Here is a 121,896-nt window from a genome sequence, read left to right on the forward strand (position 1 = left end):
CCTCCCCAGTGGTCCTGATCGGGGAATCCGGGGTGGGCAAAACCAACCTCCTGTCCCGCTTCACCCGCAACGAGTTCAACCACGACAGCCGCACCACCATCGGCGTGGAGTTCTCCACCCGCACCATCGCGGTGGGCGACGCCACGGTCAAGGCGCAGATTTGGGACACGGCCGGGCTGGAGCGGTACCGAGCCATCACCTCCGCGTAAGGACGGGGCTCCCCGCGCCCCCCCTAACCCTATAAACGAGGCTGTTTTGGGGTGTCACACCTCGGGGTGACGGTGGGGCTCTTCCCCAGGTATTACCGGGGCGCCGTGGGGGCCCTGGTGGTCTTCGACATCACCAAGCACCAGACCTACGACGTGGTGGACCGCTGGCTGAAGGAGCTGTACGACCACGCCGAGCCCAGCATCGTGGTGATGCTGGTGGGGAACAAAACCGACCTGGCGCAGGCTCGGGAGGTGCCCACGGAGGAGGCGAAAATGTTCGCAGGTACGGCCGCTCGCTGCTCCTGCCGCCCCAAAACCGAGCGGGGAGCCTCCAAGCCTCCAAGCTAGCGGGCGCTCGCGGCAAAAAGGGGAGTCCCGAAAATCCCGGGAGGGGCCCCAAAAGGAGCCGTGCCCTCGCTGGGGTCCCCATCGTCACGGGGTGGGGGGGGGGCCGCTGTCCTTGCAGAGAACAACGGGCTGCTCTTCTTGGAGACCTCGGCGCTGGACTCCACCAACGTCGAGCAGGCTTTCGAGACCATCCTGAAGGGTGAGCGCTCCGGCACCGCGGGGTGGCACGGGGTCCCTCATGGGGTCCCTCGTGGGGTCCTGTCCCTCGTGGGGTCCCTCGTGGGGACCCGGGGCTGGGCGGAGGATTCCCAGCGCGTCTCTCCTCCGCCCTGCTCCGCCCCAGCAGTTTTGGGGCCGGTTTCGGTGCCGTCTTTCTGGCTGGTTTGGTTTCCGGCCCTTTTGCGCTGGGTGTTTCGCTCCCTGCCACCCGCTGGCTTTGTTCTCAAGGCCCTGGGGGCTCCTTCTCCCCTTGTAATCCACGGTCCCCTGGGGGGCAAAAATCCCTCGGGGGGGGGGGGGATGCTCCTGACTCAACGTCTCCGGCATCCTGCTGAACCACCCGCAGGGGCCTGGGGGGACGGAGAGGGGCGGTGAGGGACCTGGAGCACCTCTCCAGGAAGGAGAGCGAGGTGCGCCGTGCCGTGCCATGGGTGCCGTGGTGCCATGGGTGCCATTTGTGCCATTTGTGCCGTGCCAACCCCGACATTCAAAGCCCTGACCCAAATCGGGCAAGAGGAAACCACAAAGTGTTCCCCACCACCCACGGGGACGCAACCGCAGCGCGCTGCTCCCCTAACCCCTCAAAGCATCCTCCCGAACACGACGGGGAGCCTTCAGAGGTGTCTGCCCCCCCCCCCAGGACACCAATCTGCCCCCCTTTTTTCTCTCTCCCCCCGGACCCTTTTGTGTTTTGCAGAGATCTTCCAGAAGGTGCAGAAGCAGAAGCAGAGGAGCAGCCAAAGCAGCACGGTGTCGCTCGGCAGCGAGAGCCCGGAGAGCTCGGCCCCGGCGCAGGGGGAGAAGCGCCCGTGCTGCGTGGCCATCTGAGCCCCCCCCGGGCAGCTCGGGGGGGGTCCTGGGACCAAGGGCACGGAGCTGGGGTTGGGACTGGTCCCTTTGGGCCACCAACACGGGCTGGGGGCAAGCAGCCTGCGGTGCCACCCCCTGCTGCGGCGTGGTGGGGAGCCTGGAAAGCGGGCAAATTCTGCCAGAAACGGTGAAAAGCCTCAGTGCCGGCAGCTCTGCGCCATCCGCCTCGTTTTTATCGGGTCCTGAGCAATTAACACCAGCACCCGAGCTGCCCCGGATCCCGATCCCGATCCCGGTCCCTCCAGCCCCGCCGTGCAGAGGACTGAGACACCCAAGGGTGCTGCTGGTGCTTCTCGCCGGGGCCGTGCCACCCACGGGAGCTGCCGCGATCCTGCTGTGGGGTCTGCGCCGCGCGCTGGGGACCTGCCTGTCCCCACAGCTCCGCGTCCCCAGTGGGGACAGCTTCGGGGTCACCACATCCCAAAATGTGGTGCTGCCACCATTAAAGGACTTGCGAAAGGCGGCTCCGCTCTGCTGGAATCCCTCAACCCTCCTGGCCTCAGCCCTGCGCCCCCCACCCCATACCCATGGGGTGCCCCTTCCCCTGTCCCAATGGCCCCCAGGGGGATGCCCAGTAGCTGATCGGCCCCAAAAAGGGGCCTCTGCCGAACCCCCTGGGAAATGGGGGGATGTTTCTGGGTTCCCAGGGTCTTCCCCCGGGTGTGGGACCAGGGCTGGAGGCTCCGCATGGGCAGTGGGGTTGTGCTGTCATGGGGGAAGGGGGAAAAGGGGAATAGGGGAACAGGGAAATAGGGGAAGGGGGAAATAGGGAAAAAGGGGAAGGGGGAAGGGGGGAAGGGGTGGGAATAAGGGAAAAGGGGAATAGGGGAAATGGGGGGAATAGGGGAAAATGAAAATAGGGGGAATAGGGGAAGGGGGAATAGGGGAAGGGAGGGAGAAGGGGAATAGAGGAAGGTGGGGGGAAGGGGGAAAGGGAAAATAGCGGAAAAGGGGGAATAGGGGGAAAGGGGGAGAGAGGGAAAGGGGTAATAGAGGGAAAGGAGGAGTGGGGGAAAAGTGGAAATAGGGGAAGGGGAGAAGAAGGGGGAGGAGGGAATAGGGGAAGGGGGTAAAGGGGAATAGGGGAATAGGAGAAGGAAGGGAGAAGGGGAATGGGGGAAGGGGGGATAGGGGAAATGGGAAATAGGGAAAAAAGGGGAATGGGGAAAAGGGGGGGAGGGGGAAAAAGGAGAATAGGGGAATAGGGGAAGAAGGGGAAGAGAGGGGAAGGGGAAGGGGAAGGTGGGAAGAAGGGGGCTGGGGACGGGGGGCTGGGGGTCCCGGGGCCCCGCCGCCCCCATGCACCTGGCCCAGGTGAGCCGCCGGGCGGTGACGGACAGCCCAGCCCGCCAATGGCAGCGGGGGAGGGCGGGGGGGGACCAATGGGATCGCGGGGGGTGGCCCCGTCCCGCCTCCCCCCCCCCCCCTCCACGCCCCGGTCCGGAACTCGGGGCAGGGGCAGGGGCAGGGGCAGGGGCAGGGGCAGGATGCGGGGCCGGGACGAGGAGTACGACTGCCTCTTCAAGGGTACGGGACCGGGACCGGGACCGGGAACGGGAACGGGATCGGGAACGAGAACTGGGACCTGAACCCGGGATCGGGATCGGGATTGGATCGGGATCGGGATCGGGACCGGGATTGGATCGGGACCGGGATCGGGAACCGGGAACCGGGACCTGAACCCGGATCAGGACCGGGACCGGGACTGGGATCGGGGACCGGGAACCAGGACCTGAACCCGGATCGGGATTGGAATCGGGGACCGGGAACTGGGGACCGGGAATTGGGGACCGGGACCTGAACCCGGGATCGGGATCGGGACCAGGAACCGGGAACCGGGGACTGAGATCTGAACCCAGAATCGGGATTGGGATTGGAACCGGGAACCGGGGACCAGGGCCGGGAACCGGGACCTGAACCCGGGATTGAGATCGGAATCAGGGACTGGGAACCGGGGACTGAGATCCGAACCTGGGATCGGGATCGGGGCCGTCATCGGGGTCCTGAACCGGGGACCTGAACCCAGGACCGGGGACCGGGACCGGGGACGGGAACCAGGGATCGGGATCGGGACCTGAACTGGGGACCTGAACCCAGGCCCGGGACTGGGGACCGGGACTGGGACTGGGGACCGGGACCTGAGTCTGAAGCAGGACAGGGGAAAGAGACTGGGAACCAGGACCTGGGACCTGAACTGGGAACCAGGGACCGGGACTGGGGACCAGGGATGGAGACTGGGACCTGAACCAGGAACCGGGACCGGGGACAGAGACCGGGATCGGGACCTGGGACGTGGGACCTGAACCCAGGACTGGGGCCCAGGACCTGAAGCGGGGACTGGGCCCAGCTCCCGGTGCTGGGCAGGTGCTGGGTGCCCCCGCACCCAAGGGTGCGAGCAGCTCTACCTGGCCCTGGCTCCTCATTAGTGCTGGGGGAGGGCAGCACCCATGGGTGGGGGGTGCTCGGCCCCTGGGCAGCCCCAGGAGGCTGGGGGGGAGTCGTGGGCAGAGAGAGGAGCGGGGAAAAGCCCCCCTGGGAAGGGAGCCGGGGTCCCGGTGCTGTTGGCTGGAGCAAAGTGGCGACAGGACGTCGCCAAGTCGCGACAGGACATCCAAAAGTCGCGATAGGAGCCAGGGATGGCCTTGCTGTGAGTCAGCCGCCAGCACCTCCCCCGGCCCCCGCCCAGGAAATCAATCTCGGAGTTGCTTTGGGTCGGAAGGGACCTAAAAAAATCACCTCGCTCCGACCCCCTGCCGTGGGCAGGGACCCCTCCTGCCGAGCGGGTGGCTCCAAAATCCTCCCCAGAGCTCTCCCAGGACCCAGCGAGGGGCGTCCCCTGCGTCTCGTCCGCTGCTACGCCGGAGGCACGGCTCTGGGGGGGGCCCAGCAGCTTCCCCCCTATGGTGCCGGGTTCCTAAAGGAGCTGGGGCTGAGGGCGGCTGGAGGTCGGGCTCTGCTTTTCCTTCCCAGTTTTTCTCTTCTTAAAAATAAGAGAACCTGGCTTTGAGTCCAGAACCCGTCGGTTCCACCCAAACCAGGGGCAAAGTCCAAGGGAGACGCGGTGTTTCGGGGCATGGAGCTGGGACAGCGCTCGCTGGGTCCCCGGAGCTTTGCTGGGGCTTTTTTTTTCCCCAAACGGGTGCTGGTTTCGGTTTGAAGCAGCATTCTCCTGACTTTCTTTATGAGGGAGCATCCTGCTCCTAAGGCTTCCAGGGGCATGGCACACACGTGCCTCAGTTTCCCCAGCTGGATTCGGCGCTGCCGGGGGCGTGCACGGGGCCAGTGGAAGCCAAATTGCAGCAGCACTGCCGGCGTCGGAGACCTTGTGCTTGAGCCAAGGGAAGTGGCAACCTGCCGTTAATTAAACACCGAGCCTGGATCAAAGCGCTGAGGCTCGTTAACGAACCTGGCACATTGCTGGCCGCTGCGTCTCCTCTGTTCATCGAGGGCAGCCCAGCCCATCGTGGTCTCTCCAGGCATCCACAAAGCGCCCCGCGGCGTTGGGAGCCTCCCTCCCTCTGCTGCTGGTCCCTCGCAGGGTTTTGTCCCAGCTGGGGAGGGCAAGGTGAAGCCCCCCCCAGAGTCCTCGTTGCCCCGGGGAACGGACTGAGCCAGCAGCCATGAAAAAGAAAAGAAATCCAAAGCTGTTGAGTCACAAACCCAACAAACTCGACAGGGGAGCCGTGACGGAGCCTCCCCGCAGCCTGTTGTTGCGCCAGGTTTTACAGGAAATAGGTAGAAAATGCATCACCTGGCCCACACCCAGGGACTTTCCTCCTCCTCCTCTTCCTCTTCTTCCTCCTCACCTCCTCCTCCTCCTCGGCTGGTGCTCGCTTTGGGACCAGCTCTTTAAATCCCTGGTTATGCCCCAATTCCCTCGGGATGAAAAGGAGATGGGGGCCGATGGGGACGTCCAAGTCCGTGCAGGGCTGGGGATAATTTGGGGATAATTGGTGCTGCCTGGTGCTGGGGGGCCGGGGGCTGACGCTGTGCTTGTTCTCCCCCCCCCAATCCAGTTGTGCTCATCGGGGACTCCGGTGTGGGGAAGAGCAACCTCCTGTCCCGCTTCACCCGCAATGAGTTCAACCTGGAGAGCAAGAGCACCATCGGGGTGGAGTTCGCCACGAGGAGCATCCAGGTGGACAACAAGACCGTGAAAGCTCAGATTTGGGACACAGCCGGGCAGGAGCGGTACCGGGCCATCACCTCGGCGTGAGTGTCCCCCCCTTGACCCCCCAAAATCCCACGTCTCTTCCCTGGGAATCCGCCGTGAGCCCGTCCCCTCGCTGTCCCCCCAGGTATTACCGGGGGGCCGTGGGAGCTCTGCTGGTCTACGACATCGCCAAGTACCTGACGTATGAGAACGCCGAGCGCTGGCTGAAGGAGCTGCAGGACCACGCCGACGCCAACATCGTCATCATGCTGGTGGGCAACAAGAGCGACCTGCGGCACCTGCGGGCCGTGCCCACCGACGAGGCCAGGAGCTTTGCAGGTATCCCCTGAACCCCATCCCACCCCATCCCACCCCATCCCACCCCATCCCCTATGACTCCTGGCTGAGCTCAGGCTGTCCTCGCAGAGAAGAACGGGCTCTCCTTCCTCGAGACGTCGGCTCTGGACTCCACCAACGTGGAGACGGCTTTCCACAGCATCCTCACGGGTAAGGGGTGGCCAGGTTGCGTCCTCCTGGGACCTATTTAAGCTCTGGGGGTGGGATCCTTCTCCCCATGACAGGTGGGTGCTCCCAGCCTCTTGAGCTTTTGGGGAAATCTGAAAACCACTGAAATCCACATTTTTTTAAAAAAAAAGCTTTCCCTCCTTCTCCCCTTTTCTCGGCAGAGATCTACCGCCTCGTGTCGCAGCGGCAGATCGCCGGGCAGCCCGAGTCTGAATTTGGCCCCAGCACCACCATCGAGCCCGTCCGGGTGCTGCCCACGCAGCAGGAGGGCCGCCAGGCTCCCTGCTGCCAAAACATCTGAGCCCCCCCCTCATGCCCTGCACACGGAGCCGTCGCCTTCCTCACCCTCTACCTCTGCTCGCTGCAGCCCCCCCGGAATGGGATGGGGCTGGGGGTCTCTTCTCCCTCACGGCCGCTCCGTGCCGCCTTGTGCTGCTCTCCCCGTGTTTATGTAGGACCTACAGGAATGGAGAGGAAAAGCTCTCCCTGAGCCGCGTGTCCCCACCAGTGCCTCTCTTCCCCAGGGCTCGGGACGTGCCACCTTCACCTCCTTGCTTTCTCCGGCCCCAAAGTCACCTTAGGGTGACACCCTAAGGCAGCCCACCCCTTGCCTGGTACCCAGGTTTTTGTGGCACCCGTGGGTGCAGCCCTTTGGGGAAGGTTTTTTGGGATGGTGAGGGGCCAGGGTGCACCCTTCTTTCTGCCAGGCGAGAGACTGGGTGCACCCAGCCCCGGGCACGGCTCTGGGTGAGGATGGGGTGCCCTGCTGGGGGGTGCAGGGGGTGATTCCCACCTTGGACCCCGTTTTTGTGCCCTGAGCCCCTTTGAGGCACCCCTGCAGCGCAGCCAGCTCAGAGGACAAAGCTGCCCTGTCCTTCAGCTGGGTGCTGGGACGCACAAGGAGGGGAAAGGGGGCTCCCAGGCTGGGGGGATTTGGGAAGATTTTGCCACTTTTGGGGCTGTGGGATGAGGACGAGTGGTTTGGCGACAGCAGGGCGCAGCCTGGGGACGAGGCTGCCGCTAGATGGAGCGTGTGCTGCGCTCATGGGGGGCTGCCAGCCCCGATCCCACTGCCCAGGGGACAGAGCCGGGCCCCCCAGGGCTGGGACAGAGCCGGTGCCACTGGCGTGATGGGCAGGGGGCAATGCAGGGGTCATCCCATCCCATCCCATCCCATCCCATCCCATCCCATCCCATCCCATCCCATCCCATCCCATCCCATCCCATCCCATCCCATCCCATCCCATCCCATCCCATCCCATCCCTTCGTCCCAGGAGCGCATCCCCCGGTGTGTGGGGGGTTCTCTCTTTCCACATCTGCCCACGGTCACCCCGTTCCACTTGGCAGGATTTTGCCTTGGGGCACGGTTTACTGACAAAACGGGAATTTGGACAGGATCCTAAAATAAAGTTGCTGCTGGAGGCTTTTTCTGCCTGTTGGGGTCGTTGCTTGAGCCCAGGACCCGCGCCAGCTCCGGCCCCGTTTTTCCCCCCCGTTTTTGGCACACGGCAGCTCGGTGGCATCCCCAGGCAAGGAAGGGCACAAAGAGGAGCAGGGTACAAAGGAAATGTGGGGCCAGCCCCATTTTGGCTTGATTTTACCCCTTTTTGAGCAGCCACCGTGGCAGCACCTGACCCTTGGCTGGAGCCCCCCTGGCGCAGCGTGCCCCCGGGCACCGCCACATCCCCAGGGTGTCGTGGCTTTTAGCTCCATTTTTCTCCAATTCCCCCATTTTTACACAATTCCCGCTAGAATGTGGCAGAGAGGGTGACCCCAAAGCTCACAGCGACGGGAACTCGTCGCCAGGGCTGAGGGTGGCAGCGGGTTCAGGGCATGGGATCGCCATGGAAGTGAAATCCCCTTGCTCTGAGCAGGGCCCCGCTCCCACCCGCCGCTGCTGGAGCCCTTCCCAGAGCGTGAACAGACAGAAAACAAGAGCAGATACCAAGTTTCTTAAGTAATAATACTTTAATAAAATTAAGTTCTTAATGTAATTTAGCACATTTAATACATTAACCCTTTCCCTTCTTTGTTTTTTTCTACAAGTTGTGCAACATCATTATTTTAATTTTTTATTTTAATTTTTTTTTCCTTCTCCCCTTATACTATATGCCTCAAAACTCAGACAACGAGCCTAACTCTACTTCTATGTTCGGTTATATCTCTCTCTCAGGCCTTTATTTTTGCGTAATGCCGGAGAGATGAAAATACCTGGATGGAACATGTGATCGGTTTCCAATAGTAACAATCCCGACTACAGGTTTCCTATGACGTTAAAAGAAAAGGAAAAAAAAAAAAAAAAAAAAAAAAAAAGGGAAAACACAACGTAACAGGGAATGGACTTTAAGCGGAGGGGCCACGGTCGGGATGCCGAGGCCGACACCGGCAGCTCCGTGGATAAAAGCGGATGCACGTGGGCTCGTTGGGCATTTCGGAGCGAGGGCGAGAGAAAGTTCAGTGGCACTTGGCGAGCGAGGGCTGCGCGGGGCTGAGCTCCCCTGGAAGCTCCCTGGGGCTGAGGCTTTGCTCGAGAAATGGGGAAATGGCCCCAGAAACGCTTTGCCGGAGCCCCAGCGGCAGAAAGCTGGAGCTGGGACCTCCAATACTGGGAAGAGCTGGAGGAAATCGCAGCCGATGCCGGGATCAGCCAGCACCACACGCCCGGCCGTCAAATCCCACTGCCTTTCACGCCTGCTTAACCCAGGAGCAAACCCTCAATTGCAAGACAGGATCTGGCCCCGGCTTTTTTATTTTATTTTTTCCCTTTTCTTTACAATTCTCTTGAAGGGAATTCAAAAAGAAAAAGGAAAAAAAATAAATAAATCCAAAAGGGCCGATGGTCTCACAGCTGAGCAAAGCAGCTGGGAGTTGAGGGAAGACCCCGCGGCCACGCGGCGCTGCTCTGCCCCGTCCCTGGTCCTCAGCGAGCTGTCCCCAAGCATCGCCACGAGACCAGGACGTGTTCTGCCATCAGCCACCCAGTGAACTGGCACCGCCACCGCCAGGCAGGGTGGGGACACGATTTCCTTTTTATTTTTATTTTTTTATCCCTGCGTAGCTGCGCAGACAGCGGTGGAACAACTCCAGATTTCACATTAGTGTCACTTTACCGGGGGTGACTTTCAATTTGCTCCATTAGCAGCCCTGGAGCGATGCTGGCTCGGGTCCAGCAGGGACACCGCAGCCTGCCAGGGCCAAAGGGACTTTGGTTTCCCGGGGAGGAACCCCACCGAAGCGGGCGAGCGGCACAGGGACCAAGGCTGAGGCTGCCCAACCTCGGCCAGGCTGACTGACAGCAGAACACGGCTCCGAGTTTCAACCCGCAACACACCACAGACTGCTCATGAACATCCTAGAAAGGTTTTGTTTTGTTTTGTTTTTTTTGGAAGAACCTGCCCATCCTGGCTCTGCGGTGCTGACACCGAGGGAAACCTTTGCGGGGACGCGGCAGAGGCAGGATGGGACCCCACGAGCCGTGGACAAGCGACTATAAAGTGCATCCGCTCTCTGGTCCAGGGCGCCGCTGCACAATGTCAAGCACTGACTCTTCTTCAAGTATCAAAACCCAAAAAAAATAAAAATAAAAAATAAATGAGGTAAACCGAAAATGAAAGAGCAAACAGGCCGCTCGCTGCCCCGCGGGGAAGGACCGGGTGGAGGGGTCGTGCCTCCGCGTTCCCGAACCGGCGCTGGGCTGACGGGGCGGGCGCAGCGAGCGATCTCGGATTCACAGTGCTATACGCAGAAACCGAATGAGAACTGTCTTCGCTTCCTGTCCTAACCTATTGCATGGCTTTGCTGAATGCTGGTAAGCGGCTGCCTCGTCCCGCCCCGGGTGCGGGCGCCGGGGTGGCCGCTGTGGTTGTCGAAGGCTTTGGGATCCTGGCGGATGCTCCTGAACCGCGGGACAGCCAGGGCTCGCTCCGGCTGAGCCACGACACCGAGGAGAGGAGCAAGAGCTAAACCCGGAGGTAACCAGCCACCTTGCGAGGGTGTTTTCTTGGCAATGCTCCACTCCCTCCGCGACCAACGGAGCTTGCACTAGGTCGTTTATTTTAGCATCATCGCGTGTAAACAGGGGGTCAGTGCAGCGAAAAGCAGCCTCCGAGGGGCCCGAGCGCTTGGCTGGGCGCGCACGGAGCAGGGTCCGACCAGCCAGGGCTCGTCTTTCCTGGCACAAGCTAAGGAGAGGGTGAATATCTCGCCGCAGTCCCAGCTCTCAAGGGCTGAGCCTTGGCTCCCTCACCACAGCCTCCAGCACCGAAAAAAAAGCCACCGAGCCGGAGCTGGCATCCTGCAAGCTGCCAGCTGCTCACGAAGCACCCTCGACCCAAGCCGTACGCCGCCCGCTCCCGGCACAACCCTTCCCCTTGCTGGGTCGAGATATAACCAAGAAAGCAAGCAAAAAAAGCCCGAAAACCAAAGGGAACGAACCAAACCCTAACGGCCCGTGCTCCGAGCACGGAGCAGGGCGCGCTCGGCACGGCTCCGCGCTCGGCACCGGCACCTCGCTGCCGCCAGCTCCGGCCGTCACCTTACAGAGGGGACTTCACCCGCGCCCAATTTTCCTTTCCACCCACCCAGGGACGGTCCCGCCGCCGTCACAGGGACCCGCCGACACCTCGAGTGCCTGGAGGAGCTCCAAAAGCACAACCGGCGCGAGAAACGTTAACAGCAACGAGATTCTGACTTTTAGTGTTTTTTTTTTTTTCTGGAATTTCCATTTCCGTGCTCCAGGCCCGAGGCTGGAGGTCAGAATAAGGCAAAAATAATGGCCTAAAACTTTCTTATTTTGCTCAGTGACTAGCCAAATCCTTATACTTTTTATTAAAAAAGCAACATAAAAACCCAAACGCATCTTTTTAAAAAAATACATATTATTAGATCCCTTTTTTTTTTTCCCCTCTATAAAAATAACTTCAGGACTTTGACAGAAGGTACCAGTCGGTGGTCTGTTATTTTGTTAGGCTTTTCGTTCGTCGATGTGTTTGCTTCAGAAAAATAGTACCAAAAAAAGATGGAATTTCTGGGGAAGTTAAAAATGATAACTGATCTTGTTTACAAGTTTACTTTACATTCTGCTCTGTCTGGGATCACTTGGATCTACTATAGATTAAACAATATGGATAGCATCTACTATTTGAACTAGTTAATTTTATTTTAATCTTTACTCTAGGATTATATGAAATAAATTTGAGCGTTTATTATTATTATTTTAACTTTTTTTTTTTTAATACCCATCAACGCAAACTTTTTTTTTTTCTTCTTCTTCTCCTTTTTGGTTAAAAACAAACAAACAGAAAAAAAAAAATCTTATTTTAACATGCTTCTTTGAAAGGCAACAGAGCAGAAGCATCCCTCCCCGCCGCCTCGCGACTGTGGGATGCGGGACGAGACCCCCGGTGGGCTCCCGTCCGTGGGGTGGCCACGGGGCCTGGGCCCTGCCAGCCCGGTGGGGACGGGCACAGCTCGCTACGTGTCCCGGTGCCCTCCTGGTTTGGGGACGGGTTCGAGTTTGGTGCACCCAGGGCCGTGCCGGCTGCGGAGACGGAGCCAAATTCGGCCCAGGGGAGGCAGGGGCCGGAGCTGCCCCAGCACCGAGCGGCCCCGCGCACCCAAGGGCCCCGCGGAGCCTCCCGGTGCTGGGGGAGAAGCGGTTTTTACGCCGGGATCGCCCCAAATCCTGCTTCCAAACGCCTCAATGGCAACATTGCCCCGTTGGCAATCTGGGGCAGGCTGGGGTCTGCAGGAAAACGAGCGAGAAAGGAGGGCGGAAGGGGCGAGAAAGGTGAGTTTGGCTTTCTGAGCGTGCCCAGCCTGCTCCAAAAAAAGCCCTTTTTCTCCCCGAAGCTGCCACCGTCAGAGCAAAGCGAGGTCACCCGGCGGCGGGCGCGGGGACGGACGGCACCGAGCGACCTCAGGACAGGGCCTGGGAACCGACCACGCGGCTCCGAGTCGTAGTGGTTTTGTCTATTTCACTTCTCCGGTTTGTAATTTCTTTTCATTTTTTTTTCCATTTTTTTTTCATTTTTTTTTCTTTTCATTTTTAAATACATCCAACTGTGTTAATTTCTTATTCCTGGAAAGGGCTATCTGCACCATAACTATCACCTTTTACATACACACACGCACACACGAAAAAGGAAACATATATTAAAAACACTTTTTAAGCAATACTCTGGATACAAATGTATTTTTTAACCTACATATATTCTAAACCTTCTAAACTTTTAAGGATCACTTTATCATAAAATAAAATATCCTTTTTTCTTATAATAAATTACCTAATAAAAAGTATTTTTATTAGCCCAGTTCCTTGCTACATTTACATGTAATAAATGCATTTATTAAAATAGAATATTAAATTATAAAGAAATGTTCTAATTTTAAAATCTTAATCTTTTTTTCCCTCCTCTCTCTCTCTTTAAAAAACACCAGTAAATGCATCAAAATAAACCCTTCAAATACCAAATAAACAGGTTGGAGCATTTTGATTTAAGAGGTTCACAATAGTAACAGTCTGAGCCTTTGTATGTATGGAGATTTTTTTTTTTTTTTAAGAAAGAAAGAAAAGAGAAAAAAATAATAGATATCCCTCCAGCTGAAAAATACTTTTGCAAATGGGAGCTAGGACAAGATATTTTTATAGTATCTCCTCATTAAATATAAATCCAATTTTGGTTCTCTCTCTCTCTCTTTTTTTTTTTTTTATTTTTTGTTTCGTTTTCTGTTATGCATTATAATACACACTATTCTCTACATAATTTACGTCGATGAGGATGACATCACGGCACGGTATTATCTCATCCCTCCGCTTCCCTTTCTCACCTTCCACCCCCCCGCTCCGCCTCATCGCCTCTCCTCGGGGCGTCCCCTCGCAGAGCCCGGCTGGGACGCCTCCGTCCCCTCCCTGGCTGCGTCCCCAACCCCGGGAAGCCCAAAAATTTAGCCGGACGAACCCTGTATTCAGCACAGCCCCCATTTCAGCAAGCGCCCACCAGCCTCCCCCGGGCCTGATCCTGCCTGCGCCCGGCAGCAGCGCCCCGAGCCCCCCGGGTGCTCGGCGCCCTGCTCTCCGTCCCGCTGCCCTGCGCCCCCAAAACACACCCGGGGGTGGCTGGGCCCCCCTGGCGGGATGGGACACGGCGGGGACGAGGGAGCCCCCCAAAGCCAGGACCGTGACCCCCCCCATCTGGAGGGCTCTGCTTTTAGCGGATGTTATTGCTGGTGAATTGGACCAACAAGCCTTTTTTTAATTATTATTATTATTATTATTTTTAGTCACCTATCAAGGAAGATACAAGTCAGAGCAAATAGTTAAGGTCATGGGCATTTTTCTTGTTTTTTGTTTTTATTTTTTTTTTTTAAAGATTTTTTTTATATATATACATATATTTAAAAAGAGAGAAAAAAAAAAAAAAAAAAGTTACGCAAATTTGTTGTTTTAAGCCCCGCAACCGGGCTTCCCCCTAGGACAGGGCCCGGGTCTGAGCCTCTCCGGGTGCCCCCGAGGGGCTGGGGGGGCGGCGGGGCCGCGGTTCCCCCCCCACCCGAGCCCCCTGCAGCCCCTCGTGGGCCAGAGGTAGCTCTCGGTGCGTTTACAGCGCCTGGTTTTTTTCTTCCAAAGTTGCTACATCAAAATACGGAGTTGGTTGGGGTGGGGGGGGGGGGTAGGGGGGCGTAGGGTGGAAAAGCAGGGGAAAAGGAGAAATCAAAATAAAAGGGGGGCCGAAATACTTCTATTCATTTTAAACTAGAACTGCTACATCAAGCTTTCTTTTAATATATATGTATATGTATATATATATGTATATATATATATATATATAAAGGTTATTGGAACTGAAGATTTTATTAAAGGCCAACTTGGAGACTTGAGTAGGAACCTCGTCTGCAGAGAGGGACAGACCACCGCTGCCTGGACAGACGGACAGCCGGCCCCTGGTTCCGATCAGCAAGCATGGATGTTTGTTTGGGTCATTAATTCCTTTTTTTTTTTTTTTTAAACTTTTTTTTTTCATTTTTTCGTTTTTTTGTTTTCTAAAAAGAAAGGTTTTTTTTTTTTTTTTTTTTTTTTTTTCTCTAACATTTTTCAGCATGCAGGAGGCTTTTACATCGCTTTTCGCTTGCCGGGGGAAGGGGAAGGGATAAAAGGAGCGGACGAGGGCCCCCCTTATCCCTTACCCCCTTACCCCTCCAAATCCCTTAGGGTCAGTGCTAGCACAGGTCCCCCCCGCCCCAGGCCCCCACACGGGTGTCTCCTTCCCCCCTCCCCGCTCCCCCCCAACCTCTTCACAACCTGGCATCAAAGAAAGACATTGACCAAAAACTTGCTCACATTACCACGAACAGACTTCACTCAGCCAAGAACGACTAGTCACTCAACTAACAGATCGGCCCCGGGGGACTCGGCCGGGGAAGCACTTTGCCATTGCGTTTCCAGCTCAAGCCCCTCCGGTACCGACACGAACATCTCCGAACGCCCCCCCACCTCCCAGAATGGTGGTTGGAGCACCCCCCTTTTCCCCCAGCTCTTGCCCCAACCACTCTCTTGCCACCATCGGGAGGATTTTTTGGGGGGAGAACGGCTCCGACGCAACCCCGGGGCGCAGACGAGCGGAGGCGGTGGCGCGCGGGGTGCGGAGAGGTTACTGCCCGGCGCGCAGAAATGCTCCCCCCCCCTCTCCCTTACCCTTCTTCTACTGGGACCAGACCAAAGCCAGACTTTGAACAAGAACCAGGCTAGTTTAGGAAGGACGTGGCTGGCCACAGGGCCGAGGCAGCGCCTCCCCCGGGCACACGCTCGCATCCCGACCCGCTCCGGGTGCCAGCGGCTACGCGCGCCGCAGGGCACGGAGAACCAGGCAGCCGAAGGTTTCTTAAAGCTTTGGGGAGGAGGCGAGTACACATTCGACCTGACAGTGTCCCTTTAGCACAGCATTAGTATTTTTTTCTTTTTTTTTTCTTTTTTTTATCTCTTTTTCCGAAACATCAGCATCCATTACAGAACCTAGGAACAGCGTCCACCCCTCCATCTCGCCCCCTACGTCATATTTTACCGTCGATGCACGAACGGTGGAGGTACATCATTTCACGCCCCCTCCACCCAGCATCTGGAGATTGAAAGCAGACCTTTATCGATGCAGAGCACCGGAGCAGCCTGCCCCGGCACCGGCAGCAAGCGGCAGCAAACCGAGCAGAAGAGGGGATGTTCCCAGGAACATTATTACGATGAAAATAAAGTCTCCTGTAACTGAAGGGAAAAAAAATCTCAGGCGATTTTTATTGGTATTATCATTATTATTATTTTTTTTGCTGTAGAACTGTCTCTGCCAAGTTGTGAAACTTGCTGGTTCAGTTCTAAATCAGGGTCCAGGATCTGTGAGCAGAAGTCGAGGGGCAGGAAATGGGGAAGCGGTGGTGGTGGGAGAAAAACTCTATATATAATTTATATATACATATATATATATAGGTGCTCGATGAGTTAAGTGCCTATATATATATATATATACACACATATATTTATAGATAGGTATACTGGTACTTGATAGGTTAATCCAACACACATCTTTACCATCACGGCATTTTGGCATCCACAGACTGGTTGAACAAACCTGATGATGTTAAGATGCTGGCTTGCATCTTGTGTGCATTGGCACAGAAGCCAGATTCGAAGCCCGTCCTCTCCCAGTTCCCAATGGTTTAGAAAGTATCTGATTTAACAAAACCAGGAGTCTTGAAATGATTAAAGGATGTTCAACAAGGCAATTCTTTTTTTTTTTTTTTTGTTTCGTTCTGAAAAAAATATAATATATAAAAGCGGCCAACCTCAGGAAGATCCAGGTAAAGGACAGCTGAAGAGGTTTTGGTCCATAAAGAAATACTTTTTCTTCTTTTTTTTTTTTTCCCCCCACTCGGTTTTGGGTAACAAAAGTTTTGGTCCAGTTTAAAAACGACGACAACAAAATTATATATATAAACTCGGGGTTCTTTTTTGCTTTCTGTTGGGATGCATGTTGGTTTCATATGGGCTCATTGCCTGTATTGCATGATCGTCTTTCTTAGGTTTTGGTGTGATATATATACTTTTTAAGAAAAGAAAAGCACAATGTTACAAGTGTGTGTGTGTGTGTGTGTGTGTGTGCACGTGCGCTTGCGTGTTGCATGTAGCTGCAGCTGGCATCACTTGGAAAAAAGGATGAAGAGTGAACTACAGAAACGCGGAAGTCGATACACTCCCCCCACGGATGGGAACTCAGGACTGCTTTTGAAATACCCTGTTAGTGACTCCTGATTCGTCTGATGAACAAATCCCTGCTCGGATAAGGAAAAAAGAACAAAGTTCCAAACTCCATGGTGGCTCAGAATAATAAAATAAATGCTAATCGCCCAGTGTGATTCCAATAGGTTCTTCCAAACCTTCTTCAGCTTCACCGGCGTCAGTTTTATTTCTTCTTCGTCTTTTTTTTTTTTATTTTCTTTTTTTTTTTGTGGCTTTTTTGTTTTTGTTTTTTTTTAGAAAAAAAGGAAAACAATAAAAGTTCTTTAGCTGCTGTGGTTTTTTTGTTTAAATCTTTGAGGTAATACAGTTGTGCCCTCGTTCTAACAGGTTCCCAGAGGTTGATGGTTTCTTTTTTTATTTTTTTTTTAAATCCCCGACATCCGTTTTCCTTTCTTTCTATTTGTTTCTTTCTGAGCTCCCAGTTGGGCTGACATCCCTGGGGGGGAGGAGAGTAGGGGCTTCAGACCAAGATGAAGATTGAACATGGCTGGAGAAGAAAGGCTGGCAGGGCCCTCCCCGCATCCCTGCTCCCTTCCCCGTCCGATCGAGATGGCCTGGCTTGGTCAATGCAGAGAAGTCCCAATCTCACCACCAAAAAAAACTGAACTAAACCGCTTTGCTTGCGAGATCCGAGTGTGCGTTCAGAGTACTTGTTTTAAAAAAGACATCGCAGGCTGGAGCATCGTTCGCCCTTCAAAATTTCTGGCTTTGCTATTCATTTTAATTTTATTATTCACTTTTTTTTTTAAAAAATAACATACATTGCTTGTAAAATAATTTCTTTTTTTTTTCTTCTTCTTCTTCTTTAAATTAATTTATTCTTTCATTCGTTTGTTCTTCAGATGTCATTATTATTATTATTATTATTATTATCATCACTTTTCTTTCCTGGACCCCCCCATGCTCCCTTCCTACCCCCCACCCCAACCCCAATGCCCTGCTCTGTCTCTTTAGGAAAATATTCTAATGGCCTGAGTGGCTGCAGCGTGGCAAACCGGGCACTCCGGATCAGTCCTCTCGCAGATCCTCACGGCACACTCCATGCAGAAGAGGTTGTGGCCGCACGGCACCAGCGCTGCCGTAACTTCGCTTTCGAAACACACCATGCACTCGCGGCTGCTGGAGACAGACGTCCGGGCAGCGGCAGTCGTCCCCAGCTTGGAAAACCCTTGGAGCGGCTCTCCTTGGGACCGCCTGGGGAGACCAGAGAGATTGGGCTCTTGGATGGAGGAGGATGGGGAGCGATGTGAATTTGGGTGGATGGCACCAGTGCTGCTGGAACGCTGCTGTTTCGAGAAGAGCACCGAGACAGGGTTGGTGTTCTCCTGCCCAGCCCACATCGGGGCGCCCGACTCCGGCACCCCGTAATACAGATCTTGCTTGTTCACGCCGTAGTTGGGGAAGAGGTAACCATAATTGAAGTCGTTTTGGTCATTCAGCCGGGGTGTCTCGTAGACGGGGTCAACGGAGCAGTCGCCAATGCAACCCAGGCTGTTCTGCCGAAAGGTGGAGAGGGGTTTGCAGCCCGGCGCCGGCGTATGGACCCGCCAGGCCTCCGAGTAGCGGTTCTCCATGCCGGAATCGGGGCTGCTGGAGAGGAAGTCATTCTCATTGTTGTACTCCAGGATCTTGCCCGTCCTCACCGCGATGTGGGTCTCGATCTCCTCCCGAGCACGCTCCACGTTGCCCGGCGCACCTGTGATTTCGAAGACGGGGTCCCGGTCCCGACTGGGCGTGATGATGTAGGTGTTGGTCTGCTGCTGGATCCGCTTAATGGTGGCGCCCTTGGGGCCCACCACCAAGCCCACCACGCGGTAGGGCACGCGCACCCGGATGGTGACTTGCCCCGGCAAGGTGGGAGCGCTGCCGAAGGTGGTGCCGGCTTTGTTGCGGGAGGCCCTGATCATGGAGAAGTGCTCGGCTGCGGAGATGATCTCCCGCCGAGCCATGGCCACATCCTCCCGCCGCCCTGTCACCATGAAGACCGGCTCCTCGCCTCTCACCGGCGTCTTGATGTAGGTGTTGGTCTTTGCCCGCAGGGCTTTGATCTTGCAGCCTTGGGGAAGAGAAGGAAAACAAGGCAGGGAGGTTAGAAAGGACGCCTCTCTCACCACCCTCCCTTCTTCTCAGGAAACCAGGACAAGCCACCTCGTTTCCAGCAGGCTGTGTGCACCGTGCCACTGCCCAGGGGCAAAACACGAGGGAAAGACCTTTACTATCTTAACGGGGACAGACAAAATGCCAAAGGTTCCCCCTCACTCATAGCATAGCAGGAGTGTCTCCCCCTCCAGGAGCCCCCTCTTCTGCCATGCCCAGGAGGGCGCTGCCATTTTGTGCGCTGCCCCTCACCATGCAATCCCCCTCGGATGCTTCCCCTCAGAAAGCAGCCATCCTTCAGAAACCACCCCTCAGAAATTTCCCATCCCCAGGAACCAGGGAGAGCTTGAGCCCTCCCCATGGGCCAGCGGGCTCTGTGGGGAAGCCCATCCTGGCCAAGACCTGGGCCCTGCCATGTTGCCCCTCAGCGAAGATGGCCGCCCCAGTTGCCCCTTGCCACTAGTCAGCATGCCTCTCGGTACAGCGGCAGGATTCCTCTCTGCATGGAGACTTTTGTCCTAGTGTGGGGCTTTTGGTGTGAATCTGTGGTGCGAGCCAGACTCCGTTCTTTTCGGACAAGCCTGGGGGAAGCGGCAGAGATGCAACACTTCAGGCTCCCACCTCAGACATTGTGGGACCCCCGCTGTCTGCACTGCTGGGGGCTGGCGGGATGCTACCGTTTGCTTTGGGGCACAGAACAGGGCAGGGCTGCCCTCCTGCACCGAGGCAGAGCCCTGCCACGGTGCGTGCAGCCCTGCTCCCCACCAAGGGCTGCCTTCTGCTCTTGACCCCTGCTTTGGGGCATCGAACACCGGTGCCACACGGCTCCCCACCACAGTGGCCCAGGCACTCGGACCATTTCCCAAGATCACTTCCCATGCCATCCACTTGTGATGCCAACACCCACCCCCTGGAGCCCACCAAGCCTATTCCCTCTGCTCCCGACAGCTCAGAAAATGTCTTTCTGCTTTTCCAAAAAAGGCAAGAGACTTTTCACTGTGCTTTGGCTTCCAAGTCTTTTTTTTTCAGAAGGGTTTAGAGGCAGCAATGCGACTCCAGGTTCCTCGATGACACTAGGATGCCATCGAGCCACTAAATATTTTTACAGATGTGGCACAGTTTTCTAAACTACTTCTGGAAGCCCTCCCCGCGGCTGCCCCTCTGACCCTGCTCTCCAAAAGCCTCGCTCAGTGCCTGAAGGCATTTTCAAAGCCTTGGCACCGAGTTCCCATTCAGACTGGGGCTTCCTCTGTGGGAGGAGGTTTGCTCCAAGCTTGGGTCTCTAAGAAAAACTAAAAAATGTGCTTCTCCAGGGTACTGCATTCCTCCTAGTGAAAATGGAGTTAGGGGAGCATTCTGCCCTGGCTTCCCAAGCATGCAGGTGTCTGGACACATCAGGCTCAGTGCTCATGGAGCAAAAAGATCAGGATACTGCGTAAAATCACCTGTCCCTGCAACCTCCTCTCCCCAAAATGAGCCCACCTCTTCTCTCCTGCGACTGTTTGACACCACCCTAGCTTTCCACAGCACACTATGCCGACATCACACTTCTAACACAAAATGACCCGCCAACGATGCTTCTGTGACCAGGAAATTAAGATTCCGCAGCTGGTAGGCTGGAACATTATTATTTATACACACCCTAATAAATAACAACATCTCTCCCAGCTGGGAGCTGGGGGCTGCCACTCGCTTAGCGCTGCCACTTATCTGCAGCTCGTCTCACGAGACGCGGACTTGTGACATTGGGGTACTTGCAGGAACGTAACGATCCCACCACCCCTTATCATTAGGGAGAATTGAACCCTGCACCTTCAGCGATAAAAGCAGAACCTGGTGCCGCTGCAGATGGCAGGAATGTTTCTCCAAGCTCGCAGCGGTGGCACGCGCCACGCGCGGCTCATCCGATAGCTCCAGCTGCACGAAGCAGAGGCAGCCAGCCTGACGGGTCGCACTCCCCCTCACAACACCACACGGGCACTGGAGTGCAGCCTCATCCACCAACGAAACCTCCCGGCACAGCTTTGAACCCCCCTTCCCCTCATTTGTCAGAGGGTTTTGCCATGGGTGTAGAAACGCAGGGCGTGTGCAGGCAAATCCTGACTTTGCTGCAGACTCCCACTGCAACTTTTAACTCCTCAGAGTTACTTTGGCTCGCCGAGCCTCGGTTCCCGGTTTGTAAAATGGTGAGAATTGCTGTCTCTTGCTCTGCGTTACCACAAAACTTCCTGTAACAATTAGTGTGGTGATGCTGCTGCATTAAACGCATCTCTAAGCCACTGATTTCATGCTCCCGGGGAATGGAAACGCAAGATCTGACACAGAAAGAGCCAGGCAAATCCTGAAAGTCCAAAGCAAATCCAGCCCCTACCAGTCCTGTGCAGCCAACACGTTGCTCCCCACGGAGCTTGCACCCTGAAGTATATCTGCAATGCTTTGCTTAGCAAAGTTTTTAAACAGTTGATGTGGACCAATGGCTGCCTACAGCGGTGTATTATTAGTACTTGGGAAACTCGGTCAAAGAACAGGACAACTGTAGAATAAAACCAGAATAAAAACATGCACACAAAGTAAGAGAATAAAGGCTCCCCCAGGGAGCCTACGGAGGGCAGGATAAAATTGTATGGGGTTACCTGCATCCTCCACAACCCCGAGGCAGGCTGGGCTGCTCCTGGCCTGTCCTGGGCAGACGTACGCCTGCTCCACATCTGTGACTCTGGCTCCGAAGATGGAGATTCCATCTTAGGAAGATTAACCGAGATGCCACCATTTCCCCAGGGATATCACCGAAGCATCACACGGCAAGAAACGGGGGTGTTTGCAACAAGCATCCATGCTGGAGATGAGTCCCGTGCACTGCTGGGGACTGAGGCAGGGTTTGCTGAATTCCCCCACACCCCACGTCCTGCCTCCTAGCACCGCGAGGCTGGCTCTCGCTTGAACAGGGTCCGTAGGTAGGGATTCATCAGGGCTGGGCGCGGGGTCGGCGTTTTTTAAGGCACGGGACAATGCCCGTGTGTGAGGGGAGAGGGATCCGAGCCCTGCATCACAGGGAACAATCGAGGAGGTGACACGGAGGGTCAGGCAAGCAGAGCAGTGACAAAGGACAGGGGCTCCACGCTGGGGCCAGATGGAAGGGAACAGTGGCAAGGAATACACATGAATGAGGGCAAGCGTCAGCGAGTTACATGAGCTGGAGAGGGTGGGAGGGAGCCAGGGATGGAGGAAAGGTGATGGAAATGGAGGGGAGAGGCAAGCTGTGATCCCGCAGGGTGAGGAGGAGAATGAGGGGTGTGGAGGCCAAGGGAAGACACCCCAAAGAGGCAAACGGGAGACGGGCGAGGAGAGAGAACGGCAAGGGAAGGGGAGGGAAGATGGAGAAACGGACAAAAGGACGCATGGTGCAGTCGATGGTGTGAGAAGCAGGGGGAGGAGGGAGGGAGGGTCTCTGTGCAGGCCTGCAGACAGGAAAGCCAGCTTTGCGGAGGCAGACAGATGGGGGATCCTGCGCTTAAAAACTGGAGAAAATAACCCCACAGGAAATGAGACCAACTCCATCAAGACCAGCAGGTTCAGTGGCCCAGATCTCCTGCAGCTCTAAATCGGTGCAGACAACGGGCCAAGCCATAAGCAGCGCAAATCCAGATAACTCCACCAACTTCCAGGAGGGCTGCACTGATTTACATCGGCTAAAACCAGGCTGCGCTGCAACCTGATGTAGCCGCAGCTCCTTGCCTACCCCAGCCCCAACCTCGACCTTGCCGCACACCGCAAAATAGGGGCCGAGCTCTCCGACACCGCTCTGCTTCTGCCGGAGCGTGCCAAGATCAGAATATGGCCCTTCATGTCCTGGCCAGATTAGTAGCACAGTCTAGAGTGCTTTTTCTTTTTTTTTTTCTTTTTTTAAATGAAATTTGCCCTGTGTGTTTTTTTTAATGAGAGGCTTTCTTTGTGCGTAACCGAAATTTGGAAACAACATGCAACAAACTGCTTTGCTTGGTAGATTGTTAAAAAAGGGGAGAGAACTGCTTAGTAGTAGGTGGTGTTAAAAATGTAAAACTAAGAGGAGAAAAGGACCTGTAGGAACTATAATAATGTGTAACTTTGCTGTAGCATTCTACTCTTTAAGGCAGTGTGCAGACATCAGCTAATTGATCCCTGGCAGACTCCTGCCAGTTAGATTTTTATATTAGAGAATTAAGCTCTTTCTTGTTGTGTTTCCACTACCTAGCTTCTATTATTCTGATTTCTTTTTTTTGCCAGTAACACAGATCCCGAAGCATTTTGCGAAGGAGGCTCGTACGATCATTTCCTCCCCCCCACCCCTTTTTTTATTTCCTCCCCCCACCCCTTTTTCCTTTTTAACTTCGGTTAACTGATTGCCAATTGACTCCAAGTAAATGTGTTTGCAAATTACCCTAGTAAGCCACAAACCTTAAATTGCAGGAGCAAACCCTTGAGGGCTGCCGAGCCTCCGGCACCCAGACCAGTCACCTAACTGGAAGGAGCCCACAGAGCAGGAGCTCTGGCTACAAATAAATAAATAAATCTGGCCTAGACGTTGCCAAACTGGAGACGGGGGCAAGTCAGGGGGTGATTCAGATGCAGAGCCAAATTCTCCCCTGCATTAGGGGTAAGCAAACCCATCAAAACTAACAGGGAAGGCGTAAGGAGCTCGAGCCACCTTGCCAAGGCGACGAGGGTGTAGGATACGTCCAACCTGACTGCCGTCTACTTTGCTTTTGCTCATCCCAAACCTTTCCTCACTCGGAGCGGCCCAAAACCAACACGGTTCTGTGGGACCTCGTGGTTTACACCGAGGCTCCCGTGCGCTGCTCTGGCGGTGGCAAAAGGCCTTAAAACAGCTCCAAACCTTGCACGTGCCCCCTGCACGGGGCAAATGCCAGCAGGAGGATGGCGAGACAAAAAACCCAGGCGTGGCCACCATCGGGAATTTTACCCCAGTGTAAATTCAGGGTTAAACCCACAGACACCCTTCCCATTGCCGCTGCTGGAAGGCCGGATCCTGAACGGGTGCACGGTGCCACTGATGTAGCCTGGAAGGATCTGACCTGGCATCAGCTGGCACACCTCCTGCAGCCCCTGCACGGGCTTCACCTACAGCAGACAGCCCCGAGGTCATCCTCGCAGCTCTTAAACACACCACAGAAATCACTCCGGGTCCCTGAATTTCGTGGTTTTGTCAGACACGAGACCAGCTCTCCAGACAAAAGATTTTTAGTCCTCTTCTCATTTACACCGAGGCTCCTTCACGCTGCTCGGGCGTAAGTTACACCTGTAAATACCCCACTTCGGACATTTTGACATTGCCGGTGTGGTATTAAAGAGCCTAAGGGCAAATTAGGACTTTGTCTTTTTTTCCTGTTATCATCATCATCAAATTAAAGGACCATAAAATCAGCAACCATCCAATATCTCTGGTAAGGTGGGGCATTCTTTTCCCATTTAAGATGAAAGCCACGTTAAAAGACAAGCACACAAAGAACATCACAAATACACCCTCCTGAATATCTGTGGGGTAAGATTTTGCTGCATTGGAAATCTGATGAAAGTGGTGTCAAAAAACACCGGCGCGCACAAAAGGACCACAAACAAACAACTAAATCCCTTCGCATCGAGGTTTTATTGCACTGATGATGCAAGTTGTGTTTACAAGGTGGGGAGGGGGGGGGGGAAAAGAGAAAGAGAGAAACCAATACGGCAGAAAAATAAGCAACCGCCTCATTTTGGTGCGGCGATTTTACATCGCGATGAAAGTTGTGTTAAAAAGAAAAAAAAAAAAAAAAAAAGCAAAACGTGAAACACACCATGGAAAAAACAACGCGACCCCGCAGCGGCAGACCCCAGCAGCCCACCCGCCGCAGACAATCACCGCCTTGTTGTGTGGTGGTGGTGAGGGGGGGGGAAAACGGTGCCGAAGCCCCCCCAGGTCTCGGCATCGCCGCGCCGCACCGGGGTGGGTGTGTCCGCGGCCCCCGCACGCCACGATCCCGATCCCGATCCCGATCCCACCGCGGCACGCGTGGCGCCGGACGGCTCCTGGGGGGGCACGGCGGGTCGGGGGCTGCCAGACAAAGGCAGGGCAAGGGGGGGCAGCATGGTGGGGGCAGTATGGGGGGGGGGGCAGCGTGCTCCCACTGCCCTAGATTCGGGGCCGGCTGCGCCGCGGCCGGGCTCGCACGGGCATCCAGCAGCCGGATCTCGGGCGCGGAGCGCGCACGTCTCCCTGGAAAATTCCCTTTGTCTCTCTCCCAGACCCATTTTCTCCTCCCACCTCCAGTTCAAACCGCGCCAAGTCGATCCCGCTCTGCACTTTTTTCCGCCCCCCCCCCCCCATGGTGTAAATTCGGACGGATTCTCGTTAACACTCGGCAAAACGGGGCTGCCACCGCCTGCAGTCCCCCGCTCTCCCGGCGAGGCCCGGCTCCGGTTGCTGGAGCGGGGTTAACGGGAGGGCTGCCGGGGGCCCCCCCCGGGCCGGGTGGATGGCGTTGGCTCCCAGCTTTACGCAGCCACCAGTCGCCAGGATCTGACCCCCTCGCTGCCTCTCGGATGCTGTACATCCACCTCCACATGGTGGGTGGGGGAGCTGCAGTCATCAGACTTCCTCAATGGGAAAGGCTTCCTTGGACTATTTTTAAATGCTGGAAGCGTTGGAGCATGTTTGGAGCTACACAAAGAGCCCAATCACCTGGGGTTAGTGGGGCCTCTTGTTATTTGACTTCACCTTGCCAAGAAAGAGCAATTTATGCTAAGCTCCTCTCTCGCGTAATCTCATTCCTGTTGACAGCGGGGCCAGTTAGAGCAGGCTGGGAGATGCTTCACCGAAGGGTGGCTCTGGGGGCAGGTGACAATGGGTGCTGCCACCAACGCCAGGAGCACTGCTCCCCGAGGGAACGTATCCGCCAGGAGCGGGCGGCTTTGCCCCGCCGTGCTCCGACCAGCGGAAAGCCAAACCGACCCAGCACCTCCTCCCCACGCCTGCACACCCCAAGTGCACAAAGAAATGGGACAAAACCTCAAACGCGCTTCCCTCGGAGTCCTGCAGCCTCCTCCTCCCTGGCTCTGTTGACAGCCGTCCAGTTTGCCAGAGGGAGCAGATTTAACCCTGGCAGCAAAGCGAGAGCTGTGCCTTCGCTCGTCCACACCTCCGCTGATTTCTAGGAAGAACCTGGATGTCTTGGGGGCTGGGGATTTCTGCCTCTTTTGAAGTTCTCCGTCTAAACGGCCAAAGCATGACACCTTCGCACATCCTCCGCCCTTCCCAGCATCGCTCCCCTCTCCGCTACAACCACACCCTCGGGTTGCAAAGGACGAGGTTCTTGCAACCCCCCTGCCCCATCACCTCCGAGGCACGGTGGTGCTTTGTCCTTACACCCTGGCAAATCGACCCGCACAGCTCCGATGACAGGCGGGGTCCCGGGGAGGGGGCTGTAGGGAAGGTGCCCACAGCAGGAGGTGGCAAGTGGAACGTGGGTGCCACCAAGCACCCCGGAGCACCCTGCAGACCCCAACGGCTCCAGAACCTACATCACACCTGAGCGATGTGTCCCCGCTCCTCGCCCTAGTGGATAAAATGGGGGCACACCTGGAGGCCACGGCTCCGCCACCAGCCAGGGAAGGGGACCTACTGCCAACCCCGGGCAGGGCAGCGTGGTCCCATACTAGTCAAGGGACCTTTTTTTATCCCTGTCCCCTCACCTTTCCCTTTCTGGTGTCCTCCCCTTTGCTCCTGCCCCCTGGCACCGGCCTCCCCGGGAGGAGCGGCTCCCGGTGGGCCAATTTGCCCAAAGTGCCAATTTTGGGGCTCCACGCTGTCCCGATGAGAGCCCCCACGCTTCCCGGCAGGCTCTCGTGCCACCGAGGAAGTGCTGCTTGAATTTGGTGCCAAACCCAGCGCTGCCACGGACCCAGACGAGGTCTCCAGCTGGTGATCGGCTCCGCTCCTGGGGCAAGCCGGAGCTGGCAAGCTCGGGCCAAACTCCTGCAGCATCCCCCAGCCCAAGCAGGGTCCCCCCCAACCAAAACCTCTTCGCCAGTCACACTTGCGTCCATCCCAACTAAAACACCCAGGGCTGAGCCCCGTTTACACCCAGGTGCCTGCACACAGCTCCAGCAACGCACAGGGCGGTCTTGGAGCAGGTGGAAATCCCAAGGCCAGAGGCACGCCAAGGGCCCCCGTGCCCAGGTCCAGGCCGCTCGCGTGCGCTCGTGCCAGCAAGTTAGACTTTCAGAGGTGGAAAACATTTTACGGTAACACGAATGGCGCGGCTCGTCAGATCAAAAAAGACCAAGTTAAAGAAAACGCTCACCCCTGTTACCCATCAAAGCCCCGATACGATTTTTATTTTAATAACACTTTTTTTTTTTTTTACCCTCCTCTTTTCCGAGACGTTCCTCGCCCCATTCACCAGTACCCTCACACCACTCGCTTCCCTCGAGAGCCAGCTCCCCTCTCCCCCATCTGCAGCATCCCCGGGGGGTGCTGAGCCCCAGCGTGGCCCAGGATTTGGCCCCCAGGGATGGCGCCAGGTCCCTGCAGCGTCCGCACCCAGCTACGTCGGCGAGGCGGCCGGCACAGCCCAGCCTCCCGACAAAACCAGACCCGGGAGACACGGCTGAAGGCCTCCGAAAATAACCGGCGGGGTCCAGGATGGCTGCTGGGGCGCAGAGCTGCGGCTGCCCGGGCTCTGCCGAAGCACCCTTGGGTCCCAGCACGCACAGGATCCGGCCCCGTCGAGCCCTGTCGGGGGGCGCAGCCTGACCCAGCCAGGGCTCCGGCCGCTAACGCTTCCCAGATGTGGGAAAACCCTCACGCACACGAAAAATGGTGGAAGAAACCCAGGTTTTCCATGTCCGCGCACACCGCTGCCCGCCGAGCAAACCCCCCCAAAAAAATAAAATACCCTAACACCTGAAGTCAGGGCAACGGTGAGGCCGGGGGGGGGCACAGCAGGGGCACCTCCTGCATCACCCAGCGTCCCCCCCCATCCCACGCCGCCCGTCTGTCTCCCAACTTTAGGGAACAAAGGGGGCCTGATTCTCCACGGCCGTGCCCCCGCCGCGCAGGGCTGCTGCCAAACCCCTTGCCCGGGGGGTGGCGGCCGTGCCCTCGCCCCTACCCCAGCCTTTGGCACGAGGTGGGGGGGGACAGAAACCAAAGCAGGACACCTCGCCACCAACTCACGGGGCTCGGGGAGAGGACGGTGGCCCCCACACCCCCGGCTTCGTCCCCGGGCGAGCCGAGCCACCGGAGGCCCCATTGTTCCCGGCTCGCGTTCCAGCCCAGCGACGCGCGGCCATCAGCCCGTTCGCGCCCCTCGGGTCCCCGGCTGGCGGCATCGGCCTCACCCATACGGGTCCCCCCCCAGCTCCCCTCTCTCTGCCACCCCAACAGCAGCAGGGCTCCAAAAAACAAAACAAAAAAAAAACCCTCCCAGCTCAAGCAATTTCAATTCCCAACCCAAGAGGAAGCATCTGGATGTGGAGCCGCAGTCTCTGCCCGTCACACTTCCAGAGCGTCAAGTTACTTGCTTAGAGAGAGAGAGAGAAAAAAAAAAAAATCCCACTTAGCCACACTATTATTATTTTTTCCCCCCCCCCCCTTCCTTCTGCAAGCGACACAAACTTCTCTCGCCAGCCCCGCAGTGGCTCCGCGCCGACCCCCCTGCGCCCCCCACTCGCGGAGCCGGAGCGGTGGGCGAGGGGTGACTTAAGAGTGGGTGTGGTGTGGTGTGTGTGTATATATATATATATATAAATATATATATATATATTTAATTTTTAAAGCCCTCCTCCATTCCACCTCGCTCCGAACAGAGCCGCGAGGAGAACAAAAGCATCACTGTCACCGAGCGGGGCCGGGCGCTCGGCGGCTGATGCCAAGGGGGGACCGGGGACACCCCACTCGGGACGGGGTGCCGCGTCCCATTGCGGGGTCCCCGCTTGTCCCCCGGGGCCAGGACGAGTTCAACTTTCCTAAATCCTCTCCTGGGGGCCTCGTTAGGCCCGGGGGCTGCCGCCCGGCCCGGCAAAACCCTCCCCAACCACACCCCCTCGCTTCCACGCCGAGCCCAACAAAGGGGATTTTTTTCTCCCCGCTCCAGCCACGACCCCCTGCCTCCCCCCCGGCTGCTTTTAGCCCCGCTTTTTCCTTTTGGGGTTCGGGGGCGCAGCGACACGGACACGCGTGGGCATCCCCATCACCCCTCCACTGACTTGGGGGGGGGGGGGGGGCTCAGCCCCGGCTCTCCGCCGTGCCCGGGTGCTCCCGGGTCGCCCCTTCCCCTTTGTGTCCCCCCCTTTGGGGCTGGCCCGGCTCGGCTCGGACAATGGCAGGGGGAAAAGCTTTGTGGGGGGGGGGGGGAAGTTCGCGGTCCCCCCCCCTCTCTTTTTAAGCGGGGCGGTCCCGGTGCTAAAAAGGGGGTGGGGGGGGTGTTGCACGGTGCCTCCCGACAAAAGGGGAGTCCTGGCTAAAAAGGGGGGTCCTGACCGAAAAGGGGGGTGCTGGCTAAAAAAGGGGGGTGCTGGTTAAAAAAGGGGGGGTCCTGGCCAGAAACGGGGGTGCTGGTCCTAAAGGGGGGTCCTGGCCATAAAGTGGGGTGTTGGTTATAAAGGGGGGTCCTGGCTAGAAAAGGGGGGCTTGGCCAAAAAGTGGGGGGGTCCTGGCCGAAAAGTCGGGGAGTCCCGGCCGTAAAGGGGGTGGGCCTTGGCTAAAAGGGGGGTCCTGGTTATAAAGGGGTGGGGGTCCTGGTTATAAAGGGGGGGAGTAATGGCCATAAAGGGGGGATCCTAGCCATAAAGGGGGGGATCCTAGCCATAAAGGGGTGGGGGTCCTGGTGATAAAGGGGGGAGTCCTGGCCATAAAGGGGGGATCCTAGCCATAAAGGGGGGATCCTAGCCATCAAGGGGGGGATCCTAGCCATCAAGGGGGGTTGTCCTGGCCATAAAGGGGGGATCCTGGCCATCCGGGGGGGGGGTCCTGTCCCGGCTCCCCCCCCGGCTCCTCTCACCTTGCCTCCCCACGATCTCAGCCACGTGTTCGGAGCTGGGCACCGGCACGCACTCGGTGGTGTTGGAGCTGCTTTTGAGCCTCAGCTCGGCCTCCTTGTAGAGGGCGCACAACTTGGGCTCCGCCGCCCCGGCGCTGGGAACCGGGGGACCCTTCGGGGCCGGGGGCGGCGGCGGAGGCGGCGGCGGCGGCGGCTGCTGCGGCGGCGGCGGCGGTGGCGGCGGCGGGGGCTGCTGCTGCTGCTGCTGCTGCTGCTGCTGCGGGTTATTGTTGTTGTTGTTGCTGTCCTCCACCAGCACCACGGCGGCCGAGGAGGAGGAGGAGGAAGGCTCGCCTAGCCCCAGCAGGCAGAGCTGGTCCAAAGCGAGCTGCAGCGCCCGGTCATCCTCCAGCAGCGCTCTGTCTTTGCCGCTCCCACCGAAACAGCCTAAATCGCCGAAACCCCCGTTCCTTTCCATTATCCCTGGTACTACCAGGCTAGGCATGGCTAACAAAGACTTGAGAGGGGGGTTGGGTGGTGGTGGTTGGTTGGGGAGGGTGGGGGGGGGGTGTGAGAGAGAGAGAGAGAGAGGGAGAGGGAGAGGGAGAGAGAGAGAGAGAGGAGGGGAGTGGGGGGGGGGGGACACACAAAGAGCTCGGGAGGGGAAAAAAAAAAAAAAAAAAGAAAAAAAAAAAAAAGGCAGAGAGAGAGAAAAGGACCCTCCGCCCACCTCCCCTCCGCCTGGCCAAGCCCCTTTTCTCTCTGTAACCCGAGCCCAGGCACTTCCAAGCCCGCCGGGGTCCCCCCGCCGCCGCCTCCGCCCCCGGCTCGCAGCCGCCGCCGGTGCTCGGAGGGGCCGGGGGGCGCCGAGCCCCGCCGGAGGGGGGGGTTGGGGGGGGGATGGAGGGATGGGGGGGGGGAAAAACTCTTTTGTTTGAAGGCGGCTGGGCGCAGCGGGAGCCTGCCCCGGCCCACGGCCTGCTGGGGGATGTAGTCCCCGAGCACTGCTCGCACGCCCCCCCCCCCCCCGAGGAGCTCCGTGGACAGGGAGCGGGTGGGAAAAAGGAGGGGGGGGGGTGCGTGGGAATAGCCGGGGTGGGGAAGAGATAAGGTGGGGGGGTTAAAGGAGGGGGGTGTTTCTCGCTGGCCCCCGTGGGGGACGCGCACACGGCGTGGGGAGTCCCCCGGGCACGCGTGGAAGGGGCGGGGGGGGGCCCGAGGGGAAGGGGGGGGCGTGGGAATTCATGGGGGGGGGCGTGGGGAGCCGCATCCTTAGGGGGGGGAATTGAGGGGGGGGATTTGGCGACCCAGCGGCACCCACGGGGGTGCTGGGGGGCACGGCGTGGGGCTGGGAGCTTGGAGGGATTTTTTAATTTTTTTTTTTAATTTTTTTTTTTTGGGGGGAGGTGGATGGGACACGGAAAAAGGGGGCGGGGGGGGCGCGGGGTTCCGGTCCCCCGAGGCTTGGGTGCCGCACGAGCACATCGGGGAGCGCTGAGGCTCAGCCTCCGGAGCCTCCACTCTTAGCCTCCAACCCCCAGACCCCAATAAAGCCCCCCCGACCCCAGCAACCCCCCTCCCCATAGACCCCAGCAAAGCCCCCCAGCCCCCAACAAACCCCCCTAGACCCCAACAAACCCCCCTAGCCCCCAACAAAGCCCCCCAGCCCCCAGCAAATCCCCCTCCCCAGCCCCAGCAAAGCCCCCCCCAGGCAAGTGGGGCTGCTGGGGGCGAGCCAGGGGCCAGCCCTTCTTCCTCCTCTCCCTTTTCTCATTGAAATGAGGAGCGGTTCAGCGCCGGGAAGCATTGAAAATAGCTTTTCAGCTCCCCGCCAGCCAGGCTGGGGCTGGGCCCTGTGTGTCTCTGTGTGTGTGTGTGTGTGCGCCTTTCTCCCCTCTTCCCCTTTCTTCTTGAATCAAACCAGATGTCTCGCCCATGAAATGGGCTTGCCACGAGCTTACGCTGGGGAGAGACAATGCGGAGCGGTGCGAGGCACCCCCCACCCCCGCCCCACGCCACACCGCGCTCTGCAGCCCTGGCAGAGGCGACGACGGCTGCGGCGCTGCTTGGGGACGGAGCGGGGCGATGGATGGATGGATGGATGGATGGATGGATGGATGGATGGATGGATGGATGGATGGATGGATGGATGGATGGATGGATGGTGGCACCGGTGCCTTGTCACCGAGGCAGGAATCTTCTTCCCCCCCCTCTCCCCGTATCCCCTCTGCTTTCCTCTCCCTGGCTCTCCGATCCTCGCCGCGAGGTTTCTCTCTTTCCCCCCCCCCCGTCTCTCTTTCTGGGTCTACAGCAGAAGAGCTCAGCTTGCAGATGAACTAAGCAGATGGGGCACACAGCACAAGGAAATGTCTCATCCAGTGACTCAGACGGTAAGGTGTTGCTATAGCTCTCCCGGCAACTTTGCCCAGGCACTTTGGGAATGGGTGCTTTGCTTTTGTTCCCTTTTTGCCCCCCCCCCCAGAGCCGCAGCGCGAAGTCGGGCAGATGCTGGGACAGCGCAGGAGGGGCCGGGGCAGGTTCCCCTCATTGCAGGACATGCAACAAAGCAGCCTTGGGGCTGGAGGTGTTGGCATCCGTGCTGCGAGCTTCTGAAAAAAAAAGAAAAAAAGAGCAAAAAAGTAGAGCTAAGAGAAAAACCCCACCTCGTGCTGCTGCGTTTCGCGCGTCTCCTTTCAGTCACGAGTGTGGAGCAGCGTCTCGAGTTGCTCGTGTTTTATTTTAACCTTTGCACGGTGCTGGGACTTGCTGAGGTCTGGCAGCTCGGGGAGGGGTTCCTTCGTCCGAGAGGCAGCGTCTGCTTGCAGGCAATGTCCCACATGGGTGCCGGATGGGGGGCTCATCCTGCGCACGCACGGCAGCGTTTGGCTCAGCCCCGTGCACGTCGCGTGGCCTGGAGAGGGTCAAGGTGGGCGTTTGGTGGCCGTGGGTGTCCCTGTACCCACTGCCAGGTATGGCTCACTCACACCTAACAACCCACGGTGAGGTTGGGCGTGAGACTGCCTAAGCACACGCATGTGCAAGGTGCAGATGTGGGAAGCGAGCGTGCGAGGGGTGAGCATTTACCCCAAATACATCCGTAAAGTGGGAATGGGTTTTGATACGAAGTGCTTTGTGCGCACACAGGTGTGGGTTCACGCGTGCGTCCACATGCACAAACACCCGTACGTTGCATTGCCTGGTTGGGAATGTATATTTTGTCCTGTAATTCACATTACGGCTGGATTTTCCTCAAAGTTTGGTCCCGTTCGTGAAGGCGGTGGCGGTGCCTGGCCTGTGGGCACCGCATCGTTTGAGGGACACCGGTGTGCTTCCAACCTCCATTTTAGGTTCTGTCCTGTAGCTTTCAGGAGGAGAAAGCCCCTTGAAGTCATAAAGTGAAAGGAGAAAAAAACAAAAAACAAAACAAAACAAACAAACAAAAAAAAAAAACAAAGATAGAACTGCAGAGCTCCAGCTCCGAGCTCGCCGACAGGCCCAGAAATAATAAAACTAGGTAAAAAGTTGTGTGACTCCGTAAAAATGGAGAATATGGGCCGCTTTTCGCTCACCTTCTCCCAGGGCTTCCAGATTTCACTTGAATTACATCACCTCGCTTCTCTGCACAGCCACAGGGTCTAGAAACTTGCTTCAAAAAACGAAAATTCAGACTCGCACATATCCACATGACTCACGGAGCTGGGAATTTCAGACAAACATGAATGCTCACAGCAAAATTGCGAGAATTGGCACCCTGGGCCATGACTAATTCTGATGGGTCCCTGATAGCCGCACTGCTCGGTTCATACAATATTTTGGGGGCGTAGCTGGGCTCCGACCAAGGCTTTGATCCTCCTCCCGGTGATATCAGCTGCTTAGGAATGATCTTGCCTCCCGTCTGGCGCTGCTGCCCTCTGGGGTGGCTGGGTTTTGATAGCGATTCGGGTTAAAGTTAGCGCTCTAGAACTGCCTCGATGAGCTGGAAGAGCTCCTATCACAGGACGGGCAGAGGCTGGGATGGTGGCGTCGTTGAAAGAAGTCATTTTCCTGCTCCAGGTTGCACACTTGGGGCGTTTTGCTGCGGGCGTGGACCGTGCACGGTTACAGCACTCTGCAAACTTCCCTTTGGCAGCCGCACGGTGTTTCTAGTTCAAAAGTTGGTACGTCCGAGTGGTTTAAACTCCTCATCCCTCAGTGACTGGCAGGGAAGAGGGGATGAACCACAACCAGGAAGGCTCAGGGGTGGGGATCGGCGGCGGTGTCGTGCTCCTCGCGCCTTTCCTAAGCGATGGGTTGCAAAACAATCCCCCCAAAAAAGTCAGAAACTGCAAAGTGCAACTGCTGCTGATGCCAGAGCTGCCAGGGGGGAGTGTGGGCATTACAGCGTGTCGCAGAAAGCCTCGTTGCAGGCAGGAATAAAGCTGCCGTTGGCTGCAAACAGGCAAAACAGCGGCTGACGTTCATCGCCAAGAGCGAGCGTGGCGAAGAAACCAAGTTTTTCCCCTTCCCAGCCCTGCATCCCTTTTCTCCTCAAATATACCCGCGGCTGGGGGAAAAAGGTGTTTGTGGGATGGCAGCTGCTGGAAAAGATTTGGCGCTGGTAACCTTCACCACGAGACCTCCCCGTGTGCCGGAGCTGCGGTGGTTGCGGGGCGCCGCGTACCCATCGTAAACCCTTTTGCTTTCTAGACCGGCCCGATAGCAAAAGCTCTCTTCTCCCTCCGTGCAGGGATCCTAAAGTGCTTTGCAAACATTTGTTAATTAAGCTCTTCTGTGAGATAAGTAAATTACTGTAAAGCTCTGCTCCAAAGCTCCTTGAAGTCCATTGGTTTTGTTGAGTCCACGTCCATGGGATCAGGCTCGGGAGACCGGATTGAAAAAAAACCTCAATTTTGTTAAGAGCTCAGCATATTGGCTGCAGATGGAGCGCTAAGCTAGGGGCACAATCTGGTGGTGGGACTGCTGGTGCTGAGCAATTTGCAGGACTGGTCGTGCTTGTAAGAGTTGTGGTTTTGGACTTTTGGGCACGAGGTTTTTGGAAAAAATGCCCTAAGTTTGTTGAAACGCTTTCAAGTGGAGATCTCGGTGATCTTAAATCTGGGACCTAGAGGATCTTTCAGTGTCAGGGTCACGTTCTATCATACTCCTGCTGCTTAGAAATGTGGTTTGTGTTTGTCAAGGAGTATTTTTTCTTCCTGTTGGACCCCCACCTTCTGCAAGCAGGGGTAGCGGGGCAGGTCCAACGTGGGTGCTCCTACCAGGCACCCGGTGCCGCCGTGGTCGGATGCGTCCTGGCCGTGTTGGCCCCAAAAACACCGCTTGCCGGACAGATGGTCTGCGTGTGCCCAGCAAATCTGGCATGTCCAGACCATGTTGGATGCACGGCACGCCCCTCGTCAAGCTGCGTGGTGCATGCAGAGGGATTTCTGGCCAGGAAATCTGGTGCAGAAGGACATCAGCCCTGGCCGAGGGGGTTTACCCGTCTCCCGTCACCGTGGCAAATGTCTGCGGCGAGTGTGCCCACGGGGGGGGGCAACGTGCCGTGGTTCCAGCCTCAAGGCAGGGATTTGTGGGGTTTTCAGTGGAAATGGGGAAGGTTTTTGCTAAAGGGTAAGGTCCAGTGAAGTCCCTTTGCCTTTCAGGGGCATGCATGAGGGTGGTGGAGCTGGCTGCAGTCACCTTTTTGGCCTAAACAAGGCCAGCAGAGAGCTCAGAGGATTGGATTTGGATATCCTGGCACGCAGCAGGAGATCGGTGTCTCATCCCCACTGACTGTGCTCGAAAGCAACGACGCTAATTATTCACAAAGCACTCTCAAACACACAAAGTTAAAGAGATGTAAAAGAAAAAAAGAAAAATCCCTTTAATCTTGTTACTTACCTGTAACCGAAGCAGTTTATGAACCTCGGGCAGCAGCAGCGTGCCTGATCCTGGAGTTCTTTGAGCAATCGGGCCAGCATGGCACAGCCCACGCTCCCAGGTTTTCCGGACTCCCCTAGACAAGCGGTGTCACTCCGGTTTCATCTAGGGGCACCGTTCTCTTTCTCCCCTCCAGTCTTTACCCAAACTGTTCTCCACATCGTGTCAGAGACGAGGCGGATGTTGCACTGCATGTGATGCCTCCTTGCTTAATTTTAGTCTCGTGGTGAGATTCGCCGCACGCCATTGTGGGGATGAGCCGGGCAGGTCCACTGCCCTCGGGGCTGCAGCTTTGGTTTGGTGTTCCTGGCGCTAACCAAGAGGCGACCCCATCAGTTCTTTGCTTTTATTTGCTCTCAGCAGCCCCAGGTCCTTCCAGCAGCACCTCACAGCGGGTTTTGGGGTGGTCTCCTCGGGAGGCCACCATATCCCTGCTTTGTCCGTCTGTCCTCCCCCTCTGAACCTCTGGACTGGCCTTAACCAAGTTTGGCAGAGGGCTGGAGGGTGTGGAGATATCACATCCGTTGAGTTTCATGCAAATCCGTGCCTGTGGGTTTGCTCCACGGAGAGTGAGGGGATGCCTAAGACAGAAAAATGAGAGTGCAGAAAAGCAATTTAGAGCACGGCCAAGGTGTCAGAGTCTTTGTCCTGCCTCTGCCTGCCAGGGTTAAGGCTCCTGGCAATGCCCCTGCCTCCTGGGCTTAAAAAAGGGGAGGAAAAAGGGCTGAGTCCAGCCCAGGTGCCAAGGAACAGCACAGGGCACGCAGGACCCATCCACGTTTCGCCCCCCAGGTGACTCCGAGGCACACCGCAGGCTGCACGGTGAGGCAGAATCAGGCCCTGAGCCAATTTAACCCTTCTTCTTATCAGTCTAGACATCCTCATTATCCAGATAAGTGTCTGATCCTCGCCGAATCCCGCTAAGCTCCTGCCGCTGCAGGCTGACCGCGGAGGGCACTCGCCCCAGCCGGGGCTCCCCTTGGGGTGGGCGATCCTGCGCCGGCTCGCGGAGCCAGCCTCTGTCATTAAGGGTGCTTTCCCAATTAGAAGTCATTAACCAACGCCTTTATTACTATTATTTAATAGATCGTGTTAATTATTATTATTCATTTGCTTTAAAAGAAGGGTTCCCATAGCAACGGGGAGATGTATGCTGCTTTTCAGGCACATCAAGTGGACGTGTTCCCGGCCACCCCCAAAGCGGGCTGGCGGCACCCCGAGGAGAACTGGGGCTCCCCAGCGATGGTGACAGCACCGCCGCTGTCACCGAGCGGTCCCTCACACCATGAAAAAGTTCCTGCGGGGTGCAGACATCGCTCCAAAATGCTGGGGATCCTCCTGAGAGCAGCGTTGGTGCGGTAGCATCGGTCCGTGCGTGCGTGACCCACGAGCGAACAAACCTGCTGCTAATTAGTGCATTAATTCCAGGTTTCAGGTGGGATTCCACCGAGCGCAGCAGGGCAGGGGGGATGCCCGAACCCCCCCGTCTCATTAAGCAGCAGCCCATGGCCGAGCTCTTGCACTAATTGGCATTTTGCTGGCAGCCCGGTGCTGGGGGGATCCCGGTGCCCGTGGAGGGGTCCCTATGGGGTCCGGGGAGAGACGTGCTGTCACCTCATCCCTGCCTGGTGGTTTTGGCCACCGCTGGCCCCAGGATGGCAGCAGGAAGGCACGAGGCTCTCCATACCAAGTCTCCCAGCCTCTGCGTCGTGCTGGCAGCGGCTGCACTTCCCCGGCACTTATTTAGGTTGGGAGAGCAGCGCAAATCGGCCGCCTCGGTGGAGGTTACGGCCAGAGGCGGCTGCTCGGCCCAGCCGCTCCTGAGCAGCAGTCAGAAAGCTGCAGCCTCAAGGAAAACCAGCAGGAAAGGGCCCAGGCGAGCAGCCACGCTTAAAAACACTTGTCCAGCAGCAGCACGTCCTGCACCGCTCCGGCTCGCCCCGGTGCCAGCCTCCTGGGATGGCTCATTCCCTACGGCAGGGTGGGAGATGATCCCACTGAGCCCCTCTGCAGAGAGCTGCCCTGACCCTGCTGGGGTTCAGGCTGCATGGATTTAGCAGTGGGGACAGCAGGTGGCAGGGACAAAGCCCTAGGTCAGCCTTTTTGGGGTGTCCCTGGGGCCAGGGGCTGCCCCCCACACGGGTAGGTCGGGTGCAGGCAATTACGTCCCGACCGGACCCGCCGGGAGCTCGGTGGCAATAATGGTCCCGCGGGGACCCCGGCGCTGCACAAAAGCTGCCTTAAGAGCCTGCGCCTCCCCCTGCTCCTCCAAGAAGTGGAGAAACACAAAAGAGTAAAAGCAGGAGGGGCCGGAGCGGGTGGGAGAGGGAGGGAGAATCCCCCCATGCCCGGCAGCTAATCCCAGCTCCGCTCGAGAGGGATCTCGAATAACAAGCGTCGCGGTCGAGGCCAGATGGATTTGATTTAATAACAAAGCAGGGGGGCTTGGGATCATTTCAGAGCCTGCCAAGGGGCTGGATTCTCTGCGAGCAGCAAAGGGCCACCTGGTGCAAACCCCAGCTCGGCTACGCCCCGAAACTCCAGCACCGCCCCAGCCATGGGTGCCGTGGGGCTGTGCAAAGGGGCCAGGAGGCAGCCCCCGGGGTCTTGTGCTCAGAGCCCTTTTTGGGGTGGCCAAGGAGCAGCTCTCGGCTCTGGATTTGCAAACCCCGAGACCTTCACTGCATCCTACCACGGCCTGAACCTCTTGGCTCCAGCGTCTCAGGGCGAGGAGGTGGCTGGTGCTGTGCCATCCCCACAACGAGGCGCTTTGGGAGGGGGCAGCGGGTCGGACAGCAGAATGATGTGTGGGGCAGCGACTCCGGGACCTGGTTTTCACCCTGCTCTTCCCTCCTTGGCTGGAGCCTGCCTTGTGGGCGATCACAGGGAGGTGGAAATCCTCACACGCGGCACAATTCAGCGCTTTGGAAAAGAGCTCAGCTGGCCGAGCCCCTCGCAGGACACGTGGGGGCCCATCCCATATCCCGGCACCTGGAGACTGCAGCGGGGTCCCTGGACCGTGCTGGAGCCACCGTCTTGCTCCAGGACCTGCAGGATGCATGCTGCAGGGTCTCCTCGAAAGCAAACCCTGGGCCACCACCCCATCCCCACCGCGGCGCTCGCCAGTTGGTGCCCGGGCCAGGGCAGCCTCCCTGGAGATCTCCTTTCTGGAAACCAGAGAAGCTTCGGCGCTGCCCCCGCCGCCTCCCCGGGCAGCAGGGAGGTGCTGCTGTCAGCCCAACACCTGCAGCTCGGCCCGGCTGTCAGCCCGCTCACTATTCCCGTCCGCTTCGCTTGGCTCTCTGCCTCGGGAGCAACGAGATCCCGGCGCCAGCGATGTGCTGGTGAGAGCAGGGCGGGGGGGATTCGAGCTAGGGGAGGGCAGCAGGGGGCAGCCAGGGCTCAGGGACCCCCCAGCTCCGTGCCCAGCACGCTCCTTGCAGAGGGATCGGGGTGCAGGAGCTGTTGCTTGCACCCCTGAGGCCCCGGTGGTCTGCGGTGTGGGTTTGGTGCTGGGTTCGCTCTGCCCGGGGGTTACGGCTGGTTTCCCAGTCCTGCTTCGAGCCAGCAGCTCCGTTGGCAGCGTGTCCCGCTCCTGGCCGGCTCACCGGGACTGTCTGCTGTCTGGGGGAACTTCTTCCCTTCCCTTCTCTCCTCCTTTTGCTTGGCAAGCGGCCCCGAGCAATAAACGGCCCCGTCAGCCGGGTGCAGGAGTGGCCAGGCAGCCAGGCAGGGGTCTTCCTCCCCACGGAGGAGCCCCCACAGTGGGGTCAGGTGGAAAAAAGGGGATGCTCCCCTCCCTAGGGCCACCGCACAGGGTCTTTGGGGACAAACGCTGCGTCCAGGACGTGTCCCACGAGGGATGTCCCCTCTCCCTGTCCCCTTTGTACCCCCCTGTAGGATGCCAGCCCGTTCTCTTCCAGGTTGTCCCAAAGAGCAGCCCCGGCACCGTGCCTCCAAAAACCGCAGCGGTGCTTTCAGTGCCCTGGGGGGGGCACAGCAGCTTGGGACCGTGAGCGGCAGGACCCCCGCGGGTCCCCCCACGCCACCCTGAGCTCCTGGTGGGGGACTTTTTAGGGACAAGCGGTGGCTGCGTCACACGTGGCAGCTCCGCCACGAGCCCCAGCCTCGTCCAGAGTCCCCTGGGTGAGGCTGTGGTGCTGGCAGCCCCCCCCACCAACCCCAACAACACCCCCCAACCCCGTGGGTTTTGGTCCCCGGGGGGGGTGGGCAGCGGTTTTGGCACGGGTTGGGGCTCCCCCACGCGCACCTCGCCCGGCGGACACGAGGTGGTGCTGCCGCTCGCTCGGCTGCGCAGGGATGGGGATGGGAGACGTGGATGGGGATTGGGATTTGGGGGGGAGAGACGGGTCCCGAGGCTGAACCCCCGTCCTTGCCCCCAAAATCCCCCGGCTCACCTCTCCTGCTGCCTCTGGGAAGGGGTCGTGGAGCTGCCCAGGTGCTCGCTCTCCGTGCCGGAGGGTGCGAGTGGTGCTGATTTGGTCCAAATTTGTGGGGTTTTCGCCATATATGAGCTTCTGGCATCCTCGGGTGGGAGCAGGGCTTGGCTGTGGGTGCACGAAGAGAGCGCTGGCATCCAGGGAACGGCCCCCAGCTGGTGGCTGAGATGGGAAAAGGGCTGGGAGGAGGCCATTCCCCCAGCCCAGCAAGTGGAGAAACTGAGGCACGGACCCGTTGGGGTGCGCCGTGGGTGCAGATGAGCTCCAGGGACTGCAGGGTGGAGGGGCTGCTTAATGGGGCTGTTTAATGGGGCTGCTTAATGGGGCTGCTTAATTAGTGCCGCAGAGCGGAGCACGGCAGATCCGTGGGGCCATGGAAGTGCAAAAGCAGAAGTGGAGGCAACTGGAAGGGGAACCTCATTGCAGGGTTCCCACCCCAAAAAAAAAAAAAAAGACATCCGTGGGGCTGAGACCACAAGGTTTCAAGGTTGGCACCGAGCTGGGCCACCCCACAACCTGTCATTAATTAACAGGCTGAAAAGGGATGGGCCCGAGCCGAGGCACTTTTGCATCCTGTTTTTCCTTCGAAGTCAATCCTTTCGTTTTCAGCCTCTGCTGCCTTTTATGGCCGAAAACCCTTCAGAAAACCATGTAAGAAAACGGGATGGTTCCTGGTGCCCCGTGTACGGTCACCCGGTTGCTCCCAAATTCAACCTCCTCCGGTCCCATCCTCAGCACAGCAGGGGACACCGGGCAAATTTGTTCACTCTGCTCCAGGAACAGACCTTTTTTTGCCCGAAGCACAGAGGCTGTGGGGCTGGGCTGGAGCAAGGAGGTGCCAAACCCCACCGGGATGCACCGTGCCGTGCCCTGACCGCTGCCTCCCACTGCTTCGTGCCACCGCCTGCCTTCCTTTCTGCCTCCAAGCCTGTTTCTTTTTCTCTTTTAATCTGCGGGACACCCCCAGCACTTCCTCTCCGCGCTATTTTTAGGCTGGTTTTGCAGCAGCAAGGTGAATCCCGGCAGCCCACAAACCAGCAGTGCTGGCACGGAGAGGAGGCAGAACCACGCCGGAGAGCCTCACAGCCAGCACGGGCTTGGGGCGCTGCTCTCGGAGCTTTCCAGCTCTGCTTGGTCCCATTTCCAGCTTTCCTCTGCAGCTGCAGGGATTGCAGCTGTACGAGGACGGAAAGGAAGAGCGGAGATTTCCGTCTCGCTGGGGTTCAGAGCTGAAAGAGGTGAACGCCGTAGTTTGATGAGCTCAAAGCCTGGCGCTTCCCGAAGACCGAGGGGTTGGTGGCTGTAGGAGAGCAGGGCGGCCAAAAGGACAAATCGGCTAAAGAAAGGGACGCGGGGTGGTTTTGGAGGGCTTGGAGAGTTTGTGAAACATCTCTGCCTTGGGAAGACCTGGAGCTGCTGATAGCTGGGGGCGCGGGGGCTTCCTTCTGCCAGGCTGTGAGAAGGGGAACCCGCTGCGGGTAGGGGCTGCAGGGGGGACGCTGCTGGGAACCCCAGGGCGCATCCACCCCGTCCCATCTGGGTGCTGCTGCTGCTGCCATCCGGGCTGAAAATGCTGGGTCCAGGTCCTGTCCCTGTCACCAGCCCCTCTCCAGGGCTGCAGAAGGGAGTTGGGCGATGCCCGGAGGCTGCTCAGCTTTGCAGGGCATCCTGGCCTCGCACAGCCTCCGGGGGTTTTATCCCAGGTGTATATCCCATGGCAAAAATGGAAAATAGGAGAAACGGGGCAGGCTGAGCCCTGCAGATGTCCTTGATCCTCTCCAGCTCCATCCTGCGCAGAAATCCCCTCTGGCACCTCTTGCAGTCGATGCCTCTCGCCTGGGGGGAAACCTCCACAGTTCACGGCCCAGCCCTGGCCGTGCAGGATGTGGCTGCTTGAGGCTTTTTTATGGCACCTTTTTATAATAGGGAACATGCCCAGGAACCCCCAGGAGCTATTCCCTTTTTTTTTTTTTTCCCAAAGCCTCTGGTCCCCCCCGCTGCACCAGATTAATCCAGAGCATCACCCAGGTTCCCCCAGTTCCCCCAGGTGCCTGAGTGAAGCGCACGGGGATTTGAACTCCTTTCAGCCCTCCGGGTCCCTGGGTGCCGTTCCAGAGCTGGCATTTAACGGGGCAAATCCTGGGCTGGGACGCGTGTGCGTGCCTCCGTCCACTGCCCCACACCGGCCTGGGCTGCCGCCAGCGCATTGTGCTCGCCTTTCCTGTGCGCGCCAAGCTCGCTGCTTGGGGCAGGCAGAGAGGAAAAAAAAAATGGCCATTAAAATATTTGTGACCCCCAGCCCGGTGGCGCTGGGGGAAGGAGGAGGCTCGCGGGGAGGAGAAAAAGTGGCTTGCTCAGGGTTTTTTTTTCCCCTCCGAAACTTGCTGCTTGCAGTGAAATGGGATATTTAGGGTGGATGCATGTGTGGTCTGCGGACTTTATGGGACGTGGTCTGATCCTGCTCTGCAGGAACGACCCTTGGTGAGGCTGGGAGGGGACAGAGGAGCTCAGGGCACAGCCTTCACCCCCCCTGATCCCTGGCACACTCGGTGGGCGCTGGTCGGATCAGGGGGCAGTGGAGTGATGTGCCACCGGAGCAGCTTTTCCTTTCAAGCCCTGCCCTCGCGGGAAGCCGTGAGATGCATTTTCCATCGGGCTGCTGCATCCTCGCGGCTTGGCAGCCCCGCCACAGCCCCAGCATTCGGGGTTTGGCAAGCACCAGGGAGCACGGAGCCCCCACCCTGCTGCTTCGGGGACCTCTGCTGCTGCACCCTTGGGTCCCGGCGCCTTTGGGTCCCCATTGCCTTGCGGGGTGGGGTTCAAAGCCTGGGTTTTGGGATGCTTTTCGCCCGTTTTGCTTCTGAGAGCAAAGCGCAGGGCTCGCAGGAGCCACGGGCATCCTCTTGGCTGTCGCTGCAGAGCGCAGCCGCCAGCGCTGCCCCGGCCACTGCTCGCCGCAAGTTTCGGCTCTCTCAACAAACAGAGCTGGTAAATCTATTAATTTTACAGCTCTAATTGATGTATTGCTGTAATTACCTTTTATAACAAGGCAATTAAACCCTATTAAAGATTATTAGCTAATTAAAACTCCTCTGTACACACACGCAAAACCCCCTTATGGGGGTGGATTGTTGGGGGGGAGCCCGCCGCAGCGGGGCCCTGGCAGGTCAGCGCTGAGCAGGGTGCGAGGGGACGGGGTGGGACATGGGGCAGGGAGAGCCAGGTCCCCTCCTGTCCCCGGCACCGCATCGCTCGTTAGCCTCTGGATGTAAGGGGGGGACCCTAAACACTCCCAGCCCCGTGCCGGGAACAAATCTGGGGGCTGGGAGCTGGTGACGGGGTGGTTGGGATGAGGGTGACAATGTCCTGTTGGCTTGGAAAGGGAAAATCCCCGCTTGGAGATGTTGTGTGCCTGCCGGGAAAGGGAAGAGCTGGAGCCAGGAGTGTGGGGAGCTGAGGGGTTCGTTTGGCTCCGTCCTGGCTTGCAGGGTGGCAAAAAACCTGCAGGGTGTGGGAAATGGGTCCCAGCATCCTCAAACAGCACCAAAACTGGAGAGCAGCAGGGAAAACTTTGGGAAAAGGCAGCTGAGAGGCAGCCCGCAGGGCTGGCCCCGTGGCACGCAGGGTGCCCCGTGCAGCCCGTGGAGCAGCGACGCTTTTTGCAGGCCAAAGAGCTTTTGGGGGCGGCAACGGGGCTGCGATTGCAGGGCTGTGAGTGCCTCCTGCCTTCCGAGCCACCGGGGGGGCTGCAGCCCTGCCTGTGCCCCCCCCTTGTTAGGGGATGTCTCGTTTTGGCGGTGTCGAGGCCGTGTGGCTCCGTGCTTGGGGACACCTGCACCCAGAGTGGATTTTTGGGGTGCCCCGTCCTGGCCCCAAAGGGGAGCAAACGTGGAGCAAGCGTGCGAGGCAGCCGGAGCCCCCCGAGGAGGGCTGCGTCCCAAACAGCCCCCGTGCCCACCCTGCTGCCCCAACCCCAAAAAGGGGACGCTGAGCGCGTCCCCAGGGGGGGCAGCGAGGCACGGGGGCAGCCTGGGATCCCCGTGGGACACCAGGAGCAAGGGGACGGCGGCGCCGGTGACCCTTGGCTGTGATTTTCGCTCTTGCCCAAGCCGGCCCCTCGGTGCCGTCCCCGCGGCTGCGCTTTCCCACGTGAGGCCGAGCAGCCTTTCACCCTGCCGCCCCGATCCCAGGGGATGCTCCGGACCTTGGAGCCCCCTCCCCGATATGGAGGCATCCTGAGAGGGGGGGGGGAAAAACTCTACCCTCCCGCCCCCGGGGTGGCTTTTTTGAAGACGGCACCGAGCCGGGGAGCGGACGGTGGCGGCTCCCATCCCACACTGCCCCGCGGCTTGGCCGCCGCCGCACCCAGACCCCGCCTTCGGCAGCGAGGCCGCGGGCGTCCCGGGGGCCCCCCGGCCCCCTCCTGGCCCCCCACATCCGTGCCCACATCCCCCAAGAGCGGTGCCGGGTCCCGCGGGGCGCTGGGCTGGGTCCCACGTGGCCCTCGCTGCCCTCCGTGCGCGTGGAGAAGGGGGTGAATGTGTGGGGAACCCCCCCCCCTTCCCCGCTGCACCGTGCACCCAAGGGTGCCGCTGGGTGCACGGAGAGCCCCCGGGGGCTTCGGCTGCCCTGACACCCTCCCAGGGACGGGGAAGGGGCTGCGGGGCTCCCACCCCGAGCAGTGCTGGACCCAGCACCCCCCCCCCTTCCTCTTAACCCTCCCCAAGTGCCGAGGCGGCATCCTTGTGCGTGGCTGTTGATTTTTGAAATTTTGACCCTGGATTTTCGTTGCGCTCGTGTGTCCTCCCCCCCCACCCCCCCGCCCCATATCCCGTTCTCTCCCCCCTCCCCCCCCCCCCCCCCCTCCTTCCCCGTCGGTGACTCATCAGCGCCGGATTAATCATTCATAACGAGCACGCGCAGGCGTGCGGCTGCGTGCGCCTGTTTGCCTCTGTTGCTCCCGTTGCTGCGTGAGTCATTCCCGGCCTGCCCGCGGCTTCGCCGCTCGTCGGCGATTTTGGAAAGGGACCGGGGCTGGATGGCAAACCGGGCAGGATGGGCTGGGCCGGCCGCAGCTCTTTTTGGGGGAGCGCAGACGTTGCCCCCCAGCCCGATCCCGCTGCCGCGCAAAGGGCACCCGTCCCCTGCAGGAGGGACAAAGTCTGCAGAAGGAGCGGCCCCAACGAGGGGGGGGGGGACACACAGCCTGGGCTCCACTGGGGGTGGCAACTGGGGCATCCGGGAACTGGGGGTACTGGGAGAATGGTGGTGATGGGAGAATGGGGTTGGAGCTGGGCGCAGCTGGTGCGCAAAATTTGGGGGAAGTTAAAATCTTAGCGCAGGGAAATCAGGAGAAAGGATAAAGCTGAGGGGTGGCTGCGGCTAGGGGAGGGGGGGCTAGGAAAGGGATGCAGCTAGTGCTGGGGGAACTGGGCAAAATGGTGCTGGGGAAACTGGGGGAGCACCGAGCACTGCACCCCCTTCTCCAGGGGGGACCCCCTGATGCCGAGGGGCTCGGGGGTTCCCCCGGGCAGCGGGGTTCTGCGGGACCGGCTGCCTTGTGTTAGAGTTGCCCAGCAGTGCCCTAGGGCCCCCATGATTTTGGGTCTCCAGAGCCCAGTTTTGGGGTGCTGGAAGGTCTGGTGCAGCCTGGGGGGTCCCACAGACCCTGCAGCACCCCAGGACCCCCATCAGCAGCCGGGGTGCAACAAGAGTCTGGCACTGCCCAGCCGGGCTCTTGGGGAGCTGCTGCCGTGAGCTGGGGACATGTGGGGCTCACGATGGGGTTGCTGCGGGTTGCCCACCCCAGGGCTGCTCTCCCAGGGCTGCTTTTCCTAGGGATGCTTTTCCAGCCATTCCCAAGCCAAGCCGTGGCCTGACGCAAGCCGGCTGTCTCCACCCCGTGCCCGAAAAACTCCACCCTCCTCCTCTTCCTCCTCCTCCTCCTCCTCCTCCTCGCAGCCCCTCCTGCGGTGCACAGCCCAGCTGGGATATAAGTCACTCGGAGGACCAGGGGCAGCCGAGACAGCCGGCTGGGTGCGCGTGGGCCCCGTGCCGTGTCCCGTGCCGTGTCCTGTGCCGTGTCCTTCGCCTCGACGCCGGGCACCATGGCGACGCCTTCGCAGAAGAGGAGCACCCGCAGCGGGGCTTCGGGGACCCCCCTGTCCCCCACCCGCATCACCCGCCTGCAGGAGAAGGAGGACCTGCAGGAGCTCAACGACCGCCTGGCCGTCTACATCGACAAGGTGCGCTCGCTGGAGCTGGAGAACGCCGGCTTGCGGCTCCGCATCACCGAGTCGGAGGAGGTGGTGAGCCGCGAGGTGTCGGGCATCAAAGCCGCCTACGAGTCGGAGCTGGCGGACGCCCGCAAGACCTTGGATTCGGTGGCCAAGGAGAGAGCGAGGCTGCAGCTGGAGCTCAGCAAAGTCCAGGAGGAGCACAAGGAGCTGAAAGCCCGGTGAGCACCCGGGAGGGTTGAGCCGAACGGGGAGCGGGGAGGGAGAGGCAGGGGAGATCCAGGACGGGCACGGAGAGGGGGGAAACGCGTGACCCGGCTGGAGCGGGGGCCGGGTGAGGAGGGGAATTTCTCCCGGCATTCCCGCTCCGTTTCACAGCGCCATCTTCGCCCCGGGGTGGTCGGGATGCCCTTGGAGGGTGGTGGGGACCTGGGGCCGGTTCGACGCTGGTCGGGTGCTGAGCTCGCGGCCCCCAGGGCGTTCGTCATCTTGGAGCTGTTCCGAAGCGCGATCCTGCGCAAGCGGGGAAGCGGTGCCAGCCAGCTGGCTCCGTCCTGCCCACAGACCTCGCCTGCTCGTCCTATTTTCCTCTGCTGTCTTTGGCACGGGTTGAAGGACCTGCTCCAGTTTTGTTTTGCCTTTAACCCTCCCCGTGCCGAGCTGTCAGGGTCCCCTGCTTGGGGAGGGGAGGGGAGGGGGGACAGCGCCCACATCCCGCGTGCCTGGTGCCACGCTCCAGGTCTGCTTCAAGGCTCAAATCCCCCCCGGCCACTTCCCTGCCGTGGAAAATGCCCCCTGCCTTCTGCTGCCGGCAGTTTCTGTTGCTCCCCCCTCCTTGGGGCTGTGGCAGGCACCCAGCGTGGGTCCCCCCCACAGATGGGGACCAGCCCCTGGCTTCCCCCTGTCCCCGCCAGCCCCCGCACCCAAACCCGGAGGCACCGTGGCCGTGGTTCCCCGCGGGTCCTTTCCCTCTCCAAGGCAGGGTTTTGGGTTGGGCGATGGCCAGGCGAGATCCCTCTTCCCCCGATTGCTCCTTTGCCTCTTTTACCGGACGCCTCATTTTGAGCCCGATAGGCTAACGAGGCTAAAATTAACTTCTTCAGAATATGCCATAAATAATCTACCTACTGGGAAGGGAGTGACTGCGCAGCCTTCCACAGCTGCCTCTCGAAAACCGTGCAGCGTTTTTATATTTAGCTTTCGGTTTCCCGTGCGCTGCGGCGGCTCCGTCCCCAGATAAGGCGGCTGCACCCATCCTGCTCCCTGCCTGCGGGGTCCCTGGGATTTGGGATGGTGTGGGGCGGGCAGGGCCGTGGGCTGGGAGCCGCCGAGATGCGGAGCTGAGCTGTCGGAAAAGCTTCTGCTGCCTTATGCAAGCCCCGAACTATCTTGGCTGCGATCTCTCGAGGGCTGTGCCTGGAAAAAATGCCCGGCGTGCGGCCGTCCCCACGCTGCCTGGCTGGGAGTGGCGTGCTCAGCCTGCCTGGCCGCTCGGCGAAAATATGTTTGGTTTTGTCCTGAGTGGGGCCGTGCTCCCCAGGCGCCTGGAAAGCACTCCCTCAAGGCCCGGGGGGGGGGTTCCTGGTGAGCAGCTCTGTTTTTTTTTTTTCGGAGGACAGGTTGCAGTTGCGGTTCCCGGGGAGAAAGGCGCTGTTCCGTGTCGTCTCCGAGTCCCGGCGGATGAGACGGGAACAGCTCCGTGTAGCGAAGCCGGTGCTGTCCCTCGCATGCTGGCTGCATCGGGGCCTCTCCCCATAACCCTAAAAAAAATGCCCCGGGGCTTTTTTTGTCAGCCCTGGGGTGCCCGCCTCGCCGGTGGCACCCGGCACATCTATAACGGGGACAGTGCCGCGTATCTCCGGCGGGGCAGGCGCCCCGGTCCTTATTATCAGCGCCCACAGCCCCACCACAGCCCTCGCTTGGGGTTGTCTGGGCTGTGCAGGGCCGGGGGGGCGGCGAGCCGAGCCCTGGGCAGGGTGCCCGGCGTGTCTGAGTCAGCGGGGGCTCTGTACCGGGGGGGGGGGACACGAGGCGAGGGCGTGCGAGCAGCCCCCTCGCCCTTGGGTGTGCACACACAAAGGGATGCTTGCGCTGCGGAGAGGCACCCAAGGGTCCTGCGGGTGACGTTGGGGTGCCAGTGGCTGCCCCGTGGGGTCCGGTGGCACCGGTGTCCCCAGCATCTGGGCTTCCCTCTCGGCTCCCAGCCCGATATGGGGCCGGTTGTGCTGTGTGTAAGGCGTGGGGTGCGGCGAGGACAGCCCGTGCGTGACTCACGGGTGCTGGCAATGCCTGGAGACTCCCTTTTTTTTTTTTTTTTTTTTTTTTTTTTTTCCAGAGCCATGTGGCGAGCCAGGATTGGGCCAAAAGCACGGTGTTTAGGGTGTCGCCCGTGTCCCCAACCTGTGCTTTTGGGGGTCTCGTGGGGCACGGGGTCCCTCTGGAGCAGGGTCTGCGCATCAGCCCCGGGTTTATGGGGTGCAAACCGTTTGTAAGCCCCCATCAGGGAGCACAGGGGGGTACAGATACGGCCCTTGGGTGCCCCGGGAGAGGAGCCCCCAGGTTTCCAGAGCCCCACGGGTGAGGGCCGGCTGTGCCGCAGACAGCTCCCTCCGAAACAGGAACCAGGCCCTTGTTAGGAGCGCGGCTGATGAGCGATGGTTTCCTGAATTGCAGCCCCTAACCCGATTAAGTCGGTGCCTTGGCAGCGTCTCTTCCTCCACGGGCCCAGATCTCATCCCGGGCCTTAATGAGGAGAAAAATAATAATAATACTACTAATAATAATAACAATCTCCCGTCTTCCAAAGCTGGCGAGGGGGGAAGCTTGCTAAGGGCAGAGCAACCAAGCCCCACGGTGGCAGAGCTGGAAGGGGCTGGGGTCACCCCTGCAGCCCCCCCCCGGTTCCAGCCCCGCAGGTGGCAGGGGTGGAATTTGCCCTGTTCGATGCTGGGCCGGATTTTGCCCGCGGTGAGTTCTTCCTGGTGACCCCAGAGGCCGGTGGAGACGGAAAGCAGCCACGTCCCCGTGAGCTGGTGCTGCCCGTGCCGCGCAGCCGCCTTCTTTCTCCCGGCACATTTGGCGTGGGGAGAAACCTCCAGCTCGGGGGCTGCTTCCCCTGACCCCACAGATGCCAGCAGCGGGACCTGCCCTTTTGGAGCACACAAAAACCGCTTTGTGCGGCCCCGATGCTTGCAGGGAGCCGGCGGCGCCGCCGCTCTGGGGCTGCCCCAAGCCCCCAGCCCCTCCCGGGTTCCTCTGCCCACGCTTTGCCACCGACCCCTCGGCTCCAGCTCCCCAGCACTCATTTTTTCCCCCCCCCTACACCTTTCCTCAGCCTGGCCAAGGGGCTCTGTGGCAAAACCCACACTGCTCTGAGGCTGCTGCTTGCTTTTAGCCACGCTGCCGTGTTCCCAGCGGCACTGGGGTTATTTTTTCACCCCCACAAGCACCCGTCCCCCCCCTTCGCTCCAGGCTCCCTGCGCGGTCAGCAGGCGGAGGAAATCGCCGCGGCGCTTTCGTTTTGCAGCCCCACTCCCTGCCTGTTCCTCGTAACAGGGATCAGCAGGACGGGAGGAAATCCTGTCGCTTTCGGCGTTTCTCAGCCCCAAAACCGGGGGCTGAAGAGGGGGCGATCGCAGAGGAACGGGGCTGGTTTTGGCACGGGGCCGCAGCTCCTGGCTCGGGGAAGCGCCCACCCCGCGCAGCGGGTCCCAGCCCACCCTGGCCGTGTTTTTCGGCCTCGCTCACGTCACTCCAGCTCTCTGGATCCCATTAACGCCGAAATTTCAGAGCCTGGCGGCAGCGCGAGCCTTTTCCTGGAGCTGCGCTCGGCAGAGGCACGCGAGGGGAGTTGGGGTGGGGCCGCTGGGCTCCTGCCAGCTCCTTTATTTTTATTTTTATTTATTATTTTTTTTTTTGCTTAAATTTGTTCCCGCTGGGAGCTGCAGTTTCCTTCCCTGCTGCTGCCAACCAGGACAGGAGGAAGCCGCAGGAGCTCTCCCTTGGGTCCCATCCAAAGCCAGGGCTGGCATGGGAAGGGTCCCCAGGGAGCCTGGGGAGGGGGTGGGAGCTGGAAATCACCCCCAGCCCTGGCTGCAGCCCCCTCCCCTGCCCTCCATTTGTGCCCTTCCTTAAGCCCATCGGTTCGGCACGCTTCCTAAGGCCAGCGTGATGTGGGTTGGCTTCCCACCTGCCCTGCTCCTCTCCCATCCAACCGAGAGCTGAATGGCCCCAGTGTGAGGCTGAACAACTGCTGGGGGTGCCCTGCGCTCCCCCCCCCCGTGCCACGGTGGCAGCTGCAGCCCCTGCGCTGTCCCCAAGGGCTACGGGGACTTGGGAGAGGCTGCTTGGGGTGGAAAGTTGGTTGAGGTACATTGAACCCACCCCACAGACACCACAAAACCCGGCTGGGGTCAGGGTTCCTCCGTTGCGGGTGCTGCTGAGTCAGCGCCCGACTGCGCCTTGGTTTGCTGCGATCCCGGTTCCTTTCCCCGTCGACAAGGACAAGGGGGTGCTGCGAGCAGGGCCTTTCGGCTCGTCCAGTTCTTCTGCCACGTTCTTTGCACCGTTCGGGGCTGAAAAGTGCACTGTCGGCAGGACAAAGTACCCCAACGGTCTGGGCACGTGTCCGAAACCTCACTTCACAGGGCTCGATTACAGGGGTGCGGCGCCGCAGGTGATGGGGCCATACCCGTGCCAAGATATGCCAGGGTTGGGTCGAGGGCTTTCCTGGAGCTTTCGAATTCTTTTATCAAGGCCACGAGCAGCTCCCCAGCAGGTCTCCAGGGGGGTGCACCCGACAGCGGGGCCACCCCGGCCGCTTGCTCCTGCTTCCAACCTCCACGTCCTCGTCCTGTGCCCACCCCGGGGCTCCCCGCCGAGGCTCGGATGGGGGCTGAGCACATCAGCCCCGCTTCGGGGGGTTTATTTAACATCATTTTGGCCACGCTCTTAAAAAGCCCCAGCTCTGAGCCACCCAGATAACAGCCCAGGCTCTCTCTGGGGGTGTTTAAACCCCGGCCTCCGCAGGGCTGGGAGGCAGGAGGAGGCACGGAGCGGGGCCGTGAGTCACGCTGAGCCCCGGGGCTGAGGCTGGGTGCAGCTGGGCCGGGCTCCTCTGCCTTTTTCGGGAGGCCCCGGCCACTCCATCAACCACACTCGCCTGCCCCTTCCTTCCTGGTGCCACGGCAGCTCACGTGCCAGGGGGGTCTGTGGGGTGCAGGGACGTGGCCCCGCAGGGTGTCGCACCGGGCTCGCTCCCCCAGCTCTCTCCCTGTAGCCCTAGGAGAAATCAGGGTTTTTTGGTGTTTTTTTTTGTTTTTCTTTTTGCAAACCCAAGACTTTTTGCAGCGGTTTTGCTGCTGGGGAGCTGGCTCCTTGCTTTTGCAGGCTGGCTTGTGCCCTGCACCCCCAACTGCGGGGCCGAGACCCAAACCCGCAGCGTGCGTCCCGGCGAGCGGGCGGCATCGCTGCGTGCGAGCCAGCCTCGGTTCCTCTGCCCCCCCCCCCGCAAAAAGCTGCTGGGCTGGGGCTCTGGCTCTGCGATTTGCAGCTCTTGAGCTGGCCACAGCCAGGTTTCAGCCCGGCACAGCCGCAGAGGTGCTGGGAGCATCTCCTGCGCTCTGCCAGCCGGGTGAGTTTTCCCGGCGCCACCAGATTCGGACCCTTCCCAGCAGTGGCAGCGTGGCCAGGGGCAGGGTCTCAGTTGCCGGAGGGGGCAAACGAGGCAGTTCCAGGCCCTGCTGCCTCCGAGTAAACCCGCGGTCGGCCTTGGGGCAGAGTAAACACCTCGCCTGCCTTTATCTGTGCCCGGGGAGCCCGCATAGCAAAGCCTTTTGTTCCCAGGTCGATGGGTGGCAGCTGAATCCAACAATCCCCTGCATTGTTTTTCAAGCAAATTTTGCTCTCCGGCAGTTTTGCGTACCCAGATTTATGGAAAATGGGGCGAGCTGCTGGAGAGGAGAGCTCGAGCTCGCTCCCTGCTTGCCCTCTCCGGGGTCCTGCTCCCTTTGCTGCTCCGTGGGGCTCAGCCACCCGATTTGCCTGGTGGCGGCCGAAGTTCCCGGTTCGTGGGGCCAGGATTTGCATTCCCGCTCCTCTCCTGCCCCACATTGCCAGCTGCCACCCCCCCAGCGCTCCCAACCCCACAGATGTGTTCAACGGGAGTGACTCAGCTCCCTTTTTTTTAACCTCAATTATAAGCCCTACCCTCATAATCAAGCCCCCAGAGGAAAATCCGGGAACATACGCTTCGTCTCCATGCTTTTGGTGGTGTTTGGGGCAGCGCCATGTGCGTGACATGGCTGGCAAGTTGGGATCAGCGTTTGGCTGCAGTTTGCAGAGGAGTGGAGACGTTCAGGGTTTTGAAGGTTTTGCCGTTTTTTTACGATGGGAACCACAAGTTTTTTTTTGCCGGCGTAGGAAACGGCCCTGCCTTTGGAAGCCCCAGCCTACCCAGCTGGGTGTCGGAGCCGCAGATAACCCAGGGCTTGGTGGCAAAGCCAGGAATGGAGAGGGAAATCCTGTCCTCGCTTTGCTTGCACGTCTCCGGATGGCACGAGGCGCGGCCGCTGGCAGCACCGGCGGCTCTGGGGGGGCCGTGTGTGCTCCCCAGCTCCGCCGCCTTCCAGCAGCTGATGCTCGCTTGCTCTTTCCCAGCTCTTTGCATCCCCTTGCATCCTCCTTCTGCAGCTCGCTGCACCCTGCAGTGGTTAAAGCAGCAGTGGAAGGAGCTTCGCAGGCGGCGAGCCAGCAGCAGACCCATTTGGAAGCTGTTTTCCCAGGGTTGAGTGGCCGCGGAGGATAAATCCTGCCCGTCCTCTGTGCAGGCAGTTTATAGGATTTACACCTCCCGCAAACCTCCTCCGTGGCCCTCGATCGTGCGGGGTGGGCAGCGAGGAGCCTGGCCCCATCCCGATCCAGGGGCACCAGCAAAACCTCCCCCTTTTCTATCCAGCACTGCCACCAAAACCACGAGCCCTTCTGTTACTAGGGGGGGGCTCAGCCCAAACAGCAACGTCGGCGCTCGGTGACTTGGGATTTCCATTTCGTGCCGCCGGCAAGGGCTGGGGTGAGTCATCGGCACTGGCGCAGGCAGACGGGAAAGGGAACGAGTGACACCGGGGCTCCCAAGTGGCACGGGCTGCGCCGGGCTTTTCAGTGAGCTCGATGCTTTGCCAGCTTGTTTCCCCCCTTTTTAAATAGCAAGGGAGGGGGAAGAAACCCTCCAGCCCCCGCTGTGGTCAGCTGTATCGAGGTTTCAGAGCGCCAACGGACACAAATTGCTTTTTCCCCTGTTGTGAGAGGCGAGGCTGCATGGAGAGGGGTGTGGGCGCGTGGGGTTTGTGGCTGATGGCCACAGATCCTGGCCGGGCTCGGGTCCCGTTGTGCAGGGTTTTGTGTGCCCAGTGCTCCAAGCAAAGCTCCTGGGGATGGGATTTGAGGTGGGACGGGGATGACCAAGATTTTGGGAGCCCGAAATGGCCACGACATCCCCCCTGTGCCAGTGGCGAGCTGCCTTGGCATCCCTGTGAACCCCAGAGGAGCAGTGCTTTGGGGTCAGTTGGGGGATGCAGGGAAGGACCAGATCCCAAACTGGGGTCGGGGAACCCCAGCTCTCACAAGCTGTTTGCTCTGGCCGCGTGCAGCCGAGCCCTTTGGCCACAGGGGACGAGCGTGCTGGGGCCGTGCAGCGTGGCTGGCACCAGCCCTGGCCCCAGGAAGGGATTTTGGCACCGCGGGTGCCGGCGGGCGGGGGCCGTTTCCACACAACCTCGAACGCCGCCGGCACCGGGATCCCCTGGCTGCCGTTTGGCACCGGGGTCTGGTGCCTAACAGGATGCTGGCTGTGTGCAGATGTTGGTCCTCCCTATACGTCGCGCTGGCTATTTACAGTTCCCTGCTAGGAGACCAGCCCCTGTTTATCCTGGTGATTTGGCGACGGCCCCGCCGAGCGCCGATGAGTCAGGAGCTGGGAGAAGCGGCTCGGCCGCATTCCCAGTGCCCCACCGCCGAGGTTCTCCCAGCCCACATCTCCTCCCGCTGTGCCTGCCAGCCCCCCGGGATGTGGGGCAGATCCCTGGGGTGGGGACGGATCCCTGGGGTGGGGGCAGATCCTTGGGATGGGTGCGGATCCCTGGGGTGGGGACAGATCCCTGGGATGGGGGCAGATCCGTGGGGTGGAGGCAGATCCCTGGAGTGGGGACAGATCCCTGGGGTAGGGAACAGATCCTTGGGGCGGGGGCAGATCCTTGGGATGGGGACAAGTCCCTGGGATGGGGGCAGATCCCTGGGATGGGTGTGGATCCCTGAGATGGGGACAGATCCATGGGATGGGGACAGATCCCTGGGGTGGGTGTGGATCCCTGGGGTGGGGAACAGATCCCTAGGGTGGGAACAGATCCCTGGAGTGGGGGCAGATCCCTGGGATGAGGAACAAATCCTCGATGCCAGAGGCAGCACCGTGCACAGCAGCAAACCCAAGACAGGGGCAGAGCACTTTTTCCGGGTCCTCCCGTTAACCAGATCCTTCACCAAGCTCCCTGGGCACCCCGCGCTGCTCCGTGCCTCAGTTTCCCAACCCATCAGTACAACGTGAGCCTTTCCTGGCACAGCGTGCCCCCCAGCCTCGTGGCGAGGCGAGAAACCGAATTCCCCAGGGGCTTTGCAGACGTGCAGGGGATGGAGAGACGGGTGGCAAAAGCCAGCACGAGCCCGCGAGGTCCCCAGGGTGGGGCGGCTGCGATTCGGAGGCGGGGGAACGCCCGCTTCTCCCACTGTGCTGGGTCCCTTCCAGCAGCCCAGCAGGAGCTGCTGGGTCCGTGGGAGCTTCCGAAACGTCTCGGTGTGATTTGTCTGGGCCGGGGGAAACCGAAGGGTGTTTCCCGACGTGGGCTTAGCGGGGTTTTTGGCTCGCCGGCCAGCCCGGCGCACGTGCCCAAAGCCGTTTGGTTGCCTCCTCCCGTGAGCCCCGACGGCTCCAAACTCTCTCAAACTTCCTAGAGGGGAGCCCGGAGCCGCTGGGCTGAGCCTTGGGCTGGGATTTGGGGGGAAAAGCGGCGGATCTGTGCCTGGGCACAGGGACCACGCACCCTGGGGCCCCTTCAGCCGCAGCCCGCTCCGAGGCCGGGCTCTTCCCCGTGTCTGCGTTAAGCACAGGCAGAGCAGATCCAACTTTCCATTAATGTTTGCATTTTCTGGCAGCTCGGCTGCAATTTTCTTTTTTTTTTTTTTTTTTTTTTTTTTTTTTTTCCTCCTTCCTGCTTTTAAAGGCTAAAAATAAAACCGCCTTGAGGCCCCCTTCTCCCTCCATCTTTTTCTCCCGAGACATTTGTTGCTCGAGGATTTGCTGCCTCCGTTGCATCTTTCCGCCCTGGGCTTTGATAAATGCTTCTTTTTCACTGGCTTGGTTCTCCGGGCATGGGGGGGGCCCTTTGGGGTGCCACCCGCGCTTCCCTTCTGCCCGGTGGAGAATTTGGGATCCTTCAGGCTGCCGTGGGCAGGATGGGGAGACCGACAGCCCCCTCCATCCCCTCTTGTCTCCCTGCTTAGGGAGGTGGGAGCGGTGCAGCTGCCGTAAGCGTTCTTATTTTTAGCCCGCCGTCAGCTGGAGCCGAGAGGCTGCAGGGGAAATAACAGGACCCGTCGGGAGGCAGCGGCCATGGGGGGTCAAGGGAAACCCCAAACCCTGGCTGGGCTGGAGCAGGGGTGAGCTGGGTCCAGGGGGGAGCTCACCCAGAGGTGCCGGAGTTTTGGGGAGATGCTCAGGTCCCCCAGAGCCTCATGTGGCCCAGGCTGGGCTCCGAGCTCCCCTCTCCGCTCTTCTCCAGCCTCACCCGGGATGATGGGGGGAGGTTTTCAGGACAAGTGTTTTGTTCTCGGGTCTTCTGGGATTTACTTCGGGGCTTTCCAGGCACCAACAGGTCCTCCCCTGAGCCCTGCAGCCCTCCTGGTCCCTGGAGAGTGCAAACCTGTTAATCATTGTGCAGACAGGAGTGTGACCATCCACTTGGCATCCTCCCCTCCCTCTTTTAATTACTGATGGTGCCGGTGGTGTCCCCTGAAGAGCTGTAGGCTGCAGGACATGCCTGGCCCTGCACCCAAACAGCCCAAGCAGTGCCTGAATCGGTGCCTCAAAGGAAGAGCAAAGAGCTCCAGATGCAAAAAAGCGAAGGCAGAGCTCTCCCTGGAGTTAAGCAGCGATTAACTCGATCAGGGGAAGCAGGATTAAACCGTGCCAGCGGTGGCCAGCGAGCCAGCCACGCTGGCTGCGAGGGCGAGCTGCTGCCAGCTGGGAAAGCTCAGCCTCCAGGGGTGTTTGTGCTCAGCCGAGGAGGCTCGGGCTCGGCTCCCAGATGGCATTTTTCTCCTATGAGTCACTGGCATGGAAGGAGCGTGGTGGTGCGCAGGCAGAACCCCCCCCCGGCACAGCGCTTGGGCGGCCGGCCCTGGCAAACCGAGCCACAAAATGGGGAGCTGGGCTGGCTTGTGGGGCTGCTCGAGTGTGGCCGGGCTTGGAGAGGTGTAAAAGTCTCCAAACGATGTCCTGGTGAAGCAGAAGGAAACGCAGGAAAATCCACATAGGCTGAGAGGTGTCGGGGTCACCAGTCCCTGCTCGCCCCGCCGCGGAGGGAGGCGAACGGCTCCCCAGTGCCTGGTTTTTGGTGATCCCCGTCCTACCCAGGCCAGATCCTGCAGCTGGGGCAGGCTCAGCGCCGTGTCTAACTTTACCCATGATCTAACGGCGTGGGTTCACGCTCGCTGCCCCAGGAATGTCCGGAGGCGCTCGCCGGCACGTGGCCGTTGCTCGCCCACCGTGGGGCCACCGCGGCCGGCTCCGTCCCTCGTCCACCCCACTTGGTGGGCAGCGGGGGCTCCACGTTCAGGAGCCGAGGGTGCAAACTTGGTGGTGTCGACGCCCTCCCTGTGCCTCTTTTTCTTTTTCTTTTTATAGACCCGACCAAAATAGCGCCGGGCTGCCTTGCGCTTCGCTCGGCTCAGGTTCCCCGGCTCCGCAGCGATGCGCCTGCTGCCTGCGAGCGCCGGCCTTGACCTTGCTGTCAGAGGGCTTGGAATTAAGAGGAAAAAAGGGGGGGACACGGCTGGTGACCCCCCCACGGCACCTCCGGCTCAGCCGGGCTCGCAGTGACCCCTAGCGGGTGCGCGCAGGGCGCGCTCCAGCCTCAACCCTGCGGTGATGCTGGGGGGCGAGCGGAGGGGCGCAGCTGCAGGGTGGTGACCCCCCCCTAATCACCAACGCTTTTCTCGGTGCCTCACAGCAATGCCAAGAAGGAAGGGGACCTGCTGTCCGCCCAGGCGCGCCTCAAGGACCTGGAGGCGCTGCTCAACTCCAAGGAGGCTGCGCTCTCCACCGCCCTGAGCGAGAAGAGGAACCTGGAGGCCGAAGTGAGGGACCTGAGGGCACAAGTGGCCAAGGTGAGCAGTGGTGGACCCGTCCCCGTCCCCCTCGGGGACCCCTGAAGCCGTCCCCCATGTGCTGGGGCTGTGGGGTGGAGGAGCTGGAGGCCAAGCTGGGCTGGCCCCGGGTGCAGGCAGTGATGGTCCCTCTCTTTCCACAGCTGGAAAGCGCCTGGAACGAGGCTAAGAAGCAGCTGCAGGATGAGATGCTGCGCCGGGTGGATGCCGAGAACCGGCTGCAGACACTGAAGGAAGAGCTCGAGTTCCAGAAGAACATCTACAGCGAGGTGAGAAGCAGGCAGAGCAGCCCTGGGGTGTGTGCAGGGCGAATTCCCTGCCCGTGCCTCCCTGCAGAAGGCTGATGCAGGCAGCGTGCTCGGGGCAAGCCCCGCACGCCGCATTTCCAGCCCCTCTCCCCGAGCTGGTGCCACCCCCGGCTGACCCCGTGTCTCCTGCCCCGTCCCCAGGAGCTGCGGGAGACCAAACGCCGCCACGAGACCCGGCTGGTGGAGATCGACAACGGGCGGCAGCAGGAGTTTGAGAGCAAGCTGTCCGAGGCCCTGCAGGACCTGCGGAGACAGCACGAGAACCAGATCAAGCAGTACAAGGAAGAGCTGGAGAAGACCTACAGCGCGAAGGTGAGCAGCGGCCGTGCCCCTTTCCAACCCTTCCTCACGCTCAGGTTTTGCTCCGTGGCTTTTCCTCCGCCTCCCGGGGCGCCGGTGGATGGAGGGCAGCGGGGGCTTTAACCTCCTTGTGCCCCCGTCCAGCTGGAGAACGCCAAGCAGTCTGCCGAGAGGAACAGCAACATCGCAGGAGCTGCCCACGAAGAGCTGCAGCAAGTCCGCATCCGCATCGACAGCCTCTCCTCCGAAGTCAGCCACCTGCAGAAGCAGGTGAGTGGGGACCGAGGGGCTCCCCCAGCTTGTCCCCCACCCCGGGCTGGTCCCCTCGCGTGGACGACCCCAGGCGTGGTGGCCACCCTGACCTTCTCTCCCTGCTCAGTTGGCTGCCAAGGAGGCGAAGCTGCACGATTTGGAGGATGCCCTGTCCCGGGAGCGCGAGACCAACCGGCGCCTGCTCGCCGACAAGGACCGGGAGATGGCCGAGATGCGGGCACGCATGCAGCAGCAGCTGGACGAGTACCAGGAGCTGCTGGACATCAAGCTGGCTCTGGACATGGAGATCAATGCCTACCGCAAGCTGCTGGAGGGCGAGGAGGAGAGGTGGGTGGGAATCGCTGCCCCGGGTACCCCAGGTAGGGCACAGGTCCCAGCCCTCGCATCCTCACGGGCTCCTTCTCGCTTTTTCCTGCCCAGGTTGAGGCTGTCCCCCAGCCCGTCCTCCCACAAAGGACACGGGATCCACTTCTCCGGCTCGAGCTCGTCCAAGAAGAGGAAGCTGGAGGACAGCGAGAGCCGGACCAGCTTCTCCCACCATGCCCGGACAAGCGGCCGCATCGGTGTGGAGGAGGTGGACCTGGAGGGCCGCTTCGTCCGCCTGAAGAACAAATCCAACGAGGTGGGTACACCTCCAGGAGGGTCCCGGGGCTTCACCAGCGTTTTATCTCAGCCCCCAGGGTGGGGAGGAGGCGGCGGGGTCTGAAGGGTGTTGTTTTTGCTGTCGCAGGACCAGGCGATAGGGAACTGGCAGATCAAGCGGCAGAACGGGGACGACCCCGTCATCACCTACCGCTTCCCCCCGAGGTTCACCTTGAAGGCTGGCCAGACGGTCACGGTGAGTCTCTCCTGAGGGCTCCTCGGTGGGGCGGGGGGGCAACCCACGGCCCCAGGGTCCTGAGCCCTTCGTTTTCTCCGTGCTTTTCTCCCCAGATCTGGGCCTCGGGGGCCGGGGCGACCCACAGCCCCCCCACCGACATGGTGTGGAAGAACCAGAGCAGCTGGGGCTGCGGGGACAGCCTGCGCACTGCCCTCATCAACTCCAACGGGGAGGTGAGAGCCTGGGGGGGGGGGGGTGGGACACAAACAAATCGTTTTTGGGGTCCCTTCCAACCCGAGCTGCTCTACGATGGTCCCTGAAATGTGGTGGGACCGCTGCCACGGCTGGGGTGCTGCAGTGGATGGCTACAAGCTCTTCAGAAGGGGAGACCTCATTGCTCTCTCCAACTATCCAAAAGGAAGGGGTGGGGAGCTGGGGGCGGCCTCTTCTCACAGATAACCAGAGGGAATGGCCTCAAGTTGTGCTGGGGGGGGTTCAGGTTGGAAATGAGGAGATATTTCTGCTCAGGAAGAGCAGCCAGGCGTTGGGACGGGTTGTCCGGAGAGGTGGTGGGGTCACCATCACTGGGGGTGCTCAAGGAGAGGTTGGACGTGATGCTTGGGGACGTGGTTCAGTGGTGACATTGGTGGTAGGGGGATGTTGGGCCAGGTGAGTTTGGAGGGTTTCTCCAACCCTAATAATTCTGGGATTCTCTCCGCTCCAGGAGGTGGCCATGCGGAAGCTGGTCCGCACCGTGATCATCAACAACGAAGACGACGACGAGGATGACGAAACCGGCCACCGCCACCACCACGTGAGTGCCGCGCTCGTCTCTCGTGGGGGGGTGTTGGGGAAGCCCAACTCGGACCTGGTCGAGGCAGGAGGCAGCTCAAAACCAGGCAGAATCTGGCCCGGCAGCAGCAGGCAGGTGGGAGGGTGCTTTGGAAACCACCAAAAGAAGAACAGAGGCACCTGGAGGAGATGAAAGAGGCTCTGAAGATCTTTTTGGAAGACATCTCCGAGCCAGAGGGACCTCGGCTCGCTGTGGAGAAGCAGGGAGGAGCTGGCAGAGAGGCTGAGCTGGGCCCTGCCTGGCTGGGGATGAAGGGTGAGGTGGTGGGAGGCCGATGGATGCCACCTCTTGGTGGCACTCGCACCATCCTCTGCACTTCGTGAGGGCTCTGGGCCGGATCCAGAGGTGCCTCTGTCCTTCCTCAATAAAAAAAAAAAAAACAACTGCTGGAGGCTTCTTGATCCACTGCCTGGGAATTGCTCTGGGTGGGAAGAGCCCTGCCAAGCCCAGCATCGATTATCCCTGGATGCAGAACCCAGGTGCCCTCGAGGACCCAGCTCTGCTGGGCCCTGAGTCCTTTCCAAGAACAAATTTCCTTTTGGAAAGCCATCAGCGGGGGCTGTGCCAGGCACTGAGGGAGAGGACGCTCTGAGCACAGGGCAAGCGTGGTGGAAACACCTCCTGCAGCACGTGGAGAGCCTGGGGCTGCGAGCAGCAGCGTGGTGGGGGTCAGCACCCACCCTGTGCCGTGCGCCAGACCCAAACCCAATGATTTGGGATTTTGGGGGGATTATTTCAGAGCCCGGCACCAAACACTGGTGCCTCTGCCGTGCTCAGGGCGGGATGCTTGAGGCAGCAGGCACTCAGACGGGCGCTCAGGGCTGTTTTTTTTTCTGTTCGTCCCCATCCAGGGCAGCTGCGGTGACTCCGGGGACCCCGGCGAGTACAACCTGCGCTCGCGCACGGTGGTGTGCAGCAGCTGCGGTCAGCCAGCCGACAAGTCGGGCTCGCAGAACGCCGGCCTCAGCTCCATGTCCTCGGGCTCCTCCTCCAGCGTGACTGTCACCCGCAGCTACCGCAGCGTCGGCGGCTCCGGAGGTGGCAGCGGCCTCGGGGAAAACCTGGTGACCAGGTCCTACATCCTGGGCAGCTCCAGCCCTCGCCGGCAGGTCAGTGGGTTAAAGGGTGCCGGGGGATCCTCGGGCATCGTGGCACCTGCGCGGTCCCGCTTGGATGCTGCCGCCTGGCGTCGCCTGGGCGGCCGCAGCGAGCGGAGGGTAACGCCGTGGTTTCGTTTCTTTTCTTCTCTCCACTTCCTCCCAGGCTCAGGCCCCGCAAAACTGCAGCATCATGTAACTCTGTGGCACCATTCCTGTGTTTCCTGGCCATCTCGAGCTAGTTTATTCCCAAAGCAAAAGATTTTTTTTTGTTTTGTTTTCCTTTAAAAAAAAAAAAAGAAGAAGAAGATATCAAAACCAAGGTTGAAATTTTTGTTTTCTATAGCAGGAATTTTATATATATATATATTAAAAATGCTAAAAGATGCTTTTTTTTTTGTAAAGAAAAAAAATCTATTTCTATAAAAAAGAAAAAGCTTTTCAGCTTCACAACTTTTTTTAAAACTTCAGCCAAAGACACCGACGAATCGTGTTTACCGAGCAGCAATGCAGGAAGAGATCGTAGTTTAATAGCTCTCTAGCTGATGCCTTTTTTGCCAAAGCTTTTTATATAGGACTAAGACAAGCGAAGCCAGCCCGGGTATGTGCCGGGCGCTGCGCGCGGTGGCTGGACCGGAGCTCAGAGGTGCTGGGGCAGAGGCTGGGCCACCCACACCAGCGCTGCCGCAGTGACCCCACTACACTCCTGGGCACGTGCCTTGGAGGGCTGCTGGCTCCAGCAGAGCCCAGAGCCTTTGTAATCCCCCCCCTTTATTTTTTTTTTTTTTAATCCAGATCCAAATTTCCCCAGGCTTTCCCTTTTTTTTTTTTTTTTTTTTTTTTTTGGTTATTTTTCCGCTGCAACATCTCAGGGGGCTCCCGGCAGCTTGTGGGCAGCGTCCTGGCTCGCATTGGGCATTGCCACCTTGCCGACCTCCCCTCCCCGGGCACCGTTTTCCCCCCCCCAAGGGTTTCTCAGCAGCCGAGTTGTGCCTTAGCCAGGAGCCTTGCCACCAACGCAGCCCCGAGGTGGGTCCCCTGACGGCCAAGCTGCGCCCTGCTCCTGGCAGATTCGGCTGAGGGGGCAGCGGCCCCCACTCCTGGGGGGCTCCTGGGGGCTGGATCCGGCCCCGTGCCCCATGGGCTTCAGTCCTGCCGTGTCCAGCCTGGCTCTCCTCCGGTGCAGGAGTTCGGGCGCCCGTTCCAGGGCAGGATGAGGCCAAGGATGCTCGGGCTGGGCTGTTTTGCCGGGACGGCTGTTTGAGGGAGGGGGATTTCGGGGTCTGGCACAGGCAGCTCCCCTCCCCGCCAGGCTCCAGCCAGCTACCAGCAGAGATTTCCACGTGTTGCCCCGCTGGGGGGGGCAGCCCCCGGCCCCTCTGCCTCCAGCGTGGCCCTGGGGCAGGTTCAGGCCCCCAGCAGGAGCCACCCCGCGTTCGGACCTGTGCTTGCCAAGCTTCTGTACCCGTGCCTGTATCGCCTTCTGAAATCAATACAGCAGAATCCTTCCCACCCTGTGTGCTGTTGTCATTGCCGTCAGGAACTGGGGGGGTCCAGGGTGTGATGCTGTGGGCTGGGGGGGCAGCCGGGAGCCCTCCTCCCACTTGCAGAGCATTGAGGGGACCCGGTTCAAGAGGCTGTGGGATCAGGGGTTGCCTCCCCCAGGGACTCTGGGGACAGATGTTCCCCTGATGTGGGGACGGAGGGGGCTGCAATTTGCTCCCCCCAACCCGGGGGGGGCCGTGCCAGGCACCGTGGCCGGGTAGGAGGGGCGCTGGGGAAAGGGGAGAGCCGCAAAGCCGGCGCGTAATCGGCTTTGCTGGACACGGGCGCCGGGGAGCCGCGATGTGAGCGAGCACCGGCGGGGCGGCCGGGGCGCAGGCACAGCCAGGTAGGTGCCCGGCGTGCCCACCCTGCAGGACAAACACCCCCCCCACACCACCAGTGCGCAACCAGGGGGTTGGGCATGGGGCCTCTTGGCCGTGTCGGGGTCCCATCGCCCCCCAAAAATCGGGTGCGAGCGGGGTTGAGGACAAGGGGAGGTGATGTGGCTTTGGTGCGTGCAATTTTGTGCCAATTTGTGGGGACGCACAAGGCATCTCTGCACCCCCCCCCACACACACACAGCACCCCAGGAGGAGGGATTGCGGTGGGGGGCTCGGGATCAGGTGCTCTCCCTGTTTTTGGGGTGGCTGGGCACATTTTGGCTCCGGTGCCAGCACCACCACGTGCCTGACCCCGTGTCAGCAGGGCACCCGGCGTGCTGGCGGCTCGGGGACACCCACACTGCACCCCTGGGGCGGGTGAACCCCAAAATTGGAGGTGCCTAGGAGTTGTGACAGGGCCCCTCTGCACCCATGGGTGCTGTGTCCCACAAGGTGGGAACCCACCCCAGCCCAGCACCCCAAAAGTCACAAGGCTGCGCACCATTGGATATGGGGCTGTCGTGCTCCAGCCTGGCCGTGATCCCATCTGGGAGCAGTGGGAGATGTCCCGGTGCCCCCCAAAACCCCATACGGGACCCCAGAGTCCTGGCACAGCGTGTCTGAGCCACACTGGGACAGGCTGAGCTGGCGGCGTTGCTCAGTGCCCTTTGTCACCATCGGTGCCCTGGGGACCTCAGGTGGCCCGTGGAAACCATGCCTGACCCCTTGGGACCGTGCACAACCCCATGGGCACCACACACAAGGGTGCTGGGGGGGGAACCCTCAGGTATTGGGGTCCCCGGACCAAGCACCCAGCTGGGGACAGAGCCAGGACTGACCCCGATACCTGGGAGCCACCAGGGTTTGCCCACCCGGGGCCCATCTCAGCGGGTTCCTGGGGCCCCACAAGTCCCCCAACAGCCCCATCCAGCCCCCTGCGTGCCCAGGGGGATTAAGGTCAGGCCTCCCCGCTAATCCCATTGGGGGGGGGGTTAAGGTGGGAGCTTGCTCACGCTGCCACCCCCCAAGGTCGCACCCCGAGGCGCTGCTGCCCAGCGCGGGGCGCATCGGGGACAGCGTGGGGAGAGCCAGGCTGGGTTGGGGGGTACCCCACCCTGACCCCAAAGGTTTGGGGCAGCTCTGGCTCCCCGCAGCGGGCTTTGGCTAAGCCCCCGGTGCCGGCGGGCGGGCAGGCACGAGAGACAAGCTCCTTAGGGCACCCAGGAGAAAGCTCCAAGCTCCCAAGCCCCGTGGGAAGCAGGGCAGTGGAAAAGGAGGGCGGTGGAGGGGGGAGAACAAGGGACAGGACCCCCAGATCGGCTCCCCAGCCCTGGAAGGGGGAAGAAATCCCCGTTTTGGGGTGGGCAGAGGCCAGAATCGCCGTGTGGGTTCATCCTGGCTCAATGCCCGTGGAGGGGGGAGACCGGCACGGGGTTTGTGGCACGCATCCGGGGTGCCCCGTTGTGCAATTTCCCCCTTCCTCCACCTCCCTGTTTGGCAGGGCTGAGCTGAGAACCCCGTTACGGGCCATAAAAAAAATAATTTAAGGAAAAAAAATTGTAGGGTCACAGCCCCACAGCGGGCTGGGGAAGAAATCCCCAAGGGCGGGCAGCAGCAGGGGGATCCCATGGGGGGCTCCGGGCACCCCAATGCCAGGGGAAGGTGGCCGGGGGGGACGTGGGGGCTGCATCCTTGGGGATATTTGATGGGGGGGGAGCGGGATGTGCCGCCATCCAGGGGCCTGCGGGGGTCTCCAGCACCCACAGACACCCCCCAAAAAAATTTGGGGCTGGGATCAAGGTGGAACCGGGGGCAGAAATGGGGGCGTCGGGGTGCGGTGAGGACTCGGTGGGCTGCAGGGGAGATGTGGGGGGGCACGAGAGAGGGCTGGATGTGGACGGGGGTGCTCGGGGGGGGGGATGGATGGGTGACGGGGCACCCACGGGTGCTAGGCCGTGCCGTGCGGCACCGTGTCCGTCCGTCCGTCCATCCGGCCCCATCGTCCGTGTGTCCGTGCGCGGCGGCGGGCGCGGGTGAGGCCGGCCGAGGGAAAAGCCGTAGCCATGGAGACGTGAAGGGGGGGGGGGGGGGGGATCCGTCAGCAGCCCCCCCACCGGGGGATGCTGCACCCGCCAGGCCCCCCCCGGCCGCCCGCTCGCCCGCGGGCGCTGCCACAGGTCGGTACCGAGGTGCTTGGGCCCCAGGGTGTGGGGGGGGGGGGGACGGGGAACGGGGGCTCCTTTTTGGGGGTGGTTTGGGGGATTTTGGGGGTGGGTTGGGTGAGGAGGGGGGGGGGGCGCGTGAGGGATTGCTGGGGCTGGGGGCTGTCGCCATGGCGGGGCTGGGCTCTGGGGACTCCCCAGACGGCTCCGTACAAAGGGGCTGAGGTCCTGGGGCCAAGCAGGGCATTCCCGCAGCCCTCCCCTGCCACATCCCATATTTCTTCCTCCCCTCTCCCCTCTGCATCCCCCCCAGCATCCCCCCTCGTGTCCACCCCCCCAAAATCCCTCCTATATCCCACCACGGCCGCCTCCCTTTGCGTTCCCCCCCCCCTTCACATCCCTCCCCAGCACCCCTCGGGTTTCCCCCGTGTCCTCCCCTAACCCTCCCCGCTTCCCACCACCCAATTTGCCTCGGAACGGGTTAAAGTCAAACTTAATTTTGCCAGCGGGACGCGTGGGTGTTGTGTGTGTGTGTGCCCCCCCCCCCCCCCCCCCCGTTAGGGCACGCAATGAATGCGGAGAGCGGCTGGGAGGGGACACCGAGTCCCCGCGGTGCCACCGGGGTGAAACTTGAAGGCAGCAGGGAAAAATTGAACCCCCCCGGTGCTATGAGGGCCTGGGGGGGGTCCCGCTTCCCTGTGCCAATTCCCACGTGTGTGTGTGTGGGGAGGGGGCTGTAACAGAGCCCCCCGTGTGCACCGAAACTTTGGTTTGGGAGATCCGGAGGGGAGACGGTGCTGGGCCAGGGTTTGGCTCCCAGTGAGGCTCCAGTAGCCTAACTGGGGAGGCTCCGTGGGGGCTCCCCAGCCCCGTCGGGACCCCCCCCCAGCCTCCAGCCTTGCCCTGGAGCTGCTGCTCCCGTTCCCACCCATCCTCCTCCTCCTCCTCCTCCTCCAAGCCCATGGTGGCTCCGGCCCAGGGCAGAACAATGTGGCCGGGCCGAGGCTCTGTGCAGCCCCCGTTTCTCAGCCAAACGTCCGCCAAGTGGGAAATCCGGGGCAGAATAACCTAATTTCTGTGCTCACAAGGAGCTTTCTGTCCCGGCCAAGCAAGGTGGCGGGGACGGCGCTGCCCGCCCCGGGGCTCGGTGGCACAGCGGGCAGATGGAGGCGCCAGGGGAGGCAGGTAGGGAGGCCCCGGTGGGGACGGGGTGAGGACAGGAGGTTGGGGTTGTCCCCTCACCTCATCCTTAATGGGGTGTGGGTGAAGGTGTGGTGTGAGGGTGTCTGGATCTGGTGGGTTTCTGACCCACAGCCGTCCTAGAGAAATCAGGGTTGGAGAATGGAGCCAGCGGGGCGGCCGGACTGCTTGTGGGGTGATGCTTGGCCCCATAGGATTGACTGTGGGGTGATGCTCAGCCCCATAGGACTGCCTGTGGGGTGATGCTCGGCCCCATAGGACTGCCTGTGGGATGATGCTCGGCCCCACAGTCTGTTTGCAGCTCCACAGGACGATGCTGAGGCCCAGCGCTGACCCACACCCGCAGGCAGGCGATGTGCCATCACTTGGCTCTAACCCTAAAGGCCTCCCCGGAGCCAGAAAGGGATCCCGTGTGTCCGGGCACCCCAAATCCCCCCAGTTCATCCCCAATTCATAGCGGGAAGCACCCCGGCTCCCATCCCAACTCCCTCCACTAGGCTTCGCTGCCTTCCTTGGGGGGGGGAAGATGCGAAGGCGAGGCGAGGCGCCTGCGTCCCCAACCTGCTGAGGCTCGTCCTCTTCCAGCAGGACTTTCTGGTTCCCAGAGGCCCTGACGGGGCCACGCTGGGCTGGGCTGGGCTACCACGAGCCCCGCCACGAGCCGGGCTCGGAGCCTGGCAGCTCGGCCGGACCGCGGCCGGGTGCTGGGCATGGACCCGCGGGGGTCTCCCAGCCGCAGCCCCCCGGGGCCAGGCACCCGCTGGGCACCGATGCTGCAGGGGCAGAGGTGAGCTGGCTCTGTCCTCGCCGTCGGAGAGGTAAATGCCACTCGTTGGGGACACCCGTGACGGGTCCCGGGGACTGAACGGCTCTTGAGGCATCGCTCTACCCCCGGTGTTTCCAGCAAGAGCTGCAAAAAGAGCTGCGAGGGATGGGGAGGAGGGGAAGGGGGGGCGGCTGAGCGCTTTCTCCTCTATTTTCGTGGCCAGCACGGAGGGGGTCCCTCACGGGGACGGGACAGGACGGGCTCCCCGGGGCTCGAGGCAGGTGCATCCGGACACCCCCGTGCTGAGGATTTGCCGTGCGAGGGGCCCGGCGCCGCCGTCGTTGGGGCTGCGGTGGCAGGGGGGAAGCTCTCGCCCACATCTGAGGCCGTGCACAGCTCGATGCGCTGGGGCCCCCCCCTCAACCCCTCCCCGCGCTGAGCCCTGGCTCGTTTCCGCTCGCCTCGTCGGGGTAGAGGGGGGGGACACACACACACGCAGCCCTCCTGCGGCTCCCTAACCCTCGCCCTTCCCTCAGGGACGGTGCCGGGGCCCCCGAGGGGCGCGAGCCTGCCGCCCCCCGCCATGCCCACAGCCGCCCTCCGCCTGCTCTGTGGCGTGGTGGTGCCAGCCGCCATGCTCTGCGCCGAGCCCCTGCCCCGCGTCGCCTTCCCCAGCGGTGAGTGGGGGCACGGAGAGGGGAGAAACCGGTGGAGGGGACGGGGACGGGGACGAGGTGGCTCGGGAGCGGGGAGCACGGGCTTGGGAGCGCCTCCGTGCCCTAGGGAGGAGGCCGCTGGTGTTGGGCACCCATGGGTGGCGGCCGGTCCCCGGCTCGTCAGACCTCTCCCTCGCCTTCTGTGGGGCCAGGGAAGTGGGGCCGTGGCCGTGGGGCTGGGAGGGGAGGCAGCCCGGTGATGCAGACGGCTGCAGGGCTGAAGCGTGGGGCACGTGGGGTGAGGCTGGCGGCCACCCAAGCTCTGGCTGAGGGCTTTTGGCACCCACCTGGCAGCCGGGGATCCGCTCAGAGCCACCCCGTCCAGGGCATCTTCTGCCTCTGAGGTGTTAATGGAGCCAACGAGGGGTCCGAAAGGATCCTCGTGCCCTGCCCGTGTCTGTAGGGATGGTTTGGCACAAGCAGGTGCTGGAGGTGTCCGGGGCACTTGCAGGTCGGCGGCGTGGCGGAGGTCTGCACCCCGCAGCCATCTCCTGCTTGAGCTGCCACTTCCACTTCCCCACGCAGCCATTTGGAGAACTGTAAAATCTCCCTTTTCTTTTTCCCCGTTTCGGTGGCAAACTGCAGCCGGCGGAGCCCGGCTGCCCGTGGGGACACCGCGGGGATTTTGGGAAGCCCCCCGGCCACCCCACTCACCCCACCGCCGGCCCCGCAGGCGCTGCCCCGCAGCAGCAGGGGCAGAACCCTGCACCCTGCAGGGAAAAAAAATAAAAAAAGCACCCCAAATCTTTCAGGGCAGCAAAGCAGCTTCTGAGGGCACGGGCTTTAGGGCCCTCGCGGTGCGGTGACGCCGGCTTCTGCTGCAGGGCCTGGCTGGGGACGAGGAGGGGAAGCGGGGACCCACAGAGGGAAGTGGGCAGAGCACGGCGTGGGCCGGGGGAAGAAGCTGCTGTCACCGCATCCATCCGGGCCGACGGCGGCGCCGGGGTGTTTGTTCAGCTCCTCGGCGTCCCCTCAGCTCGTTTTACCCCTGCCAGGAGATCCCCGGAGGATCCTGACCCGCTTCAGCCAGGAGAACGTCTCCCACTACGACATCTTCCTCCTGGGCGAGGGCGAGGAGGAGCTGTACGTGGGGGCTCGTGACAGGGTGCTGGCGCTGGCCGTGGGCGCCCCGGGCACCATCCATGCCAAAGCTTCGGTGAGCGGAGGGGTGGAGGGGTGCACCCCCACAGCCCTGCTGTGCCTCAGTTTCCCCGCTCGGGCTGGGAAACCGTGGCCGGGCTCCCTGCTTGCATGGCAGCTCCAGACCCTCTCAAATCCCTCCCCAGATAACGTGGGGCCCCACGGCTGAGAAAACCTCGGAGTGTGCTTTCAAGAAAAAGAGCCAGGAGGTGAGGAACACCGCGGGGTGGCCCGGGGAGCCGAAGGGGGGAGGAATTGGGGCTGGCCCTGCAGGGACTCTCGGCATCGTCACCCCTTTCTGCTCTTTTCCCCCGTGCAGACCGAGTGCTTCAATTTCATCCGGGTGCTGGTGGCCCTGAACCAGACCCACCTCTACGTCTGCGGCACCTACGCCTTCAGCCCGGCCTGCACCTACATCGTGAGTGCCCTCGGGGCTGGGGAGGGGGACGCCGGGTGCCCCCCACCACCGTGACACAGCACCATGGGTCCTGCGCTGTTGGTGCCAAAACCGTGGGCAGGATTTGCCCCCTGCCGGGTCTGATTTGGGCGACAGAACCCCAATTCCTGGTCCTGCCACCCCTCCTGCCTCTGTTTCCCTGCTCTTGGAGCACTGCAGCCCCTCCGCAGTCCGTAGAGCTCCTGCAGTTGGATTTTTGCAGGTTTCGGCTTCGTTTTCGCTCTGAAAAAGGGGTTTTCCTCCCTTTTCCGCAGCACCTGGAGAACTTCACGCTGGTGTCCAGCGGCAAAAGCCAACCTTTCCTGGACGGGAAGGGCCAGTGCCCCTTCGACCCCCAGCACACCTACACGGCCCTGCTGGTGGGTGAGTACGGGCTCTGGCAGCCCCCAGCACGGTCCCCTGGGAGGGCTGAGGGGGGATCCGTGGGGGGGGGGGGTCGCCACGGTGCCCGCTCACCCCCGTGCCCGTCCCCGAGCAGATGGCGAGCTCTACGCCGGCACCATGAACAACTTCCAGGGCAACGAGCCCATCATCTCCCGCTCGCTGGGCAGCCGCACGCTGCTCAAGACGGACGCCTTCCTCCGCTGGCTCTCGGGTGAGCGAGGACCTGGATCCTGCAGGGTCCCCGCAGCGTCCCCCTCTTTCCCCAAAGCGCTGGGGAGGGCCTGAGGGACCCCATCCCGTCAAACACCTCACCCCTGGCCGTGCCCCGCAGCCGACGCCGCCTTCGTGGCTTCCTTCAGCATCCCCAACGACGACAAGGTCTACTTCTTCTTCGAGGAGACGGCCGACGAGTTCGACTTCTTCGAGCGGCTCCTGGTGCCGCGGGTGGCCCGGGTCTGCAAGGTGGGACGAGGACGGGGGGCGAGCGGGGACGTCTGCCCCTCGTCCCCCCAAAATCTGAGCGCCCACCCCGCTCCCGCAGAGCGACGTCGGGGGGGACAAGGTGCTGCAGAAGAAGTGGACGACGTTCCTGAAGGCGCAGCTGGTGTGCTCGCAGCCCGGCCGCTTCCCCTTCAACGTCATCCACCACGCCTTCGCCCTGCCCCGCCGCGACGGCAGCGGCGGCGCCGACTTTTACGCCGTCTTCACCTCGCAGTGGTGAGCCCCCAGCACCCATGGGTGCCGTGGGTGCCGGGGACCCGTGTCCTCAGCACCGCGGGCATCCTGCTGTCCCCACAGGCAAGCGGGCAGGGCGGGCAGCGCAGCCGTCTGCGTCTACAGCCAGGAGGCTCTGGAGGAGGTCTTCGAGGGCAAGTACAAGGAGCTGAACAAGGAGAGCTCCCGCTGGACCGTCTACAGCGGCCCCAACATCAGCCCCCGGCCCGGGAGCGTAAGTGCCTCCTGCCCAGGGACGACACCTCCCCGGTTTCCCAGTTCATCGCAGTGCGCCCGTACTGGTGTGGCCGTGCCTCGGTTTCCCCAACCAACTCTTCTCTCCCTCCCTGCAGTGTTCCATGGGCCCCTCCTCGGATAAAGCCCTGACCTTCATGAAGGACCATTTCCTGATGGACGGGAAGGTGGCCCCCACCCAGGGGCGGCCGCTGCTGGTGAAGACGGACGTCAAATACACGCGCATCGCGGTGGACGAGACCCGCGGCGTCTTGGGGGCCGTGTACCGGGTCATGTTCCTGGCTACCGGTGGGTTTGTACACAGGGAGCCCGCTCGCCCGCCCTGTGCTGCCCCAGTCACCACTTTTGGGGTCGGAGACGGCCCCCACAGTGACCCCCCTGTACCCCGACAGAGGAGGGTTTCCTGCATAAGGCGGTGGAGCTGCCTGCGGGCCCGCACATCGTGGAGAGCATCCAGCTCTTCGGCACGCCGGAGCCGGTGAAGAACCTGCTGCTGGCCCCGGGGAAGGTAGGGGACGGGGACGGGGATGGGGACGGGGAGAGAGATGGGAATGGGGACAGGGATGGGGATAGGGAGAGGGATGAGGATGGGATGGGATGGGATGGGGATAGGGAAAGGGATAGGGAAAGGGATTGGGATGGGGATAGGGAGAGGAATGAGGATGGGGATGGGATGGAATGGAATGGGATGGGGATGGGATGGGGATGGGGAAAGGGATTGGGGATGGGATGGGATGGGATGGGATGGGATGGGATGGGATGGGATGGGATGGGATGGGATGGGATGGAGAATGGGACAGGGCTGAAAATGGAAACAGTGAGAAAGACAGGGGTTAGGAACAGGGACAGGGATGGCGATGGGGATAGGAACAGGGACAGGGATGGGATCAAGACAGTGACCCAGCCAAGCCACATCTCAGGCCCACTCTGCTCCCTCCCCAGGGCATCCTCTACATCGGCTACTCCGGCGGCATCCTCCAAGTGCCCCTGGCCAACTGCAGCCAGCACCGGAGCTGCGCCGAGTGCGTGCTGGCACGAGACCCCTACTGCGCCTGGAACATCGCCCGCAGCTCCTGCCAACCCACCCGGGCTGCCAGCGGGGACAAGTGAGCCGGGGGACGGCCACAGCGGGGGGATGGACGAGGGTTTTTGGGGGGGACCTCGGTGCTGACACTGCTGTCCCATCCCCAGTAGCGGGTGGCTTCAGGACATCGAGGAGGGGAGCCCAACCGCCGTGTGCCACCGCGGGAGGAGCCTGGCCATGCCACACACCCACGGCGTGCACGAGGGGCCGCCGGTAGAGAGTTGAGTAACGGGGACGCGTTGGGGACAGCGGGGAGGGCAGGGGGGGACACAGCGGGGCCGATGCCAGCCTGGTTCCTCTCCCCTAGGGCTCAGCCCCTCGCTCAACGCCGTGGTGCGCCTGGCGTGCCCCCGCCACTCGGCTTTGGCCACCTACAGCTGGCAGCAGCCGGGGGGCTGGGGGGGCTCGGCGCTGCTCCCCAACCACACGCTGGTGGTCATCGTGCGGCGCGGCACCGCCGGCACCTACACCTGCCTGGCCACCGAGAACGGCTACACCTGGCCCGTGGCTCGTTACCACCTACAGGACCCCCTCGGGGCGACCCCCCAAGACGGACCGGCCCAGGAGGGGCTGTCTTGGGACACCCCGGTCGCCCCCGGCGGCCCCCGTTCCTACTGGCCCCAATTTGTCACCGTCACCGTGCTGCTGGCCGTGACCCTGGCGGCCGCCGGCGCCTTGGCCCTCGCCGCCTACTGCGAGCAGCTGAAGGCCAAGAGCAAGGTGCAGGGGTGCAGCGTGCCCCACAGCCCCCCCGGCCGTCATCGGGAGAAGGCGCCGCTCAACGGGGGGGCCCCGGCCGGCGAGGAGGAGCGAGGGGGCTCCCCCGCTTGCTGCCTGCAGCTGGACGGGGACAACGGCCCAGGGGACAGCACCGGCACTGCTCGGCTCCCGGTCACAGCGTGACGCCCGGACCCCCGCCACCAGCACCGCTTCGGCCCCGTTGGGGTGCAAGGGGGGAGGCCGCGGGAGCTGAGCCCCCGCTGGGCCGTGGAAGGAGGGGGAGTATGAATGTGAATTTTATTTTTGTTTTTTTTTTTTGGTTTTTGGTTGTTTGTTTTTGGTTTTTGGTTTTGGTTTGGTTTTAATTTAATACAATTGTTTTAACACGTGGTAGCGTTTGGCCATCGCGGCGGCGTGGCGGGGAGGGGGGTGGGGGGGGGGAGCGCCAGGACGGGCAGGGAGGTGGGGAAGGGGCAAGGGAGGGACGCGGGGATGGGGAAGGGGTGAGGACGGGGGTGGGGATGGGGACGGGGAGGCCAGGGACGGGGCTGGGGGGGATGGCGGCGTTGTCCTGCCCCCCCCCCAGCCACGACGCCCCCAGCCTCGCCCTGGGGCCCCCCAATTTTCCTTCTGCTGCCCCCCCTCCAGCTGCTCGCTCGGCCGCGTTTCGCCTTATTTCTGCGGAAGGAAGGGCTGCAAATCCCCCTGCGCTTTGTACAGCTTCATTTTTGTATTAAAAACCCCAAAAGGCACCAACTTTGTTCCGCTGGCTCCAGGGCAGCTCGGGACCGGGGGGGGTGGGTGCGGGTGCGTGCGAGGGGGGTGGGCGAGGTTGGGGGGGCGACGCCTGCACGCCTCGTTGCCAGGCGGGGTGGGGCGCTGGCCCTTTAAGAGGAATTATTTGGCTCTGTCCCTTTAAGAGGAGATATTTGGCGCTGCCCCTTTAAGAGGAGCTGCCCCTTTAAGAGGAATTATTTGGCGCTGTCCCTTTAAGAAGAGTTATTTGGCGCTGCCCCTTTAAGAGGAATTATTTGGCTCTGTCCCTTTAAGAGGAATTATTTGGCGCTGCTCCTTTAAGAGGACTTATTTGGCGTTGCCCCTTTAAGAGCCGTTGCCCCTTTAAGAGGAACAATTTGGCTCTGTCCTTTGAAGGCGCCGTCCTTCTGCGCATGCGCGCTCCCCTTCCGCCCTCTCCTCTTCCCCCGGGGACAGCCGCCATGTCGGTTACGGCCGGAAGCGCGCTGGGGAGGGGGGAGGCCCACTTCCGGCGTGGCTTCAGCCCTTCTCCAAGATGGCGGCGGCGGGCGGGCGCTGATTGCTCGAGCGGCTCTCGGGGCCCGACGCGCTGCCGCCGCCGCCGCCGCTCACTTCCGGCGGGCGGGAGCCGAGGGGAAGCGGCCATGGGGCGGCGGGGGCGGCCGGCGGCGGGGCCGGGCCGGGCGGGGGCGTCCCGGCCACCGGCCTGAGGTGAGGGAGGCTCCGGGGGGGGCTCTGAGGGGGGTTCTGAGGGGATGGGGGGGGGATGGAGGCTCGGGGGGGGGGAGGCTGGAGGCTGAGGGGGGTTGGGAGGAGGTTGGAGGCCGAGGGGGAAGGTTGGGGGGGGTGAAGGTTGAGGGGGGGGTGAGGGGGAGGCTGGGGGGAGGTGGGGAGGGGTGGGGGGGTGGGGGGGTGCTGAGGGGGATGAAGGCTGGGGGGAGGCTGGAAGCTTTGGGGGTCGGGGGGAGGCTGGAGGCTGAGGAAGAGGCTGGGGGGGGTTGGGGAGGAGGCCAGAGGCTGGGGGGAGTTAGGAAGGGGTTGGAGGGTGAGGGGGGGGCTGGGAGGAGGTGGGGAGGGGTTGGGGGCTTGGGGGGAGGCTGGGGGGATTGGAGGGGGGCTGGAGGCTCAGGGTGCCGGAGGCTGGGGGGGAGCTGGGGTTGTTAGGGGGAGGTTGGAGGCTGGGGGAAGGCTGGGGAGAGGTCGGAGGCTGGGATTTGGGGGGGGGGGGCTGGGGTCTCGGAGTCACTGGACCCGCCTTGGGGGGGGGGGTGCTGTAAGGGGGTCTGGAGGGGGGGTCTGGGTGCAGGGATGCTCAGAGGGGAGCTGAGGATGAGGAGGAGGCTGCAGAGAGAGGCCGGGGCGGAGCCACCGGGGGGGAGGCTGCGAGGGGATGGAGGCCACAGAACCGGGGAGGGACACGGGGGGGACACTGGGGGGGACACAGCCACTCCCGACCCCACCGTGACCTTGAGCAGGCCCCGCGCCGTTCACCGCCTCTCAGAGCAGCTCCAGATTTCGGCTGCCCCCCTTCTCCTCCTCTTCCTCCCGACGACACCACCGAGGAGGCGGCGTGGCCTCGGGGGGGCTCCTGCACGGGAGCCCCTCAGCCTCATCCGCACCCCTCCGGGGGCTTGTGAGGCTCCCCGGGGGGGGGTAGAATTTAAGTAGGGAGATTTCCCAGCTTTATAAAACGAGCTGCTTGCGTCGGCCAGGTTCATCCCGGAGGGATAAATTTCACATTTCAGGATTTATTCGCTCCGGAGCTGTCGGGGTGAAGAAAATCCCCCCCCCACCAGGATTTCGCGGGAGGCGGCGGCGGCTCGCCCGCCCCTGGCCGGCTCCCAGCCCTCCTGGCAGAGGCGTTGGTATGCGGAGCAGGAGGCGGCCGTGGAGGCACACAAAGGGCCCGTCTCTCCCTGCCAAAGACTCCAATTCAGCCCCGGATGGAGCAGGAAGGGTTTGGGGGGGGAGGATTTGACGGGGCAGCACCAAAAAGGGGACAAACGGGGCGCGAGAGAGGATCCCGGTAAGGGTCGGGCTGGGTTTGAGGTGCAGACGGGACCTTGGGTTTTGTTTCCAGCACCAAGGCTCAGCCCCTCGGAGATGTAGAGGTTCCTTTTCTCTCCGCCTGCCCGAATTCAGCCCCAAAACTGGAACTTTTTGGCTGCTGCAGGAGCGTTGCCACGAGCAAAGCTCCTCTCAGCAGAGCAAGGATCTGCCCGTGGCCATCGAACGGAGACGTCGCTGGTGGTTTCAGGCATTCCTTCCCTCCTCAGCTCCTGGTGGGAGCAATTCGGTGCTTTTTTTGGGTGACATCACCCCTCTAATTTAGATCCTGCATGGAAATAGGGTTTTAATAAGTTCCCCGGGGAAGTTCTGGCTCGGGTGCCAAACGCCGAGCGCTGCCGTACGTGGAGAGAATGCCAAAAAAAAAAAAAAAACAGCGAGGTTGGTTTTAGTTAATTCCCTCCTGAGGATTTCTCCTCGTGGGTGCAGCTTCCACGTGGGGAGCTCTGCGAGGTCGGGTTTGGGGTGGAGAAGGAATTCAGAGCGTGGCCACAACCCCGCGTGAGGTTTCGCCGGGCAGCTGCGTTGGCCAAGCTTTAAATTGTTTTTAAATAAAGCCTGAAGCTGGCGGGGCTCCTAGTGGGAACAGAACCACGTTTTTCCAGGTTCTGTGCAGACAGCTCCTGCGCAGGAAGCTCTCTGCTGGCTAATTACACCTTAACGAAGCGGTGAGGGTTTAATTAGAGTGAAAGCCGTGCACCTCTGGCTTAGACAAGCCGTGGTGTTTGTTACGTGTTATTTATCAAGCCAGTTGATTAAGGATGACCTGTAGCTCTCAGTCGGGTAGGTACAAGAGCATTTTCCCCGCTCTCCTGGGGTATTTTTAACTCCCTGCCCATCAGCAGGCCGCGTGGCCGCGCGGTTTCTTGGCATGAGGTAAATATTTTGTTGGCAGCCAGGCGTAATTTCGTCATCTTCGCTTCCTCTCCGTGCCAGAGGTAAATGACGGCTGGTTTGGTCCTCGCCTTTCTGACCAGATCTTGAGTGCTGGAGCTCTCCTCACGAAGCCTGCGCGATTCCTAAAAATTAAAACACACAAAAAAAAATAAATTAGGGGAGGCTTTCTATAAAGGAAAGCCCTTTTGTGGTCAGTGACCATCGGCTGTGTGTGGGTTCTGTCCTCTCAGGGAGTTTTTTGGGTTTTTTTTTGGCATCAAATGAGAGCAAATTGCAGGCAAAATGGGGAGGGGAGGAACTACCCCAAGCCTCAGCCTGGGGAAGGGGTGTGGGGGCTGCTGGAGGAGGCTGAACCCGGTGCTCCCCTCCTGATCCCTCAGCTCCTGGGGTGCTGAGAAGTGAAAAGAGATCCCTGGGCTGCGATTTTCAGCCCTTTCTTTTCAGGATCTTGTCGTCGACGTGGATGCTCTGCGTAACTCGGGGTCTAAGCCTTTTCCTCCCGTTGTTTCTCCTTCTTTCATGACCCCCCCTTCGCTGCCTCGTGTCTCCCTCCAGCTTTAGGACATGCAAGAAACCCGTGTCTGATTTTCTGCTTCGTGCAGGGAACCTGGGAACACAAGCAGGGACTTCACAGCCTCTCACTTCTTGTTTTTATTTTATTTTATTTTATTTTGTTTGTTTTCTTACAGAGCCCGGAACCCACAAGTGGCATCCTGCCATCCTGAGCACCACAAACCCGGAATGAGCGGGCAGAAGCTGCTTTGCTTGCCGAGCCGTATCCCCGAGTGCTCGTTCAAAGGTAGTGCTCGCTGCTGGAGCAGCGCCCTCCCTCTCCAAGCTGCTTTCCAAAGCTTTGGGGCAGAGCAATCCGCAGCAGAGTGAGACCTGCTGCGTGCACAGAGCGCCGTTAGGGCGACAAATCGCTCTGCTGCCATCAGCCACGCTTCAAAGTCCTCCTTCCTGGGGTTTCCCCAGCAGAATGGTTCATCCACGGGCTCTTTGGGAACTCCAAAATCAGTGAAGTTGGGTGGTGGAGGCTGTTTAAGCTCACTCTGGTTCTTAGCAGTCCTCTGAAAACGTCTCTGTGGGTTTTTTTTTTCAGGTGCCAGCACATCCAAGCCTGAGAGGTGCCTGAGATAAAGGAGCTGGACCCGGATCCGTCCTGAACTTCCGAGGTCGATCTGGGGCTGCCCCTCTCCAGGGAGCCATGGAGGACAAACGCAACATCCCCATCATCGAGTGGGAGCACCTGGACAAGAGGAAATTCTACGTCTTCGGGATTTGCATGACCATGATGATCCGGGTGAGCGTTTACCCTTTCACGCTCATCCGGACGCGGCTGCAGGTCCAGAAGGGCAAAAGCCTCTACAACGGGACCTTCGATGCCTTCGTGAAAATCCTGCGGACAGAAGGGACGGCCGGGCTCTACCGGGGTTTTTTGGTCAACACTTTCACCCTGATCTCCGGGCAGTGCTACGTGACGACCTACGAGCTGACTCGCAAGTACGTGGCCCGCTACAACAACAACAACGCCGTCAAGTCGCTGGTGGCCGGGGGCTCGGCCTCCCTGGTGGCCCAGAGCATCACAGTGCCCATTGATGTCATCTCCCAGCACCTCATGATGCAGAGGAAAGGGGAAAGCATGGGCAGGTTCAAGGTGCAGAACCCGGATGGCAAGCGAATGCTGGTTTTTGGCCAAACCAAGGACATCATCGTGCAGATCTTCAAGGCTGACGGTTTTCGGGGGTTCTACAGGGGCTATGTGGCCTCTCTGCTCACCTATATTCCCAACAGCGCGGTCTGGTGGCCCTTCTACCACTTCTATGCTGGTAAGTGAGGGCTGGCTTCGAGCAGGTCTTATCCCAGCAGGCCCCGAAGGCCTTTAGGTCGCCTCTGAAGCTGTAGGACCAGCCTGATTTGCTTTCTCTGATGGATTTGGGGTGGGAGCAGAAGCTGGCGAGAACAAAGAGCTGGGTCTGATTGAAATGAATCCTACAGGTGGAAGCCTGGCAGAGCAGCCTTTGTTTTAATGCAGGTAAAGAACGGGTCTGAGTGCTAAAGGACTTTAAAACGAGAAGGCTGTGGGCGAGAGGGGCTCGATGTGGCTGATTTCGCCTCCTGCTAACCCCAAATAATTCTGGCTGTTGGTATGGAGGTGAGGAAGGCCGTTGGCTGGCAGCAGGCAGAGTTCTGAAGTCACCGTGCCATTTGTGTGGCAGTTCACGTGGACTCAGGAGCCTTGTGTGTGGCAAAAACACTTCCAGGGCTTGAAATTCCAGAACGAAACCAAGGGATAGGCAGAAACAAAGGCCGGTCAGCTGTGGTTAGGGTGTACATCGTGCTCTGGTTTCCTTGGCTTTCAAACTGGCACCAAGTGTGGTGATAGAAATCTTGGGGTATCCTTAACGCTGTTCCCTCTCTAGCTCAGCTCTGGTAACGCTTGGGCTGTTCCCAAGTGCTGAAGGAACCCGGCCAGGTAACGTTCCCCGTGCTCAGTAATCCTTGGGGTTTGTCGTGCAGCGAGCTGCCTAAAAGTGATAGCAGAGGCAGGCTCAGATCCTGCTGTGTGAGGCTTTTGCTGTCCGTGGCAGCAGTTTTTAACAGCAAAACCCTGCTCCAGCTGCTTTTCCCGTGCTCGGTCCCTGGGCAGAGTGCAGGTTTTGGCTGCCAGCAGCAGCGGGCACTGAACCTTCCTCAGGGCTCAAAGTACGCGGCTGGCTGCCATTCAGATCAGGTGTTTGGGGTCATAAATGGAGCAGCTTCCTCCTCTCCTCCTCTCTTCCAGCTAGGCACAGCCACCAAACCATCAAAAAAAAAACACCCAAACAACCAACAGCTGGGATTTCTGACCTCTGTCCTATGCAAATCTAGCTAATAAAAGCGTGAGAGGGAGGAGAGTCACATCCTGTGTGCCAGGTAGTTCGGGGCAGGCTGAGGAAATTCCCGGGACGAGCAGCTTGTGGCAATTTCCTTCGGGGAGATCCTGCAGCAGGATGTCAGCTCGATATTTCTCGGGTGATCTGAGGGTAGCAGCGACTGATCTTCCCCACAGATCTGCTTGCCTTGTCTAAAGGCTTCCCCCCTGCCTTTGAAAGGTGTGGGGGGGCTGTTTCCCTGCTGTGTTTTGGGGACCCCCAAGCTTTGCCCAGCAGGCCTGAGAGCTGATCAAAGGCTGCTGGAAGGCTGAGCCGCTGGGGTGCTCGCAGGCTGGCTCCCTGCACTCTGCCAACTTCCTTGGTGGTTTGGAAAGCACCGGGTGGGTGTGCTGAGGGAGGAGAGGTGGCAGGCGGTGAATCAGGAGCTCTGCCCACTGTAAATCGGGCTAAATTAGCACGTGTCATAAAGGAACCGGTAAGCAGCCGCTTCTCTCTGAATCCTTATTCTCTCTCCTGTCCTCAGAGCAGCTTTCCAGCCTGACTCCTAAAGACTGCCCCCACCTCCTCCTGCAAGCCATCTCGGGGCCGCTTGCGGCTGCCACCGCTTCCACGCTCACCAACCCCATGGATGTGATCAGAGCTCGGGTGCAGGTAAGCTGGCTGCCCGCTCGCCGCGTCTCCCTGCAGCAGCAGCAGCAGCAGCGTGACGCCGGGGTGGGGTTTGCTCCCTTTGATCCCTGCGGCTTCGGGTGAGCTGTGGGCTGTTCTGTGCTGCCGTCTCCCTGCTTCATTTGCACTTGGCGTTAGGAGGAGGCAGCTCGGGTGGCGAGGCTGGCTTTGCTTGTTGAAATAAACCTCCCCTTCAAACTTGTGTCAGGAGAGGTGCTTCCAGCAGGCTTGGTTTGAGCAAAACTCGAGCTGTGGTGTTGGCCCAGCCCCTTTGAGGAAGGAGCAGACAGAAGGAAGGAGGGGACGGGTCTAAGAAACTTCCCGATGCCTCTTTAGGGCTTGCTGCTCTTTTTTTTTTGGTCCCCCTGTGGGTTCTGGATGCTGGGTAAAGGTTATTGGAGCAGCTGAACCTTAGAATTCAGTCGGAGCAGAGCCCCAGGGCAGCTCAGGATGAAATCGAGCACCTCGGTGAATCTCTCTCTTGATTTTCAGGTGGAAGGCAAGAGCTCCATCGTCCTCACCTTCAAGCAGCTGATGGCAGAGGAAGGGCCCTGGGGCCTGACCAAAGGCCTTTCTGCCCGCATCATCTCCGCCACGCCCTCCACCATCGTCATCGTGGTGGGCTACGAAACCCTGAAGAAGCTGAGCCTCCGCCCGGAGCTGGTGGATTCAAGACACTGGTAGAGGCAGAGGGTGGGCGAGAAACCTTCCTTTCGACCCTCTGGATCTGGACTGTCACGGTGGAAAGCTTTGTCTCTAGCTAAGGTGGAGTGAGTTCTCACAGTACGAGGCAGAAGCAGGAGCAACTGCAATTCACCTCTTCAGATTGGATGGCAATTCGGTGCTCTGCTGCTCTTTCTGCTCCAAACCACCCAAAACGTGACCCTCGGCCACGCCTGTGACGGTTCCTTCAAGAGCAGCCAGATGCGTGAATGCATCCTGGCAAATTCTCGGTTCCCTTTTTTTTTTTTTTTTTTTTTTTTTTTTGAAGCAAAAAGCTGGTTTATTCCTTAAATTATTTTAAATTCTGTCGAACTTCCGAGCAGGGGAATCCAACAGACTGCAGCAGAGCCCTCTGGTGGGTCGTGTGCTGATTGCAGTTGTCCCGTGGGACGCTGGAGGACTAAACTTAGCCAAGAAACTTTCCCCACTCACGCACTTTTCTTGCTAGAAGGTGTGAGAAGAGAGTAACCTGGAACCACTTAACGACCTGATTTCCCACGTTTTAAATAGATCTGTACATACCTTTTTTTTTTTTTTTTGTATATTCTTGGAACTGTTTCCTGTCTCTCATCCTTCAAACTGCAAGCCTCGCCGACGGGCGAGTTGAGGGTCGAGTTGGCTGTTTGTGGTTAGTCGATGGCGATTTTTGACACCCGTGTTTTTAATGTTATTTAATTTAATTTTTTTTTTTTTTTTAATTATTTTATTTCAGGGAAGCTTACTCTGATTTCTGGGGGACTGAGTGGTTGTTCCGTGGCCTTGTTCAATGTGTCGCTGCTGCATGTTCAGGGTGGCTGAGGCCACTTTCCTCCTGTAGTTAGTTTAAGCGAAAAGAAGCGCAGAGCTCGGCAGCGTCGGATTTGCTCTGCTGCCAGCAGCCGAGGTGAGAGCCCAGCTTGACGTGAGCTACAGCGGGATGGGAGGTAGGGAAGGAGAAATCTTGCACTGGCTTTTGATCCAGTTCAAACCTGACTGGCATGTTCATATTGAATGAGAAGCGATGGTTTGCTAATACAGCCTGAGCCGAAATCCTGCTGGTCCTGTTCGGGGAGGACGGGGATGGTTCTTTGCACACTCTTGCCGGATCAAAACCTGAAGCTGTGGCGTGTTTCTGACACGGCAAAAACCCACAGCCGAACGGTGAAGCGAGAGGCTGCTGCTTGGGGAGGAGGAGGAGGGAAAGGGGTGTTGGATTTCACCCTGCTGGTCTCAATATTTGGGATTCACCTTGGGCAGTGAGGGATTTGTGCCCGATGCCAGCGTCTGCAGTTCAGCTGCCACAGGTGGAACCCGCACAGACGGGGACTGCTGGAGTCAGAGGGCAGAACCCGGCTCTGAGACGCAGCACTCCTTAATTGGCTTGCGGATGAGTCATCAAAGACCTCTTAATCCCCCTTCTAATTGTATGCAGCACTCGGTAGGGTGACAGATGCCTCTGTGTGTTCTGCAGCCTGCTCTCCTGTTGCGTTTTTTCTTTGATTCCCTTGCAGTCAGCTCTGTGGCTGCTGGTTCTGCTGGAAGAAGTGGCACGGTGGACTCACAGGCTTGCAGGGAAGCGTTGTGAGTTCGTGGTAGCCCCATTTTCATCCCAAGGCAGCGGTGATGCCAATTCCAAACCATAACCAGCCTCTGCCCAGTGCCAGCGGGGTGAATTTTGGTGTGTCAGGGGTGGCAGCAGCCCCCACGAACGCAGGCAGATGCTCTCGAGCTCGATATTTTCTCTCGTAACCGGAGTAGTTCTCGGTGACTAATAAAATTGAGACCTTCAACTCGATGCCTGGGCTTGAAGCGAGTCGGTCTCGGGGTTCTTGCCAAGGCAGTCTGCCAGTTCCCGTCACCCCACAGCATCGAGTCCTTGTTTTGCACGCTTTGCCTTCTGAAGGAGCACCAGGAGGAACCTCCCCGGCAGAGCCCGAGCGAGCAGCCGCTGGCAGTGACCCTGCACAAAGCCAAAAAAAGCCAGAAAAAATGGGTTGAAGCACCCCGGCTGCTCTGGTGGGATTGGGGTGGGTGCTCGGTGGCTGAGCCTCAGCCAGCCCCGGGCCCTACTGGTGGCTGCCTGCGGGACTGGGGGGCCCAGGGCTCAGGGTGTCCCCCCCCAGTCGTCCCCAAATCACACTCCATATCCCCCGTGTCCCCCAGTCGTTCCCCATGTCCCTCCAGTCACCCTCTGTGCCCTTTCCAGAGTCCCTCAGTCCCTTCCCATGTCCTCCCAGTCACTCCCCCCATCCTCCAGTGTCACCCCGGTCACTCCTTGTGTCCCCCAGTGCCCCCCCTCTGCCCAGTCATGAACAGTGTCCCCCTGTCACCCCCCCTTATCTCCCCATCACTCCCCCATCAACTCCCCATGTCCCCTCCAGTCGCTCCCAGTGTCTGCCCAGTGCCCCCCCATGTCCTCATCCCTCCGTGTCCCCTCTGCCCCCCCATCACTCCCTGTGACCCCCCTGTGTCCCTCCGTGTACTCCCATCACTGCCTGTGTCCTCCCCATGTCCCCCCAGTCATTCCCCATCACTCTCCGTGTCCCCCCCCAGTGTCCCTGTACCCCCATCACTCCTGTGTCCCCCCCAGTCACTCTTGTGTCTCCCCATCACTCATGGTGTGTCCCCACAGTGTCCCTGTCCCCATATCACTCTCGTGTGTCCCCCCCAGTCACTCCTGTGTCCCTTCCAGCCCCCCCAGTCACTCTTGTGTCTCCTCCTGTGTCCCCCCCAGTGTCCCTGTCCCCCCATCACTCTCGTGGCCCCCCCCAGTCACTCCCGTGTCCCCCCCAGCCCCCCCCAGTTACTCTTGTGTGTCCCCCCCATTACTCCCTGTGTGTCCCCACAGTGTCCCTGTCCCCTTATCACTCTCGTGGCCCCCTCATTCCTCCCCCTGTCCCCTCCCAGTCCCTCCCGTGTCCCCCCCACTCCTCCCCCCGTGCCCCCCATCGCTCCCAGTGTGTCCCCGCAGTGTCCCTGTCCCCCCATCACTCCCATATCCCCCCATTATCCCCCCATTATCCCCCAGTGTCCCCCAATTCCTCCCCTATCACCCCCCCTCAGCCCCCTCCCCAAATTTCGGGCCCTGAGGGGAGCCTCGGGGGGGGGGGGGGGGGGCGGTTTTGGCGCCCGCCGCATGCGCGCTGATGGCGGCGGGGCCGCGGCAAAATGGCGGCGGCCGCGGCTGAGGCGGGAAGCGGCGGGGCTGAGGGGACGGCGGAGGGCGGCGATGGCGGCCCCGAGGAGCTCGGGGCCGGCGCCCTCGGCCGCGGGCAGCTCTTCGCAGCCGTGGTGGACGCCTTCATGGAGAAGCTGGTGGCGGCGGGGAGGTGAGGCTGAAGGGGAAAGGGGGTGAAAGGAAGGCTCCGCGCCCCGGTGGTTGACGCCCGGTCCCGTCCCCCCCTCCCCTTCTTTTTGGCTCTGCAGCTACCAGAGGTTCGCCAGCTGCTACCACCGCTTCTACAGGCTGCAGCCCGAGCTGACCAGGAGCATCTACGACCAGTTCGTGGCCCAGCTGCAGGCTTCCATCAAGGTGAAAAGGGGAACGGGGATCCCGGGGTGGACACGAGCTCCGAGCCCCAGGTGGAGACCCCCCTGCTCGGTGGCAAATACGCCTTAAAATCGGGAAAAAAAGCAGTTAGAAACCCCCCTGGGTGCTCTGCCGGGCTTTATTTTCCTCAGGAAAGGCTGGAGCCTTCCCCTGAGGAGAACCAGGGGTAGGTGAGCAGGGCACTGCCCCACTGAATCCCTCTGGTGCCTTCCCTGCCAGGAGGAGATCCAGGAGGTGAAGAAGGAGGGGAACCTGGAGGAGCTCTTTAACTCGCTGGATAAGATCGTGGAGGAGTCAAAAGACTGGAAAGAGCCCGCCTGGTAAGAGCAATTTTGGTGGCAGGTGGTTTGGGAAGCCCACAGGCAGCTCCGTGGGATGTCCGGGCCCTGCTGAGGTGCTCTGTAGGTCTGGTGCTGCAAAGGGATCCTCCAAAACCCCCCAGACCTTAACAGCAATGTCATTGTTTCTAAAACATCTGAAAACTCTTCTGTCTGTGCTTCTCTAAGCCGTGTGTCTATGCTTTCTCTGTGCAAGGGGAGAGGTTAGTGCTGGTGGGACCAGAATGGGGATAAACTCAAAGAAATCTGAATAATTCAGGAGGCTGAGTTAGCCTTTAGCCTCTGTTCTGACAGTGGAGCTCACATTGATGCTTTTTGTAGGAACGCGTGGCTTTGGGGCTCTGCAGGTACTGGGAGTTGCATGAGCTGCCTTTGTTTGCCCTAAGGGCAGGCCGGGTCTTTTAATCAAAATCATCATAATGATTCCTTGTTTCTGTGTTTGGGGAAGTTAATTACATCCCCTGCCTCCACACCTCAGCTAACTGCAGAGTTTTGGGGAGGATTCCCTCTCCTCACGTGCCCCACAAGGGGCTATACCACGGGTGCACATCCCGTTATATCTGCCCATCCAGGCTTGGGCAGCGCTAAAGGTAAATTGCTGGGCTTGGTGAGCTGATTTGATGCGTTTTGGCAAAGTACAACTTCCGATTACAGCGTGTGAGACTAATTGCTGTGGGGAATCGAGGCCCTCTGGTGGCTTCAGGTCCTGGTCCTTCACAGGCGGCCCAGTGGGATCCCAGAAGAAGACATTCGCAGCGCCGTGGTGCCCTACCTCCTGAAGCACAAGTCATACCTGCAGAAAGTCCTGAAGGAGAAGGAGGAAGAAAACAGGAAGCTAGCGGAGTCTGTGCTCGCGGGGAGGGATCAGATTGCTAAGCTGCAGCAGCTGATAGACACTCGCAGACAAGCCTGGCAGGTAAAAAAAATAATAATAATAATAATTTAAAAATGCTCTTGGCGGCATCATCCTGAGAGAAATGCTGAGCTGTGGTTTGACTAGCAAACGGCTGCACTATATTTAAGCCCTTCGCTCATGAAAGGCCTCACCAGGAGCCAAGAACTGCTGACGCTGGCCTGGGAGGCCTGAGAATTTTCAGTGGAAGCCTTGGATGGGTTTCCGTGGGCGCTCCTAGAGCGTGCTGAGTGGGATGTTCCAGGGGGCAAATGTTTAAAATCGGTGGGTTGTATTCTGTACGTGCTGGGGACAGTGGCAACTGTGGAGAAAAAGCACTGTGCTGAAGTTGGTGGTGGTTGTTTTCCTTCTAGGCGATTAGTAAAGAGCAACGAGAACTCATCATGACCTTCAAGGAGCCCCAGTGAGGAAGCAGAGAGATTCTGCACCGTCCACGTAGGAATTTTATCTTCAGCTCTGAAGCACTGACGATGCCTCGGGACGTGGGACACCGTGTGGCACGTACAAACCATGCAAACTTGAGCTCATCTTCTCCGCCTGAAAGAAACCAGCAGTAGAACCAGAAAGTTGCTGGACTTACACAATTTGCTCCAAGTTTGTGAAGAACTATGAAAGCACATCAGGATGTTTGGGACCAGATGACAAATTTGTATGCCCCCAGGTCTGAGAGCCATCCACACACTTCTTTAGCTCTCACACGCTTTCTTAGCACTACGACGAGCGTGATTCTGGCATGCTAAAGCCAAATTGGAGACCTCAAAGGCATTTCAGGTGCATCTTAGAGAAAAATCAGTGCCTTATACATAAAAAAAAAAAAAAAGCACAGAGGGTGGTTGTGCTGCGCTCAGGAGTGAGGAGCCCACATCAGACTCCTCCTGTGCCTTGCGTTTGTAGGTGCTCGTGTCCAGTTCCCACTTCTTTAAATAATTCTGCCCATGACCCCTGAGAAAAGAAGTCAGCATCTGCCTTATCCCATCAGGTTCCTCGTTGCCATAATATTCTTTTTTTTCCCAGCTGTTTTCCAGCCCTGCTCTGCTACCCACAGACGAGCACGGTACACAGGGAGGGCACTTCTTGAGGACGCGGGGACCTGTCCCTTGTTGGTGTGGAGCTGAGCAGGGCTTAGCGTGGCCCCGCTGTGGCTTTGTGGGCTTGTGTAAAGGGACTGAATATTTCCCTAAGAAACCTCCTTGTTGATTTTTTGCGTCTGTAAGCCACAGGTGGGTTTGGTGACACCCCCCAGCGTGGTTCTTCACCATCCCGTCTGAAATTTGCCAGCCACAGGAGCAGGCACTTAACTGGAGGCTGCCTGCAAGGGCCGTACTGAAACCTTACAAGCGAGGCTGCTCTTCAGAGGAAGGAGAAAGTCCTTCACCAGGGCTGGGAAGATAACGAGGAGCCTTATTGGGCCTGGCAGGGCTCAGTCACAAGCGTTTCCAGCAGATGCCAGGTCTGCCAAAAGCTGCGGGTCCTCACCTGTCAGCCCCGTGGCCTGCGTTGCACTTGGGCTGTCGGTGCAAGCTGCCTGGTGCGGTGTCGAACCAGGAATTCTGAGAACAAAGGTAGCAATTTCCACCAAGCACAAGCCTCTGTTTTCAATTAGAGGCCATTACAGCCTGTGATTGACTGACTTGGGCATATTTTCCTTTTGTCATAAACAAGCCTTCCCTCGCTGCATTATAATCTAAATAAATTGGGGCTGTTGCTTTCCCCCCCTCCCCGGTCTTGGCTCCTGCTGTGCTTCCTTGGCCCACGTACTCTATAGTTTTATGGGTTTGTTTGTCAAAGGCTCTGGCTTCAGGAATTCTCTCCTCCTCCACCCCAAAGCCTCCGGTTCCGCTTTTCAGGACAGGGCAGGATTTGTAGGATCTGAACGGCTGGGAAGTGGTCAGGATCCCAAGGGGGAACGTCCTGGGCAGCTCGAGGAAGCTCGCACTGCTTCGAATCCTGAACCAGCTGCCAGGGGTGGCCGAAGGCCCTGAGCTCTGCTCGTGTCAAGGAGTTGGGAAGAAGAAGTAAAGGGAAGGAGGAATCTGAGGGTTCCCTTCTCCAGCTTCTCCTGTCCCCTTTCCCACCTACCCCGTGCCAGCAGCACACTTTTTGCCCTCACAAAGCCCTGATTTGGGGTTTTACGAGGTGCTGGAGAGGATGTGGCATGGGACAGCTGCAAGGCCAGTGGCATCTGCTGGTTTTCTCTTCCTGGGGCTTGGCGTGGGGAGTGGCCCCGCTGACCTCGAGCGGCTGCTGCTGAAGGAGCGCGCGTCGTCCCCAGGCAAAAATCACCCCGTGTGCCGAGGGGAAACCCTTGTGGATTTTGTCAGGAAATGCTCCCAGCGTGTCTGCGAGCCCGCTGGGAGCCCAGCAGCGAGGCGAGGGACAGCCCCATCAGGGATTGGGGAGCACAGCAAGGAATTTGCACCCGGTGCTCCATCTCCCATCCCGTTAGGGGTCGGAGACTCGGTGCTGCCAGGCGGGCACCGGCCGTGGGCACCGGCCGCTCTCTGCTGGCCCGGGGCCATGTTTCCCTCCCTGCGGGCTCCGGCCGCTCGCAGGGGAACTGAGTTCACCCCAAAACCACAATTGCCGCCTGTGCCGGCAGCTCCCGGCCCCAGCGGATGCGCTGGAAATAGCCCTGGCGGGGCTGCGGGGCCCCTCCTTGACGGCGCCCTATAAAGCTGCTCGAGGACCGGGGGCTGCAGCGAGCGCGGTGCTGCACGGCCGGGCACCATGAAGGCCCTCGTCCTGCTGCTCCTGCTGGCCCTCCTGACCCTCGGCCTCTGCCGCAGGGGTATGGGGCGTTTTAGGGGGTGCCGGGCTGCGGGGAGGGGACCTACGCCGTGAGCTGGGGGGAGCAGAGGGGCTCGGGGAGAGGTTTCCTGAGCTTTGGGGTGGGTGGCGCGGTGCAGGGACAGGGATCAGGGGCCTGGATCCTTTTGTTAGCTTTTTGGGAGTCCGGGTGAGGGACTGGGCTGGGTGCAGGGCGAGGGGGCAGCTGGGGGGGGGGGGCAAACTGGGGGGTATTGAGCACCTCAACCCTTCCCCTGCAGCCCCCGAGCACTCCATCAGCGCCGACGAGTCGCCCAGCTCTGAAGGTGAGTGCCCGTGGTGCCCGTGGCCAGACACGGCCCTGACACCCCGAGGATGAGGATGGGGACGGGGTGGGGGAGGACCCAACCCTTCCTCATCCCCTGCTCTGTCCCCGTAGCCTTCATCTCCAAACGCGCCAGTGCCGAGATGGCGAGGAGACACAAGAGGAATTACGTCTATGACAGGTAACCCTCGCTCCCCATCCAGGCCGTGCGATGAAATCCCATTTCTGGGGAGGGGCCCTGCTGCCAGGTCCTTTCCCTGGGTGCCTTCTGCCCCTCCCCAACCCTCTCTGCGTGCCCCCATCTGTCCCCAGCAGCGTCTACGGAGCTGCACCCGCCTGGAACCCGCTGGAGGCCAAGCGCGAGGTGTGCGAGCTGAACCCCGACTGCGACGAGCTGGCCGACCACATCGGCTTCCAGGAGGCTTACCGGCGCTTCTATGGCCCTGTTTAGCCCCCCCCCAGCTCCACCGCGGTCCCGTGGGTGCCGTGCCCCGGGCCACCCTTCGTTAATGCTCCCCTTCATTAATTGTGGAAAGAAATAAAGGCTCACACCGTGCAGCTGGCTCCTTCCTAGTCTAGGGGTGGGGGGGAGGCTTCTCCGTGTCCCCCCCCTTGAGGCTGAAGGCTCCCAGCCTCTTCCTCGCTCTCCCAGCACCTGCGGGGCTGAGCATTGACCGGCCTCGTCCCCGGCGATGAGCAGCCCCAGTGTTAATTCAGCTTAATTTAAAGCTGCTTGATCCCAGGCATGGGAGGTACGAAGGGCAGCGATTCCTTAATGAGCCAGCGCTTCGTTAAGGCCAGATCTGATGGGGTGGGGGTGGGTAATCGGGCCCCCCCGGTCCCATGCACGGTGCCTTTTTTTTGGGAGCAAAGCCTCCAGCTGGTGACTCCGGGGCGAGGCTGAGCCGTGCCAGCCACGCACCCTCGGCAGCGATGCGCAAAGAGAGGTGCAGGGGGGTTGTGAGCAGGGCAGGCAGCACAACCACAGCCCCCCCAGCACCACGAACAGGGAATATTTTCAGGAACCCTGAATACAGGGGTTGGGAGATGCCCCGGCTTTCTTCTTCCCCCCCAAAAAACCTCCCCCAGCTTCCCCAGTGCCTGGCATTGTCCCTCAGTGCCCAACTAGAAGCGTCCTCACCAGCTTTGCCCCTGGAATCGAGGTTTTTTAAGGCACCTCAAATAAACCTGCCTCCCCCTGCCTACTTGGACAACAAAGCTGAGGAACCACCCGGCAAACCCTGTGGTTATTTCCCTGTGCCAACGTTGCTGGGGTCGGGGATGCTCCCACAGGCACCCAAGCAAGAGGGCAAAGTCATCCCGAAGGAGGGAAGCAGGGGGTAAAAGCGAAAGGAGCAAAGGAAATAATGTCCTTGCTTTAGAGATAAGGAAGGAACTCCTCACATCTCACCCAAAATGAGCCAAATTATGCCACCGGGTCAAGAAATTGAAATGGGGTAGAGGTGGCAGGGCTTTGGGCAGTCGTTCCCTTCCGAAAAGCACAAAGCTTGGTTAGAAAATTGTGTCTGAGAGTTGATTTGTGCATTAAAATGGACCCAGCTCGGAAGCCAGGTAATTAGAGGAGAAACGCGGGCTGGGAATGACGACAGAACGAGGGGTACAAACGTCGTGTGTTTTATTGAGCCAGCCGCCGTGTCCGGATCCAGACACACGCCGTGACAGCCCCCGAGCTCCTCGTCCCGGCTGGAGGTGCCCTCAGCCCCCCAGCAAGAGCAACCCGGGCACAAATCCACAGCCTGGGCTTCGTCTGGGCTCCAGGAAGGAGGCTGGAAGGGGAGACGCTGCCTCGTGCCTCGCAGCCAGAGGCAGGACCCGTGGCGCACGGCTCCAGCCCTCCCCCCTCGCTCATTCTTGCAGCCACCCCAATTTTTGCCCACCCTATTTCCTCCTCCCATCCCCAGGGCAGTTCTGCTGGATGTTCAGAAGGGAAAAAGAGCCAAAAATCCGCGGCGTTGCAGGTGGCATCCAAGGATGGGAAGGACAGGAAGAGGCGCTTGGCACAGCCCGTGAAAACACAGTAAAAACAGCGCTTTTAGCCCGCAAATTACCTTTTTTTTTTTTCCTCTTATTTTTTTGCTCTGCTTCCCAGCATGGAGGGGGTGATGGGGCAAGCTCGGAGCCAGTCCTAAAAAGCTCAGGGCCAGGGGAATAGCACCGTGTGGCTGAACAGGGCACCAGAAGGGGATTTTGCAAGGCTCAAGGGCTGCATTAAGGAAGGCTGTGGGGAAACCACGGGGCAGGGGTCCTGGGCTCAGCATCTTCCCTTAATCTGACCTTAAAGGTGGCAAGCTGAGCCTCGGGCAGCTTGCCACCTCCCCTCGGGCTGTTTGGCAGTTTTTAAGATGTCCCTTTGAAGGGCTGGGGCCTTTTCTTCCTCTCCAGGTGGAAAAAAACGCATTGGGGTTATGTTAAAACAACCCCTCCGGAGAGCAGGGCAGGCTCTAGGGGATGTGGATGAGGAGAACGGGGTCAAAGCCTCGCTGCCTTTTGGAAAAAAGCCCTCTGAGCCTGCCCTGGGGCTTCGTAAGAGGGTTTGGTGCAGCTCAGCAACGGCCTCGTGTTACAGAAAAGGCCAATTTTTGGGGGGACAGCTCCAGCCCTGACCCCCAGCCCTGCTCCTGTCCCCCCCCAGCAGCTCCAGGAAGAACGGAGACGCTCTCACCGCCAGCACGAGGGGAACTCCCTTTTGGGCACTGCTTTATTTGCGCTTCCCCCTCCTCCAGCTCCAGCCAAGGGAGCACCGAGCCCAGGGCAAAGCTGAAAAACGTCTCCAAACCTCAGCCTCCGGCTTTCAGAGCAGCAACACCCCCCCGAAACCCTCCACGCTTGGCACTAGGTGCCAAGAAGGGAAGGAGAGTTGAGCCTGGGGACTGCAACCCCAGCCGGGCTCCACCAGGGAGGTGCAGGCTGCAGCCCCTTCTGCCCCGCAGCGGGGAGGAGGATGGTTTTCTTCAGCAGCAGGGGAAAAAAAAAAAAAGGGGGGGGAAAAAATAAAAATCCCACCGAGCCAGGCCCCTAGTGAACAAGGAGGGCATTTCAGCACTCTCCAGGCCCCCAGAGGGGAGGGGGGCTCTGCTCTCCACCACACCACATCGCTCCCAGTCCCACAGGGGGCTTCTCTTTTCTTCTCCCATCCCCATCAATTAAAAAAAGCTAGACAAACAAATGGCTTCAAAATAAAAAAACACCATTGGGAGCACGGGAGGAGCGATCAGCTTCACAGCCCGCCTGAGATCTCTTAACCGTGCCCAGGAAGAGCCGGAGTCTCTGACTGGTGGTGGTTCCTTGGTTTAGCCAAGGAAAGCCCCGCAGGGTTGGGGAGAAGCTGCAAAAGGAAAAAATCAGTGGGGAAATGCTGTCCCTCTCCCCTCTCCCCTCGCCTTTCCTCGAGTGCGTGGCCCTGCTGGGGCCAGCTCCGGGCGTAATTTAAAGCTTGGCATCTCTCCCCGCTGTGCTACCAGGCTGCATGCTGCAAAGGGAACGCAAATTGCAAGACAAACGAAGCAGCTGGGACTTGTGCTATGTTTCCTTTTTTTTTCTTTTTTTTTTTTTTTCTTTTTTTTACCTGAAAACAAGGAACATCCTGCCAACTCCAGTACAACGCATGGCGGGAGGAAGGCTTTTGTAGCAGCTTCTGGCTGGCCCACGTGAAAAACAACCGAGCGGAGAGGACTAGTGGTTTTGACTTGCATAGCTGCTGTTAGCTCACGTGGGCAGAGACAGCTGGATCTCCATCCCGTCGCCACAGATGAGTTACCAAGAGGCCCTGCAGCCCCGTCTCCCACCGCTCAAGCTGTCTTGGGAGCAACCCGTGTCTTCATTTCCAGGCATCAGCACGTGGCGGGCCGTCAAACGCAGGTTGCTGGAGATGCTGGAGATGGACGGAGGGCTGAAAGGGCCCTCGAAAGGTCAGGCGGGGAGTTTTGATCTTCCAGCATCCAGCCGTGGAGCAGCTTCCCTTCTTTGCGGGATGCTAAAAGCACTGGAGAGTTTGTGAGCTGCCCCGGAGGGATGCGAGGAGGGGGGGAACACGACGACCACTCCAGTTCTGCCACCCTCTCTAGCAGGACGTAGCAGCAGTGGTGTCAGAACAGCCAGCAGAATAGAGAATGGCTTTGAGATCCTGCTTCCTCCGTTAACGCCTCACTGCAAGGTTTAAAAAATGGAAAAAAAAGGAAAAAAAGGAAAAAAAAAAGAGGCATTGGGACTGTTGATGTCTGCTGGTTTGATCCATCTGTCTCTGCATTCCAACCGAGTGGTTGAGCCTCACTGGGGCTTGAATCCTGCGTGGTTCTTCCTCTTCCAGCAACTCTGCTGGACTCCACTCCTTTCCTCCAAGGCCTGAGGCTGGAAGCAAAGAAGCGGGAGGGAGCAGGGAAGGGGGAAAAAGGAGAAAAAAGACAAGGGAAGAGTCCTTTTCACCTCTCTCGAGCAGCCTGGTCGATCCCTTACTGCTCGTGAAGTGTGCAGCTCGTCGAGGAAGCAAGGATGTGCACCAAGCCCACGGGCGCAGCGCTCTTCTCGCAGGCCAACATCGCTTTGCACTGAGCCCGCTCCATGGGGACAGGGAAAGGAAATAAATATGCTTGTTCCAAAAAACAAAAAAATTATATTAAGAGCTTTTTTCCCCCCCCTTTTAAATAGCATCATTGTCTCCTTTTCTCTCTGACATTGGAAGAGTATCCAGAACCCCAAAGGAACTCCACTTCTTTTTTTTTTTTTTTTTAATATTATTTATAGATAGAAAAAACTAAGAATTGAAAAGGAAAAAAAAAATCCTTGAAAAATAATTAATTCAAAGGGGAAAAAAGAGAAAAAAAAAAAAGTACGTTTTCCTGTCACCAGATTGCCAAGCAAAAGCTCAACACTCTTTGGATCTTCTTTGCCAAGCTAGGGGGGCTCCGTGTCTGCTCTGCTGGTTCGGTTCCGTTTAAGTCGAGTCCACGCTTTGAAGCCGCCTGCCCATTTCAGCTGACCAAGCAAGCTTTTGGTGGGGAAGGAAGGGGGGAAAAAATGGATGACTGCCCGTCTCTCGCCCGTCCCTGCCGACTGGGAGAAGGGCAGAGCTCTGCCTCGGCCGTGCCGAGGTGCCTCTCTCTTCTCAGAGCAGTTGGCGCCGTCAGAGATGTGCAGCCGTCTGGTTGGGGTGCAGGTGGCGGGTGTCCGTGTGCGTGCCGAATCAGATTTGATATTTTTTTTATTATTATTTTCTTCTTTTTTTTTTTAATTTTTGAAGGTATTTTTCTTATTGTCGTTGCTGCTGCTGCTGCTGCTTCGTGGCTGAGTGTCGCCTGGATGTTTGTTTCCTTTGTTCAGACGCTGCACGTTCCGAGAGGGGGAGAGAAAGGTACACCAACCCGATGCCCTTCTGAACATCAGCCCATCTCTTTCCACTGCTTGTAGAACTCCAGAACGTTTTTTATTTCCACGCTGGCGCTGGTGGCTGCCTGGATGGCAGACTGCAAGCAAACAGACACGACAGGTTATTTTTTTTCTTGCCCTTCACAACCTGGAGATTCTCAGCCACGGCTAGAAGGCCCAGCTCTCCTTCATGATCAAGTTTCTCTGGCATTAAAGGCCTGTACAGACACACAAATCACTTCTCTCTCCTCCCCCAGGATTACTTTGCACCACTACAGCATGCTGGATCGAGGGGCCTTCAAGGAAGTATGTGCAGGGACCAAGAGCTTCCAACTAAATTTGGGAAATCCAGGACTTTTTACTCACTGCAGAAAACGTTAAAAAAAAAACCCTCTTGCCAACCCAACCAGATTTTAATCTTGCTAGGAAGCAGGAGGGCTGAGCTCAGCACAGAGTTACTGACCTGCATGGGTGCTGAGAGCGTGCTTGGGTCTTCCAGCTGAAAGCCTGTGATGATGGTGACCATTCCCGTGGTGTCGTCCTCTCCGTTCCCTTGGGACACCGTCAGCTGTTTGCAGCTGTCCAGGATTTTATAGAGATTCCTGCCACGCAGATGCAAAGAAAAGAGAAAGAGGGGAGACCACTTGTTTGTGCAAACAGTTTCAAATATTCTTAGGATGATGCACTGAAAGCAGGGCTGTTTCTCTGCTGCCTGTCGAGGGCTTTTCTGAGACCTTTTTTAGGGCCAGAAGCGTTTGGTGCCGCACACGATGCACAGAAGGACGCCCTCCCCACCCTCTCTGGGGAATTTGACTGTCACCCACACAGAATATCAAACCAAGCAAGCTGTATGAGTGCTCCCAGCACTAACACTTCCCTCCAGAACCACCTGCCTGCTGGGAATCGGGCTCAGACATCTCCAGATGCTGTCATCTTACCAGGCGTCTAAATCCTGTCTCTTCAATTTATGCCTCTCGAAGCTCTTCCCGACATCTTTCTGGCAACGAATGTACCTACGGAAAGATCAGAGTCACTGAGCTCACACTGAGACTGTCACACAGACTGCAGTCAGTGCCCTACAACAGATCTGTCAGGGTCCCCAGGCACCTCTGGCAACGCTGCCTTTTATCAGCCAGAGTAATACCTAAAGGATGGCTCCAGAAACCCCCTGTGAAGCCCCTCAGACCGCCTCCCCCCTCTCATCACTGCCACTGGGTGCACTTCACAGATCCCACAATTGTTTCCAAGGCTGCCAGCCCTGACACAAGCCTTGAAGGTGCACTTTGTCTTTGCAGAAGTGCTGCTGTTTGTCCTGCTGCAGCAAACCTGGGCAATGCTGCTGAAGAGCTGCGACTCCGCTCCTCGGAAGCAGCCACATTTCACAGCCAAGCAGCAACTACAAGCCCATCTGGAGAACCAGCTGCCAAAGCTGTTATTTCCCCACCTCCCCTCTTGCCAAGCGCATTCCTGAGGCCTGGCTCTCCCTCGGCCCACTCCTCACTCTGCTCTAAGGGATGCACAGCTTGCTCCCACCTCTGATGTTTCCTTCCATCCCAAAATGCCCCCGTTACAAAACCAAGGGCAGAGCGCGCCTCCCTCTCCCATTCTCACCTGTTTCCCTTTTTAAATTCTGCCTCCAGATACCGGATGCTGTCCCGAGCACCTGCGTTATCCTTTTTCAGGAAGTCTAAGCCATCGATCACTAACAGAAATAAAAAAAAGAAACAGAGACATCTGCCTTAGCAAACTCATCCAGATGCGTCAGGAATTTCTCATCCCACAGAACTGTCCCTACACAGCAGCAGTTGCTGGGACAGGATTGGGACAAGATGCAAAGGGGAGGGTGAACAGGGCCTCTCTCTCTTTATTTATTATTATTTTTTGATACACCACGTTAGATCTCAAGCATGAGCCACAAACAGGCCCCAAAAGGGACACGCAGAAACCGTGGTTCAGCTGCTGCAGCCGTTCTAAAGGAGAGCAGAAGCAGGGTGGAAAGCAGCGTGACACGAAGCAGAGCTCCCGTACCTATTCGAGGGATGATGATTATGAACCTCCCGCTGGTGGCCAGCTGCTTGACGACAGCCAGGTGCTGGCAGAGGGCCTGGGTGTCCGGGACAAGGTAAGGAGACATGGCTGACTGTGCTTTGGGCTGCTGGAGACTTCCCTCCAGCTGAGAAACCTCCAGCTGAAACACAGAGAGAAACACAGAGAGGCTTGCTTTAACATTTTGCTGAAACAAATGATGGAAGGAGGCAAGATTCCCCTCACGGTGCTCCATCCGGCCCTCCCAACCTTCCAGCACAGAGAAGTTGTGCAGGAAGCAGAGAGCTGGAAGTGGTCGGTTCCATCCCACCCATCACAGCTCTCTTTTGCAGAGAAAACTTCTTAATTCTGCATGGAATGGGAAAGAGGGAGGGAGATCTCCCCCTTCCCAATTTCAGACATTTCAGGGGCATCACTCTGCCAGGGTTTAGCCAGCAACCAAAGGTCTCCTACCTGCAATCGAAGCTGAGCCATATCTCTCATGAGCCTGTTCCGACGAGCTTCCTCTGCAGCCTAGTTACAAAAACAAACTTCCAAATCAATTAGCAGGAAACACGAGCTGACACAAGCAGCCACTTGCAGAAACAGGGTGAAAAGGGGACACCTGAGTAGGTTTTGGAGGGTAACAGGAGCAAAACTTCCAACTCCAACCCCAAATCTGTTTGGTTATAGTTCCAATTTAATAGGAATGATGTAGGGAATTGTGGCAAGCATAGAGAATGAGCCCACCTCTGCCAACTCACCATGTGAAACTGGGCTTGAGCCTGGTGCAGCAAGTTGTCTTGCTCTGACTGTGCTATGCTGATGAAGATCCCAAGCTCTGAGTTGAACTGCAGGATGCTGCCCTGCAAGCGGGTAATGAAGTGGCCAAAGCTCCGAATGCAGCAAATCCGAACAACAGACTGCAAAGAAGCAGAAAACAACCCTCAGAGGAAACATTTCTGATGAAAACGTGCTGCTGAATAGAGGGACATGTGGCGAGGGCTGCAGGGAAAGTCTACAGTTGGCCAGAAAGCTGAGAAGTGTTTGGTGTTTGCAGCCTGGGTTTCCTCAGCTCAAAAAAGCTCCAGAAAACATCCACAGGCTTTCCCTCAGAAACCTCTGCTCGAGCTGGGAGAAGAAATCAAATGAAACTACAACCTCTACACTTGTTTTGGGGCAGGCACTACTCTTTGTTTGTTGCGCTGCTGGCAGAAGGCAGCAAAAGGTGAGCTCACGTGGGACGTGACGTTGATGTTCTTTGCTCCAGCTGCCCCGGCAGGTTGAGAGGACATTCAAGACCTCACCCAGCCGGGCTGCGATTTAACAGCGTGGGGTTAAGATGTTAGCATATTCCCCACCCCGAAGGAAGCAGACTGGTCCAGCAATGCAAAACAGAAGACCAGTTGTTTGTTGTTTTCTTTCTGAAGACAGCTACACCACCCCTAAATTATCACCTTGGTCCTTTACATTTGGGGAAACAGACAGAAGTGCTGTGTGAGGGCACGCAGCGCCACAAAACACAACATTTCACCAACTTCTGCTTTTTCTTGAGTAGGATCACAGGATGTATCCTGCAACTCTGACCCTTTCATCCAAGGCAGGGCAGAGACAAAACTCTTCTGTCCGGACAGAGAGGTCAGGAGATTGCATGCAGCAAGGCTGGCATGTGACTGTGCTTCCTTTCATAATGATTCTGACAGAGAAGGGGAGGGAAAGCACGCTGGTTTTTTGGACACAGATGACTTTAGCAACCACCAATAACAACGTGAACTCAGACTCAGGGGTTTGAGTCACTCTGGGGTCTGTTTCGGTGATAAAAAGAACTAGATCTTCACCTACACGGCTAAGATAAGCTGCACTTCCAGAAAGGCAAATGCTGTTCGTGCCAAGATTCGGGATTTACCCTGACTCACCTCCTCCACTGCTGAGAAAATCGGTCGGTCCTGCTCGAAGTTAAACCTCTTGTGTGCATTTTTCAGAGGGGGCAGATTTCGCAGGGCCACATCTTCTGGGAGCAGCAAGTTGGTGTGCAGGTCTGGCAGCTCGGCGCCGCTCAGCATGTCCTTGACTTCATTACAAAGGTCCAGTCCTGGGAAGGAGGGAGGAGAAGCACACCAACATGTGCTGATTGAAACAACTGATGCAGAGACAGAGGAAAAATGCTCTAAGGCACATAATGCACGGTGAACAAGGGCGGAGGTTTGTAATTACATAGGTACTGCGAACATGTGCTGGGGGAGGAATGCTGTTAACAAAAAGGCCACCCACAGCACGAAGAGTAACTGCTCCAAACAACCTCTCTGGTCCGAAAAGCTGTAGTTTGGAGGGTCAGCTTGCCCATCCCTTCCAAAAGAGAAGCATCCCTCGAAACTATGCTTCTTAACACCCAAGTGGGTTTTTAGGCTGAGGTGCAGGGCACATCGTGAGCATCCAAAGGCTGAAAAGTGATTTCCATGATTGCCACGATGGAATCAGACCCTCACTTACAGTCTTATGATTCCAATCAGGTTGGCCACACAAGGACTTTGTGCACACAGGTGTGAGAGTTTTGGTTGTAGGCAGCCCCACATCATGGATTCATGGAGCTGAAGTCTATAGGACAGTATTTAACTGGAGCGGTGTTTAAATAAGAAAATAACACATGGAAGAAGTCACTTTGCATTGGGCTTAAAGCAAACTGCTACTGGAAACATGGAAAAATCACCGAGGCTTGCTGCAACACTGCGTTGCCCTTTCCTTCTCCCCTACCTGATTCCTGCAGGTCTGCAGCAGAAGGCAGAAGGTTCAGGAGCACAGACAGCCTGTTCCACAGGCTCTGAGAGCTCTGCAGGAACAAAACACAGAAGGCAACAGAAATTGTCAGGATAGATGTATGCAGTAACCAGGCCACGTGGGCTTCTCATTCTCTTTCGCAGACCTCAAAATGCTTTAAAAACATAAACTTCACGACTCTTCTTGAGGCCACGATGATCTTAATTCAGCTGGTGAGGTGTGGAACCTCACCTCCCATCCAGGACTGGGCCAACAGTTTCATTATGCCCTTAGCAGCTCAGCCCAGCCCAGGGGATCTGAACAGACACAGCCCTGGAGCAAACACCGAGCCCAGTTCCCACCTGAGCACACATGATGATGAGGTCTGTGTTTGTCCTCAGCCAGTCCAGGAACACCTTGACGGTGAGAAGCAGCCCCTCGTTGGTCACGATCTCTAGCTTCTCCTGAAGGGATCGCTCGTTCCTGCAGGATTTGTTACTTGAAATGCTTTCCTCAGAGTCAGACACATCGTCTGGAAAAATAAAAGGGAAAACGAGATGATGGCAGGCATTAAACCCCCCGAGAAGCCAAACTTTATAGGTGTGAGAACAGTGCTGAGCTGGAAGAGTCAAGTGGAACTTGTCAGTGCCTCTGCATATCCTGACAAAGCCAGTTCTCTGCCCCCTGTGCTGTTGATGAGTGTCTTGCTGTTGCACTTTATTCCTCAGCGATGGAAGATTGCTAAAATGGCTCTGTGAAAACCTGACGGAAGTCTTAACCCTCTGCAGCAGCCTCTGAGACTCTGCAACAGAGCAGGGGGGGAATAGCACGTGCCAGCACGAGGATGGCATCGTTCACTGCACAGAACAGAGACCACCAGGTGGGTCAACGTGCACCCAGCTTTGGGCTACACAAGAGCAGAAAACAGCATTATTTTACGAGCCAGGGGACCACAAGAACTTAAATATTGAGTACGTTTTGCCATTTTGTCATTCCACAGACCCGAGGATCTCAAAGCCACCATCCAGGGCACAGCAACATCCCTCGATGACAACATCAGGCCAGCTACACGAGCGACCTGAGGTCAAGGTAGCAGCAAGCGTGGGATCGGCTGTGTTCTACTCCAGTCCCTTATTTTAATTGCACAGTCACTTCTGTCCATGAGCACACCGATTATCATTCAATAAATGCTCAGAATCAAAAGGGAGGAAGCAATTTATTCAGAAACCACCCCCAACAGAGCATTAAAACCAGGAATTAGCCCCGGTTTTGAAACAGCACAGCTGAGGGAAGGGGAGCTCCAAGCCAAGAAGCACAGGGATTCATTCAAGCTCTCACTTTCTGCATCTCTAAAGGTAACAGGGCCACACGATTCAGATACATTCCTGGATCTGCAGCTTCTGCATAGCCCACTGAATATATAAAGGAAAATGTTAAACAGACCAAACCCCTTTTGTTTCTTTCTTTCCCCCAAACTCTTTCAAGTGGCTCCAGAGCCAAGCTGGGAGTCACAAATTGCACCCATGATCTAATGCTTCCCCTTCAAATCCTAACCCAGGCAGAGCCTGAATCAGGCCCATTGAGTCTGGCAGCACGATGCAGAAATGTTTCCTTGCTCCAGGGAAGCGGGGAGGAACGACAAACAAGACTGAACAGGCCCATGTGGTTTTATCTGAAACACAAACAACGCCCTGTAGTGCATCAGATCTCCCTTCCAAGCTGTTCTTTCCCAGAGCATTACTCAGTTGCATAAATGGTGTGGTGACAGAGAAATCACAGCTCCACCTGCTGTGCATCTGCAGTTTGGTTCAGCACTGAATTCAGCGCGGCAGCCTTCAGAGGGTCACAGAAAGTGGCCCTTAAACTCCTCTTGCACGCACCTAGGACACGTCTTCCAGACAAGCCACAACAGTTTTGGTAACATGATGGCTCGTGGAAAACTTCCTCGACTGCGTCTGCACTGGGAAGGATCTGATTACAGAGATTTCACGTGGGGAAGAGGAAGATAATCCAGACTGCTAATCCCTGCTGGAATTATCCCCGGTACTACATCAGAGGTGCTCAGCACCTGGCTGGAATTATTATTCTGCCTGCTGAGCAGAACAACAGCTAATGCTGGCTGGCTGCAGGTGTCTCCTTTGCTCGCTTGCACGGGATCCCAGATGTCAGGCAAGGAGCAAAGCTCCTCCAGGAAACACCCAGCCCCAGATTTGTATGGTAGGTAGGCAATCAGCTCATCCAAACCTGCCCGAAGGAGAATTTGCAGGATAGAAGGGGGTGGATTTTAGCAAACAGACTGCTCCGAGCTCGCAGCCCTCCACACAGAAGCACAACACGCTTCCAACGTCCTTACCTTGCTCTGCCAAGCTGGGTTTCTCCAGATCTCCGTTGATGCATGGCTTGTTGTCCAGCCCATCCTTTAAGACAGCTGGCTCACAGTTTGGTTTCAGAAGGATGTTGCTGAAAGTGGGAGCCAAGCGAAAGCAGCGTTTGGTCTGAAACAGCTGGGTGGACATGGCTTGGAGGTTACTGGCTATGCTCGCGTCGTTAGTGCTCAGGGAAACGGGTCCATTCACTGCCGAATCTGGGGTCTCAGTTTTAGAGATGCTTGGGATCTTAGAGTCCCCAAGCCCACTGCCATCTACACAGTTTTTTAAGGCCTCTTTGGGCCCACTTTTGCCTCGGCTGCTTCCCTCCTCACCCGGCTCATCTTCCATGTCCTCCAAGTCAGACCGAGATTCTTGGCTGTTCATGTCAGAGTCCGTCTCCACATCAAAAGCAGCTTCTGCTTCCTCGTCACTCTTCTCTGAGCCACTTTCTGAGCCATCGCTGCCCTTTGTAGAGCCCTGGCTGGAGTCAGAGTCAAAGCCCTCACTCAGGTCGCTCTCATCCACTTTCTGGGGGTGGCGACGGCGACGCAAACAGGAGAGGCGAGAGTATTTCTTGCTTTTCTTGCAGTCATTCTTCCGCTGTTCCTCTTTGGGCTGGTGATTGGCCAACTCAGCTTCGGCTTCTTTCTCAATCGAGTTCAAAGGCTCCCGCGGCTCCTGGTCATCTGCAGACATTTCAAATGAGGCCACAAGTTAGAAAAGCACCGATGTCTCACACAAGCTGCTTGCCGGCCCCGAGCCAGGGGAACCAGCAGCATAAATTTCAGCCGTCGCTTCTATTATTGTCTTTCACCAGAAAGAGAAGTAATGACAACCCTGAGAGAATGACTCAGCCACTAAAAGGGCAGCCGGAAAGACTCGAGAAGCCTGGATTCCTACAGCCCAAGCTGTGCTGCTCCGTTATCAGGCAGCCTCAATGCTGAACGTTGCCAAACCAGCACAGAACACGCAGCTGAATCTGAAATTTTCTCCCCGGCTTTCTAAAATCTGAGAGCCAAGTGACCCACCTAGCAGGCCAGGAGCGTGTGCCAGTCACCCCGATGAAACCAGCCTCCCCACCTCATAACCAGACTGAGTTGACCTCATCCCTTTCCTCCACCAACACGCCCCGAGCCTTTCCAGCAGCCCTCTGTCACCCTGCCAGCTTCAAAACCCAGGCAGGGGAGGAGTCGTTCACTGTTGCTTTTGGCCAGGAAAAGTCCAGCCTTGCATTCTGTGAAATGGTACAAATTGACCGTTTGGAGGGGAAAGATTAAGTGGTTTTCTTTTCTGCTCAACAGGCTCCACCAGCAGCTACAGACTTGCTTTTGTCTTAACAGATATGAGGCGTGAAGAGTAGGGCCAGCCTCCCCTACAAACTGCTCTGCCCAGGTGTTTTACCTGAGATCATCTCAACGGAGGAGAAAAAGAGTCCAGTAAATAACAGTGAACAAAGACAGAACATAAGCAGCACAGACTGGGGTAAATAGATGATGAACAAGCTGCCAAAAGACACAAAACCATAACTCCTTTCAAGACAGCAAGCGACCCTTCTATCCTATGATGATTCTGCTACTCGCTGAGAGCATCGAAGTGGAGACTGTCTCCCCAATTTACCCATCTTTGTGGATTTCAGCCCAGCAGTCAAAGATCGAGATGTTTCTAGCACCACTCAGGCACGATGCGACAAAACCCACGTCCAGGAGATTTAGGAAAGGAAAGGAAAAGCCACCCCCTTATCGACGTGCAGGTGGGGAGAGCCAGCTTAGTTCCATCTCCGTCCTCTTACCTGTGCCATCATTCTGAAAGGCTGGGACTGGATTTTCCCCTTCTTCCAGCTCTGCCTGCAGCCGCATATTGACGTGATTTATCAGGTGAGAGAAGAGGGCCAGCGTGAAAGCAATGGCTGCACTGTACTGCTTCGAACCTGCAAGGAGACAGCTTAATGAGGCAGAGGAGACTGACCGCTAGCCCAAAACACGAGCGCCCACTAAGACTTCTTCTGACTAATTGGACTGCTGATTGTTATCAGATCACTTGATTTCCGAATGGCTGAAGGCACTGGTTACCTGCCCTCTTGAGGCTGTGAACACTCATAAAGCAGATGATCACCATGCGGAAGATCAGGAGATCGGGAAGGAAGGAGTAGCCGCTCTCATACTCTTCTTCATCTTCACTGGTTGAGCTCAGGTTAGGAGGAGAAGGCAGGTAGAACAAGCACAGGTTGAAATCCTCCAGTACAGACTGGCAGAGTGATGTCAGCTCGGAATCCAGAGAGCTTAATGGGAAGAAAAAATTGACAAGAATTATTATTCAAGACCCAAACTCCTGGCAATGGCTGCGTGGAGACTGACCAAATCTGGCAGAAGCTACAGTTCGGCGATCCTTTGCCCTGGGAATGATAAAGCAAAGGGGAACATAACGCAGGCAACCACAGGTATGAGAAGCAAGTGGGATGAATCAGATTACATTTTCCTCTCCAAGGCTGATAAATTAAAGATAAACTATAACTAGGGCACGTCCTTGCAAAGAGATGGGTCACCAGAAAAAACACGGGGTGGGATGGGGTCAGCAGGTGGATTCACACGTCGAGTCCCAGGCCCAAAGCGACACTCCTGCAGACTAGCACAGGAACAACCACAGTCCTTATCTGCACATCTCCTGTAATTCAAAGATCTCAAAACCACTTTATACCTAACCTAAATAACCGCTGGATGAGTTTTTCCCCGGGAGCTCAGGCTGTAGCCATGAAGAAACGGGGCACTTCGATGTTAAAGACAGCAAAAGTTTCAGATCCACTGCTCAGCTAAAAGGATCACAACACACAAGGATCACAACACACAAGTTAGGGACTCTTTTTTCCCTCCTCCCACAGCTCTAACTCACAGCCCCGCAAGAACATTCTCCTCTAGCTATTAGCCACTTCAAATGAAGCACACGTGGTTTTCAGTATAATGGGCTACAGGAGTCTCCTACTTACCTCCCCCAAAAAAGCAACAAAACCACACCTGTCTGCAAAACATCTAGAAAATCCTTTTCAGGGGACAACAAAACTGGGAAATTAAAGTGATTTCCTGGTTTTTAATATACTAAATATTTATTAAGTGGATATTAAATGAGCCTTGTATTTCTTGTCTGGTATCAGTCAATATTTGAATGCTAACCCCATGCTGGGCTGCATCAGCAAGGGCACAGCCAGCACATGGAACGTAATCATTATTCTTCTCTGTTTGGCACTCATGAAATGGTATCTGGAGTACTGTGTAACACAGCACAGGATGTATGAGAAGAGAGATAGAGAACTGAGTTTGTTCAGTTTGAAGAAGGGAAGGCTTAGGGAGGTATAAACTTTGTTTTCAGATGCCAAATAGGTGGGTTTAAGGGCCTGAGCCAGAGGACTTTTCTCCATGGTGCACAGCAAAAAGAAGGGAAGCAACAGGCACAAGTTGCAGTGAAGGAAAATAAAAATCCCTCCGTGGTAAAGGTGGTGAAAGACTGGAAGGGGAACCGGAGAGGTGTGAAATCTCTGTCCTCAGATTCACTGAAAACTCAAATGGTTGAGGCTCTGAGCAACCTCACCTAATTTCACATTTGAATCTATCTTTACAGCAGACCCTACTTTGGGGAAAAGACTGAACCACTAGAAAGTCTCTTCCAAACTACACTATTCCATGATGAATTCAATTGCAGTCTGTGTATTAGCCCTTTAAAACGCCTGCTTTATTTCAAGAGGTGAATTTAGAATCACCTTAAAACCTCCCAGCAGAAACAGACTTCATAAAGCTTGGACCTTTTGGCAAAAAGCTTCAGCACAGGCACCATTATCCTGCAGGGAACAGCCTCTTCCACTTCTGAATGCCTGCTACGGTGAATTATTAATGGAAGATAGAATCTGTCATGACCTTACCTGCTCTTTGGTTGCAAAAGGCTCTGCAGGTACATAAAGCTCACCAGCAACCTCTTAATGTCTTTGCACCTAAAAAGATTGCAAATAAAACACTGTCAAGCAGGTACCCTCCTGCAGGTATCCATCCCTGAGATGGAAAAGGCTAACAGAGCTGTACCAATAGCTAAATCAGGTCTCAATCGATAACTACATCCAGAGGCAACTGCAGAAAAAAGGTTATTTTACGTATTTCTGCTTTTCACCCATGTCTTGAGACTCCTGTACAGCAACCAGCTCCAGGGGAGAGGGAGAAATACCTCACCTCAACATCTATACCCAGAGAGCCTTCATATTCTCTCCTAAGATTGTGACATGAGAGACCTGGAATGGGATCTAAACTGGGGCTCCCCAAATTTTGACACTTGCTGCCTCAAATGGCTGACCCAGCAGTTCCCGTTTCCCAGAAAGACATTGCCCCTGCCCCAGAGTAGGATATTGGTGTGACTGCAAACCCTCAGCCCGCACCCCTCTCCTTTTCCTTGCCCTCCTACCGTTTCTTGCTGGGAGACAACTTCCTGGTTTCACATTTCTTCAGCTGGTGATACATTTTGGCTGCTTTGTCGTACAGACGCTTCAGGTTCCCATAGGCACCTTCGAAGGACACTTCAGACTGGATACTGAGATATGGAAATAAAACACATCAGGAGTTACTTTGCCACAAGGTTGCTCACGTTCCATGGCTTTACTTCCCCAGAGAGTTATTCAGGCATCCAAACACGAAGATGGGTACAGCTAAGGAACTTAACTCCCCCTGAGATCTGCGAATCCCACTCCAGGCTGCATCACGGCTCTGTCTGCAATGTTTCCACACCTTTTTTAATTTTGTGCCTTAAGGCCATGTTCAGATATCTTAATTCCCTCCACCTCACTGTGCTGGGTGCCTCACTCAGCACTTCCACACCCCTTCAGACACAGCTCTCTAGCCCAGGCATAGGGGCTCAGCTGAAACACTGCCCTGTGTGTGTTTGTTTAGTGGTCAAAGTAAAGGAGAAAATCTGGCACCAGCAACCACAGAGCACTGATTCTTTGCCCAGAAAGCCAAGATCCTCGCAGACACTCACCAGCGTAAATAGCAATAGGTGGCTTCCACGTTGTAGTATTTGCTCCCAGCCAATGTCCCCAGCTGATTAAAAGGCATGCCTGTAATGAAAGAGAGGGGCAATGGAATTAACTTAGATCCTCCAAAGGCCCTGCTAGAAAGCAGAGCCTTTCTTCCTCACTCTGTTCCATGTGAGAGTGAAAACAGGTGGCATCAACAATGCTAAAAAGCTGCAGTACAAAGAACTGGACTACTCGATTCTTTCACCACTTTTTTTTTTTTGGCTTCATGGTGCTTTTGGTCCTCTGCACCTTCCTGCTGGCTAGCTGTGTAAGCAGAGCAAACAACTCCTCCTCCACCTCTGTATTAATAATGACAAGGCCTTGACTCTGTCATACTGTATTCATCTTGTCAGCATTTAAGATTTCTGTCCCATCTCACTGCACTACATAAATGTTGGTCAGTTATTGGTATTTGGGATCAGACTGAACAAACACCTCAGCAAGAATCCTGCAAAGACAGCACAGAGGGCAGATCTCTTTGGAACATCCTTTTTGTGATAAGACAGGCTCCCAACTCTTGCCACAATGTGTTCTTGTGAAGTAGTTCCTTCTAAAAGGAGACAGGAACACATGAGATTGGGGGTTAGAGGTGGCAGTGGCAAGGCACAGAGAGGAGCAATAACGCTCTGCTTCTGGCAATGGGCAGCTGGATTTTCCCTCAGCCAGACAAACCCAATTTTACCACATCCATGGAGTTTGACCTTCTCAGATGAGTAAGCTGAGGCCATGTGGGGAGACAACCTTTGCTCTACCTCCTCTGTTTGGCTTGTCAGCAAGAGAGAGTTTCTCAGAAAAGGAAGTGATTTTAACTAGGGAATAAAACCACTCCTCTCTCAGCAGCAGGATGTAAACCTGAACAAAAACCACTACCACTGTTTTCAGGTTAGGGAAAAGTGATGTTAATAACCAAAATGTAACTCAACTCACCAATTTGCGGTGCAACAGAAAGGGCTTGATAGTAAAACCTCTCAGCCAGCAACTCTGTGTCCACTCCTGCCAGTTCGTTCTGATAGCGAGCTGAAAGAAAACCACACACTGCAAATCAGAAACCATCCCTCCACGCCTGTGGTAGCATGTAAGCAAAAAGAAGAATTTCTTCTCCTCCATGTGCTAAGTGCTGATTAATTTCTCCTTGAATAACTCCGTGTTGTGCTCCATTTCCCAGTACCTCAACCAGACTATGTTCTACTACAGCACAGTGGGAAATCTAAAGCAAGACAATAAAACACAAAACACTTGGCTGTGGCTAGACTAAATTGTATTTGGGTGGCAGTGGTGGATCGCAGACACAAAAGTAGGCATTTTGGAAACCTTAGGGGACAGCACAGTGAAGAGGTGAGCGTGTCTGTCTCCCACCAGCCAGGTATGGCACTCTCACCACCCCCAGGAAACATATTTGCAGTGCATTTCCGAGCTGATTCACACAGGTTTCAAGAGCTTGAAGGCTGCTGCTGCGTGCCAAGCACATTTACCCATGACACACGTCAGCTAGCTGTTTTTCACACCATTACATGTTTGCTCACTGCTTTCACACCCACACGGTCACCATCAAGCGAGAAGTTGACACGCTTACCACACGCTTCAGGAGGTGACTGTGGGACAGCCAGGTCTGCTACCCGAAGGATGACACACAGCCAGACACGATGACAAAGAACCCTGGGCTTTGCCGTGGCCCATCACTCTGGATTAATTCACAATAACGCTTAACAAACCTGATTTGCAGTCACACTTCTCACGACAGCGAGGCAACTTTCAAGCAAGCCTCAACTGCGAAATCAGCCCGCTTTGAGTTTCCTTCACACCATCCAAGCAACATGACTGAAAGCAAAGGATTCCGTTCCTTAACGTTCGGGGATGCAGCTGTTTGCTAAACGCAAAGCTCTCAGCTACTGGCACACACACACACAAAAGCTCCTGCAATCTGCAGCAGTTATCCATGACAATTTCACCCTTCAGTGATGAATGTGTGCAAGAGAAACCAGCACCTGCTCGTAACTGGTGACTTACGGTCACGGACTCAGTGCTGCACAGGCACCAGTTTTAACGTATTAAAGGTTACCCTGAAAGATGCTGCTGCTCTTACCTAGATCTCCGAGATAAACCAGGCATCTGTGACATGCCATCTGTGCCCACTCCATCTCCTTCTCCGATGCAGACACGGGTTTCTTGCAGCCTACAGGCAAAATACGAAAGTCACACACACCGCTGGGCACAGGCAGCTGGAAAGACACGCCAGCAGCCCACGCCCCTGCCTCAGACCCCAACATTTCACCAGCTGAAAACCACAATCACACGTTCAGACCGCACCGTGGGCTGTTTGGGGCTCCTTACAGACAAGCAGCGGCTCATCCTCGCTGCCAAAAAGGTGACAAGTGCCATGTAGGCACTGATGCTCGCCTCCTCCCCGCTGATCAGGGGCAGCGTGTGCCACGGCATCGCCAGCAGTCACCGAAATGTCTGCCTGCTCAGGCTTTGCCTTAAAGGTACGCCACAGAGAGCTGGCGACGCCTGCACCGAGACGAGAGGACAAAGGCCAATTCCTGTCTACGAGGCACGTGACCGTGTTAACACAGCGTTGAGCACAAGCTAATAAGGCCTGCAGAGGCTGATTTTGTTAGCATGGCTAATGAGGCCTTTGGATAGGAGCTGGCGCAAATCCCTGGAAGCCAGAACAAAGGCTGAGCACGCCTGCACCTGGCGACAGCACACAGCATGGACATAGCCCCCCGACACTGAAGGTGGTAACGAACTCCAGATCAAGACTGAGATTTGGATTCAGAATTGCCAAAAAAAAAAAAAAAGGAAGAAAAGTGAAAAAAAGAAGTCAGGACAGCAAATCTGTGTTAGAGGCAGGGAGAATTTGCCTCCGGGGAAAAAAAACAAACAAACAAACAAACAAACAGTTCAGGTAGTAGAAAGTGTCAAAAGCAACAGGATAAAGCTCCAGCCAGCTGACCTGACCTAATTTAAGCTGTGAAACGTGGCTCAGTCCCTGGGAGGGGCTGCAGTTGGGAAGCCACAGTTTCCCATCCCTGCATCAGCACCTTCTCCCCAGCCCAGGGGTTCAGCTGGAACTCAGGGGCACAGGTACTGCATTTGCCCTTCCCCTCCAGAATTCATTTACTGCTGCTGGGCAAAATCAGTGTCACGGATGTGGTCTAGGTTCAGTCTTCCTGTTGCCAAGGTCTCTACTTGAGGAGAAAAATCCCTCAAACAGGAATCCCAAAGGAAGATTTTCAGCTCGGTCCAATCTGCAGCCTGAGCTGCTTTCCTCTTGGCTTGGTTTAAAAGGGTGGAAGTGATATCTGGAGGCTCAAGTGACCCATGAGGAATGGTTCCCACTCACCAACAGGCACTGAGTCACACAACACCACCACACGGCCTCGAAAGCTGCGTCCAGACACGCTACTGGATCTATCCTCCCTTTCCTTTTCCCTTTTAATCTTCTCATTTCCCTTTATATAACAATCAAGTTGTCGCCACCCCAATTTGGAGTTCATGCAGGATTCTTCCCCATCTATCTCTTCTGGACACGCAAGGTTCCATCTTAATTATGAAGTTACATATTTGTCTGCTGCATCATTTTAATTATAGAGCCCAGACACATCAAGGAACCTGAACACGGGAGCCTTTCAAATGCGATCACACCGCAGGGCATAAACTGATCTAGAGCGTGCATTTTGAAAATTTATTAATTCTGCCGTGCTGAGATACATTTCTAAAATCAACAGTTGCCAGGGACATCTGCCTTATCAACTGACATTTCAAAGCTGATCATGATACAATCATCTCCCAGAAGCTAAGAATAGGATCCCGGCAACTGAAACATTCTACTGCTAAAGGTGTACTAACTCTAATTTCTGCTGTCCTCCCCACTGCTAGCTTGAAAAATGCCAGTTAAACCCTTGCTAATTCAGTTCCCCAAAATTCAGACGATCCATTTCCCAGCTGGACTCACCTAAGACGGAAACAGGCACCTTGAGGTTACTGAGCACAACCCAGGAGCAAAAATGAACGAAGTATTGCAAGATAATCTAGGATGTGAATCCATACACAGCCTTGAGCTGTGAATTCTTTGATTTGCTCTGAAGGTGGTGAGGCACCGGAGCAGGTTGCCCAGAGAAGCTGTGGAATCCCTGGAAGTGTTTAAGGCCAGGCTGGATGGGGCTTTGGGCAACCTGCTCTAGTAGAAGGGGGTGTGGAAGGAGATGATCTTTAAGGTCCTTTCCAACCCATTCTACGATTCTATGATTCCACAAAAATCTGCCATCACCAAACATTTACTGAGGGATTTTCTAACAGGGTTTTCTTGCTATTAGAAACGCTTCTGGCTTCCACAGTTTAATATTAAAAAAAAATAAAAAGCGTTATGGAAAAGGGAACAGGGAGAACAGGACAGGCTGTTCGGAACAGACACCAATCTAATCAGAATCATAAAAGATGGCACCTTGAGTGCTGAAACAAGGATGGATTAGCACAAGGGGAAGCCACCGGTCTGGGATCCAGCCTTACCCAACAGCCCTAAACACCGAGCACCAACCTATTAGAGGGTCTGTGACATGCGTCCAGTCGATGCAGCACTGCAGCTCCAGCTGATAGTGAGACTGAATGTAGAGGAGAAGGTGCTGGTAAAATCCTATGCCAGCAACTAAGTGAGTCCGGTACGCGCACTCCAGAGTGCTGCGGCTGTGAATGTGCTGGAGGGAAGAGAGGTGAAAAGATGTCACTGCAGCCCGATGACATTTTAGGCTGGAAACCCAAATTATATGAAGCAAAATAGCAGGCAACTCAGCTTTTGTTGGTTTTGCACAGTTCTGCACCTCCCTTTGCTCAACGGTGTTTTATCTAGTAAGTATTTACTGAGGGTAGACACCAAGGAGAAACACTTGGAGCAACAAAGAATAAAAGTAAAATCAAGGTGTCTGGTTAGAACACGCCGTCATTACATTCAGACAACCAGATCACCAGGAGACAGGTCACAGCATTGGAAAATACAGCGTGAATATTTTGTATTTTCCAGTGATCAATTCTAAGGGGAAAAAAAAAAAATTAGCGCTGACAAAGCCTCCTAAGTCCATCACTGGCACTCGTTCTACGTGGAAAATGGGTTTTGTGAAGTTGGGAAGACAAAAATTAAATAAATGATGCTGGAATATACTCTGCAGTGGCAGCCCTCGCAGCAGATCATTAGAAGTTACCTGCCCACAGCTAGCCAAAAAGCATACGTCAGCTCCACAACTAAAATTCAGGACTGCCCAGCGTTCAGATAACAACATCTCCAAGCAAATAAAGCCTTTAACTTGCTCTGACCCACTGCCTGCCCAGAGACTTTCTCATGCCAGAGCAACAGATCCTTACCTTCTTATTTGTTTTAATGAGCTGGATAACTTCATAGTAAACTTTCCTCCAGAGCAGTTCTTCTGCTTTTCTTCCATAATCCACTGGGTGCAAGAACATCAGCTTCACACACAGCTCTCGCAGCCTGAGAGAGACAGCAAAGAATTCGTGTTTAGCCACAGCAGCTTCAAATACAGCTGCCACTACATGAGCAAAACCGAGAAAATCTGAATTAATTACGATGGATGAGCTAGGCTATCGGGTGATGGTACAGCTTGTGCTGCTCCCACACAAGAACATCTGGAAAAGCCCACCCCTAACCAGTTACCACGGCTCAGCTGGCCATCAGCAGCTTCTTAAACTGCAGCAGTGTAAAAAATTGTCTATGGCCACAGGCTAGAAAGAAAAGACAACCCCACGAGTTATCTTCTGAACCCGAAAAAAGATTTATCACATATAAACACAAAGTTTCTACATCACACTTCTTTTTTTTTTTTTAAGATAATTACAAGGAAGGCACCAGCCAACAGCTTTTTTGTATTGTAGTGGCACCTAGGAAAGCCTACAGCCAGAGATTCTGTGGCTAGGTGTTGTTCAGATACCTGAAATCTAGCCTCTGCTCCAAAAACCTGGAGGAATCCGTCCTCAGTGGGTACACCACAAAGTGAACACACCGCAAAACCGTTGATTCAAGACATCCACGTGTTACTTCATGTGGGTTTTTCCAGGGAAATACAAAAAGTGACTGCCCTGCCCAACTTACTTGTTCCTCAAGCTGATGTTCTCTGGCTTGAACACTTCTTGATACGCTGCCTTATTACCGAGGATGAGATCCAATCGATGAACAGCCTCTACCACTGCTCTGCAAGGTAATAAAAACATAAAGAGGAGCTTCAGCACGGGTTGTCTGAGGTTATTTTGTGAGATCTGGAGTCTCTGCAGGGAACCATACATTTAATTTGTTATAAAATGAACTAATTCCCAACAATCGCTACTTTGATAGGGCGAATCAAACTTCCACCAATTCCTGCTTCCTTACCAATTCATCTATGACAGAAAGCAACTTATTTGCCAAAATTTCTTCTCCTTCCTTACCACGATTCCTTAATTAAAGGTCTTAAAGATCTCTAGATGACAGGTAACAGAGGGATTGTTTTCAGTACACCACAGCACCTGACAGAAGGAGAGGAATGTAGGGAAGACTTGGGAGATCAGAACACCAACCTGAACCAACTTCTTCCTAAAGAATCATGGAGAAAACCAAGACCAGAGTACAAGTGGCCCAGAAGCCTGCCTCTAACCTGGATATCCTTCTGCTCACTAACATCTTTCTCCTGCGGCGTGGAGATCCTCTGCAAACTCTAACAACCCACTGCTCTCCAAAGGGAGAACGGCAAGCAAGGAGAATCCGTTTTCTTTAGCAGGTTAAGATGCAAAATACCAAGCCACGAAGCATTCGTCCAAGCTTGCGGCATATCGACGGGGGAAAAAGAAGAAAAATAAACCTCCACACACCCCTAGCTTCCCCCAAAGTCACCATCCTTGCTGCAGCCTGTGCTCCCTGTCCCATCACACCTCCCAAAGACCTCCTGCAGCAATCACTGTGGCAGGAAGCGACCAGCGCCGTGCACAGGGAACTGCTTCGCTTCCTATGCAGAAGGGTGGCCAGAAGAAAGGGGAACTGCTGATTCATTTGATTCCCAGAGAGAAGGAGAGGAAATCTATGATCTATTCCCAAAATAGGTAGCCTCTCCGTCTTCAGAACAGCTGTAAAAATGCCTTCACCATACAGAGAATTGGCGGCTGCTGGGGGTCGGACCCAAGCTCACACATCATTGACACCACCAGGTGGGAAACAACTCGGTGATTTCCTCTTTTTTTTTTTTTTTTAATACCTAAAAAGGTGCCACAAAGCCCTGTTAAAAGATCCTCGAGTCCAACAGCGACAGATTACTTCCCACAAAAGCCAGATGCGGGCACTTGGAGACACCGGATCCTTTTGCTATTTTTTTTTTATGGGATCCTAAAAACTTGATGCCACAAAAACCGCAGGGAGCAAGGTTTCTCTTTTAGGATGCGGGTGCCTGTAGGGCACAAGGGATGCCCCATGCTAGAAGCTCTTCTTAGCACAAACTCCAGGAGGAGGCAGAGGCTGCGATGGCCAGAAGCGACTTGCAAGAATCGGACGCCCAGCGGGAAGGAACGCTTTCCGTGTGTCCCTACAGCTCCAGGACAGGGCGAGATGGCAGAGAGAGTTTTATTTGTCCTGTATTTCTTTATTTAATGCATCACCAAGAGGCACGGACTTGGAGGAGTGTGAGGTTTCTCAGGGAGAGGAGCCGCAGCCGCTCGCTTGATCCTGGCACGTGTCGGTGCACAAATACTGCCCAGAACAAGGCTGGCAGGCGAGGAGAGGAGGGCAAAGCCAAGAGAACGCTGTCAAAAAAAAATATCTGGTCGCCCTAAAATAAAAAAAGCAGACTGAAACAGCAGCCAGATTAATCCAGCTGCCACGATCTGAGGTGAAACTCCGGGATTATCCGTCGGGGAAGAGTTAAATGGAACCGATCCGAGGCACGCAGCAAGGAGCACAAAGTAAAGGAGAGTGAGATACTGCTTGACCTCATCAACTCTCAGGCTGAAATCGAGAAAAATTGTCAAGGGTCTGGTTCAGGTGGCCAGCTGGCTAGGAGAGCTATCAGCCACAGCGAGGAAATTTGTGGCTGCTGCAGATTTTATAAACCCTGCGCCGAAACCACGACACGCCTGGCTCAAAGGAGACGGAGATCCCCAGGAGCTGGGGTTGACTTTTTCTGCTGAAACCACTCAGCCAATTCTGCCATAAGGAAACGACCTCCCCCCCTTGCCTCGAGGACCAGCCCCACGTCTGCTCAAGGAATCTAACCTCAAAGGGCCAAAACCAGCGCCAAAAACCTGTCCGAAGCACGCCAAAGAAACGGATTTTAGCTCCTCCAAGCTGCCACCTGTGCTTTGTGTTTTCGATCAAGGGTCTCGCCAGGTTTCTCCGAGGGAAGCGAGTTTAGAAGGGGGTGATGAGGCTGGGAGAGGTGAAAGGACGGGCCCGATGTCACCGGGCAAGCCAGCAGGACGAAAACAAACAGGCTGTGCCCAAAAACATCTCCCTTCAGCACCTCGCTCAGCTCGGAAGGCGCGCTGTCACTGCTCCGCTCGCCTACCAGCCTGCTTCACAACCGGAGAAACGGCGAAAAAGGGGGCAAGAGGTGGGGGTGGTCCCAAAATAAGGCATCCACGGAGCACCTCGGCACGGTGCCTCGGTCCTGCAGGGCTGGGGAGACCAAAACTGCCAGGATTTTGCCCTGACAGCACCTGCACGGCGTGGAGACGTAGCAGGAGCAGAGCCCCAAGGAGTGCTTTTGTCACCAGGGCTCGCAGCAGCCGTAGCCTTGCCCTCCTTCCAGCAGGAGCCTTCCCGGCCCCAAAATCCTTCCCCCATGTGCCACCGGTGCCACACGGGCCCCATCGTAGCCTCCCCTTTCCCTGGGTGTCCCCAAGTCTTACCCACGTCCTTCTGCATCCTCGTGTCCCCTACCCCGTCCCCATGGACCCTGCTCGACTCCTTCCTCCCCCCAATGTCCTGACCCATCTCCCTGCCCCCTTTGCCTGACCCCCTCGCATTTTCCCTGCATCCCCTTCCCCACATCTTCTCCCCCACCTCCTTTTTTCCTTTTCCTTCCCCTCTTTTGCCTGGGATCCTCCCCCACCTCCTTCCCCAGACCCCCCCTAACCCCCCCAGTCTCCTTTCCCTTGCCCTTCCCACACCCCCAGCCCCTTCCCCCCCGATCCTCCCCAGTTTCCCCCTTTCCCCTCCCCTTCCCCTGATCCCCCCCTTATCCCTATGATCCCCCCGATCCTCCCTGCTCTCCTCGATCCCCCGATCCCCTTTATTTCCCCCACTCCCCCTAATTTCACCCGGTCCCTAGCATCCCCCCCTGCTCCCTGGGATCCCCCCCCGTCCCCTTGATCCCCCCCAGCCCCCTCAATTCCCCCCAACCCTCCTGATCCCCGTGGTCCCCCCTGGTCCCCTCGGGTCCCCTTGATTCCACCAGCTCCTCCTGCTCACCCCCAGCCCCCTTGATCCCCCCCCATCCCTAAGATCCCCCCCGATCCCCCTCAACCCTCTCAGTCTCCTTGACCCCCCCCGATTCCCCCTCACCCCCCCGGTCCCTGGCATCCCCCCTATCCCTCCCAGCCCCCTTCAAACCCTCTCAGTCTCTTTGACCCCCCCCGGTCCCCCTGATCCCCCCTCACCACCTCAATCCCCGGGACCCCCCCCTTGTCCCCAGGCCCCCCCTGGCCCCCCCTATACCCCCCCAACCCCCCCACACCCCCTCGACCCCCTTCAACCCTCTCCTCCTTGATCCCCACCGCTCCCCCTGATCCCCCCCGATCCTCCCTCACCCCCCCGCTCCCCTCAACCCCCCGGGACCCCCCCGGTGCCCTCCCAACCCCCTCAAACCCCCCCTTAACCCCCTCAATCCCCCTCCCCTCGGGGCTCCTCACCGGTACAGCCGCTTGGTGTGCAGCACCTTAGCCTCGGGCTCGCCGCTCTCACCGCCGGCCCCGCCGCCTTGGCTCATGGCTCCCCGGCGGGGGGGCGAGGCCCGGAGCCTTCCCGGAGCCTTCCCGGGGCCTTCCCGGGGCCTTCCCGGGGCCCCCTCAGCGCCGCCCGCGCCGCCGCCGCCGCCGCCCCCGGCCCCGCTCGGCCGCCATGGCTGCCCCCTAGCCCCCCTTCGCGCGAGCTCTCGCGAGATTTCGGCGGCCGGGCAAACATGGCGGCGGCCGGCCCGGCCTCACCTCGCGAGAGCCCGCCTCCCGCCGCGCCAGGACTTCGTGCTGGCAACATGGCGGCCCTGAGGGCCGGCAACATGGCGGCCGCGCCAGTACTAATGGCTGGCAGCTCTGGCGGCCGGGCCGGCGTGCTCAAAGCCGGGGGGGAAATCGGCGCTATCGATTCAAAGATCGAAGCCGAAATTTCCTTGAAGTGGTATATTCTTTATTGCAGCGCTGGATGCACGGGGGATCTCTCCACCTATCGTGCATACCCAAAGTGGAAAGCAGTCTTGAATTTATACAATCAATCTGTCAATATTCTACAAGCGCCTGTACATATTCAACACCTATCCCCGCCTTCCCTCGCTTCTCATGCTAATTAGCCTTTTGGCACCTTACACCTGCGTAAAGCCTCCCAAGAATTGTGGGCAGGGGTCTTTGGGACGTGGACAGTGGTCTTTGGGAGGAAGACCCCGAGCCTTCCTCACAGTGTACTTTTCACCTTTGGCCAGGAATCTGCTGAGTTGGCAGGTTTCTTAATTGCAAGAGCAATTAAGAATTTGTTGTATCTTTATAATGAATTCCAATGTCCAGTTTCGAGATACATAGTCCTTACATTTGTTTCTCTGTCCGTCTGCCGCTTCCTTATCATGAGTTCCAGTGTCTTGTTTCGTTGTCTCGGGATTGTCCTTGCCTCCCCAATACCTCCCCAACACCTCCTTAATCACCATGGAGGTGCTGGGACCGGTTCTTTCAGCTGCTGGGCTCTGGGGGGCTTCCCCGTGGCCGCCTCACACCGTGGGTCGGGCGGGAGCTGCGGGGCTGGGCTTCCCCAGACAGCCTCTGAGTGCCCCCCTTGGTGTCGCCTAGCACGCCCTGGAGGCCTCCCAGGGCGCCCTCCAAGCCGTTCAGGCAAAACAAGGAATAAATAATAATAATAAATAAACGTTCTAAATAAATAATAGGAGTAAATCATAAATTCTCTGCCTAGAGTCTGGTGTCCAGCAGAATCACGGGGCCAAGTGCGCTCTCGTGCACACCAGGAGCCTCCTGTGGTACTCCAGATCCTCTGTGGGTCTACCAAGGACAACAAATGTCCTCTGGAAAGGCTTCCAGTGACCCCAATTTTCTCTAGGACACCGTATAAGCCTCCTGGGGCACCCTGCGGTGCTCTGAGAGCCTCCTCTTGAACCCTAGAGGCAAAACAAGGACACTTCCTGGGATCTAGAGGCCTCTGGAGGACACACGGGGCTCTCCAGTGCACCCTTGTGCAACCCTGTTGACCAGAGCCACCCAGAGCCCTCTAGCTCCCCCTGAAAGCCTCCCAGTAACCCCAAAACTAACCCTAATTATGACCCTAGAAGTCACACCCCTTTCTCCCATCAAAAAGTGCCCCCAACAGAAGGCTTTAGGTACACCTGAACTCCCCAGGGGAGCCTTTACGCAGCCCCACATGCAACTCGACCCTCTGTGTTCGCTCTTTCCAAACAACCCTAAATGTATCCCTACCCGGAATCAGCTGCAGCTGGTGGTGTTATTGGGGTTACTGGTGTGTTACTGGGGCTGCTGGTGTTATTGGGGTTACTGGGGCTGCAGCTGGTGGTGGGTGTTATTGGGGTTATTGGTGTGTTACTGGGACTGATGGCATTATTGGGGTTACTGGGGCTGCAGCTGGTGGTGGTACTGGGGTTACTGATGTTACTGGGACCACTGGTGTTCATGAAGTAGCTGCTGCGTTGCCGCTGTTACTGGTGTGACTGGGGCTGCTGGCGTTACTGCTGTGGTGCTACTGGGGCTGCTGGTGCTACTGGGATTGCCGGTGTTACTGGTGCTACTGGGACTGCTGCTGTTACTGGCGTATTACTGGTGTGTTACTGGTGTATTACTGGTGAGTTACTGGTGTGTTACTGGGGCTGCACCCCCCGACAGGCCCCAGGCCCCCTCCACTCCCGTCCCCTCCCCACAAACGCCGTGGCGGGGGGGGGGGGGCGGCGGGGAGGCCCCGGGGAGGCCCCGGGCCCTGTCCCAGCCCCGTTCCCGGTCCCGGGGGCGCTTTGCGGCGGCGGCGCTTTACGGCGGGGCCCGATGAGCTTTTACGACGCCTTCCGCGGCTTCTTCGGGCTCCCGGGGGGCCGCAGGTACCGGGGCCGGGCCCGGGACCCCCTCCCGGAGCCCCCTCCGGGCCTCCCCTACACCCCCCCCGGCCCCTTCTGCGGGCCTCCCGTTCCCCTTCCCGGTCTCAGCGCCCCCCCCCCCCGCAGGCCCCGGGAGCCGCTGTTCGGCGGAGCGCCGCGGGACGAGGACGAGGACGAGGCCGCCGAGGGCCCCCCCCGGCCGCCGCCGCCGCCCCCCGATGTCTTCGGCTTCGGTTTCGGCCCCGGGGGGGCCCTCGAGGAACTGTTCCGGGACGCGGCCGAGCTCCTGGGCGCCTTCGGGGGGGCTTGGGCCGGGCTCCCCCCGGCCATAGGTGGGAATGGGATCAAAGTGGGGGGCCCCGAGGCCCGGCCTCACCCCCCCTCACCCCCGGTTGTGCCCCGCAGAGCCCCCCCTGCCCGGCCCCGGCCCCGGGCGGCCGCTGCGGGACTCGATGCTGAAGCACCCGGACGGCCCCGAGGGCTCCCGAGACCCGGCCCGGCCCTGGAGCCTCCTCCCTGAGGTACGTGGGGGGGGCCCTGCCCTGCCAGGGGGGGCCCTCGGGTGGCGGAGCCCCCCTCGGTCCTGGCACCGGGCTCCGGTGACCGGTGCCCGGCTTTGCCTTGCAGCTGGAGGACGCTCGCCCGGCCCCCCCGGAGCGCAGGGAGGACCGAGGTGGGTGTTGGGGGCGCCTCTTGTATGGGGGGGGGTCGGGGTTCGTTGTCCCTTCCCCGTGCTCACCGTGCGGCCCCCCCCGCAGATCTGGACTCGCAGGTGTCCTCGGAGGGGCTGGGCACCATCCTGCGGCCCCACGAGCCCCAGCCCCGCTCCTACTTCCAGAGCGTCTCCGTCACCAAAGTGACGCTGCCTGATGGGGTGAGTGGGGGTGCCCCGAGACCCCATGCAGGTGCCCTGTGCCATGGTGTGGGTGCCCCATGCTATGGTGTGGGTGCCCGGTGCCATTGTGTGGGTGCCCTATGACACCTTATGGGTGCCCCATGCCATGGTGTGGGCACCCCGTGACCCCTTGTGGGTGCCCCTTGACCCCGTGTGGGTGCCCCATGCTATGGTGTGGGTGCCCCATGATACCTTATGGGTGCCCCATGCTATGGTGTGGGTGCCCTGTGACACCTTGTGGGCACTCTGTGACCCCTTGTGGGTGCCCTGTGCCATGGCATGGGTGCCCCTTGACCCGTGTGGGTGCCCCATGACACCTTGTGGGTGCCCCTTGACCCCTTGTGGGTGCCCTCTGCTATGGTGTGGGTGCCCCTTGACACTGTGTGGGTGCCTCTTGACCCCGTGTGGGTGCCCTGTGCCATGGTGTGGGTGCCCCTTGACCCCTTGTGGGTACCCCTTGACCCCGCGTGGGTGCCCTGTGCTGTGGTGTGGGTGCCCCATGACCCTGTGTGGGTGCCCCATGCCATGGTGTGGGCACTCTGTGACACTTTATGGGTGCCCCGTGCAGGCGGTGGAGGAGCGCCGCACGGTGCAGGACAGCCACGGCCGCCGCGAGACGACCGTCACCCTGCGGAGGGGCGCCCAGGCCTTCGTCAGCACCACCACGGAGGACGGGCAGGGCAAGGAGCACCGCGAGGAGCTGCTCGGCGTGGACGACCGTGAGTGGGGCGCCGGGGAGGGGGACAGGAGGGGTGAGGGGAAGGGGACAGCGCCCTGCGAGCGAGCCCCCCCTGCCCTCCAGGGGAGCTGGCGCAGTTCGCAGGCACGTGGCCGCAGCACGACGAGCTCCGAGCGCCCACCCTGAGCGACCCCACGGCCGTGCTGGGCAGCTTCTTCCGTCGCTGGTTCTCTGGCTGGTAGCCCTGACCTCCTGCTGGCCACCCCCAGTACGTGAGAGGGGTGTGGGGGGCACGGGGGGGGCTTTCTGGCTCTGCCCGGGGTGGGCGCAGCCCCTTCTCACCGCCCGTTTTCCTCGCAGGTGGGCCAGGTCCTGCGGGGACGCGGTGGCTGTGCTGGGGGCTGCCCCCCCCCGCCTCCTTCTGGGGCACCGCCGCGTTTTGGGGGCAAACATGTAGATGTGTACAGAGCAATAAATCTATTTATGCTAACGGTGGCGTGCGAGGCTCCTTCGGGCACGGGACCCCCCCAGATTTGGAGGTGGGGGTCTCGCGGCAGCTCTGAGGGCTGCCTTGTGGGTGCAGACAGCCCCGAGCCCGCCTTCCCCCTCCTGCCTGGGAATCGCCAGCACTGGGAGTGCTGGGAGGCACCTACAGGGCACTGGAGAAGAGCAGGGGGGGACTGGGAGGCCTGCAGGGGACTGCAGAGAGCACCGGGGAGTTCAGCAAGGTCTCCATGGTGTGCTAGAGCCCTTCGAGGCCTCCAGAAGGTCCTAGGAAGCACCGTAGGGCCCCAGGATGCTTGAAGGCAGCACTGGGAGGGCTTTGTGGCATCCTAGAGGACACTGGAGGTCACTGGGAGGGTTTCGGGTGGTCCTTGTAGACACGCGAGGACTCTGGAGTGGGTTATCGATTCACAGAAGGGCCGTGGTGCTGCCTGCAAGGACTCCAGGGCACCCACGAGGTCACTGGGGAGCGTTCCCATGGCTCCAGCTGCTTTTGGAACAAAACGTGGGCCCCTGGGAGGCCCCTGGAGGACACTGGAGAGCTCTGTGACACCTCGAGAAGGCAGTAAATTAAAGGAAGTGTCCCCGGGAGGCCTCTAGGGTGCAAGAAGGGTGCCCTGCGTTACACCTTGGCTTTTAGGATCCTTACCCGATAGAACCGGGCTGTGGGGAGATCTGCTAACCCCGCAGGAAGGGCTGAAAGCTGCAAGATGGTTAAAAGGAGGAGTTCGTGGCACGGAAGAAGCAAAAAAAAAAAAAAAAAAGCCTGCAGGACCAACTCTGGGCATTCACATGGTCGGTGGTGGCACCTTTAATGAAGAAAGGGGCATGAGGGTGCAAAAGGCCGTGGGGTAGGAGACCCCGGTGCTTACACGGTGCTCACACGGTGTTGTTGGTGCCAAGCCCCTCATCTCGCCGCCGTCCTCGCCGGGTGGAGGTGCCCAGCTGCACACGGAAAGCAGAGGAGCCACCTGGCTGCTGCTCTGCACCGCAAGGAGCAGCTCTGGTGGCGCTGGGAGGCCCCGAGTGCCCACGGGGACGCCAAGCACGGGCAGCAAAGGGGGACCCGGCCCCGGGATTCAGAGGGAAGCTGCTCAGCCCCTGTGAGAGCGTGTGGCTGTACCTGAGCTTTCCAGTGCCCGGTCAGGAGGCTGAGCATCGTC

General features: G+C 58.2%; 10 protein-coding genes across 11 annotated transcripts in view; 8 read left to right on the forward strand and 2 right to left on the reverse strand.

The window, feature by feature from the left end:
* RAB25 (RAB25, member RAS oncogene family) overlaps positions 1-2,109 on the forward strand; it is a 3,646-nt gene extending 1,537 nt beyond the window's left edge. Inside the window, exons 2-5 of the mRNA XM_084500574.1 lie at positions 10-205; positions 299-492; positions 676-756; positions 1,474-2,109. Coding sequence (XP_084356700.1) covers positions 10-205; positions 299-492; positions 676-756; positions 1,474-1,604 — 602 coding nt within the window. The 3' untranslated portion in view covers positions 1,605-2,109. The remainder of the gene's footprint in view (positions 1-9; positions 206-298; positions 493-675; positions 757-1,473) is intronic.
* Positions 2,110-3,080: 971 nt separating this feature from the next.
* On the forward strand, positions 3,081-6,812 carry LOC311425016 (ras-related protein Rab-11A-like). Its single transcript, XM_084500481.1, has 5 exons — positions 3,081-3,173; positions 5,663-5,858; positions 5,945-6,138; positions 6,226-6,306; positions 6,486-6,812. The coding sequence occupies exons 1-5, from the start codon at positions 3,134-3,136 to the stop codon at positions 6,623-6,625; spliced, it is 651 nt and encodes a 216-aa protein (XP_084356607.1). The 5' UTR covers positions 3,081-3,133; the 3' UTR covers positions 6,626-6,812.
* Positions 6,813-17,547: 10,735 nt separating this feature from the next.
* Positions 17,548-30,228, reverse strand: MEX3A (mex-3 RNA binding family member A). The gene is made up of 2 exons (XM_084500576.1): positions 29,738-30,228; positions 17,548-18,663 (listed from the first exon to the last, which is right to left on the reverse strand). Exons 1-2 carry the CDS (start codon positions 30,219-30,221, stop codon positions 17,558-17,560), a joined length of 1,590 nt encoding a protein of 529 aa, XP_084356702.1. The 5' UTR covers positions 30,222-30,228; the 3' UTR covers positions 17,548-17,557.
* A 15,768-nt stretch (positions 30,229-45,996) lies between these two features.
* On the forward strand, positions 45,997-62,924 carry LMNA (lamin A/C). Its single transcript, XM_084500575.1, has 12 exons — positions 45,997-46,549; positions 57,605-57,761; positions 57,905-58,030; positions 58,211-58,381; positions 58,514-58,639; positions 58,749-58,969; positions 59,063-59,264; positions 59,373-59,480; positions 59,576-59,695; positions 60,187-60,276; positions 61,167-61,424; positions 61,579-62,924. The coding sequence occupies exons 1-12, from the start codon at positions 46,200-46,202 to the stop codon at positions 61,609-61,611; spliced, it is 1,962 nt and encodes a 653-aa protein (XP_084356701.1). The 5' UTR covers positions 45,997-46,199; the 3' UTR covers positions 61,612-62,924.
* Positions 62,925-67,910: 4,986 nt separating this feature from the next.
* Positions 67,911-73,321, forward strand: SEMA4A (semaphorin 4A). Its single transcript, XM_084500786.1, has 14 exons — positions 67,911-68,142; positions 69,177-69,337; positions 69,468-69,530; positions 69,641-69,739; positions 70,033-70,141; positions 70,257-70,373; positions 70,494-70,624; positions 70,704-70,879; positions 70,961-71,111; positions 71,230-71,419; positions 71,524-71,639; positions 72,074-72,237; positions 72,323-72,435; positions 72,523-73,321. The coding sequence occupies exons 1-14, from the start codon at positions 68,049-68,051 to the stop codon at positions 73,116-73,118; spliced, it is 2,280 nt and encodes a 759-aa protein (XP_084356912.1). The 5' UTR covers positions 67,911-68,048; the 3' UTR covers positions 73,119-73,321.
* Positions 73,322-74,243: 922 nt separating this feature from the next.
* SLC25A44 (solute carrier family 25 member 44) lies at positions 74,244-82,697 on the forward strand. Its single transcript, XM_084500270.1, has 5 exons — positions 74,244-74,402; positions 77,345-77,454; positions 77,758-78,484; positions 80,055-80,182; positions 80,693-82,697. The coding sequence occupies exons 3-5, from the start codon at positions 77,863-77,865 to the stop codon at positions 80,882-80,884; spliced, it is 942 nt and encodes a 313-aa protein (XP_084356396.1). The 5' UTR covers positions 74,244-74,402; positions 77,345-77,454; positions 77,758-77,862; the 3' UTR covers positions 80,885-82,697.
* A 1,341-nt stretch (positions 82,698-84,038) lies between these two features.
* On the forward strand, positions 84,039-87,426 carry PMF1 (polyamine modulated factor 1). Its single transcript, XM_084500577.1, has 5 exons — positions 84,039-84,231; positions 84,329-84,434; positions 84,672-84,772; positions 85,511-85,706; positions 86,057-87,426. The coding sequence occupies exons 1-5, from the start codon at positions 84,071-84,073 to the stop codon at positions 86,108-86,110; spliced, it is 618 nt and encodes a 205-aa protein (XP_084356703.1). The 5' UTR covers positions 84,039-84,070; the 3' UTR covers positions 86,111-87,426.
* Positions 87,427-88,316: 890 nt separating this feature from the next.
* BGLAP (bone gamma-carboxyglutamate protein) lies at positions 88,317-89,350 on the forward strand. 2 transcript variants are annotated; one of them, XM_084500808.1, is made up of 4 exons: positions 88,317-88,491; positions 88,751-88,795; positions 88,909-88,975; positions 89,107-89,350. In XM_084500808.1, the coding sequence occupies exons 1-4, from the start codon at positions 88,431-88,433 to the stop codon at positions 89,243-89,245; spliced, it is 312 nt and encodes a 103-aa protein (XP_084356934.1). In that variant the 5' UTR covers positions 88,317-88,430; the 3' UTR covers positions 89,246-89,350. The 2 variants fall into 2 exon arrangements, with proteins under 2 accessions (XP_084356934.1, XP_084356935.1); XM_084500809.1 differs by having other exon boundaries at positions 89,110-89,350.
* A 1,063-nt stretch (positions 89,351-90,413) lies between these two features.
* SMG5 (SMG5 nonsense mediated mRNA decay factor) lies at positions 90,414-116,409 on the reverse strand. Its single transcript, XM_084500487.1, has 22 exons — positions 116,251-116,409; positions 112,472-112,570; positions 111,730-111,853; positions 110,912-111,068; positions 108,455-108,544; positions 107,299-107,388; positions 106,332-106,410; positions 105,762-105,887; positions 105,232-105,300; positions 103,394-103,602; positions 103,114-103,251; positions 101,309-102,010; positions 99,318-99,487; positions 98,953-99,028; positions 98,118-98,293; positions 96,966-97,124; positions 96,676-96,735; positions 96,205-96,364; positions 95,788-95,878; positions 95,115-95,189; positions 94,640-94,778; positions 90,414-94,274 (listed from the first exon to the last, which is right to left on the reverse strand). Exons 1-22 carry the CDS (start codon positions 116,325-116,327, stop codon positions 94,191-94,193), a joined length of 3,150 nt encoding a protein of 1,049 aa, XP_084356613.1. The 5' UTR covers positions 116,328-116,409; the 3' UTR covers positions 90,414-94,190.
* A 2,136-nt stretch (positions 116,410-118,545) lies between these two features.
* Positions 118,546-120,719, forward strand: LOC311425018 (HCLS1-associated protein X-1-like). Its single transcript, XM_084500483.1, has 8 exons — positions 118,546-118,658; positions 118,782-118,987; positions 119,061-119,176; positions 119,283-119,328; positions 119,414-119,529; positions 120,119-120,269; positions 120,353-120,497; positions 120,590-120,719. The coding sequence occupies exons 1-7, from the start codon at positions 118,606-118,608 to the stop codon at positions 120,469-120,471; spliced, it is 807 nt and encodes a 268-aa protein (XP_084356609.1). The 5' UTR covers positions 118,546-118,605; the 3' UTR covers positions 120,472-120,497; positions 120,590-120,719.
* The last annotated feature ends 1,177 nt before the right edge of the window (positions 120,720-121,896 follow it).

Source organism: Aythya ferina, assembly GCF_964211825.1.
Source record: "Aythya ferina genome assembly, chromosome: 29".
In the NCBI taxonomy this organism is placed as follows: domain Eukaryota; kingdom Metazoa; phylum Chordata; class Aves; order Anseriformes; family Anatidae; genus Aythya; species Aythya ferina.

Bases quoted from the DNA above. Each gene is read 5' to 3' on its own strand.
- LOC311425016 (XM_084500481.1), top strand. From the start codon at position 3,134: ATGCGGGGCCGGGACGAGGAGTACGACTGCCTCTTCAAGG. The intron at 3,174-5,662 runs GTACGGGACCGG...CCCCCAATCCAG, and splicing joins GTACGACTGCCTCTTCAAGG to TTGTGCTCATCGGGGACTCC. The intron at 6,139-6,225 runs GTATCCCCTGAA...CTGTCCTCGCAG, and splicing joins CGAGGCCAGGAGCTTTGCAG to AGAAGAACGGGCTCTCCTTC.
- MEX3A (XM_084500576.1), bottom strand. From the start codon at position 30,221: ATGCCTAGCCTGGTAGTACCAGGGATAATGGAAAGGAACGGGGGTTTC. The intron at 18,664-29,737 runs GTGAGAGGAGCC...CTCTTCCCCAAG, and splicing joins TGAGATCGTGGGGAGGCAAG to GCTGCAAGATCAAAGCCCTG.
- LMNA (XM_084500575.1), top strand. From the start codon at position 46,200: ATGGCGACGCCTTCGCAGAAGAGGAGCACCCGCAGCGGGGCTTCGGGG. The intron at 57,762-57,904 runs GTGAGCAGTGGT...CTCTTTCCACAG, and splicing joins TGAGGGCACAAGTGGCCAAG to CTGGAAAGCGCCTGGAACGA. The intron at 61,425-61,578 runs GTCAGTGGGTTA...ACTTCCTCCCAG, and splicing joins GCTCCAGCCCTCGCCGGCAG to GCTCAGGCCCCGCAAAACTG.
- SEMA4A (XM_084500786.1), top strand. From the start codon at position 68,049: ATGCCCACAGCCGCCCTCCGCCTGCTCTGTGGCGTGGTGGTGCCAGCC. The intron at 70,374-70,493 runs GTGAGCGAGGAC...CGTGCCCCGCAG, and splicing joins CTTCCTCCGCTGGCTCTCGG to CCGACGCCGCCTTCGTGGCT. The intron at 70,625-70,703 runs GTGGGACGAGGA...CCGCTCCCGCAG, and splicing joins GGGTGGCCCGGGTCTGCAAG to AGCGACGTCGGGGGGGACAA.
- SLC25A44 (XM_084500270.1), top strand. From the start codon at position 77,863: ATGGAGGACAAACGCAACATCCCCATCATCGAGTGGGAGCACCTGGAC. The intron at 78,485-80,054 runs GTAAGTGAGGGC...TCCTGTCCTCAG, and splicing joins CTTCTACCACTTCTATGCTG to AGCAGCTTTCCAGCCTGACT. The intron at 80,183-80,692 runs GTAAGCTGGCTG...CTTGATTTTCAG, and splicing joins TGATCAGAGCTCGGGTGCAG to GTGGAAGGCAAGAGCTCCAT.
- PMF1 (XM_084500577.1), top strand. From the start codon at position 84,071: ATGGCGGCGGCCGCGGCTGAGGCGGGAAGCGGCGGGGCTGAGGGGACG. The intron at 84,773-85,510 runs GTAAGAGCAATT...GGTCCTTCACAG, and splicing joins GACTGGAAAGAGCCCGCCTG to GCGGCCCAGTGGGATCCCAG. The intron at 85,707-86,056 runs GTAAAAAAAATA...TTTTCCTTCTAG, and splicing joins CTCGCAGACAAGCCTGGCAG to GCGATTAGTAAAGAGCAACG.
- BGLAP (XM_084500808.1), top strand. From the start codon at position 88,431: ATGAAGGCCCTCGTCCTGCTGCTCCTGCTGGCCCTCCTGACCCTCGGC. The intron at 88,492-88,750 runs GTATGGGGCGTT...CTTCCCCTGCAG, and splicing joins CCTCGGCCTCTGCCGCAGGG to CCCCCGAGCACTCCATCAGC. The intron at 88,796-88,908 runs GTGAGTGCCCGT...CTGTCCCCGTAG, and splicing joins CGAGTCGCCCAGCTCTGAAG to CCTTCATCTCCAAACGCGCC.
- SMG5 (XM_084500487.1), bottom strand. From the start codon at position 116,327: ATGAGCCAAGGCGGCGGGGCCGGCGGTGAGAGCGGCGAGCCCGAGGCT. The intron at 105,301-105,761 runs GTAGGAGGGCAA...CAATCTTTTTAG, and splicing joins TTGTCTCCCAGCAAGAAACG to GTGCAAAGACATTAAGAGGT. The intron at 99,488-101,308 runs GTAAGGACGTTG...TTATTTTTCCAG, and splicing joins ACCCAGCTTGGCAGAGCAAG to ACGATGTGTCTGACTCTGAG.
- LOC311425018 (XM_084500483.1), top strand. From the start codon at position 118,606: ATGAGCTTTTACGACGCCTTCCGCGGCTTCTTCGGGCTCCCGGGGGGC. The intron at 118,988-119,060 runs GTGGGAATGGGA...TGTGCCCCGCAG, and splicing joins CGGGCTCCCCCCGGCCATAG to AGCCCCCCCTGCCCGGCCCC. The intron at 119,177-119,282 runs GTACGTGGGGGG...TTTGCCTTGCAG, and splicing joins CCTGGAGCCTCCTCCCTGAG to CTGGAGGACGCTCGCCCGGC.